Source organism: Triplophysa dalaica, chromosome 9 (assembly GCF_015846415.1).
Source record: "Triplophysa dalaica isolate WHDGS20190420 chromosome 9, ASM1584641v1, whole genome shotgun sequence".
NCBI lineage: Eukaryota > Metazoa > Chordata > Actinopteri > Cypriniformes > Nemacheilidae > Triplophysa > Triplophysa dalaica.
This window is the reverse complement of record NC_079550.1, coordinates 6,665,570-6,800,182: the sequence shown is the minus strand read 5'-3', so window position 1 is coordinate 6,800,182 and position 134,613 is coordinate 6,665,570. Positions and strand designations below refer to the sequence as shown.

General features: G+C 38.6%; 5 protein-coding genes across 10 annotated transcripts in view; 2 read left to right on the top strand and 3 right to left on the bottom strand.

The window, feature by feature from the left end:
• Positions 1-15,164: 15,164 nt before the first annotated feature.
• Positions 15,165-22,883, bottom strand: mlnr (motilin receptor). The gene is made up of 2 exons (XM_056756206.1): positions 19,779-22,883; positions 15,165-17,820 (listed from the first exon to the last, which is right to left on the bottom strand). Exons 1-2 carry the CDS (start codon positions 20,506-20,508, stop codon positions 17,486-17,488), a joined length of 1,065 nt encoding a protein of 354 aa, XP_056612184.1. The 5' UTR covers positions 20,509-22,883; the 3' UTR covers positions 15,165-17,485.
• A 130-nt stretch (positions 22,884-23,013) lies between these two features.
• Positions 23,014-98,711, bottom strand: fndc3a (fibronectin type III domain containing 3A). 3 transcript variants are annotated; one of them, XM_056756204.1, is made up of 26 exons: positions 98,331-98,711; positions 85,606-85,768; positions 66,758-66,833; positions 48,052-48,128; positions 46,387-46,630; positions 45,955-46,233; positions 44,732-44,790; positions 42,857-43,026; positions 42,535-42,597; positions 40,567-40,705; positions 40,416-40,469; positions 39,722-39,846; positions 39,437-39,611; positions 39,072-39,158; positions 36,904-37,042; positions 35,583-35,651; positions 35,374-35,492; positions 33,350-33,455; positions 31,809-31,984; positions 31,566-31,679; positions 31,168-31,317; positions 30,539-30,894; positions 28,894-29,106; positions 27,957-28,123; positions 26,567-26,688; positions 23,014-24,938 (listed from the first exon to the last, which is right to left on the bottom strand). In XM_056756204.1, exons 2-26 carry the CDS (start codon positions 85,726-85,728, stop codon positions 24,624-24,626), a joined length of 3,717 nt encoding a protein of 1,238 aa, XP_056612182.1. In that variant the 5' UTR covers positions 85,729-85,768; positions 98,331-98,711; the 3' UTR covers positions 23,014-24,623. The 3 variants fall into 3 exon arrangements, with proteins under 3 accessions (XP_056612182.1, XP_056612180.1, XP_056612181.1); XM_056756202.1 differs by lacking the exon at positions 98,331-98,711 and adding an exon at positions 93,052-93,323; XM_056756203.1 differs by lacking the exon at positions 98,331-98,711 and adding an exon at positions 93,052-93,322 and having other exon boundaries at positions 42,535-42,594.
• A 1,800-nt stretch (positions 98,712-100,511) lies between these two features.
• Positions 100,512-104,773, bottom strand: cysltr2b (cysteinyl leukotriene receptor 2b). 2 transcript variants are annotated; one of them, XM_056757365.1, is made up of 3 exons: positions 104,638-104,773; positions 102,038-102,117; positions 100,512-101,953 (listed from the first exon to the last, which is right to left on the bottom strand). In XM_056757365.1, the coding sequence occupies exons 2-3, from the start codon at positions 102,091-102,093 to the stop codon at positions 101,047-101,049; spliced, it is 963 nt and encodes a 320-aa protein (XP_056613343.1). In that variant the 5' UTR covers positions 102,094-102,117; positions 104,638-104,773; the 3' UTR covers positions 100,512-101,046. The 2 variants fall into 2 exon arrangements, with proteins under 2 accessions (XP_056613343.1, XP_056613342.1); XM_056757364.1 differs by having other exon boundaries at positions 100,512-102,117.
• Positions 104,774-105,459: 686 nt separating this feature from the next.
• On the top strand, positions 105,460-127,008 carry rcbtb2 (regulator of chromosome condensation (RCC1) and BTB (POZ) domain containing protein 2). 3 transcript variants are annotated; one of them, XM_056756662.1, is made up of 12 exons: positions 105,460-105,634; positions 106,287-106,418; positions 108,021-108,171; positions 116,589-116,755; positions 117,401-117,559; positions 117,887-117,994; positions 119,073-119,215; positions 119,531-119,721; positions 119,856-119,982; positions 122,966-123,105; positions 124,621-124,751; positions 125,061-127,008. In XM_056756662.1, the coding sequence occupies exons 1-12, from the start codon at positions 105,500-105,502 to the stop codon at positions 125,115-125,117; spliced, it is 1,641 nt and encodes a 546-aa protein (XP_056612640.1). In that variant the 5' UTR covers positions 105,460-105,499; the 3' UTR covers positions 125,118-127,008. The 3 variants fall into 3 exon arrangements, with proteins under 3 accessions (XP_056612640.1, XP_056612639.1, XP_056612642.1); XM_056756661.1 differs by having other exon boundaries at positions 125,083-127,000; XM_056756664.1 differs by having other exon boundaries at positions 125,026-125,158.
• Positions 127,009-133,886: 6,878 nt separating this feature from the next.
• The window catches only part of lpar6a (lysophosphatidic acid receptor 6a), a 2,486-nt gene continuing 1,759 nt past the window's right edge, over positions 133,887-134,613 (top strand). Inside the window, exon 1 of the mRNA XM_056757692.1 lies at positions 133,887-134,613. This exon is cut by the window's right edge and continues 1,759 nt beyond it. The gene's annotated coding sequence lies outside the window, so the exon portion shown is untranslated.

Here is a 134,613-nt window from a genome sequence, read left to right as displayed (position 1 = left end):
ATCGTGGGTGTTTAAAGAGTTTTGTGGTATTACTTTTGCGTTTAAATAGTTTTTCCGAGTATTTTGTGGCATCACAACCAGATTTGAAGGTTTTGTTTGATTATTTTGTTATCGTGGCTGTTTAAAGAGTTTTGTGGTATCACTTTTTTGTTTAAATAGTTTTTCAGAGTATTTTGTGGCATCACAACCAGATTTGAAGCTTTGTTTGAGTATTTTTGTTATCGTGGGTGTTTAAAGAGTTTTGTGGTATTACTTTTGCGTTTAAATAGTTTTTCCGAGTATTTTGTGGCATCACAACCAGATTTGAAGGTTTTGTTTGATTATTTTGTTATCGTGGCTGTTTAAAGAGTTTTGTGGTATTACTTTTGTGTTTAAATAGTTTTTGCGAGTATTTTGTGGCATCACAACCAGATTTGAAGGTTTTGTTTGATTATTTTGTTATCGTGGCTGTTTAAAGAGTTTTGTGGTATCACTTTTGTGTTTCAATAGTTTTTCTGAGTATTTTGTGGCATCACAACCAGATTTGAAGGTTTTGTTTGATTATTTTGTTATCGTGGCTGTTTAAAGAGTTTTGTGTTATCACTTTTGTGTTTAAATAGTTTTTGCGAGTATTTTGTGGCATCACAACCAGATTTGAAGGTTTTGTTTGATTATTTTGTTATCGTGGCTATTCAAAGAGTTTTGTGGTATCACTTTTGTGTTTAAATAGTTTTTCAGAGTATTTTGTGGCATCACAACCAGATTTGAAGCTTTGTTTGAGTATTTTTGTTATCGTGGGTGTTTAAAGAGTTTTGTGGTATTACTTTTGCGTTTAAATAGTTTTTCCGAGTATTTTGTGGCATCACAACCAGATTTGAAGGTTTTGTTTGATTATTTTGTTATCGCGGCTGTTTAAAGAGTTTTGTGTTATCACTTTTGTGTTTAAATAGTTTTTGCGAGTATTTTGTGGCATCACAACCAGATTTGTAGGTTTTGTTTGAGTATTTTTGTCATCGTGGCTGTTTAAAGAGTTTTGTGGTATCACTTTTGTGTTTCAATAGTTTTTCTGAGTATTTTGTGGCATCACAACCAGATTTGAAGGTTTTGTTTGATTATTTTGTTATCGTGGCTGTTTAAAGAGTTTTGTGGTATCACTTTTGTGTTTCAATAGTTTTTCTGAGTATTTTGTGGCATCACAACCAGATTTGAAGGTTTTGTTTGATTATTTTGTTATCGTGGCTGTTTAAAGAGTTTTGTGTTATCACTTTTGTGTTTCAATAGTTTTTCAGAGTATTTTGTGGCATCACAACCAGATTTGAAGGTTTTGTTTGATTATTTTGTTATCGTGGCTGTTCAAAGAGTTTTGTGGTATCACTTTTGTGTTTAAATAGTTTTTCTGAGTATTTTGTGGCATCACAACCAGATTTGAAGCTTTGTTTGAGTATTTTTGTTATCGTGGGTGTTTAAAGAGTTTTGTGGTATTACTTTTGCGTTTAAATAGTTTTTCCGAGTATTTTGTGGCATCACAACCAGATTTGAAGGTTTTGTTTGATTATTTTGTTATCGTGGCTGTTTAAAGAGTTTTGTGGTATCACTTTTGTGTTTCAATAGTTTTTCTGAGTATTTTGTGGCATCACAACCAGATTTGAAGGTTTTGTTTGATTATTTTGTTATCGTGGCTGTTTAAAGAGTTTTGTGTTATCACTTTTGTGTTTAAATAGTTTTTGCGAGTATTTTGTGGCATCACAACCAGATTTGAAGGTTTTGTTTGATTATTTTGTTATCGTGGCTATTCAAAGAGTTTTGTGGTATCACTTTTGTGTTTAAATAGTTTTTCAGAGTATTTTGTGGCATCACAACCAGATTTGAAGCTTTGTTTGAGTATTTTTGTTATCGTGGGTGTTTAAAGAGTTTTGTGGTATTACTTTTGCGTTTAAATAGTTTTTCCGAGTATTTTGTGGCATCACAACCAGATTTGAAGGTTTTGTTTGATTATTTTGTTATCGCGGCTGTTTAAAGAGTTTTGTGTTATCACTTTTGTGTTTAAATAGTTTTTGCGAGTATTTTGTGGCATCACAACCAGATTTGTAGGTTTTGTTTGAGTATTTTTGTCATCGTGGCTGTTTAAAGAGTTTTGTGGTATCACTTTTGTGTTTCAATAGTTTTTCAGAGTATTTTGTGGCATCACAACCAGATTTGAAGGCTTTGTTTGATTATTTTGTTATCGTGGCTGTTTAAAGAGTTTTGTGTTATCACTTTTGTGTTTAAATAGTTTTTGCAAGTATTTTGTGGCATCACAACCAGATTTGAAGGTTTTGTTTGAGTATTTTTGTAATCGTGGCTGTTTAAAGAGTTTTGTGGTATCACTTTTGTGTTTAAATAGTTTTTGCGTGTATTTTGTGGCATCACAACCAGTTTTTAAGGTTTTGTTTGAGTATTTTGTTATCGTGGCTGTTTAAAGATTTTTGTGGTATCACTTTTGTGCTTAAATAGTTTTTGCGAGTATTTTGTGGCATCACAACTAGGTATGAAGTATTCGTTTGAGTATTTTTGTTATCGTGGCTGTTTAAAGAGTTTTGTGGTATCACTTTTGTGTTTCAATAGTTTTTCCGAGTATTGTGTGGTGTATGATTGTGTTTAAAGGGTTTGGGTGAGAATTTTACGTTTAATTTATTGTTTTAGTTTTTTTACCATGGTTATGATAACACAGTTTTTTCGAGAATTTTTTTAATCGCGGCTGTGTTTAAAAATTTAGTTTGAGGATTATTTTGTTTCGCGGTTGCGTTCAATGTTTTGTTTGCATATTTTTTTATCACAGCTGTGTTAAAAGGTTTGAAGGTTTCGTTTGAGTATTTTTGTTATCGTGGGTGTTTAAAGAGTTTTGTGTTATCACTTTTGTGTTTCAATAGTTTTTCCGAGTATTTTGTGGCATCACAACCAGATTTGAAGGTTTTGTTTGATTATTTTTGTTATCGTGGCTGTTTAAAGAGTTTTGTGGTATCACTTTTTTGTTTAAATAGTTTTTCAGAGTATTTTGTGGCATCACAACCAGATTTGAAGCTTTGTTTGAGTATTTTTGTTATTGTGCCTGTTTAAAGAGTTTTGTGGTATCACTTTTGTGTTTCAATAGTTTTTCTGAGTATTTTGTGGCATCACAACCAGATTTGAAGGCTTTGTTTGAGTATTTTTGTTATCGTGGGTGTTTAAAGAGTTTTGTGGTATTACTTTTGTGTTTAAATAGTTTTTCCGAGTATTTTGTGGCATCACAACCAGATTTGAAGGTTTTGTTTGATTATTTTGTTATCGTGGCTGTTTAAAGAGTTTTGTGTTATCACTTTTGTGTTTAAATAGTTTTTGCGAGTATTTTGTGGCATCACAACCAGATTTGAAGGTTTTGTTTGATTATTTTGTTATCGTGGCTGTTCAAAGAGTTTTGTGGTATCACTTTTGTGTTTAAATAGTTTTTCAGAGTATTTTGTGGCATCACAACCAGATTTGAAGCTTTGTTTGAGTATTTTTGTTATCGTGGCTGTTTAAAGAGTTTTGTGTTATCACTTTTGTGTTTAAATAGTTTTTGCGAGTATTTTGTGGCATCACAACCAGATTTGAAGGTTTTGTTTGATTATTTTGTTATCGTGGCTGTTTAAAGAGTTTTGTGGTATCACTTTTGTGTTTAAATAGTTTTTGCGTGTATTTTGTGGCATCACAACCAGTTTTTAAGGTTTTGTTTGAGTATTTTGTTATCGTGGCTGTTTAAAGATTTTTGTGTTATCACTTTTGTGTTTCAATAGTTTTTCCGAGTATTTTGTGGCATCACAACCAGATTTGAAGGTTTTGTTTGAGTATTTTTGTTATCGTGGCTGTTTAAAGAGTTTTGTGGTATCACTTTTTTGTTTAAATAGTTTTTCAGAGTATTTTGTGGCATCACAACCAGATTTGAAGCTTTGTTTGAGTATTTTTGTTATCGTGGCTGTTTAAAGAGTTTTGTGGTATCACTTTCGTGTTTCAATAGTTTTTCCGAGTATTGTGTGGTGTATGATTGTGTTTAAAGGGTTTGGGTGAGAATTTTACGTTTAATTTATTGTTTTAGTTTTTTTACCATGGTTATGATAACACAGTTCCCTTTCTGTCGGTCTCTCGACGTTGTGTCGAGAACGACAGATGGGGTTCGCCCTTGAGAACCAATCAACTCTGACTACTATAGAAAAGGCCAATGAAATTTGGCGAATGCAATTTGCATGCCGGGCTCCGCCCCCGGAAATCCGGTATAAAAGGAGGCCGGCGTGCAGCATTCACTTACCTTTTGTTCTTCAGAGCCATCGCTCATGAGTACAACTCAGGATTCAATCCTCTACAACTACACGCTGGTGCTACGACGTGTTACAGCGGATCGTCCCTTCCTGCAGCGACCTTCCCCTGGGCGTCTCGGCGGTTCCGGAGGTGTTAGAGATTTTTTCTAAAAGTCCTTTTCAGGACTGACTGAGCATTCTCCAGCGCGGCATGTCCCGCTGTTCTCTTGGGTGCGGCACCCTCATCGAGGAGGGGGATGGACACGATCGCTGCATTAGGTGTCTGGGCGTCCAGCACACTGAAGCAGCGTTCGTTGACACATCTGCCTGCACTGCGGGCAGATTGTCATTCAGAAGTTGCGGTCACGGGTGGCTGTCTTCCTACGGGAACCAGCCACCATTTCGTCTGCTACCCGGGCTGTGACATCTGTGGCTACGGCCCCGATGACCACCCACGTTAGCAGCGTTAGTGATACGGGGAACTCTGCGAACGTAAACCCGCCAGCCAAGTGCTCACGGGCCGATCGCACCCCGATTCGCTCTTCTGAACGTTCCCCAACCGGCGGTGGCATACCGTCCGGATCCTCACGCACACACTCGGAAACGATGTGTGACGTAGATGAGATGTCGCTCGCAGCATCGGAGGGAGACTGGCATCCGACTCTGCCGAATCCAAACTCCACCCCCAGCGGTCGAGTTCAGGAGGAAGCAGAAGTGATGTCATCCGTGCTAACCCGGGGATACGTGGTTCCCGAGGTCGGTGCGCGGTGCAAACCGCGCCCACCCCGGGTGCCATGTTTTTCCCGGAGGTGCATGAGGAGCTGTGTAAAACTTGGAACGCTCCACTCACGGACCGTTCCAGTGAAACCAGCTCCGGCTCCCTTACTTCCCTCGATGGTGAGGCAGCCAAGGACTGCGTCGAGATCCCCCGGGTGGAACGTCCGCCTGCGGTGCACCTGTGCCGCGGACGGCTACCACCTGGGGGGGGATCGACCACTCCTACCGTCCAAAGCACGTAAGACTTCGGCATCACTGGTGTCGAAGGCTTGCGATGTTATGGGCCAGGCTGCCTCCTCTCTCTATGCCTTGGCCATCCTGCAGGTCCGCCAGGCCAGGGCGTTGAGAGGGCTCCACGAGGGTAAGGCCGACCCGGGTATAATGCAGGATCTCCGTGCCACCGCTGACAGCGCTCTACGGGCGACTAAGGCGGCGGCACGGGCCCTGGGTCGGACGATGTCCACGGTAGTGGTCCAGGAGAGACACCCCCGGCTATACCTTGTGCAGAAGAGTGACAGCAAGGAAGTCCGCTTTCTTGATGCACTCATCTCGCAGGGTGGGTTGTTGGTAACACCGTCGAGGACTGCGCTCAGCAGTTTTTTGACGGCGAAGCAGACAGTGGCAATTAACCACATTTTTTTCACGCCGCGACTCGGCCGCCTACAGGCCTCCGAGATCTCACGTGACGTCTGCTTCCCTGCAACCCAGGACCCTTTCGACATCGGCTCCGGTTCCTGTGCCCCCACAGGCGGCACCCCGGAAGCAGAGGTCGAGGGGGAAACCTCCACCCCGTCAGCAACCTCCTCGCGAGAAGGGACACTGACGGGAAGACCCCAGGGAGAACAACATCGGGCCCGAACCTTCACAGCCACGGCTCTGATCGGTCGGTACGGGACGACTCCTGCCTCGTCACCAAAGCCGGGCCCTTGTTAGGGCTTGGCGCCCACTTACTCACTGAGTTTTCTGTTCTCCCCGGGTTTACTTGCAGCCGATCGCACACTCCACTGGACTGTGCTCGGCGAACCGACCTCACACCCTGGCGAGGCGTGAGGTCGTACACATACGACAGCCGTCACCACTCTCAAACCGACAGTGCGTGCCGTTGTCCCGCCAGGCAGGTAAGCAGGCGGAGCAAAAACCTTCCCTCCGGGGACTCCCCGCGACATGGTTAGCTCCGCCAGCCGACGAACCACCCCCCGTGGGAATGATGAAGCAGACCGTCCCCTTGGTCACCCTGTCACAGTCCCTGGGAGCTCGAGAGCTGCCCACACTGTCTTGCTGGCTAATGAGGGCGGTCCGTCTTGGTTACTCGATCCAGTTCGCCAGAGACTCACCCAAGTTTCGGGGCATCATCTCTCCCTCTGTCAGAGGCAGGGACGCCTCCGTACTTCGGGTAGAGGTCACCACCCTTCTGGCAAAACAGGCATCGAGTTCGTCCCTCAAAACCAAGATGTTCAGTGGGTCACCACCCGCACTTCATCATTCCCAAGAAAGACGGCGGGTTGCCCCCAAAGGCTGCGTACCCTGAACAGAGCACCTTCACAAGCTGCCATTCAGGGTGCTCACACAGAGGCGCGTCCTGACATCTATGAGGTGTCAGGATTGGTTCGTGGCAATCGACCTGAAGGACGCTTACTTTCATGTCTCGATCCTCCTCGACACCGGCCGTTCCCACGGTTCGCGTGCGAGAGGCGGGCATATCAGTACAGAGTCCTCCCTTTCGGTCTGTCCCTGACCGCCCTTTCTCCCTGAGAGGAGGAAGGCGAGCGGGTACTAAACTATCTCAGCGACTGGCCTATCTTGGCACACTCGCGAGATCTGTTATGTACACAAAGGGACCTGGTGCTCCGGCACCTAGGTCGATTGGGACTCCAGGTCAACCAAGAGAGGGGCAAGCTCTCCCCAGTGCAGAGCATCCTCTTCCTCGGTATGGAACTCAGCTCTGTCACCATGTCGGCACAGCTGTCCGCAGTTGTGCCCAACCAGTGTTGAACTGTCTGAAATGAACAATTTAGGCAGACAGCGGTCCCCCTGAAACAATTCAGAGGCTCCTGGGACACATGGCGTCCTCGCGGGTTAATACCCCTCGAGTTGATGCACATGACACCGCTCCAACACTGGTTTCAGAGTCGAGTTCCGAGGAGAGCGTGGCACACCGGCAGCAGGCGCATGGTGATGCCGCCCTGCTGCCGACGCACCATAACCCCTAGTCTTTATGACTTTTTCGACGGACTCAGGTCCCTCTGAGCAGGTTATGAGGCAGGTCGTGGTGACGACTGAAGTCTCCCTGCAGGGGTGCGGTGTAGTGTGCAACGGGCACGCAGGTGGGGTGTTGGACGAACCCCCGCCTGCGCTGGCATATCAATTGCCAAGAGTTGTGGGCTATGCTACTTGCACTGAGCAGGCTACGGCCTCTCGTGCGAGACATGCACGTGCTGTTCCGAGGACAGCACTATAGCTGTAGCGAATACAGATCGTCAGGGTGGCGTTCGCACACAGCAGCTAAACACAACTTGCTCGACGCCTCCTCCGGTGGAGTCAACAGGTGACTCGTTCCCTGCAGGCCACACACCCCGGGCAAACTGAACTAGACAGCCGACGTGCTTTCTCGCCAGTTTATGCCTCGTGGAGAGTGGCGACTCCACCCCCGTGCAGTCCAGCTCATTTGGAGGCTGTTCGGGTAGGCCCAGGTAAAACCTGTTCACCTCCCGTAACACCACCATTTGCCCGCTTGATAGTCCCTGCCCTCGGCACGGATATCCTTGCGCACAGCTGGCCGCGGGATGGGCCGAAGCACACCTTCCCCCCCCCCAGGAGCCTTCTTGTACAGACTCTGTGCAAGGTCAGGGAGCAGGAGCACCAAGTGTTATTGGTTACACCACACCGGTCTAACCGCACTTGGCCTCAGAGCCGATGCTCTGGACAGCGACTCCCCCTGAACCATTCCCCTGACAGAGGACCTGCTCTCTCAGGGGAAGGACACGTTCTGGCATCCCAGATCAGACCTCTGGAACACCCATGTCTGGTCTCTAGACGGGACGAGAAGATCCTAAGATGGCTACTCCCCCTATACGGCTGAGACCATCACCCAGGCTAGGGCCCCATCTACTAGGCGGTTACACGCCTCTAGACGGTGCCTCTTCTCGTCCTGGTGTCTTTCTCAACGAGAAAGACCCACTGAGGTGCTTGATCAGGATTGTGTTCCCCTCCTCACGAGACTGGAGACTAACATCTCCCTTCCACACTGAAAGTGTATGTAGTCGCTATTGCCACTCATCACGACTCAGTCGGTGGAAAGTTTCTAGGGCAACACGACCTGGTCACCAGGTTCCTGAGCAGCGAGAGGGCGGAATCCGCCTCATCTCCGCTCCATACCCTCTTGGGACCCTAAGTGGTCCTGGGGAGCCTCAGGGCCCCCCAAAGAGCTCCTCGGAGGTTCCGATCTTCCTCATAGAGTAAGACGGCCCTCCTGACGGCGCTCACTTCCTTCAAGAGGGTAGGGGACCACCGAGCATCCTCCGTGTCCCTGGATTGCCTTAAACTCGGCCCTGGAAACTCTCACGTTATCTTGAGACCCAGGCCCGGATGCGTGCCCAAGAAGTTCCCACTACTCCCTCCGGGGCCAAGTGGTGAACTTGCAGGCGCTCCCCATAGGGGAGGAAGACCCAACCCGATTAGTGTTGTGTCCAGTACGTACTGGACCGCACGCAGAGCTCTGAAGCTCTGACCAGCTCCGTGTCTGTTGGAGGACAGCAGAAGGGGAAGGCTGTCTCCAAACAGAGGCTGGCGCACTGGGTCGTGGACGCCGTTACGACGGCATTCCGATCTCAGAATCTCCCATGCCCATTGGCAGTGAGGGCTCACTCCACACGGAGTTTAGCCACCTCCTGGACACTGGCAGAAGCGCCTCTCTAGCAGACATCTGTAGAGCTGCGGGTTGGGCTATGCCCAAACACCTTCGCAAGGGTTAACAACCTTCGCGTAAACCCGGTGTCAGCCCACGTCCTGCGTGGCGACATGTAGGACTGGCATCCGGGGGGGCGTATGCCTGCGAAAGCACCTTTCCACCCTCTAACAGGTTGGGTCAGTGTGCTATTTACCTTTTCTTCTTACCCGAACACATCGCTAAGAAACTGGTACCTCACCAGCCTCCCTTCTTACCCAGACACTGGTTAAGAATAGGCATTCCATCCATCACCAAACAAGCACCCCCTGGGGGCTGGCTGGGCAGAGCAGCCTTCCCCCTTAGGCCGGGATACCATGTGAGCTATCACAGATAGCTCTAACCGGACCTAGTGCTACCGGACGTCTGTAACACCCCCTCCGTGGGCTGTTCCGTCTGATGTATCCTCATGAGAATGGTTCCCACTCCTGGTAACCCATGAGCTTCCCCAGGTGGGCCTCCACCTCGCGGTTAACTACTCAGTCCGCACGTTCCATGCGTTCTCCTCCAAGGACGAGACCATACCTATATCCACCATATTCCTCCCCACGGGTAGGAGGTGGCCTCTGTAGCGCTTCTCTGATTAAGAGTCGCGCTTACCCGGTGTAAACTGATCTGGACGGCCTCTCGCCTATAGAGAGCTAAGGCCCCGTCCGTGAAAGTTACCGGTCAGGGCTGTACCCATCTTTCTCCAAGAAAGCTCTGGAACCCCCCGACCACCACACTGGAAGGTTACAGTCTCACGAAAGCTTCGAGATGACACGCCCAGGCTTGTTACCGTCGCTTCGCTAGAGATTGTGACGCGATACAGCGTTGTGGCGTTTTCCATAGGCAACCCCATCTGTCGTTCTCGACACAACGTCGAGAGACCGACAGAAAGGGAACGTCTTGGTTACGTATGTAACCTCAGTTCCCTGATGGAGGGAACGAGACGTTGTGTCCCTTATGCCACGAACACGTATCGTATTCTGCTGCAGTTTGAGAGGTCTCAGGCTCTTCAGAACAAAGGTAAGTGAATGCTGCACGCCGGCCTCCTTTTATACCGGATTTCCGGGGGCGGAGCCCGGCATGCAAATTGCATTCGCCAAATTTCATTGGCCTTTTCTATAGTAGTCAGAGTTGATTGGTTCTCAAGGGCGAACCCCATCTGTCGTTCTCGACACAACGTCTCGTTCCCTCCATCAGGGAACTGAGGTTACATACGTAACCAAGACGTTTTTTCGAGAATTTTTTTAATCGCGGCTGTGTTTAAAAATTTAGTTTGAGGATTATTTTGTTTCGCGGTTGCGTTCAATGTTTTGTTTGCATATTTTTTTTATCACAGCTGTGTTAAAAGGTTTGAAGGTTTCGTTTGAGTATTTTTGTTATCGTGGGTGTTTAAAGAGTTTTGTGTTATCACTTTTGTGTTTCAATAGTTTTTCCGAGTATTTTGTGGCATCACAACCAGATTTGAAGGTTTTGTTTGATTATTTTTGTTATCGTGGCTGTTTAAAGAGTTTTGTGGTATCACTTTTTTGTTTAAATAGTTTTTCAGAGTATTTTGTGGCATCACAACCAGATTTGAAGCTTTGTTTGAGTATTTTTGTTATCGTGGGTGTTTAAAGAGTTTTGTGGTATTACTTTTGTGTTTAAATAGTTTTTCCGAGTATTTTGTGGCATCACAACCAGATTTGAAGGTTTTGTTTGATTATTTTGTTATCGTGGCTGTTTAAAGAGTTTTGTGTTATCACTTTTGTGTTTCAATAGTTTTTGCGAGTATTTTGTGGCATCACAACCAGATTTGAAGGTTTTGTTTGATTATTTTGTTATCGTGGCTGTTCAAAGAGTTTTGTGGTATCACTTTTGTGTTTAAATAGTTTTTCAGAGTATTTTGTGGCATCACAACCAGATTTGAAGCTTTGTTTGAGTATTTTTGTTATCGTGGGTGTTTAAAGAGTTTTGTGGTATTACTTTTGCGTTTAAATAGTTTTTCCGAGTATTTTGTGGCATCACAACCAGATTTGAAGGTTTTGTTTGATTATTTTGTTATCGTGGCTGTTTAAAGAGTTTTGTGTTATCACTTTTGTGTTTAAATAGTTTTTGCGAGTATTTTGTGGCATCACCACCAGATTTGAAGGTTTTGTTTGATTATTTTGTTATCGTGGCTGTTTAAAGAGTTTTGTGGTATCACTTTTGTGTTTCAATAGTTTTTCAGAGTATTTTGTGGCATCACAACCAGATTTGTAGGTTTTGTTTGAGTATTTTTGTCATCGTGGCTGTTTAAAGAGTTTTGTGGTATCACTTTTGTGTTTAAATAGTTTTTCAGAGTATTTTGTGGTATCACAACCAGGTTTGAAGGTTTTGTTTGAGTATTTTTGTTATCGTGGCTGTTTAAAGAATATTGTGTTATCACTTTTGTGTTTAAATAGTTTTTCAGAGTATTTTGTGGCAACACAACCAGATTTGAAGGTTTTGTTTAAGTATTTTTGTTATCGTGGCTGTTTAAAGAATATTGTGGTATCACTTTTGTGTTTCAATAGTTTTTCAGAGTATTTTGTGGCATCACAACCAGATTTGAAGGCTTTGTTTGAGTATTTTTGTTATCGTGGGTGTTTAAAGAGTTTTGTGGTATTACTTTTGTGTTTAAATAGTTTTTCCGAGTATTTTGTGGCATCACAACCAGATTTGAAGGTTTTGTTTGAGTATTTTTGTTATCTTGGGTGTTTAAAGAGTTTTGTGGTATCACTTTTGTGTTTAAATAGTTTTTGCGAGTATTTTGTGGCATCACAACCAGATTTGAAGGTTTTGTTTGATTATTTTTGTTATCGTGGCTGTTTAAAGAGTTTTGTGGTATCACTTTTGTGTTTAAATAGTTTTTGCGAGTATTTTGTGGCATCACAACTAGGTATGATGGTTTTGTTTGAGTATTTTTGTTATCGTGGCTGTTTAAAGAGTTTTGTGGTATCACTTTTGTGTTTAAATAGTTTTTGCGAGTATTTTGTGGCATCACAACCAGATTTGAAGGTTTTGTTTGATTATTTTGTTATCGTGGGTGTTTAAAGAGTTTTGTGGTATCACTTTTGTGTTTAAATAGTTTTTCAGAGTATTTTGTGGCATCACAACTAGGTATGATGGTTTTGTTTGAGTATTTTTGTTATCGTGGCTGTTTAAAGAGTTTTGTGGTATCACTTTTGTGTTTAAATAGTTTTTGCGAGTATTTTGTGGCATCACAACTAGGTATGAAGGTTTTGTTTGAGTATTTTTGTCATCGTGGGTGTTTAAAGAGTTTTGTGGTATCACTTTTGTGTTTAAATAGTTTTTCAGAGTATTTTGTGGTATCACAACCAGATTTGAAGGTTTTGTTTGAGTATTTTTGTCATCGTGGCTGTTTAAAGAGTTTTGTGGTATCACTTTTGTGTTTAAATAGTTTTTCAGAGTATTTTGTGGTATCACAACCAGGTTTGAAGGTTTTGTTTGAGTATTTTTGTTATCGTGGCTGTTTAAAGAATATTGTGGTATCACTTTTGTGTTTAAATAGTTTTTCAGAGTATTTTGTGGCAACACAACCAGATTTGAAGGTTTTGTTTGAGTATTTTTGTTATCGTGGCTGTTTAAAGAATATTGTGGTATCACTTTTGTCTTTAAATAGTTTTTCAGAGTATTTTGTGGCAACACAACCAGATTTGAAGGTTTTGTTTAAGTATTTTTGTTATTGTGGCTGTTTAAAGAATATTGTGGTATCACTTTTGTGTTTAAATAGTTTTTCAGAGTATTTTGTGGCATCACAACCAGATTTGAAGGTTTTGTTCGAGTGTTTTGTGACACCACAGTTGTGTTAAAAGGCTTTGTTTGAGTATTATGTGGTATAACGGTTGTGTTTGAAGGGTTTGTGCGAGTATTTTGTGTTTTCACAGGTGTATTTAATAGGTTGTGTTAAAAAGCGTAAGGTGCCCTACTATTAATACACTGTTTATTAATGTCATCTTTTAAACAATGTGTTACAACAAAATCAAAAACTTTTTGGTATTCTGTATGTTATGACTCACATCCTTTAAAGTGTGTCTTTGGCCCTGTAAAGACGTGTTGTAAATTCCCTTGAAGAAAGGAAGTTGGCAGAGATTAGAAAACAAATGTCGTGTTTATTTCCTGAGCTGTGGTCCGTCAAAGGGAGGAAGCAAACTCTAGCATAGAGTTAAAACAGACGCTCTCAATGCGTTTCATATCTCAAGTATGTGACAGTGGAATATGAAGAGGTTACGTGAGAGAGAGAGAGAGAGAGAGAGAGAGAGAGAGAGAGAGCGATAGAGAGAGACAGAGAGCCAGAGAGAGCAAAGAGTTTAGGGAAAACCCAAGTAATCTACTTCAGCAATATTCATCAGTGCTGTCGTAATCCTCTGACCGTCTTGTGCAGTAAATACATTGCTGTTATTACTTATGAAGAAATGCAGCTTTGGCTCTACAAGACATTCCAGCAAACTCGTGATATCAGTGTGCATTCATATAGATAAGGACTTAACAATAAGCTCCATCAATCCTTTTATTAAGAACACTGCTTTGACTGGTCAGCTCAATTATTCATATAGTGCCAAGGTGACCCAGATTCAGAAAGTGTGGGTATGTGAATGTACCAATAAAGACCCCTTCCTTCTCTTTATTTATACCAATATTTATAAACATGGCCACAGCTGAGTGAGCTCATGTCCTGCGGAGGGCGAGATTAGCTAAGAGCAAACAAGCCCTGCCTCATACAGGCCGGCTACAGAGAAACACAAGGTTGAGTCTGATAATAGTGCTTTGAAGTAATTTGGAAGAAAGCCACAAAGAAAGCCAGGATGTTCAAAACACACAGCTTTTTGAAGGAGGAAATAACGTCTCAGTGCTTTGTGTGATCCTTCTTTTCTGATGCACAGAAAAGATGTGTTGTGTCAGTTTAGACCTTTACTGTTGATTTTATGTTAAGGTTTAGTGACCCATTTTGGTCTTTACCCCAAGAAAAATGCCTGCAGGCAAAAAAACAGCAGGCAGTTTTAAAATACTGTTAAAAGATATTTGGTTTTCCACTCAATACCCAGAAGACACCTGTGAACACCAATGGAGTCGACATGGAGCTTGGAGTTCTTGGGTATTCATATTTCAGGATCTTTCCTGGAGTTACTCTGATTAAAAAGGTTGTACTTCTTTAAGAAACCAAGCCAAGATCAAATACACCCCTAGAAATGATACACTAAAAGTACTCTGAAACTGGTCCTAATGGTATAGCAATGGAATTGTCTCAAACCAGAATGCCCTCCAGTCTGTGAAAAAAAACTTCCCAATACATCTCAGGTGTTTGGGTACTATACCCTCCATCAAAGACCATCACAATCGCTCAACCAGTGTTAGCGGGTCTAGTGGTCCCACATAAAATGTATGAAAAAAATTTGTATGGAAAGTCATAAAAATGTGCGTAAAAATCCAAGATAAATAGTTAAAGACAAGTTTCTCACCCCATCCATGTAGTGTTTCCTTCTATATTTTTGTCTTCATCAATATATTTAATAATCACATAAATGAAATACTGCTTTCACATTTTTTCACTTCATATGGACTAGGAAGCTTTGTCACCTTCACTGCATTGTCACTTTACCTAATACTGTGACTTCATTTATATGCTACACTACAGCATACTGTGGAAACTGTTGTTACAATTGTTTCTATTGAATATGGGTTCCCTTGTGATGTTATTTGTTTTATTCTAATTGAGTATTAGCACTTATATTGTACTTCTTGTTACTGCAAACATCATTTTTGTCACTTTTTGCAATTTTACTTAATTGATAATTTTTAAATTTACATTTTATTGTTATTTAATGCCTGTTGCCCGTCTATGCTCTAGTGAAGTAAAAAACAAAATAAGAATTGTAAAAATCTTGAATTACTGTAAACACCATTTCAGTTATGTTAACAGGGGAACCAATAGTTTTTAAATGCAGCAGGTATCTCCCCCTGCAGGAAAACTACAGCTATTGCATTTTTGTACAGCATTGTGTCAGCCTTATTCAGACACACCACGAAATACAAACAATATATAAAAGATGCAACTGCTTTTAAAAACAAATCATTTCACTAAAGCGAGGATAAAACACTTCACTATAAACATGTTTAATATCACAAGAAAATAATTTTACATACACACAGTGAATAAGCCATTAGACAGATTGTAGATAACACCATTTTACAGCTTTGTGTTTAATGTGTGATTCAGCAGCTTGTATTAAGACAAGACTGTATACTGTATCACGTCAGATTGTGAGTTCTACACAATTGTGAAAATAGTCAATGCAGATTTTGTTAAGTTGTCTTAACACACTTTTTTGTTCCTGTTGAAGGAACTCTTTTCTTTTGATAAAGTTAGTTAATAAGGCAACTAAAAATACATATGTTCAAAAGAAACCCCAGAAAAATGGAAGTAGATAACAGATTACACCAGTTTAAGTCTTTTAGGTTTGCACGAAATAGGCTATTGTAAAATAGCTACAATTAAAATGAACCCCTTTGTTTTTCAAGACAGGCTTCGTAAGACAGGCTTGCTGTCAGTGCTGTTAATACTACAGTTGCACATCATAATACACAAAACATATGAAGAAGAGTGAGAATGTAAGCAATCTTTGAAAGAATAACAGATTAAGAATAATATAATAATACCTAATGATTTTACCATCCTATATATTATCACAATAAACAAGACAAAATACAAAGTAAAAGACAAGCAATCGGACACAATTGAATAATTTCATCATTATTCAAGGGTCACATTACAAGATTATGTAACATAACATAACTCAGCAGTAATGATGTAAAGAGGGCTTTTGTGATGGTAAACAGGTTTCATTTGAATTTAAAGATTTGGATTGTGGTTCCTATGAGACATAATGTAGCCTAAGAGCCTGTGTAATACAATAGTCTTCCTAGAAATGAAGACGTGTGCATGTACAGCCTCATCTCATGTAGGCCTATATGGCTCATGTGCATCACAAAACAACATTAACCCGATTTATACGGTCAAAGGTTTAGGATCATTCCTTATTTATATTTTCGCATAGTCTAGAATAATGTTAAACCCATCAAAACACAGAAATAACACGAATAGCTGTGGGTATTATGCTGTGACTAAAAGCATCCAATATAAATGAACTCCGTTATATTTTAGCATCTTTAAAGTAGCCACCCTTTAATCGTACACTTTGGATTTAATCATTCAGCTTCTTGAGGTCTCAATATGGGAAGCTTTTTATACTGAAGAAATGTTCATATGCTGGACTCTTATATACTGCTTTTTATTTATTATTTGATCCAAATAATCCATTTCAAAAATATTTTTTGAATTAAAATTAGGCTTTCTAATCAAATAAAGTAATATGTTGGCACAAATTTTTTTTTCGGAAGGAGAAGGAGCAGATAATTTACTCTGCTGGTCCGCTATCAGAGATCACAGCACTCGACCTATCAGTTCAAGAGAGAGAGAGCCTCTAAATTGTCATAGGATGACTTTCGCTTCATTCTTAAAGCGGGCGTAACACACAGGGTTTCTGCCAATCTCATATTAATCTTGAGTACCTATAGAGTAGTATGGCATACTTCGTATCTTCGAAGAGTATTTAGTTCGATCACATTTATAAAAGATACATACAGCTTTACGATCGATTCCGAAAACATACAGCGCATGTGCGGGGGGGAGGGGCAGGCTGAACCAAAGCACGTACCCACTCATTGACAACAAAACACACACATCAGTTTTACTCACCACATGCGGTTCATGTCCAGCATCTTTTAGTGCTGGGACGGCTCCATATATCAGTTTCAAATGATCTCCAAAACCTGCGTTTTTTCCGCAGTTATATATAACATTCATCACGCAAATGCAGTGAAAAAACACCTGGACTTTTTAAGAACAATGAATAACATTTTTTTCAAGTGATCCTAAACTTTTTAACTTTCTGCATTTCTTTTGTCTAGTTCCTTTCAGCTCAGTGGGTTTTGCTGAATTTCAAGACATCAAACATGAGATGTTTTGAAGTTTAACTGAAGTATTTAAACACTTATTTATTTTAAGTCTCACACTCACTTGAATTTGTAATTATTCATTTGAGACGCAATAAATAGCGTGTACCTTGTTGCAAACCATATTCAATTAAATCAACTCAAAAGTAATTGATTCTTTGTTTGGGCCACATATTATGCCCTTGTGTTAGGTAAAATAAAACATAATCCACCAAAATGGCAATAAAAATCCACTTAACTGAGTATGTTTACACAAAAATTCATATAAGATATTGCATAATATGCAAAAACATGTTCATTTATTACTGTAGCCTACCACCAAAGCAGTCAGCCACATGTATTAACAGGTAAATTTGTGTAAAACCTGCCAACTGAAAACAGTGAATTATTAATTTTTGTCTCGATATTAACCACGAGAGCTACACAACTGACACGTTGTTCTGTGTAACATGTTTCCACTATCCTTTTCAGTCGTAATTTAATGAGATACAGTAGAGACGATGGTCTCTTTCACCCCGGTGAAAGTCTCCGTGCAGGCGGTGATGTCATCGCGAGATGAAAGGTGCCTCTGGTCGGGCCTGTGGTGGAGTATGCGCGGCAACACGAAGAGGCGTATGACGGCCGAGCGGTACTTGTTGGACATGAGGTTGTAGAGAACCGGGTTAACTGAGGCACTGAAGTAAAACAGGACCATGGAAGCCACATTAAAATCCTGACTGAGGCGGGCGGAGTGATAGTCATCCACGTGTGTGAAGAGGAATCGGCCGATGTGGTAGGGCAGCCAGCAGACGGCAAACACCAACACAACAACAGCTACAGGAAAGAATGAGGATTTTAGCACAAAATCTGCTCGTCTGTTCATATTGGTGGACAGATATTTACAATTAGTAAATATGTAAAAGATATGAAGATAAATTAATGAATAAATTGCAAACTAGCAAAGTTTGACCAATGTCAAAACACTCCGCCACCAGAAGTCTCGATTGGTCATATTAACCAAAGCATCTTAAGATCTGTATAAAATATACTCTATTATAACTAGGAAATAATGTTTGTAACAAAGTTCCATTTGTAAGAAGTGCAATATGTACACGTTGTAAACGTTCCAGAGCTCTAGACCGCGACTAAAGCTGCATTTACACTGCAGTTCTTGATGCTCGATTTCGTTTTTGTGACTATATCCAAATTTTTTGACGCCCCCTTACATCTTTTAAGTGTGACACATATCCGATATTGTTTGCGACTGTTTTTCCTGCCAGTGCGACACGTTTTTCTTAAGGACCCAGCAGTGCGACTGCCAAACTGATCAATATATAATTTTTGCATGTTATAAATGTAATGCGCAGAAATGTTATATTACGCAAGCGGCGCATTCAGTCACTCATTTTGGTCTTCTTCACCCATTCACTTATCTATCAATTAGGGACGTAGCCAGATTTTTTTTAAAGGTGGCCAGGTAAGACCCAGTAATTTTAATAGGGTGACCAAAAAAATCCTTACAGACAGAAATTCTTTTGTTTCTTCCTTTTACACCAGTTCTTAATTACACATAGTTTGCTGGTCAAAATCATACAAAAAGAACGTAAAGTAAACTATTTATTTGAAAAGCTTTCATAGGTCTTTTCCTGCTTACGCTTAAACGGGTTTGTTTTTTGTTTGGCTAATTAAAATTTTGCCAAACAAACAGATAACTGGAACATTACAAAAACATTAGCAAGGGGTTATATGAAATAAAGTGTGTAAAACAAGAAACTGAAGTCATTTTGTGTTATCAACCACATGTACATTCTTTTATCAATTACACGTATATGCACTTTTTTCTAATATCTTAACTCTTTGCAAGACTACGTGGAACTGAATTGTATGAATCAAATGACATCATTGCATCTCTACAAAATATTAGTACACAGACAGTAGCCTACACTGTCACGATGCGGTTAGCAGCTTTTCAGCTATAGCGCTCAGACTGTTTGCGGCAGTGTGTCAGCATTGCGTCACATTTTTAATGTGTTAAATGATTTCAACTATCATATTGATTTTTTGCTGACAATGATGTTAATGACTAAATGTTAAATGACTCTCATGATCTCATGAAATCCAGGTTTCAAGATGATTTTCTTGAAACACATGCATCAACACATTTTCTTTTAATTCATGATATTCATTACATTTTTTTACTGACGTTATAACACAAATGTGAACATTTTTGACAACAAAAAAATGCCTTAAAACGTGTCATTACCATAACCAGTTCTAACAATGCCATGGGATGTTTTGCTAAATCATGTTTATTAATCATAAGTACAGTAATAAGACATTAATAAAGTACATTTTAATAGAAAATTATTCATGTAAGATGTTTAAAATTGCATAAAACTACCTGTATTGGTAATGAGAATGAAAAAAGAGACTACTTTTTTAACTAGAAAGATATAAAGTAGGCTAATCTGTAAACCTGTTAGCAGGCTAGATGTGTTTCCTCTTCAAATAAAATCAACTTTGATATAAATATCTTTGTGAGTGTGTAAACAGTCCTAGATGAGAATATCACTCATGGAAACTTATTTTTTCCTCTTTTACCCTATTTTTATTATATATGAACATTCTGTCATTAATTTTTTATTATAATTTTTTCCCACTCAAATAAAACTAATCTTTCAAACCCCCCTACATGACAATAATCCAAAACAAATGTGTCTCATACGTTACTGAACCCTAAAGCAAACTCTCTTCATCATCTTAAAGAACCGTGGCTACAGAGAAACACTCACCCAGGATCTTAACAGTCTGTCGGTGAACCCTCTGTCTGGCCTCTGCGTTAGGCCCATGAAGCTCATGACGGCTCTTCCACAACTTGCGTCCGATTGCCCCATACAGACAAAGCAGACAAAACATGGGGCAGAAGAAGTAAGCGGTCGACACCCAGATGGTGGTGTGGAGAAGCCCGGAGTCGATGGCGTAGCGTGTGTGCTTGCACTGGCGTGTGTTGGGGTCAAGCACAGTCTCGTTCTCATATTCCACACCCATCAGGAAGAACATCGGAGAGGCAGATAGCAAGGCGAAGCCCCACAGTGCCAGAATGACATACTTGACCCTACGTTTGCTGATGGCAGCCTTGGCTTTAAAAGGGAAGCAGATGGCCAGGTAACGCTCCATGCTCAGTACAGTTATGTGGAGGATGGTAGCGTTAGTGCAACCCTCGTGGAGGTAGTGCGACAGACGACAAACCAGCTCGCCGAAGACCCAGGGGACGTACTTCCAGAGGCGGTACAGGTCAAAGGGGAGGGTGAGGAAGATGACCAGGTCTGATACGGCCATGCTGGAGAGGTACAGGTTGGTGGTGGTCTTCATGTCCTTGAAGCGCTGGATGAGGAGGATGGTCATGGTGTTGCCGGTCACACCGACGATGAAAAGGAGTAGGCAAATGATGGTGACCGGGATGAGGGTGGAAGTCGGGAACAGAGAGTCTTCCCAATGGTGGTCATCCATAAACTCATCCATGTTGATCAATATCGCGAGTTGCTTGGTGGGAGGGATTCAAAAATTAAAGATCTCTACAAGACGATGAGGATGAAAAGATCTGTTTGCAATACAAGGCTGTGTGCTTGAAGGGATGAGAGGAATTGGGCTTGTGGATATCGTGCTCAAAGATGACACCATCCACTGTGTGCGTGCAAAACATCACTTTGTCCAAATCTTAATTAAATAGTGAGATCACAAGAGGTGGAGACAGCGTAGACTTACAAGGACATGACAGTACCAAGAGGTGGAGCTTTTCATGTTCATTTGAATGAACACAGAGCTCTTGATTCATGTAATTACATCATTAGACGTTTACACAATATACTTTGTGTTACAGCTCAACATAGTTGTCCAAATTTGGTTTCTTTTTTTGTGTTTAAGTATATTATATCCCAGTTAAATTAGCAGAGACATTTACATTTACAGGGTTGTGTGTCTGATGCATAGAGATGTATACATAGATGCCACATTCGACCACTCCAGACATACCACCAAATTCACCGATTTGGAACGGCACGTGTTAGTTTGTAATTGCAGTTTATTTAAATGAGACATTTTAATGTGAGATTTATATTACCACCGGTGAGAATGTGTTGACCGTTTCAATAAACTGTTTCAGTATGCTAGATGATTTACTGTGCGTATACTAGCCCACAGAAACTACATCTAATGAGCGTCTATGTATATATACAGTATCTATGATCAGATTTACCAATTTCTGGCTGAAATGATGGCTTGATTTTAAGATTTTGCTTTTCTTATCAAACGTTTCGTAACGTTTTAAATATAGTCATATCTTCTATTCGGAGAGATGTAAGGGTGAACTCTTTTGACTAGGGATGCTCCAATCAGTATTCTTAGTGCCGGTCACCGATCCTCGATCACTGAAAGCTGTATCGACCGATACCGATAGCCGATTACAATAGCTATTTGAAGCTTTCTCAGTAGCATTATTTATAAAGTTCAAATTAAGAGAAGAGACATTTTCATGAATTGACAATTGAACATTTTCACAGAAAATCTTTGTCTTCCACAATATATAGTGGCTGATGATGAAAGAAAATGTATTCCATTATTTTACATGAGGTTTCTTTATGCTCCTTACTGTCCTTGCAGTAGGGTTAATGCTTTAATGTCCCTTTACAGACAGATGAGCAGAGGTTGCGCTAGACTTTCATTTTAGACTTTTCATTGATATATTTGACGGATCACGGATGCATATGCACCTCGAGTCTCTGTTGACCAAAGAGAACTAGAAGGACACCCTCTCATTTGTCTTATCTAGTGTATTTAAACTTTTGCCTTGTGCATGAAAAACATCTGTACAAAACCGAAGGAACCGTCCTATGTGTGGATCTGTAAGGACTCAAATTTACAGCCGTGGAAAAAAATTAAGAGACCATTTCAAATTTGAATTTTATCAGCATTTCTAGATGTATTGTGGCCATTCCAGTCCTGTGTCTGTTGAATTTCAACCTCAAAGTCATCCAACAGCATGATAGCATTACAAGACATATGAAAACTGTGATAAAATCCAGCTTTACACGTAGAAATATTACTGTGAAGTGTATATGAACTTGTTTTCTTTGCATTTGAGGTCTGAAAAGTTATTTTCGTTATTTTGAACAGATTTTCCACTTTCCTGCAAATAAATGCAAATATAAACAAATTTCTTATTTGAAATTTGGGATAAATATTGTTACTAGTTCGTAGAATGAAATAAAAATTATAATAATGAAATTAATTTTGATTTGATCTTTCAACGGCGGTATGTGTTCGTTTAATATCCAAACACAGTAGACGTGTTGGTGTAGCTACAATTACTGCAAGACACCTCTTTAGGAACAAGTCACCCCAATACTTCACAGAAATACAGGACAACCCCAAACTGTTATGCAACTTTTAAATATGTTGGATACGTGTGGATTTAAGACTCTTGTCTCATGAGCACTGCACTGTTACTGTGCTTTGTTAAGTTCGAAAGTAACGCCAAAAAAATAATTGTGTTACAGAAAAAGCTTCATAAAAACAAAATAGTTAATCCACACCTTCATTGTAATACTTCAAAATACGTCTTTTGTCACCAAATCTTAATAACACTACACAATTTTTGAATGACAACTACTTGAAATATAAAACACCGCCACTGAGAGTTAAAACGACATTTCAACATTCAGGAAAACATTTTCAAGACAGTTAAGAATTATAAATCTTTTATTGTGCATGGAGCCGTCTGTAAATATTATGACTATACAGACACACTTTAGATACATATATATATATATATATATATATATATATATATATATATATATATATATATATATGATTATATATATATATATATGATTATACATTTTCTATCTGATAACGAACGTCTTTAAAGTGATATGTCTGGTAATATGTATACTATAACAAATTTTCTCTTTTGGAATGTACGGTGTATGAGGTAACTGCAAACATTAAAATTACATAAAAATGGTCTCATTTTTTGTGCATATTTTATTGATTTTTTGTAGATTTCTCCCAATAACCAATCGTAGAGGCATACCATGGTAGGGAGATGTTAAAATGGCACACTTTGCAATTACATTTTTTCACTATCAAAAATAGGAATTTGAGATTTTTTCCTTCAATGATAAACAGAAGACATCTGCAGAATATCTATTAGACCAAATCATGTAATTCATTTCCATTCAAGACATTTGCAAGGTACCTGTAGCTGTTAACATTTGCGACACCACTCGTATGCTCAAAACCAAGCACGACACAAAACCAAACGACCGTATTGTCACGCTGCCGTCACACAGCATCGGCAATCGGTCACGAGACTCAACACACAGAGAAAAAGGCAAAAAATTTAAATTCACAGGAAGTACATGTAGAATCAACTCAATTCATTACTGCTGTTCGCATTTAGTCTCTTGCGCTTTTCTTAATTTCTCTGCCGGACACAATTCAACATAAAGGTTTTCGTATAAAAAATAAAGCTCAAACATGTGATTTAAAGGAGAAATCAAGGATATCTAGAAATGAATATTTAGTCCTATATTTAATACTCTCATGATTACATAAAAAAAAAAAATGTTAAAAGTAAATGATATAACACGAAAGTGAAAAAACATCAGAGAAATTAAGAAAATACTACATGACTACATCAACATTTTTTGAATCAACCATTTCACGAACAAATTGATTTTAAAAACAGCCAAAACACATTGAGGGCTTGCACAACTGGAAAACATGATCCATACAAACGCATCACAAGATCAAGACGCATCCAAGAAAATTTTTTTTCTCTTCTCACTAAGGTGCAAACTGAAGGAAAGGTTTCCGAGAAGCGTACAATGTTTGTGCCGAACGACGATATTTCCGAGCAAAGCAGTCGCTTGATCGTAAAACAAGCTACAGTATACGTACGTGATAGTAAAAAGATCTATTAAGCTGTTAGTTTGGTTTTCATAGTCTCCCATGCTAAGCCAACAGGTCCTCGTATCACACTGTACAAAAATATACTAACAATTCTTTAGTTATTTTTGCATCCTTTACACATTCTGAACATCAAAGAGTTCTGAGGAAAGTGCTAAATCAACTTTAAATGCTAACGACCTTTCTCGCTTCATCTCCCAGGGAATGCTCGGTCCCTCGAGACCCCGACAGGGTCTACTCCCATGTGCTTCCGAGAGAGATATCCCCTTTCTGATAGTGTAGTCCCTGGCCCTCAGTCCCAGGCCCGGGACGTAACCTATGTAACTGACCGATAATAATCGCAACTTGCACTACATGTATAAATAAAGGCTACGACTACACAACAAACGCCGCGAGCCTTACGCTTCGCTGCTGATCCTTCAATTAACCAAGCGTGACGAGAGGGAGCGCCGTTCATTTCTACATCATGCGCGGAGAGAAAAAAGGGACGGCGGAGAGAGAAACAGAACGATAGAACGAAATTCTACACAATTTCCTTTTCTCATTCTTTCCCTTCAGGCGGCTCCTCGACGCTGATGCCGGAACACAAAAACGAACCAAAAGAAAAGAAAAATCCACAGAAAAGAAAAACTGGCTCGGACGGCGTGGTCTCAGAGCACCGCGGCTCATTCGATGACAAAGTACTGGATGGCGACCGCGATGAGTATGGAGGTCACAGCCAACAGGGCGATGATGAGGAAAGAGAACTGTTCGTCCGTCAGGCTGCGTTTTGGCTTCTGGGCCTCTGAGGATTTGGACCCAGCGCCAGAGGAGGTCGCTGGGGGTTCGACGCGAGGCGGGAGCAGGATGACCGTGGAGCTGTAGGCGCCCATGATTTCAGGAGCGTCCTGGCACTGGCGGATGGCGCAGACGCGGAAGCGGTACTCCACCGACGAACTCATGTTGGAGAAATGGAAGGAGGTGGCCGAGCCCTTGTAGATCTGTGAAGAATTTAGCATAAACAATACAGGGGTTAGATATTGTTATGGGAAGCTTTATAAGCCAAAATATTTCATCGATATGTAGAAAAGATGTAGTCCGAATTAACTAGTGAAAACAAGATTTATAATTCAATTCTATTATCCATTTTTTGTCTCGCTTTAGATTAGGGTCCATTTATCACTTTTTTATTTTGTAATTACGTAATTCTCACTTTAAACCAGCTATTAACTTCCACTTGTACCTCTGTAAACTCCTAAATACTGCTTATAAGGTAATTTCTAGGTTTAGGTATTGGGTAGGATTAAGGGATCTAGAATATTGTCACGCATACATATGTGCCTTATACATATGAAAATACAATCAATATGTATTTTAATAAGCAATTAGTTAATGATGAATATAAAGTGCAACCAATTTTTTTTAAGGCAGATGGATATAGAATATTAATATATGAAGTCAGTCATAGCCGCACATGTGTGTGTGGGCCGCATTGACACAAGCGCACAAGTCTCCTGTCACGCATGCCGTCTCAAACAGTCTCACAGCAGGAGACGATGAGTCAGAGATCAAGCGTGGCTACTTTACCCTTCCATCACACAATCATTTTACTTATTTCTACAGTCGCTTATAGACTCACGGCAGAGTACCTTTAACTTCGATCAAACACTTCTGCTTACTCGCGTCTGACAGATAATATTGCTTATCATCTTGCCTGGCTCTAGAACCAACATTTAAAAGGACAGTTTGTTCAAAAATGTTGTCATCAAACCCATACGATTTGATTTTTGTGTGGAATAGAAAAGAGGTTTTGCTGCAGAGCTGCTCTTTTACAGACAATGCCTTCCATAGCCACACAAAAGCATTGTGTCATACGTCTCATTCATTCCACTGTATAGATAAGACAGACATTGGAATCAAAGCCAACTTGCGTTGTATGGAAGAAAGTCACACATTTGTTAAACATAAGGATGGGTAAATGAGGACAGAATTCAAGACTGAATCTCTTTAACAGAGATTATCAAAGCCTTTAACAAAACATATCAAGACAGAACAAATAGCATGTGAGCAAGCAAAACTTATCTTTCATTTGCTGGATTTGATTTGGTCTGAGCATTAAATGTAATAACTGTCACTGAACCCAACACTAATGTCCATCGGAACACCATAATTCTGTATTAGTACACATTTAGACTGTCCTACCCAACACCCAGCATCCCAGAGTACTCTGTACCTGCATATAAATGAGTTACACCTGGCCAGGTGGTGATTAGAATGGTTTTAGATTGAGATTTAGATATCTAGTTTAAACCTACTTTTAAAAAGATTCTTTAAGCGCATATGTCTGGATGTTTATAATGGACTTTTCTACCAAATGAAGAAATTAAATATACAATAACTAAAACTCCAAATCCTTACACGTTAATTTTGGGGTGTAGCTTTTCCTGTAGTTTGTACTATAGAGACATGAAAATACACCATGGAAACCAAACAGCAAAGACCACACAACCAGTCGAAACACACAAACACCACGTTTTCACCCCACAAAATGTCTGCTTAAAATGTATAAATCTAGGGATACGGTATTGTGTTTTCTTTTAGAGCAGCTGGTACTTAGTTGTGTAGTTACCTGTTTGAAGTCAGAATTTCCCTGCATGCACTGCAAACAGTAGATGATGGGGTCTCCCTTCATAGGTGGCAGTGTTTCCCAGCTGACTTCACACGACTCGTCCGCACGCTCCACACGAGGAGCTAAACACACATAAACAGATGTTTAAACACATCAGAGGCTAAGAGCTGACAGCATGTGTTTCTTATAATGTTTACTTGATGCTGTTTTGATTTAAGTCAAAATGCTAATGTGCAAATAATTAAGGCTGTTACTATAAAGACATGCTTACATTTACACGCATTACCTCAGTTTATTAAAAGTAATACATTTTGAAGAATGTTCGTTTTTTTTTCAAATTAATAAAATATGACCAAAATATTGCAAATGTGCAATGGTTTGCTACAACTGAATTATCTTAATACGTTAAGAATGTTTAGGCAGATGCAAATAGCAGTAACTCCAGCGAGAAAGACACAAAAGGATCTATTAAGAGAAATGCTATATAATATACATAACTGTCTTCAGTGGTGTTTAAAAACTGTACATAATGAAGTGTTTTGTTTTATTACCTAAGAATGAGTTATTTCTATCTACATACACCGTGGGTCCCCTTACATGGAATTCACAATGTTGTTTCTACAGTAGCCCTAAAAGGACAAACTGCTCTACAGAGCGTTTTGTAAATACGTCATCTCATTCGGCTAATGAGTGAAAATGTGACGACATCTTAATCTTGTGTCAGCCACCGTAGTGCTTTGAAAGTGAGGGTTGAGCAACCTCACCACTAGATGCCGTTAAAATTCACACACTGGACCATTAAATATATTTTAACAATTTCAATTAATTAAAACAATATATATATATTTTTTACATTTTTATAAACGTAACATATTTACATTTATATTACATTATATATTACATTATCGGCAAGAAACATTATTGTATTTTTCCTCAATATTTTGCCGTCCTAATCTTCTGATCTTTTTATTCCTATAATTAATAATCTTGCCATCATATCTTGGTATTATTTTTGTCAGTGAGGCACATTTTCGCCCCAAAAATTGTCTAATTGAAAAAAAAACTGGTCAAAATTGCTTACTGTTGGGTTTTGGACAATTTAATTTATTCCCATTAAATATGCAACTTTTAACCATATTATAATTAAATATATGATGAGTTGAGATGCAAAACCTTCTAAAAGCCACCACGCCAAAAATGAGATTTAGATGTTGAGTAAAGGCTCTCCACACATAGTATACATTACTCAAACAATTTTGCATCAAAACCCATTAAATACCATATTCTACATACGCTAAACATAAGATATAATTTGTTTGATAAAAAAGCTTGTTTAAAGGAAAAGTCGTCTGATGGATTTATAGGGTTAGTATGTTTCAGACGGCTGTACCTTTGAGGGGCGCAGGCGGTGAGCGGGGGGTTGTGAAGGTGTAAACAGTTGAGAAGGGACCCTCGCCCGCCTCATTAAAGGCCTGGATGCGGAAAGTGTACGAGGTAGACTCATTCAGCCTCTGCACTTTGTGAGTATGGCAGGGTCCTTTATACAAGAATATAAACCTTCAAGAAGACACAATGACAGAAACAGACAGAGAAGAACACTGTTAACTGAGCTGAACTCTATAAAATCCACAATATTACACACTTATAAAAACTGAAACTGATGACACGGAGCTCATTTCTCTAACACTCCTCAATGTGTAAAATGCAGAGAAAATGTAATTTAAAGCAGCTGGCACACTAACACTGTTTTAGCCGGGTGTAATATAATAATGTCCCAAACTTTTGCCTCGACAAAAGTGACATGACAATTATGCATGACAATTATGCCTCGAAAAATGGTCTTTGGCCACTCAGACTATTCACTTTGCTATGCATTAAGACAATATAGACACACATAGTCTTTCAGGCAGATTTGCAACATCTCCAGTCCATTAAAACTTCTTAATTATTTCCCTGATGTTGGAAAATTATTTTTTTATTGTTTAAAACATTTCCTTTTGAATACACGTTCTAATTTTGCTGTACATCAGAACTACATTATTTGGTTTTATCCATTGTGATGAATGATCAAAGGTTGAATGAATGAAATGTACGAATTTTGTAATTTTTTTTTTTTAATAAAAACTAAAAACCACAGATTTATTTTTAAAGCCTTCTTTGCTCATATTTACCAAGGGTGCAAATATTATTTTCCACGTGTATATGTAACCGCAATACTCGTGTTTCAATCTTATTTGTCCAGAAACATCACATGGCTGTGATTTGGTCACATTCTGGCGAAAAATGATGTTAAGAAAGGCTTAAACAATATAAATGCAGGTGCTAACCTCCCATTTCTATCCTCCATTTGGAGATGGTACTGTAAGGAATCGGTGGGCTGGGCCTTGGCCGGGCCGTCGCCCCACTTGAGCCTGAGGGTCTGGTGACTGGAGGCGGTGCACTCCAGCCGTGGAGGAAGAGGTGGCAGTGGCTTGGTCTTCAGTTTAAAGGTGTGGCTAAAGGGACCTGCGCCTAGGCTGTTCAGAGCCTGGATTCTTATCCTGGAAACACACAAATACGTTTAGTTCATCTTACAGCCGTCACTACACTAAACTTTTTTTGTCAAATCAACTGCACAACTGGGACATTCTGCATAAATACAGCCCATCACTGTGTTGCTTTACAATCTGTATTACAATAGATATTTTTTTTTTTAGATTATGATTATTAATATGAAGTTAAGCAGCTCATTAAACCAAGTTTTAAAGATGGATCACCGGAAAATAAAAATGACCTGTAATTTATTCAATTTGTTGTTCCTTCAATAGAACATTTTTAGCTCTAGTCAAAAATCTGGCTGTGGGTTACAGGTATAGTAATGTTGTAAACAATGTTCGTCAGATGCTGCATGGATTTTTTCTAACTTTCAAAGACAATGAACCTGTAGACTTGCATTATATTATTGACCAAGAACAATGGTTACAGCTTAAAAAATATTTACTTAAACATTATCACCCACATCTTGGATGTCATAAGAGTTAGAAGAATTACAGCTTTTTTTCGGAGAACGAATGATTCAAGAACACCCCTCACCTGTGGTTATTATAGTTTTGTTTTGAGTTTCGTTGTAGTTTTATTAATATTTTTGATGAGCTTTTATTCTTTATTTTTAGTTGTTTATGTCGATTTTTGTATTTTTTTTTAATCAGTTTTCATTTATGTTTTTCTGATTGTATCATTTGTTTTATTTTTATGTTGATATTTAAATAGAATTTGTTTTTTCGCTGTTTATTTTTAATAAGTTAATAATTTAGTACCTTAAATATAACTTTCTTCAGATTATTGCTGAGGATGGATTTGTAATTTTCGTGTAGTTAGGTAAATTTATTAAACTGTTCAAATAATATTTAGACTGATACTGTATTTGATTCCAAATAATGGAGATGTCTTTGTTAACTTTTATAACTTTTCACCTACTTGTACAGTAAAAACTGTAAGAAAGAAACATGATACTTTAAATAAAAATACATTTGCAATAAAATGTAATAAATTGAGTTATTGTAATCGCTATAAAGCACATCTTTGTGTTATTAATAGTTTGTCATACTATACTGTCCCTTATTGCCAAAATACAGCAAATAGGTCCAAATTTTCTTTAGATTAGATTTTAAAACTAAATCTCTGTGACAAAATCTCTACTTTATGGCTCCTTCAAAAATATCTGACAGATATTTGTTTTTAACATTTTGAATCGATTGTTGGTTGCATTTTGTTCAAACGTTTGTGTTGCTTACATTATCCGAAGTGGTCTATACCACAGTCTTTCATTGTTTCTTCGAATTTATAGTTTTATAATAAACATTTATTAAATATTTACTTGAATAAACTTTGATTATGAGAACAGATGCGAAAATTGAACTGCATCTATAACAACAGCTGCAAATGACCCATGCATAGAATTCAGTATCAATGCTTAAACCAGCATCTCTGTACCTGTACGTGGTGTCGGGCTGCAGGTTCTGGATGATATATTTGGTTACAGGGCCAGTGAGGACTGGTTGTTTCTCTCCCAAGTCGATCAGGTACGAGGTGATCTCAGCTCCGTGATTGCACGGAGGCTCCCAGCGCAGCCCCAGGCAGGTGGATGGAGAGTAGAGGAGCGGCGGGGCCTCTTCGCTTTCATCTTCCTCATCTTCATCCTCTTCCTCTCCTCTCTCCGTGACTCCTCCCTCCATTCTCATCTCTGACTCCCGGAGGGCGTGGACGCTGCTGACCGCCGCCGGCACTGAGCAGGGCGTCTGACAGAGGACGGCATCACTAAAGGGGCCCACGCCGGTTACATTTACAGCCTGAAGCCAAAACACACACAGGCGGCGAGTTTCAACAGTGCACACATGAGAGGCCAAAAAATCTTTAACCTTAAATTCAAAAGCTGCTTTTTGAGACCTCATGACAGCTTTATTAAAACCCAATGCAAATGTTTTTGATAACCACTGGGTGGCGGAGACAACATAACATTGGCACACTTCATTTTGTTTTTATCGTTTTATTTCCCAAAGCAGATCCTACTATAAACAGCTCCATCGTTCAGCGGTGGTGATGTTGAAAAGCGTGTTACTCACCTGCACCCGGCAGAAATAACTGGATGCGGGGTGTAGACCTCTCAGCTCATGAGACAGCGCAGCACCGGTGTAATAGTTCTGCATGCTGCCTTCCGCCGCCCCCCACTCCAGACGATACTCTGACACGGCTGCTCCGTTACAGGGAGGAACCTGTATGGATATTTAGAGTGGAACACATCAATTGTATGATAGGACTACACATGTTAAGTATACAACACAAACAGATTGTTTAAAGAATTATGTAGCTTTCAGTATTGTGAAGATTATGTACTAAAGATTAATTTTAAGAAGTCCAGGGAACACTTAACAGACACTGAATTAGTCCCACTGAACTGATTTATTCAATTCAACCCATAGCTACTTGAGAAGCATTTCAGTCTATAAGAGCATCTACTCACCTCCCAGGTGACCACAGCACACGTCGCTGATTTACAGTTGATGTGAGGGGGCCGACACGCCTCAGGGGCACCGGGACCTGTCGTTACCTCCGTTCGCTCGGAGAACGGCCCGAACTGTAAATCAAACAATAATAGCCAATAAGATAAAACGAAACATGACTCCTTTTATAAAAGGAAGAACTGCTGTGTGATGATAAGTAAGTTTATATGATGATAACAGTAAGTGTGAGAACATGCACTCACCCCAGCTCTGTTGCCGGCTCGAAGTCGGAATCCGTAGGTCCTGCCGGGCAGTAAACTCCCCACCGTACAGTCCAGTTCAGAGCCCTGGTACACCTCTTTGCCCTCATCAGCCTGAGGAGCAAACATTTCTACGCTGTACGAAGACACCGGGCTACCACCATCCACCAGAGGGGGTGCTAAAAGATATAAAAACAATATTATTTATTTTAATATTCTACGGTTATGCAAATATCTTGGATGTAAAATAACTGAATTCTGGTTATATTCTGGTTATTTTTTGGATATTTAAAAATAAAATATAATGTAAATATTGACTATTTTATTGGACGCGTGCGACGGACCCCCAGTTACATCCGGTATGTGTTTGGCTAGTGTCTAATACATGTATAAAATATTTATATTAAAATTAATTTGGATAATTATTTTACTGTATACATTTTTTATTAAATAAACTATTTGTTGAATTTTGTCGGATGTCGCCCTGTCTAGTGGTTGTGCTTGGAATCGTAGTCTAATTTTTAAATATTGGAAAAACAAGTTAAGCCAAGTAACGGTTCATTTCGGTTTCTTCAGAAATAATGTTCAGGCACTCTAGTGTTTATGAATGTGTACCAGAAGTTCAGTTGGGGTCACAAAAGTTAAGATGAAACCTTCTTTTAATATAAGATTTAATCTTAAAAAATATGACTTTTCATATGAATACAATTTTGATTAATAATAAAAAATGAATTACAGTTTTGAGTGCCTTTTAAATAATAATAATTATTTTTAATTATAACATAATAAACATATATTTTAGATATTTATTTCATTATTTATCATAACAGCTGTTTTTTAAACGTGTATCTTTAACTGCATGTCATTTTTGTTAAGATTTCTGAATAAAGAGTTTACACAAGAATTTGTTGACCCTAGTGTTCTTGTTTAGTAGGAGGTGAAGACAGCACTTTATATAAATATATTTATAAATATTTTTTAATTTTTACAAGCGTATATATGAGGGATGCACCAATACCATTTTTTTAAAGACGGAGTACGTGTACCGATATATTTTTCCTGGCGCTCGTCGAATACCGATACCTATAACCGATGCATGTTCAATGTACAATTATATTAATAAACCATTTTATCTGTTTCTAGGTCAACTTGAATTGAAGTACTATTTTTAATTATGTTCTATTTTTATGATAAGTAGCACAATTTTCAAGCACATTTACTTCAAAATGTGATGTAAATGTGATGTATTATAACTTGTTCAAGTCAATCGGGACTTTTATTTTGACGGGACGCTGCAAAGAGTGTTTGTTTAAGTTAATCGGTCTTTGGTATCGTTGTGTCATTATGGATAAGAGTACATGAACTTGGTATCAGGCCGGTACTGGTGTCTGTACATCCTAAGGTAATATATAAAAGTATAAAGTAAGGGCCGGTTTATTTAACAAACTCAAATCGTTCGAGTTCATGCATTGAGCATGGCTGTTGAATAAAGGTTCAGGAAACACTACTATTCACAATTATATTCACATAACAGTAAAACTTACTCCAGCGTAACTGCACTTCTCTCGCTTTGGGTTTGCCCACCGCCCTGGGCAGCTGACAGGGGCCTGGTGGAACTGGTGGGGTTTGGATCTGCAGGGCTTCCGTCAACTAAAAAACATCAATAAAATTCAGTTAATCAGTTAATGAATTAAATTAAGAAAAAACTGTATCAACATTGAATAGATTCTTTGTTCAAAGTCAAAAACCTGTTATAAAAAATAACAGATCCGTTGTCTATTAAAATCATACTTTTATAGGATAAAAATGCTTCTATCATTAATCCACATCCATGCACCTCATCAATGAGACCCGTTTCCATTTATCCACCCATCAGACCGCAGCCATGTGAGCATTCTCTCGCTCACACGACAGCCAACATGAGTCATAGCTGCGCGCCAACAACTCCCGCATGCAGATACGCATCTGCGAAGTGCTGACAATGTCATTACCCCAGGGATCAGGAGACGGAAGGCAAAAATGATTAACAGCCGCACGCCAAAAGCGTTCCATTGATAAAAAGAGCGTTGAGATTCGGATGGTGAGGAGGTGAAACAAACTGGCAATCTCGGTGGAAGCGTGCCGATAAATGGGCGGTGGGTGATGGCGACAGATTGAAAGAAACCTGACCCGAGCAAACCTTGTTTTCTTTAATAAAAAAGAAACGTTTGAGTGATGATGTTGTGAAACGCGTTGAGACGAGTAGAAATATAAGCGGGACAGTCCCGCAGAGATGAGCAACCTTGACTGATGTGGTTAACCTGGCCATGGTGACATAGAGCGCAGCATCAAGCGGCTACAGTAATATCATTTTTGAGACATTGATTTTCAACGATGAAGTATACACTCTTCATGACATGATTTTACAGATCAAGCGACTACATACAATCGCTCTTTAATGACCACAAGAGAGTGATTCTGATTTCTTAAAAGAGATGCTGGCCATATTCAAAGTGAAAACTAAACTATCCCTATTCATAAAACAAATCGTCTAATAAGAAACTACTGCTATTTATGTTTCCATGGTAACAGATAAATGCTCAACAAAGGCTATTTGCATGAAACGATGCAGATGCTGTTGCGACTCTCAAGCTACTTGTGTATCTGTAGGTCAATAGTTTGCAAAAAAATTAATAAATTTAACCGTTGATTTATATGCACAAGCATGTTTTCGTTAATAGATTAACACTTAAAGCAAACATTTTTTTCTTTTCTTTCCTCTTTTATGTCATATCAGCTTCTAGGGCTATGTTCATGTCGGGTAATTTGTCTTTTGACGAAAGACAAAATATGGATTAACTAGTTTATAAACGTTATCCAAAACCTCAACAGAATAAAACAGGTTCCTCACAAAGCCAACAATTGCTAAAATATTTTAGTATAAGTCGGTATGAAATCAAAAATGCCAATTCTTATTTTTAATGTCAAAAGAACCTCTCTCTCCCTTCAATATCGACTCTTCACTTTCCTCTGTATGACTTTCGGTGAGGATGGTGCCCGGTTGCATAAAGCACCTTAAGTTTTTCCCTTCAGTGTGACATTTAAGGGTTGATTTCTCTTTACCAAAGACAATAGGAGAATAACTTCAGTAAACTTAAGGTATATTTAAGGGCACACTTAAGGGAAATCTACACTTAAGGTGCTTTATGCAACCGGGCCCCGGGACTTTGGACTGAATTTCCATTGGCAAAGCTTTCAACTTTAAGCAATTAAATTAATTCCCGAAGGAAGAATCATTGCCCACCCTATATTTTCTTTTCACTCCAGAAGCTGTAACACTCAGAAATACATAAAAAAACACACCATCACAACTTCCTTTACATGCCAACTTTAAGTTGAAGTGCATCATTGTGCATCAAGTGGGTAGTTGGCTAATCACACAACACTATTTTCCAACTGACCTTCAAGAATCTTTATCGATTTTTTGCTTTAAATCAAATCAAGTTTCGACCTTAAATCTCACGATTCCTCTTGGTTTCGAACATTCCTTCTGAGAAAGTGAATCAGAAGAATCTTGTATAGTACATACCGGACTCTCGCCTCCGGCGCTGATGCAATGTACTCTGGCCTGGTATGAGCCTCCTGGACTCAGACCATCACAAGCACACTCCGTTCCTAAACCGCTATACACTCGATTCCATGTGCAACCTGACAACACACACATTCAAAGAACTACCATATTAATGACATTATCAACATGAGAGTATACAGAATGGTGAAAATGTCACTGAAACGTACCACTTAAATCAACAGACATCTCCACCACATACTTCGTCACATCTGAACCACCGTTATCTTTAGGAGGATCTGAAAATACAAAAAGAAAAACCTATTAACTTTGTCCAGTTCTTGGTCAGTGGCGGCTGGTCAATAGGGTTAAACAAAAGATCAACATATATTATAAATTGCGAAATCATTCTGAAATAAATAGATTTATTCACACTACATTCGCCTGGTAGTTTAGTTCGCACGTATTATTTATGGTAGACGAGTATGGTAGGCTATTTGATATTTTATAGCTATATAAAGATTTTATAAATGTTTCAGTAGTACTAAGTATAATTGTTGTGCTTGTATAGTTTAACACAAATAAATTACGAGACATCCGATGGACTATTATAATTCTAACTGAAAAGTTACTCTCGTATTTTGTTACAGAAGGGATGGATGGCCAACCAAAACAATAAACAGGGTTAATCTCTCTCTAATGGTCATTATTAACAATTCCAGAGTTTCCTGAACACTCCATAGGCTACACTGCAATAGTGAATTGATAAACTGTAGAAAATACTGTATAATTCCTTAATATTTACTATGGTATGGTTTAAAAACACTGTAGCGTCTAAGAATTTACTACAGTTTAATATAATAAATAAGTATACAGCAATATTTTTTTCATTGGGTTGGCACCTTATTAAAGTTAATAAACATCATTTGCACTATTTTCACCATAAAATGCTTTGATTGTTAAACCTTTTTTCAGCGAAGCGGTGATGATACGTTTATATCACATGTCAAATGGTTTGTCAAAGAGAATTGTGCACCAGTTCTAGATGCTAACAAATAATTTTAATGATAAATATAGGCCTACTGATAAAAACATTGACTTGCTGTCTACAGTCAGAATCCTAACTGAAATGTGTCATAAAATATGCCTTGCGTCAACACTGCATTCATGTCGAGTACATTTTAGGCTCAATACTTATTTTCATTACTTACGATCATGCTGAACTGATAGTTTGAGGTTAGCATGTTGCTAGGCTAACAACATGAAAATTCATGCTATGGCATGCAAATATAGGTTTAATTAGACACACACACATATATATATATAATAAATAAAATTAGACTCATATTTTATATTATATATATATAATAAATATTTTGCAACTATTTGTGTGAGAGCATCATGGGATTGTCCTATCCTTTGAAGACAATACAATATAATTTGGCACAGAAGATTTTGGAACACAAACATAAATCCTGTAAAACAGTATAAAGAAATAAAACAAACAAAAAAGTCAGGTTACAGTCATTTTTCAGTGTGTAGTGAACTAACCCCAGGTCAGACGGAAGCTGGTCGGGTGAGGTTTTCCCCTTACTGAGAGCCTGCAGGGGCAGCTGGGTCTGTCTGGGGCTGTGGTGAACTCAGATACAGGGCTGGGGTTACTCTTCCCCTCCGTATTATAGGCAAAAACCTGTGAAGACACCAATGTGATGAATACAAAATAAATGAGGCACTGAATTTTTTTTACCACAGCAAACAACAAATCCTGTGTGGGTTTGATTTCGAAAGGAAAAAGTATGGCATCTTTTATGACAAATCTTACTGTCAAGACAACACATTTCTCAATTCTCAAATGTAATGCAGAAAACTTTTCAAGTTTTTTTTACATGTTAGCTACTCGTACATCATGGTTGCATCGTCTTTAATGTATGCAGTTTTGCAAAGAAAAATAACTACAATTTTGTCTAAACAGGATGATTTTCTCTAATGTATTACAGTAATGAGAATCTAATGAGAATCATCATTAAGAATAATGTGAATTTTGTTAAATAAATAATAAATAAAAGCTCCGTAAAACATCTGGCCCATTACAGTAATGAGAAATGACTTGTGATTGATTGTCCTGAAAATAAATGTCACAAAGATGCAACCCGTAACTTTTTTTGCCTAAAATCAGATATTGAGTTGCCACTAAAATTATACCAAATTATAATATATTTTTCCATTTGATTTTATGGTGAAACATGACTGAATTTATTTTTCTCTAGTACAGGATGAGTGAGCGTTTGATGGTGATGTTGTGATTTTTAGCTTGTCTGCATTTGGGGATGCGAGTGCTGTCGGGAGGTAATCAGCTCCTCGCATCAGGATACATGCAGCCATTCTCATCGTATTAATTCACTTTTGTTTTTGGAAACAGGATTGTGATCAGCCGTCTCTAACAACAGCAGAGAGCAGTGACTGATCTCATCAGCTGCAGCGCACGCATCCGCAGCCACAGGTGAGACTCAGTCACGACTCCCAGACATCAGCAGGAGGGTGTGTGGAGGAGAGAAAACATGACAGAGAGGAAGAATGAACAAAGACAAACAACAAAAATAGACTGACCAACAGACTGAAAAAAGGAAAAAGAAAAGAAAGAAAGAAAGAAAGGATATTACGACAGAACGACAAAGAAGAAACGTTTGAAAAAAGAGGAAGGAAGGGAAAAAGATAAACACAAAAAGAGGTAGAAAGAGTGACAGAAAGACACTGAGAGAGATAGCAGATACACAGAAAAGGGGTAGACGAATTCTGCAGTCACATTTTTGCTCGACTCACTTCCATTCATACGAATGCGAATGCGATAGACCGGAAGCGAGACCCTGTCTGAACATATTTCACATTTCTCTGAGTAGCAAAGTTCAAGTTTGGTGAAATCTGCAAATTCGTGTCACGAGAATACGTGAGACAAATAGAAGATTAAAACGTCACAACGTGACCTCTCGGTACAAAAAAGTATATAATGGAGAAAACGGTACTGCCTTTTTTAAGAGCACCGCCCGAACGAATTTCGCATGCTCAAAGTCTAGTGTGACCGCGGCATTAGGGCAAAATAAAGAAAAACATAAAAGGAGGAAAAAAAGTAAGAAGACCGAAAGACACATAGAAAAAAGGAGAAATACAGAGAGGGAGACAGACAGAAAGAAATATATAAGGGAGGGTAAAGAGACAGACATAAAAAGAAGGAACATATAGAAGGAAGGGGGAAGGATAAAGAAAAACAACTGCGGACATAAAAAATAGAGACAGACAGGAAAGACGAACGACGAACAAAGGAAAAAAGAAAGACAACTACTGAAAAATAGAGGAAGAAAGAGACAGACAGGCAGCCGGGCAGAAATAAAGAAGGAAATAAAGGATAGAAAGGAAGAAAGTAGGGATGAAAAAGAGACGGAATAAGAAGAAGAAACATATAGAAGGAAAGAAAGAAGGAAAAGTAAAAACAAAAAGAGAAAAACAACTGACAGAGAGAACTAGGAAACCAAAAATGGAGCAAGAAAGACAGGCAGAAAGAAAGAAAGACAGGCAGGCAGAAAGAAAGGCAGCAAGAAAGACAGGCACAAAGAAAGAAAGGCAGAAAGAAAGACAGGCACAAAGAAAGGCAGAAAGAAAGGGAGAAAGAAAGAAAGAAAGAAAGCAGACAGACAGGTATGTGTGTATGTTGCTTGTGTTGTTACCCTGAATCTGAACGTGGTGCTCCTGTGCAGGTTTCTCACAGTGTGTGTGAGTTCATCACCATCATAACTGGGCTGAAAGCCATAACCCTGAACAACACAAAACACAACAACTATTAACACAAGTTTGACACCCTCACAAACACAAACTCAACAAAATGAACGAAGTGTGACAAACTGCGCCGCATGGTTTTTTTAAATCACCTGATATTATATTGATTTACAAAACAGTTAGTCTCAGTCCTTGATTATGGTCAATAGCTATTATTCACGATACAGCACAGCCTCTCATATCTTATTCCTTATGTATGTTATCATCTGTTAACAAACTGACATCCTTCATTATCATGTTTTACAAATTCACTTACTGAGCCCTCCTCCTCCATCTCCAGCACATAACTGATATCATCCTCTTTGGGCGAGCCAATGGGTCTTTTCCACCGCAGACAGAGCCACGTCACCCCAGGCTGAACCAACTCAGGGCTCAGGGGGGGAGCGGGCACGCTACACGACGTCATGATGTGGACGAACTCACTGAACTCACTACATAGAGAAATACAACACGAGTGAAGCAGATACATTGAAAAACCTGATCATCGTCAGACCCACAGGGCCGGAACCCAACACTGGGACATACTCGAGTGGATACACACCTGACCCCCAAGTCGTTTTTGGCTGCCAGGCGGAAGGAATATCTGGAAGCTGGCGAGAGTTTGGTGAGTCTGTACTGTTTCTGCGGGCCGTAGTAGCACTGTTCAAACACATCCGTGCCCTTCCCCTGTACACAAAGCCTGGGATTAGCACTTTAAAGCACACAGAAAACCTCCTGTACTGACCACAGATCAGATGACAGCAACCTCTTAACCTCACGACCCACCCACACACAAGAAAACCAGAAGGCCCCACCCACTTTCAATTTCTACCCAATAAAATACTCTGGACTTAACTAGAAAGATGTGTATGCATTATAGACAAAATATTTTTGTAGTTTGTCTTATTTTAAATTATTTTATATCATCTTGGAAGTTTGTCGAGGGCCCTGGTTGAGAAACACCGAAGTAAAACATGCTACACAAATCTTGCATATTATTTACATATTTCCACTGCACACCACCAGTTATGTCCCTCCCAAATCAAAATATTTTTTTTAAAGGACAAGTGATGAAACTAAGCTTACCCCCCCGAGTCTTATTATAGCACCAATAAGTTTTACTTTTAAATTGTTTTATTTTTATGTAAATCATGTCCCACCGTCAAAATTATCAACGGTTTTAAAATAAGCTTTATTTTATTACGCAAAATACAATAATTAAATCCAAACAGCAATTAAAATAAGAAAGCGGGTACCTCATCCCACTGTAGGATATAGTTCTGGATTTTGGAACCGTTGTCACATGGGGCCTAGGAGCAAACAGTTTATTTAATGATCAGCTCCATTACTAGTGTCCTTAAATGTTTGTGATTGTGAGATTGTTGATGTGACTGTGAGTGTGTCCACCTTCCACTGCAGGACGAGGCTGCTTTTGGTGCCGCTAGCTTTGCGTGGTGGACCGGGGACGTCCGGCTCACAGCTCAGTGTTGTGAAGCTCACAGGCTCTGAAGGGATGCCTTGTAAACGGTTACACATGGCCTGAACCCTAAACACAAACACACATTATCAGTACACAATCACATTTATACAAACACCAACAATCAGCGACTTTAGGCCAGCCCAAAATGAATCTTTTGTGATCATATAACATTTGAGTTAAGGTGTGTCATGGCAGATTGTTGTCAGTGATGTCATACGTTATTGGTTCACGCAGGTCCTCCATGCACATGTCCAACTGTTCAAAATAATTTTATCAAAGATTTTTTACCAGAGTCCTTGAAAAACAGTGTTGCGTAAGTCGCATAGAGGGCAATTGGAAGATGCAGAAGTAACTCGTATCATGGAGGGCTCTATCATTGAAGTCCATTCATTTCACTGTTTCCCAAACACATATTTGATCAAATACATCTCTGTAAAACTGGTGGTGTTTCAGCGTTCTTTGTGGTGCATTTACAATCATTGATTATTTATTGATAAATTACAGGTGCAATTTAATGTGAATGTCTTAACACAATCTAACATTGGTATGTACTGATGATCATAGAAGCATAAGAAACAGATGAATGGATGCATACTGTTAATGCAAACATTATACATCCTCCCTAGTCATATCAAACACACAAACCTGATTAATACCATCTCTCTAACACTCATCAGACAAAATGTTATTATACATTTATTCAACATAGAAATCAGTGCTTACATTGTGTTTGTATTTCGTGAAATTTGTTGCAAATACAGCTGCTTAATTCATTCAACCAGACAGTTTGAAACTATTGAGAGCTCCATGACCCGAGCGACCACGCGGCGAGATGAAATTGTGTCGCAACTCTGTCTTTCAATGACTCTGGTTTTTACTATAGAGATAGCACACGTCAACATTTGGTGGATGAAATACCCGCGTGCGGTCTTTAAAATCTTTTTGTCTATTTTAAGTGCATATAGTCAGGTATCTGCCATTTTCAGGATTGTCACATCCATAACTGTCCATATTTCTCATGAATGGCCACATGAAAATAAAAATCAAAAAGTTCTTTAAAGAGGCATTCCATCTCCGTTTGTTGGGTATTAATTGCTTATGGTTTGTGCATTTTATTTCACAGAAATACAACAAAGTTTTTTGTACTCTCAAATAATGTTCTGTTATTGTTTAAAGTGGCCCTGCAACGATTTGTCATGCATTCTGACTTCTTTACAATGTTAAGCGTGCTGTCTTCTCATGCTTAACATGGTCAACTTGTCAAAAAATTCAAAATGAATATGACATTGGCAGAAACGCCCATTTTAATGTTGTGCTTTAAGTTCTCTTTGGGTATAGCTTTCTTTATTATGTGTTAAAACCCAATTTTCTCTGTCAAATGTATATGTATATCTGGTTACACTTTAAAATAAGGTACTATTTGATAACAATTTTTCCTCCATTAGCTAACATGAACAATACTAATACAGCATGTATTAATATTAATTCATGTTAATTTCAGCATTTACTAATACATTATTAAAAACAAATGTTCTCACTGTTAACATTAGTTAATGCACCATGAACTAACATGAATAACTGTATTGAACTAACATTAACAAGGATTAATAAATGCTGAAAAACAAAATGGTTCATTGCATTTACTACTAATATTGTAAATTGTAACCATATCTTTTTTATTAATTAATATACATAAGATTCAATTAAACATTGAATGCTAACATTTTACTAATGTTAAATTGATAATATGTTTTACAAATTCTAATCGCGAGTATTGTGTATTGTAATAAATCTGTAACTCTGTGTTTGTGAAACTGTGATACTGTCCAACTGCTACATCATTTATCTTTTTTTTCATATTTCATTTTTGGGTGAACTACATGCTGGACACAAACCTGACATGGTAGTCTGTTGCTGGTCTTAACTCCTGTAAGGTTGCACTTAGTTCCAGACCGCTGCTTTAACACAAGCAAAAGACAAAGGAAATAAAACATCAGTCAAACATTCAAATCGGGAGGAAAGATTGAGAGCTTTGATCTCGGAACAGCTTCAAATGTCACAGGAAACAGTCACAGCTGAACTAAAATTGACCCCTCGCCCACCAATAATTCATGAAACCCCATAACAAACCACAAAAACAACAATTGAATTCCTCAAGTGCACATGCACACTGTCTCCAATTCTTGCTAAAACCCACAACTAAGCATGCCATCGCACCTGTAGGCGGCCTTGTACTTCCCGTCTTTGCCGTTGTAAGAGACTGAGACTTCATATGTTAAGACCGGCTCAGCAGGGCTTTCCTCGGCCTCTTTGGGTTCTTCTTCGCTTTCTGTCAGTGATGGTGCAACCCAGCTGAGACTGACTCCTCTGGCCTGAATATCTGTCACCTGACGAGCAAGAAAAGACATACATTCACATGCGGCCTAGTAATCCACTCATTATCCAACATTTGTAACTACAGGCCACCTAATGATAGCTTGATCCCACCAGATTGAAATGGTCTCAAAGGAATAATTTAAGACCCCGCCCTCAAAAAATTCTGTCATCACTTATTCGCCCACATGTCATTCAAAACATGTATTAGACTCTTTCTTCTGTGAAACACAACAGAAGATATTTTGAGAAATGTCTCAGTGGTTTTGTTCATACAATGAAAGTATATACGGGTAGATGTTGTTCGGTTACCGACATTCTTCAAAATATCTTCTTTTGTGTTCTGCAGAAAACAGAAAGTCATGCAGGTTTGAAATGACACGAGGGTGAATAAATGATGGAAGAATTTAAATTTTGGGGTTTGTGAGCAGAGACAATAACTTCACTGACCAAATTTGTCTTATTTTGCAGAACTCCATTCGCTCCTCTCAACCGAATTAACTTGAAGTAAATTGACTGCACATTTAACTATGTGCTGATCTTGATGTGGGAACTACACACGTCTGCTTGTTTCAAGTCAACAGAAGGAGTCTAAAGACTAAAGAGTTTATTTAATGACACGTGGCGCTGCCCTCCAAGGAGAAACTTCCGTTACGCAAGAGGGAATATTTTAAGCTTTAACACGGTTGAGAAACAAGTGTCTCCTTTAGTTATAATGCATGACTATGTACCTTTCGGGTTCTCGCCCAAGAATAGCTCAAGTTAGCATGTATTTGTAGGCCACAACTGAATCTGAGCTTCAAGGGGCACATTTCTTTCCTCTACACTTGCAGACTTTTCCTCCGAGTGCCGATTTGTAAAAATCTGGTTTAATTTAGAATTCTGGTCTCAGACAGCTCAGATATGTCTGTAAGATGTCTGCTAAAGATCTGAAAAACGTCTGTTTTATATACATTATGAATTAGAAACATCTTACAGACATTTTATAGATGTCTATATGACATCTGACAGGAAACATCTCCGAGATGTACTGCAGATGAGCAAACTATAAAAAAAGACAATTTCATCGAACGCACTCGCCTGGACTGCAGTTAACTTCCGGTCTGTGTTTGGTTAGTGTCTAACAATATAACTATTTATATAAAATTCAATTTATGTTAATATCAATTTATATTATCGTTTTATTGTATAATAAGTGCATTGAATAGACGATTTGTTGTATGTTCATTTTATTAAATTTGTAGAAGGGTCTTGTAGTTTGGTCGCATTTAAAGAAACCGTATAGTACAGTGACATCTAGCGGTTGAGCTTGGTATCAGAGTCTTAATTCTAAATATTGTAGAGACAAGTTTAGCCAAGTAACGCTTCTTCACGGTTTCTTTTGCTTGTTATCAGAAACAATCTACGGGCACTCTATTATTTTTGTAAATGTGTACCGGAAGATAAGGGCAGTGTACAAACAGGAGCATATGCAATTTTGTTTATGTTGTCACTTTGAAACCCACTACATGGGAGCCATTACCCAATAAACATCAAAGTAGTTGCAAAAATGAACCACACGCTTTGTCAACTGTGTATTCATTCTGTAAAAGTATTTATTTAAAACAACAAATAGTGTCCTTTGTACATAGTCCTAAATCCTCAAGAATGCTGCATGCAAATTATGTCCTGTAACGTACACAAAACAAATCACAAGAGCATAAAATCATATCTTCTTACCACCGGCTTGCAGATGGAGTTTAATCTTTCCTGTAGAGCCTTCGCTGCTTCATCCAGTTCTAGAAAACAAAAAAAGAAATCATCTAGAGAAGACAGCCTTCTTATCCGCCAACTGAAAAGCAGGCATGATGCCCATCTCTTTAATCACATATTTGAGGATTTAATTTCTAGTAGGTGGATCAGTTTAGCCAGCGTACAGTAGTTAAAAGTTTCTTCAGGGTGGAAGGTAGTTAGTGCTGATAAATATGCGAGTCAGTTTGGGGTAATTATTACATCTTATGTTACCAGCAGAGTCCTTATAACTAAACGAGCTAATGAGATCGGAGAAGAGCGGCCCCTGGCTGTTTACACAGGGGCCGGAGAACGACAACCTTATTGGACCCCTTTTACATCTCCCGACAGATCACAAATCAATTTTACCTCCAACCAGAGGTTCAGTTTTGTTAGATGAGGGAATGTAATGCCACACCGGTGTCCAAAAAATGATCAGTGACGGTGTGCAGAAGCAACTCTGGGTGCTTAGGAATTGACAAAGAGAGATAAATGCTTAATATTGAATTTTCCCGTCATTTGTGAGAAAGTTCATCTATTAATCAGATGAACTGGGAAATCATTCTTAAAATTTGATTTATAAAATTGTATCAGCTGTGAAATCGGTCACGGTAAAAACTGTTGTAAAATAAATGATATACACGCACCTGTGCCCACACATCATTCACACATAAATGGGTAATAAGTCTTTTTATCAGCATTGGTTACAGAAGTATCTCTTATTCAATTTAAGACTTTCTTTTTATTAGTGTATAAAACTGAAAATGTGTTTCTGGGTCAAAGTGACTTAAAATAATGAAGCAGGTCACACCAGTGTCTATAAACGGTTACAGCTGTTTCATGAAAGCAATGAGCCACTTGAGACAATGTGAAGTGTTCAGTTTTGTGCTATGATTGAAAGAGGCACAAGTCAGGCAAGATGCTTAAAACATCCCCTAAGTGTTATAACCCACTGCAATGGGACGTTTCCACCACATTCAAAGTCAAAATTGCTGTACAATCAGTTTGTTTTGTCCATTTTTGTGCCTTTAAGTTATGATGGCAGTCTGGGGTGAAAAATAAAAGTCAATTACGCCTTAAGTATACACTGCCTTATCATTTTACGTGTACATGTACTTTAAGGCTTTAATGTAGATGACTGTGTCTGAAGAGGAAAGTGAAGTCCTCCCTACCTGCAGGCTCCGCCTCCTCCCTCCCTGGCAGGCTTTTGCCCAGGCTTGTGTGTTGCACCTGCTCCTCCCCACTTTTACCCACCAATCCGTTCTGGAGATCTCCTTCGGGCGGTGTCTCGCGGCTCTTCTGCGGGGAGGGAGGGGGACTGTCTTTGGAGGGGGTCACGCCTCCGCCTACCCCCTGTCTCTCCTTCAGTTTCTTCTGCAGGCGCTCGTGTGTTTTGATAGTCCTATCATCCCGGTAAGAAAATGCCGGACGTCCGTGCGCCGGGTGAGCATCTGTAAGAATCGGGCAAAACCGGCAGTTAATATTTGTGGTTAATCCATTACACAGATGCGTTGTTTTGATTATTTACAAAAAAACACTGAAAATACTTGCATCAAAACAAGTCTTCCTTCTTTAAGAGGCTAAATAAAGGTGTATGTACTGACCCTGCTCTGTGTAGATGGTAGGGTGTGCTGGGTGGTACTGGGAGATGTACTGAGGGCTCATGTCTCCGGTTCCTCCAGCCATGCCTGAGTACAAGTGAGGGTTAGGGTGCATGATGTGTGGGTGTGGGATGAAGGCCTGCAGGTGGGCATGAGGCGGTGGGTGGTGAAGCGGAGAATGGCCAGTCGGATGAAACTCCGGCTGAGGTAACACCAACACCCGCCTAACTCCATTTTCCTCAATGATCTATGAAGGTAAAGAGAGAAGATTTCAAAGGCTGTCTTGATGTATAATGTCTCCTTGACGAATTGCATTCTAGTGGTTGACTTTTACCTGGGGAACACATGCCTAGGACTGCAACTAACGTGAGATATTTGTCATTCAAATGTAGTATAGTGTAGTAAAGTTTAAACAGGAAAAAATATACTTAAGTTCAAATAATCAAAAAGTGTTCTTAAGTTCAGTACTGAAGTAAATGTAAATGCACAAATTGAGTTTTACTAATATAATCTTTAATTTTGTCATTTAAAACACCTCTCCCCTTTAAACTGAACAGCTTGAAGAGATGTATGCAAAACACATCTGACTTTAAAACTGAGCACCTCGCGCTGCACGGAGAGACGCATGCATGGATAGACACGTCCAACTTTAAAACTGCGCACCTCGCACTGCACAGAGAGACGCATCCACGGAGACACAAATCTGACTTTAAAACTGCGCACCTCGCACTGCACGGAGAGACATGGCTGTCTTTAAAACTTCGCAATTTGTGCTGCACGAAAAGACTCATCCATGGAGGGACACGTCTGACTTTAAAACTGCGCACCTCGCACTGCACGGAGAGACACGGCTGACTTTAAAGCTGCGCAATTTGTGCTGCACGAAAAGACTCATCCATGGAGAGACACGTTTGACTTTAAAACTGCGCAGCTCATGCCGCACGGACAGACACATCTAAAACGGAAATTTTAAAAGGGATTTATAACTGCGCAGCTCGCACGTGATGTCACAGACCAACTAATCGATAATGAAATTCGTTAACAACTATTTTCTTTATCTGTCGTATCGATTAGTTGTTGCAGCCCTACTTAAATTGACGCCCAAACCAGGCATCTTAAAGAGGACTGCGTACAATCAGGGATGAACCTGTAGTCTTAAGGCAGCTTTTTAGTTCTGCGTAGGACCTACACCGTAGCCTCTACGCCATAGCATACGTGTCGGTTTTCATTTATACTTCTACGTCGTTGTTCGCGTCGAAAGGCAATGACCAGTAGGCGTCAGTGTCCACGCGCGTGTTGCTTGTTTACAAGAGCCGAAGAAGAAGCAGCAAGTTTCACAAGCATTAGCATTGATAGCGGCAAGTAAACAGTCACTTTTGTTGCACATTTGAGAAAGGGCTGTGCTTTTTTATGAAGTTTAAACAGCTCATCTGGAAAGTTTAGCAGACGTGCTGTGTGAAGTGGAGCCAGACACAGGCTGTAAGTGCCTCTTGCTTCTCAAGTATCGAAAGCAGAACTGATAAGGGCAGAGCTTTTTGATGCTCCGATCTTTCATAATTTACCCCTTGGGCCCATTTAATACAGGGTTTTGGTAACAATCCCCTATTATAAGGTACTTATTTGGATAAAAAAAAACAATCAGTATGAAATGTTGACATGAGGACCAACCTGTTGAACATATCCGGGAGGCACATAGATTTGAGGCACTGAACCGTTTGGGGACATCATGGGAACCTGAGCAGGACCTGCAGAGAAACATTTTAAGTTATTAAATCACTAAAAGAAGCACACAATATGTAAAAAATAGGGCTGTCATAAGATTAATCTTGATTTATAGCATCCAGAATAAAATACATCTGTGTACTGTGAATAATAATTTTGTATTTATTAACACATATACATCCATGCATATATTTAAGACAAATCTAAAAATGAATAAATATTTATATATAATTTCAATAGTTGGTAAATATAAATAAATACATGTAAATATTTGCTAAATATGTATACATGTGTTTGTATTTATAAAAACTTAATCAATATGCACAGGACATATATTATGTAAACACAAACTTTTATTCTGGATGCGATTAATCTTTTGACAGCCCTAGTAAAAAAACAACACCGCACCAGATCACACTTCCCCAAATCACAAGTCTTGAATCTGGAATTAATAGTACCATAATACTGAAACTGACCGATTCATAATGTGGAATATCAATGTAATAAAAGGTCCTGGCTTTAAAGGTCCAGTGTGTGACAATTAGTGGCACCTAGTGTTGAGGTAGCGAATTGAAATGTATGGCTCTCCACACTATTCAAATCTCATTTTTTAAACACACTACATTGGCTAACATTGGAAAAAGATGCGGTCACGTTTGGGGGGGGGGGGTTGGTTTGCGAAGGAGATGATGCATTTACGAAACGCGCTCTGTAGAGCAGTTTGTCCATTTAGGGCTACTGTAGAAACATTATGTTCATGATGTTAGGTCATTATACACGCCTGAAGTGACATTTCTGTCAATAGATTCACCAAAAAATTACACATTGGACCTTAATTATACCCATTAGGATTTGACGGGACAGTAAAAGTTTGAAGGAGAAACTGAAGGGATCCATAGATGAGTTTCGACTATTTATGGAGGGGTACTTGCTTGAAAAGACCAGGACGTGGAAGTTTACTATTCAGAACATCTTGATGTTACAAACTTGTAACCACTTCTCTAAACTATCAATAACTTCTATGACTGACACAACCGTTATTACATTAACTAGAATTGAATTAGCACATGACTTTACATTAGCTGCATCACAATATATTGGATTTGGCACAACTACACATAATTTGACATCGTAAATAATTCAGCACCAGTATCTGCTTAGTTTGTGATACTTAACCTATAAGATTTTATGCCATAAGCAAATAATGGTTGCAACATTTTTCTCTGCCACCTTAAACTTGTATATTAAGTGTGATTTGTTGGTCAAAAAAACAGAAAATAAACACTATGAAGAAAGAATTTGACGGACAGTTTCAATACATTTAACGATTTCGGACAGAATAATTGGGTAACGAAATCCGATAGAATACATAGATTTTTTTTTCCTGTGAAATATTGTGTCCTGACAAATTATGTGCAATACATCTATATATACTATTTATGAAATGTATAATAACAAAGCTAATTTCATGTCACCTGCATGTAAAGAATGCAGAAAATCTGTAGTTTCTGGTCTTATTGCTGCGGGGTAGATTCCCCGCACGTTAACAGTTTTCACACATATTTTGATAAGCATATCTAGCATGCGAATGCAAACAACTCCTGACATTTACCTAGCCGGGTAAAGGAACACACTGGGCCGTATTTGTGTGCACAGAACCTGATAAAACGCCACCGTCGGTTGGAGTTTTGGCACTGGAACGTTTGTGCGGAAAAAACTGTGACTCAGCAAATCCTGCTACAGATGAACTCTTTCATGCACAGCCTCATACTGACACGTTACTTTCAGAAGAGAGATGTGTTAGAGCCGAATGACGCAAAGAACAGTAAACACACAGAGAAATGCCAAAGGACGCATTCAGGTAAACAAAGACCTGCGTCTTGTGCAAGTGTGGTGAGTGACTTCGCTCACGGTGAAAGCGTTAAGAAATAACAGTCGATGAATGCGAGCTTGTGCTCGTCTTTAGAGTGATGGTTTCTATTACTCAGTCACAGGTGGAAGGTAAAAGTCCAACTCGGCACTACATCTATAGACCAAGAGGGTCAAGGCTTGCCTGGTTAATACTCAGTTTACCCCTGCAGGTAGATGATGTCAATAAACCATGTGGGCAAAAAATTTGATAAAAAAGATGTGTGATAACACCATAGAGCAGAGCTGTATAATAGACAGCAAAACCAGTCAAACTCATTTAAATTTCAGTCAAAATTTTAGCCATAGCTGGCTAGACAGCACCAAAGGCACGGACGAAAAACAAACATACTGTATAACCAATTTAAATGCTCAGGATTCACAATACAGTTCAGTTGTGGCTGTGCTGCAGTGGACTTATTTTTTTTAAAGAAGTGGCTTAATTCATTTTTCAGTTGGTTTCTGTTAACCAGAAGTTGTTGCTTTTTTATATTTGGAATCACTCCATGCCTGAATATGCTTGTACTCTGATTGTTATATTTTATTTTCATTTTTGTAAAACTGTTTACTTAGAGTTGACTTTGTCTTGTTAAATCTCTCTTTAATTTACAGTATCAAAACCCTTTAAACTTGTTTGCATGCTTTACTTAAATTGTTTAAGCATTGTTGATCACATTCACCAATACTTTTTATGTTTCATTATACAAATATTTAAGCTTTTATTTTAACAATATAAAGTCCATCTGCTTTAAACTAAAAAGAAAGAAAAACATTTAATTCTATTTTTTTTTTTTCATTTTTTAACAAAACTTGAATGTGGGGAAGTTAAAAATAAGTATTTTGAGGAAAATGTTTTTGTAAAAATGCAGGACAGAGCATTCCCTTGTTTTCTGGATCTGTAGATGATGTATTCTTTTAGAAGCTTCGTAACACCGCCCTCTTTTGTTAAACCAGGAAAACGTGGAAAGAAAAACTTGTCAATGGTCTGGAAAGAGTCACGAGCAGTGTATAGTATTATTGAAGAAATGTCTAAGATTCATTCATAATCCCTTAGGTTAAAGAGGGAGTCTACATTTTTTTCTCCAATAACTTAGCTTTGACAAATGTTGTTTTTTGCCTATATACAGCAGCTGATTTTTTTTTGATTTTCCAGAAATGTGAAAGACTGAAAGATACATGAAAGCTGATAAAAATCCAGAGGTTATCAAATGAAAAGATATTTTTGAACTTTTACTAAATACATGTAATAACATTATGTTGTATTGCTTAAAAGTGAATATGAATTGTGAACAGTATTTGAGGTCTGAAAAATACAGAACATCGTTTCCAATATCTATCTACTCTTTAATAATAAGGTTTCAAATTAGAATGAATTTTCGGCTTAAAAGTCACATAAATCAGAGTTGAACTCAGCAGATGACCAATAACTCACATATTCAATACAATTCACAATGAAATGATAACACTTTCCACTCTGTTAACCAGGTTCTGTCTTTACACATTGTGTACTAATTATATTTGTCAGGACGCAAAGACAATCTGACCATAAAGTCTATAAACTAAATTTGTTAATCTTATTATTTTAACAAGAAGCCCTCAAAAAAAGCATTTACAATATAAAGGTTCATCAAATTGAGTGTAAGCACCTAGATGTAGCATAATAGAGGGAACAAGATGACCTGCCTTCCGCAACCTGACCACATACATAAATTATTTATCCAGCCAGAACCAGTTTCAGAAGGAGGAGGGACCGGTCCCAACATTTCCATTAGGCGAATATCCGCATCTCTCAAAAAAATCTACAAAAAATATATAGATTTCAAACACCGTACTACAAGAATATCGCCTCAAAACACAGTCGGGCTAGGTCGGGCCGGGTCGGCTAGGGGTTCTAGGCCCTCTACATTATGTCACTGTAGTATTACCTCGCACTTTCCCCACCCTGCGAGCGGACCTCATCTGTTTTTATTTCATGAGCAGACTAACTCTCATAATCAGCGAGTGCTAGCTGGAAGTAATTATGTTGTGCGTAAGCCATCACCGCTCTATAATCAGGGTGTCAAAGTGAGGCTGTTAATAAATAAGTGTGTACATGGCTGGTGACAGGCTCAAAACATCTGATCTGATGAGAATAAGACTCGCTAAGCATTTATATTTGACATTAATAAGGGTCTATTGAGATCAATGTGTGAGGGCTATTTAAAGGGACCTTGTCATTTTAATTTTCTTAAAATAAGAGTCCAATACCAATTCAGAAATATGTACTACATTGATAAATATTTACTACGCAAGGGTTCTGCTAAAGTCCACATACAAATTTACTGTCATCGCTGTAAAACTTTCTGTAAAACTTTTGTAAAAGTTTCTTAGGAAATGAAAAAAAAAACACTGTACTTTTAAGTAATTAAATACTGTGTTGTCAAAGTTTACAAGCACTTTTAATTCCTTTTATCGGCAAACAAAAAGAGTGAGTAATATTTAAAGGGGTATTAAAACGATGAGTCATGCATTCTGACTTTTTTAACGTGCACATTTAAACGTGCCGGCTTCTCATGCTTAATATGGTCAACTTGTCAAAGAACGAGTTGGGCGTATTAAATAGTATTTCTGTGCTCGATACACTCACCCAGCGATTGTACAGGTATCGGAAAGATTTTAAAAAAATTCTTAGTCCCTTATTGGACAATTATCCCCCCCGCCAAAAAAATGAAAAAAAAAAAAATCACACGGCAGCATGGAGAGCAGGAGCATGCGCATACGTCACTTCAATTGTGTGCAGGAGAGAGAGCATAGGTTAACGAAGTTCAAGTGTTTGTTTGTTCACTGCATTTGGGTGATGAATGTTATATAAACTGTGGATATAACGCTGGAGTTGGAGATAATTTGAAACTGATATATAGAGCCGTCCCAGCGCTAAAAGTGCATGCGGTGAGTGAAACCGATGTCTGTGTTTTTTTGACAATGGGAACGCACGTGCTTTAGTTCAGCCTACCCCTCCCCCCTGCACACGCCGTATGATTTCGGAAGTAACCGTACAGCTGTATCTATCTTTTATAAATGTGTTCAAAGTTAATACTCTTCGAAGATTCAACGTATGCAATACTACTCTTAGACCTCATACAACAGTATAAAACAATAAAAAAGGCCAGTTCATGACACCTTTAAAACAACTTTAAAAACAAATTTTTATATTTAAAAGAAAAAATAAGGCACTACTCATAAACATCATTACTCAATGCATCGTATTTAAATCATTGGCCTGTCGCATAATAAGACTTGTAGTACTACAAGGAGCACAGAGGACTATTATCTCGTCACTTTGATGTGGAGTGGTGCGATCGCTTTGAACTCTGTATCAGGAGCGACTGAAGCAGACTAATTGATGACTAATGACTCACTGGCCCTGCGTCAGGTCACCTCAGTGCCAAATCACCATGAGCGTAAGACGAACCTGATCCAATCCTACAGCACAGACCGCCTGGAGGAAGACGATCGATTTCAGATTCACGATATGCTTTGGCAGGGGATGCTAATGTTGTATCCGCTCGTGACTGCTTTTTCCGGCCAGGGTGATGGAGAGTCGAAAAGGATTTGTGCAATATGCCTGTGATACAAGGATGCCTAGCAGAGAATCGTTCATTCTAAGATGTCTTTGATTTAAAGGGCCGCAATCCCAGAAAATGCATTTTTAAATGTTTATCTACCAGAAATTGAGTCGCCAGCGTGTGTGCAGAAACACCCTTTAATTATACAAATCCATCTATTCTTCTTTTTGTAATCTCCTTTAAACCACAACAGTGACACAAAACAGGCTGTTGGGGATCCCCTAACAATGTGATGTCACATTGTTTACGGCCACCCATGAACGCTCACAGACTCCGCCTTATAAGCACGTAGCACCACCCTCCGCCAGGGACACGCTGTCAGCCATTCTCATTCAATAGCAGATGTAGCCACTAGACAGCGACAAAATATATCTAAGAAACAACCAATGTGTGCTGCTGTTGGATGTAAAAGGAACATAAAAGGAGGCAAAGACAGGTGTTATGTTGTTACGTAAGTGGTAAAATGCAGCGCAACCAATCGTTTCAGAAGACTTGTGACCTACATAATTTCTGTAAAGCTTATTGATTACAACAAAAGAATGTTAAAGCAGTGTCTTTCTCTGTGAGTTCAGTGTTTTCTCGAATGTTCTAAGTGGGACAATAATTGGAGCGGATAGAAACAGAGTTTGCATTTGTAAGACAATGAGGTTATGCATGTCTGTCATATACAAGTTCTCTGAATGCATGTTTTTGCCTATATCCGTGTTTATGTCTGTTGATAATATGCATGCACATGATTAATCATCAATGGCCAACATTTCATACAGCAAACGGTCAGCATATGTTATTCTATCTACGTTTTTTTCTTCTCCTTTTAATTCGTATGTATGAACAAGGCATTAATGTGGTTTCTATTCTAGTTAGTGTATGGTTTTGGTTGGATAAGGCTTTACAGACCTAATAGCGCATTTCGCCATATTGCTTTACATGATGTCATCCAAAGCACATGTGTAAGCGCTCTACATCAACGTCTCTGCGGCGTTTTTTTAAATCATATCATATAGTTAAGAAATTCGTTAAGCTCTTAATGCGCCAAGAAAAAATATTAAAATAAAGAAAAACTATTTATAATCATTATTCATAATTAATCATTATTATTTCATCTTTAAAATTATGTTTATCTTTATTTATTGCTTTTAACTTAATGTTCTCGACAGGTTGTCAGATTCACCTAAACAATGTCAGAAAACTCAAACTGGAATAATGGATCATAAAAGTGAGATAAATGTGAGAACGAGAAGGTAAAAAGTAATTAAAAAGGTAAAAAGTAAAAGGTAGTAAGGAGTGTGAGAAACTGGGAAAGGCGTGGAAGAGAAATTCAAATTTATCAAAGAAGGCCAAAGAAGGATGTGCGAAAAAAATTATAAATGAATGAATGACTGAATGATGAATAAATGATGGGCGGGATGAAAAGTGATGGGCTAGGACTGGGAAAAACACCCACCCTTTTACATCATACTGACGCACAAGCACAGATCAAGATCAGACACAAAAGGCCACATATCCCCCCTCCTTCGCTCTCATTTCTGATTCCCCCCACCCCGAAGAGCAAGGGCAGTCCACTGATCCGCTGACGTCGACCCGCAGTGCCAGCCTTCCAGAGGAAACATCAACAAACACAGGTTGGAAAAGAAAAGCACACGCACAGAGCCAAGAATAACCCAAACAGGCGTTCTGTTCTGAGAATAAATAACACTTAACCTTTTCTCTTTCAGAAACAAACATGACAAGTTTAAACATTAACTTTCACTCAGCTTTTGTAGACTTTCTTCTCCAGAACACAAAGATGTCATTTTGAATGTTAGTCTTTTTATGTACCAAATTTAAATCTGCGAGACGTATTTTTAATTGTTTGCTCATACGAAATAAAACTCTGATACATCCCTCTCAAATGTTATATAGACATTTAGAAGTTGACTAGAAGATGTTTTTGTTTAGAATGTATGTAAAACTTTTCCCTTTTCTCATATCTTTAGTAGACACCTTAATGACATTGAAACATTTCTCAAAATATCTTATGGGAAAAAATCTAATAAATATATAGATTTGATTGAACAGAGGGTGAATAAATGATGGCAGAATTTTTTTCTTGATGTCATTGTCCTGACAGAATGCCACTGAGCGACTGAATTTTTCAGTGTTACAGAATTGCTATAGACTTATCCATGACAAAGCAAGTACTTTTAGGGCATTGTATTAATGTCTCTCCTCATTTAAGGCTAATCTAACCTAAAACACTGGGAAAGCAACTACACTGTCATTGTCCAATTACAACTGCCCTTGAAACAATCAAATTAAACCCACCCGTCTTTAGGGCTAATTGCTAATAACACAAAGTTATCCCTGTTCTAAACTGGCATGACTGGTATTCTTTTATCTTTTCAATTGCTAAATATCTTTTTATTTCTTCTAAAAGGTATAACGGGTTTTATCATCTGACTAGACAGTTACAGCTTCAGAGGGTCCAAAAACACTTCGTTAGCGGTTTAGCGAGTTGCTAGACTTCACAAACAGAGCTCAGTTGGACTACAATTCCTTAAATCTTTTTCAAAAGAACGAACGACAGATTAACTATTATATGATGTTATTATACTAGTTATTATTGAGGGTAATGTTTACACACAATTAACAAAACTATTCCGATGCTCCAAAGAATAGCACAACGTGCAGAGAAAGGCTGGGTGCCCTGTTGAAAAAAAACTCATATGCTGGGTTAGGCATGTTTTGATGATGGTTTGACCGTTTTAAACCAGCTATGGACCAGAACATGACCAGTTTAAACCAGCATCAAAACATACCAAACCAGCATATACTGGTTTTTTAAACAGGGTGAGTTGAACTCACTGGCATAATTAGCTTTCTTCCATGTTTCCTGGACAGTATTTAATTGGTAATGGTAATACCCCCGTCTAATTTACACAGGCCACGCAAATTGATCTCTGCATGGTCTAACACATCATTACATGTACATGCATGTGGGAAATAACATAAAAGTATTGAGTCAGCTTGCTGAACCCTGCACCCAGCTAATTGCTGAAGGATTATCATCACATGAACAAAGACAACTTGGATTTTTCTGCATCCCATCTCTCATCCTCCCTCTCTCTCTCTCTCTCTCTCACTCTCTCTATCCATCCCTAAAGGGTTCGGCTAAGTGGGATGAGTCATCGATTCATTCATTCCAAACGCTACGGACTGCAGATGCAGTGAATGAAGCATGTGTGTTGGAGAAAGAGCCAGCAAGAAATTTCATGAATTAATATATACCGTATCATAACGTATTATGTTATAGAACCCCAACGTATACAGAAGCAGAAGAACGGTTTTAAAAACATTAAAACTGTTCTTTCGTTAAATGTCACATCACGTTCAGATTTTCATTGACAAGACCCTTCACACGTAAAATAGACATGCAAGAGATATCATTGACAACATTAGTATCAGCCAGTGCCAATATCGATTTTTCGATAACTACATAACTGATATATCCAGCTAACCCTGTGACTCAACAGCTCAAGATGTAAATAACCATTATAATCTTATCGTTGTGATTCGTTTGTTATGGTCAGGAGATACTTTATTTACTTGCTTAATAAGTTACGAGTGCGGTATAACGCTTTAAGTTTTTTATGTTGCATAAAATCAACATTTACATTACATTTGGCAGACACTTTAATCGAAAGTGAATTACCTTACATTGCACTATAAAACATTTTCGGAGTAAGTGCAATCCCTGGGATCGGACCTAGGACCTTGGTATTGCTAGCGCCTTGCTCAAAGCACTGAAATATTCCATTTACTGATATTCCAAGTGTCCAATGATCTATACAAACATATTTGTGTACACGTCTCATATCACTCCATTTTCTCTCTTTTTTTACATTTTACTCTTTTACAGCTGTGCACTGAGCAGGATAATGTACTAATGGACGATATACCCTGATAGCAGACATACAACTGGGAGAGGTCTATTTGATGTCTACATTTACTTCTGTAAGACGTGTTATTTGATTGTTTGCTCATCTGCAATACGTCTCCGAGACGTCACCTGTCAGTTGTCATATAGACATCTAGAGGATGTCTGCAAGATGATCTAGAATGTGTGTGACATTGCCTTTTCTAAGACGTTTATTGGATGTTTTACAAAGTAGATCTTTAGAAAACATCTTATGGACGTATCTGTGCTAATCCATTATGTAACTTACCATCAGTTACCAGCCATAATAAACTAATCCGTGGGTAAAATGTCAATATTAGTGCCTCCTTAGTGAACGACCTTTTAACTAAAAATGTGTTTTTTATGTCAGCCTGTAAACAAACCATCGTATTTTTGTTTATTGTGATTAAAGCAGGCTAACATGTACTCATTTTGACCTGCAGGCAAAGGGTTTCAAATGACCTATTTATTTAGTCTAATATGCCCAATGATGTAAACAAACAAATAGTACTGCGGGAGAGAGAATGCCTGTTGAATAAAGCCATACTGTGTATCCAGACATAAGTCAGTGGTTTTTAGATGGATGAATGGATATGGTCATAGTACTCAGACCTGTCCTCTGGCCTTAGTCACAATCCGAGAAGCTTCGGTGAGTAACTCCTTATAAATACACCCACACAAATGTCCTCTTGCAGGAAATCATTCCACTCACAAGCACACACAAGCTTTAATGCCTTTCAGGAAAAAAATCAAACACAATGTGGCATCTCGTGCCATTTAGACGGCCAATGCGACCATAAACAAAACTGAATTACATCACAGTCTGTGGCCCTGTATAAGGTAAAACTTTATAAAAAGGCAGTTATTTTAACCTTATTTATAAAACTTTGGTTCATAATTCCACAGCAATTGTATTACGGTTAAAACTGGCACGCTCACAGCAATTAACAACCACTTGGCACACCGTAAAAACTGAGTTGGTGTACAGTCACCAAGATTGAAGTTAACATTGGAAACAAACAAGTACAGATTTTTACAGCACTAAACCAAACCTAATAAAATCAAAGCCCACTGACGCACAAGCATACAGTGAGTCAAGGGTAAAGTGCATGATGTCACCTGAACTATGATCCAAACACTCTCTCATGACACTCTTGCTATCTGTGCTTTGACGTCTTTTACTTGTCACTTTAAATTGACGCCATGAGTTGAAGTGCTTGTGCTATGTCGTTTCTAGGGGGTTTCTTAGAGTAAAACTCAGATTCCACATTGGCAGAATATATGATGGATATGAAAACGTTTCAGGAGCTTCAAAGTTGTCATCTGATTGGTTGAATTCTACAGAATTTCCCAGAGATGTAGGGACATGTACTTTACATTTTCACCTTCCTTAACATGATGCTATACAAAATGAATTGTTATTGGTGGCTTTACATATCAGTCAGACTGCCTCTTGGGCAGAAAACTGCTATGGAGTCCAGATACTATACTGCAAAAAATAAATGTCTTATCTAGTATATTGGGTATAAATAAATAACAGTTATATCTTTAGCGAGTTGCTTTTTAATTAAATATCTTTTTAGTATTGCTTTCTTCAAAAATCTCCAAGTTTATGCTTGAAAAAAATCTGTCTCCGCTCCACCAATAAACTGGTGTGTGGAGGGCCTTCTGGCCCAATATGGCTGCAGTCACATCGCTGAGGAGATTCCCCTTCCATGTAAAGCGCTATATGAATGTAACAAATTATTATTATTTATATATGCTAATTGGGTAAGAAAAAAAATCAGCTTTCAGCTTAAAAAACATTTAGGATCATTTTTCTTACCCCACCAGCAGATTGTTTTAAGCAACTAGATTTGATTTAAGCATTTATTTAGATTTCAGAATAACGAGACTATATATCACTGTAGTAGAGTAGGCGGGGCGAGACCGTGGTTTGAGTCCGGTGAGTAATTGTGAATTAGCGCCAGCTGTGCGCACACCGGGCTCGAATCACGTAGGAGATAGGGAGCATATAAAAGGAATGAGAGGGGAACCGGAAGACATTCAAAACATTTAATAAAGTAATATATTAATTATATATTACTTTATATATTACTTCCCCTCACGGACGACCGCCAGCGAACAAAACATAAATACAAATGCAAATACAAACATAACACAAGTTCGGGCCCGGTCCTCTCTCTTCGACGGTACGGTCGCTCGTTCCTTTTATATGCTCCCAATCTCCTACGTGATTCGAGCCCGGTGTACGCACAGCTGGCGCTAATTCACAATTACTCACCGGACTCGAACCACGGTCTCGCCCCGCCTACTTTACTACAATCACAAATCATTCTGAATTAAGAAAATTTATTTAAGATTCATATTATATTTGTACTTAAAATCAAGACAAAAATACCAGATAAGAATTATAATTTTTTTGTTGTGTATGGTGTTTTAGGTGATATTACTTGGCATTGGCATAGAAATGGCTTCATATCATTTATCAGGCAAAAATCTCTTGAGCACAAAGCAAATAAAGTAATAACTCTACCAAGAAGATTTGATAGCACTTAAGCTACAGGATGAATTTTAATACTTATATTAAGGTTAAGGGTTCATCTCTCAGTCTTAGTATGAGCCGTAACAGTCATCTTCACTTTAGCAAACCCATTAAAAAGTAAACGTCGTGAATGAAAAGAAGCATAACAAGAATGTTATATAGCCCAGCCGACTGTACGTTTGTTAGACAGCAGATTCATGTAAACCAAACCTCCTGGCCAACATCCGACATAAGTAATCATAAAATGTAAACAGACAAACGTGTACGCGTCCAGCCCGCCGCACAAATCAACATGAGCATGCTTGCAGGCCAACAGCAAATGGCCACATTTAGAGCACCAAAACATTTTCACAGCAGGATGTTAAACGCCCGTGTTAATAAGTTCCCCTCATCCGATGTCATTGTCCTCAACCGCAGGCCACCCCCGGCTGTCTGGGACATCTTAAATTAAATTCTCTCTTCCCCTCGCGAGGCTGCTGCTTCATATTAAACAGAGACTTATGAAGAATGCATGTGGTATATATAGACTTCCAGCTAGCGAATACATGAATGAATTCAAAAATAGAACAAACGCCCATCTGGACCAAAACATTCAGGAAGAGAGGGACAGCTCTTCTCCTTTGAATTATCCAGCGGATTTTGGCATTATCTCCAGCTTATTCTAAGGTTAAGGGTTAAGCACACACACAAGCGCGTGCATTCTCCCGCAACGTTGAGTCATCACTCCATTCACGTCACTGACAGGCATCAGCTCCCAGTAACAGACCAGTGTGCATCAGCGTCGCTGGTCCTCAAGCTACTCAATCCCATCAGCTTCTTCCTCATGAAGGGGGGCGAATCTAAATTTAGCATGATCCTGTCCCTCATGATGGGAAGGAATTCTTTATCCCACAAAGACCTCTGCATGTGGAAGATTGAGTCAAGGTTTAACACCCACTTAAACGCATGCATGACTTAAAACACATTCTCTTTTAAATACCAGTTCAGCAAACGTTTAGTCTAATTGGGCAACATCAATGTAACGAATTTATAAAGGTTAAGGTATCGTGTGAATAAAATTCTGTCCTTATCTACCCATATGTCATTGAACTTGTATATTTCTGCCGAGTAACACATAAGACGAAATTTTGAGAATCGTCTCAGTGGGTGATGTTTGGTTACTGACGTTCTACAAAATATCTTCTTTTGTGTTATGCAGAAGAAAAAAAGTCACACATATTATAAATTGAAATGAGGGTGAAAAAAGGATAAAAGATTTCCATTTTTGGGGAATATGCATGGAAATGTAAATGTATTTATAACGATAATGAACTCCCTACGAAAGGTAACCATGGTTTAAATATGGTAACCGTATTTTTTGTTTGTTTGCAATAAAATCAAAGTAGCCATAAAATAACTATAGCCTTGCCACAATAACCATTTTAACCATGTTTATTAGGTAAAATTATTGCAATAAAATTATGCTTTTACTTATCTATTGTACTTAATTTTTTACTTTACTATGGACATCCTTCTGAAAGGTGAAATTATGTACCTGGTTAAGATGATGTAGCTGTAAAATCACAAAAACTTATATTTTTTATATTATGTTACGTTAAAAGATATATTTTGCTTTTTAGCTTTCGAAGATATAGTACATTTACATCTATGCATTTAGCAGACATGCATCTCAAAGAAGTGTATACAATGTCTGCATTTACATCTGCAAGACGTATTTTTTTTATTGTTTGCTCATCTGAAATACATCTTTGCGACGTCTCCTGCCAGTCGTCATACAGGCATTAAGAAGATGTCTGTAAAATGTATATAATCTAGAATCCATATAAAATTGTGCTTTCTAAGATGTACAAGAACTACAGCACGAGCACACTATACATCATCGCATTAATCCCTTTGTGTTTTGTACATTATGCACGTACACGCCGATTGCCAACAAAACACAGACATATGACTTACCGAGTGCAGTTCATGTCCGGCACCTTTTAGCACTGGGACCGCGCCATCTATCAGTTTCAAACAATCTCCAAATCCAACGTTATATACACCGTTTGTGTGAATAAACAAACACACAACTTCTGTCACTATGGGAAGAGTAACAAGCTGCAGCTGCAGCCCCACAGCGTAGCCAATCTGGATATGTGGGTCTTCCTATGGCATGTGGTTGGCGCATGGGCGGTCTATTTCCTTGGCCTCTCCGTGGCCGTGCTTTTCCGGGAGAATTGCCCAATAAAAGGAATAGGACCATGTTACGAAACAGTGATCCAGACTTACAGTATATTATCGTGTTTTAACAAGTTGACCATGTTAAGCACGAGAAGCCAGCATGTTTAACAGTTTAAAGAAGTCTGAATGCATGAAATAGCATGTTACCCGATCTTTAATAGGGAAGCAACTAATAAAGTACTGAAAAAAAGGGTTAAAGCTTCAGGTCTTCCGAACAAATTGGCTACAATTCCATTCGAGTTTTCAATCAAACGCTAATGCCCAATGATAGCATCAATCTCATTCCAATGTACACGCCTGCTTACTTTCACAAGTTTAAACCCCGTCCGACCTAATCAGGCCAGCTAGGAGGAGAACAATCAGGCTTATGAGCTACATGCTATTGTTTTTCTAATCAATAGCTTCCCAAGGCACAGTAATCTTTCAATTACAGTCACACTCCACTTCTTTCTATTGCAGCAACTGCCAATCATGGAGGCTGAAGGTTTGTAGCACTTTCGCACAATCCCACACAATGGCTGCAGACAAAAGGGCTCCTCGCAGGCTGAGAGAGGGTGTAAGACATCTCATTGCAACCCCGCCGAGACCCGGCAAGCACTAGCTGACTGTTGTGACTGAGCTTCTGACACATATGGCAATTAGACCCAACAGTGGATGGCTCTCTTAGTGAATGAAGACGGGTTAATTCAGTCAGGAGATCTGCTTGATTTAGTCATGTGGGAAATTGGTTCAAGGGAGGGTCTCGACTGTCAATGCAATGAGGCTAAGAGGAATACAATATGACGCGTTGTGTTAACTAGGCATGACTCCATGAGATAAATTGAAAACTTATTGCAAAACGTCATCATTCATATTTTAGTCACTCTGTGAGTAATAATACAAAAGGAATTTAAACAACACTGTTCAAAACCCTAAGGTCTGTTATTATGCCAATTCAATTGCAATCTTGTATCTTTAAAAAGGCGGCTAAAAGTGACTATTCACCCAAAAAGGAAACTTCTGTCATCCTTTACAAACCTTCGAGTTGTTCCAAATCTGTATCAATTTCTCTGTTCTGGTGAACACAGAGAAAGATTGTAACAAATCTCAATAAAATGGAAGGAAGGAGTCGGGAACCGGAAGACATTTAAACAAACATTTAATAAAGTAATAATAGCCGGCGGCCCCTCACGGACGACCGCCGGCGCAATAACATTAACATAAACATAAACATAAATACAAACACAAGTTCGGGCCCGGTCCTCTCTCTTCGACGGTCCGGTCGCTCGTTCCTTTTATGCTCCCATCTCCTACGTGATTCGAGCCCGGTGTGCGCACAGCTGGCGCTAATTCACAATTACTCACCGGACTCGAACCACGGTCTCGCCCCGCCTACTCTACTACATACCCCCATCACCCCTCACAGGCCGGGGGGTACCCCCGCGACTGTGCAAGCTCCCTCCCCCTCCCTCGGGGGGGGTGGGGTGGGGGGTATGCAGCGACGACGAGACAACGGAGACGGGAGCCCTCGGAGCGACCGGAAAGAGAGAGGGGAGAGAGGAAAAAAAAAAAATCCGGTTCCCCGACATGCTGCCGCTCGTTCCTCAGCCAGCCGGAGTACTCTCCTTCGCGGTGCCTTGCGGTGGCCCTGGGGCTTCGGTGGACGGCTCGACCGTCCGCCCCCTGGCGGCCGGCGGTGGCTCCTCCTTTATCCGGGAGTCGGGGCGGGTTCTCCGTCCCCTGTTCCTCCCCCTTGGGCGGACGGACGCAGGCTCCGGCCTCTGGCAGGCGGTGGCTCACCCGCACTTCCGCCCCCTGCTCCTCCCCCTCGGGGGACGGACACAGGCTCCGGCCTCTGGCGGACGGCGGCAACCCCCCCGCTCCCACTTGGACGAAAGCCACCCCACCTCGACCCAGGGGCGCGGCAGCAAAGGTCGCCGTTCCACCGAAGTTTTGACGGTGGCCGCACCGTGCACTTCCGTTTCCCCAGAGCCACCGCTTCGGGCAGCCACTGGCGGACGCCCTTCGTCCGCGCTGCCCGAACTCTCCGGCACCGCGAGGCCACTCGGCGGCGAGGACTCTCCGACAGCATGTCTCTCCTTCCTCCCGGGTTTCGGCACCAATGTAACAAATCTCAATAAAATGGAAGGAAGGAGTCGGGAACCGGAAGACATTTAAACAAACATTTAATAAAGTAATAATAGCCGGCGGCCCCTCACGGACGACCGCCGGCGCAATAACATTAACATAAACATAAACATAAATACAAACACAAGTTCGGGCCCGGTCCTCTCTCTTCGACGGTCCGGTCGCTCGTTCCTTTTATGCTCCCATCTCCTACGTGATTCGAGCCCGGTGTGCGCACAGCTGGCGCTAATTCACAATTACTCACCGGACTCGAACCACGGTCTCGCCCCGCCTACTCTACTACAAAGATATTTGGAAGAATGCTTATAACCAGATTTTGCCCCCCATTGACGACCACAGTAGGACATTTTAGTAGTATTTAGATACATAAAGATATATGGATTTTTTTTGCCACAGTATGGATATTAAGTTTGCCTATTTTCTAAGTCTACGTCCGATGAAAGTGTCTATACGTTATGAATCATTTTTATGAAAATCGATTATTAACATTTGTGAAAATGTACATCCCTGTGCCACATTATATGAAATTAAGTTTCTAAATAAGAGAATTACCCAGAACACTCCCAGACATCGCAAATTGTTTGGCAACAAAAGAAAACACCTGAAAGGACACCATTATGTGGGATCCTGTTAAATATTTTACAATGGACAAAAACTCATGATATACAAAGGGCACACTTTATTGCTGGACGCTTTATTGTTTTGCACTGAGAAAAATAAAAACCAAGTATCCAAACAAAACATCCTGACGTATTTCGCTGTTGATCTGCAAAACTTGTTTGCACAATGAACTCATGAAATAATGAATACAAATTATTCATGGACACTTTTTGCATCATGTCAAGCAAGTATGTGAGCTTCACGATATACACTTCCATTGGCAGAGCTCAAACTGCATCGCTGCATGTTTGCAAAAATAAAAGAAGAAATCTGCTTAACACTGTCACAACTGTCCCCAATTGTGTAAACAAATTCTTGCAAAAATTGAATGACTAGCTGCTAAGTGTGCTTAGCTATAACATGATAAATAATGCAATTCATAATATGATAACGCTTTCAAAAATCTAAGTTTATCAAATCAATTTGTATTAAAAAATTATTTAACCAACATACAAACAAAATTATAAATTCTGAAAGTAAAAAAGAGGTTGCAGTACAAATATAGCCGTGGTGCTATTTGCACATTTGTGATTTCAATATTTAAATTGTGATGCATTTAAAGGTGGGGTGGTTGATTTTGAAAAGTGCTAACTTTAGCCTGCTGACACTGAAATTATAATTCCACCCTCTATACGATTTGCCGTACAAAGTCACGCCTCTTTAAATGAATGTATTTCATAAAATCCACATAACAAATTACAAGCTTAATTCATACAATTTTTCTCTAAGCATGTACACATCTGTCCAAAAGAAAGAGAGCAACCATGGTATCGTCTTTCAGACCCTTTGCCTGCAGCCGATCTCTCCATCATGTAAAAGCTGAACCGATCTTATTTTTAGCATCCAGATGTTTTTTTTCTTTACTGCTTCTACAAAAACTGACTATCGTTTTTTAGATACACTTGTTGTCGCTTCCGCAGGAATGTTTGATTGTCTGCCATTCTCCCTACATTGACACAGCTGACGTCAGCGCGCTGATGACGCATTATGTCTCCGTGAACAGGGTGCGCAGTGGTATGCAAAATACATTGGCTGAAAATGTACACACGACCAGTCACAGCGTTCGGCCAGAATGTTTTTTGGTACTACACTTTCACAGACGATATATTATTATAAAACTATTATTTGATTTCTATCAGGATTTCCAACCAGCATAACAAAAAAAATTCTGGACAGGATCACCTATCCTGCCTTTAACTCCCCTTTAGTGTTCCTGGCATCTAATTAACCTGTTTACATAAGGTCATAGCTGGTTTTACAACATAAGTGAAATGTTTTCGCTGTATTCACTGTAAATTTGAACAATAGATTACCAAAGAGAAATCACAGCCAAGATGAAACCTTTATAGGAGCATTTGGGGACACCAAGTGTTTAAATGTTATTAATCATTACTTTTGTTTAACAGGAAAAAAATGTCTCCTTAAGTATCTGAGGGTACTTACATCTCTCCAATCAATTAGTAGGTCTTACAGGTATTAATCGGCACTTAAACAGCAGGCTATCACTGAGCAAGTCTCAGAGCTGTAATTACAATCATGTGAACTTGTGATTTGGGGAAATGAAACCTCACCTGTTAGTGGGCCGATGTTATTACGGATAAATTACACAGAAATCCTTCAACGCGAGAGGAAGTAAAGAAACCTTACCTGTGATACACTGAAACTGACCATCATCTCGCTGGATCGTGAAGGCCTCTCCTGGGTTTACTTGTACCAAGATTACCTGAAGAGAGCAAGAGAGTGTTAGTGGAAAAAAGCCTTTGCAGAATTTTTGAAAACACAGAAATCCACCTGAAACACAGTGCGCTATTTTGTAAAACTGACTTGTTAGGAAAAAAAAAAACGGTTGATGAATGCGGCCCGACGTAAACATTGTGCTATTACCTTAATTTTTGTGCGGTTACACACAGCTGAAAAAAATGTACACATCCACTTCCGAGCGTGTTAGAAAATAGAAAACATTTCTTGTTTACAGGCCATGACGCATAAGCCATTTCCCAGAAATAGGGGAAAACATGGATCTTTTTTTGTTCATACCATCCATTTGATGGTGGCAATACGCTTCCAATTCCAGGGAAAAAAGGCTAAGGGAACATGTTTGTATCCATTGAGACTGTGTGAAATCAATAGAGATGTCAAAATAGATTTGTTATTATCTTTGAGGTGCTCTAAACTCTTGCAGTTTTCAGATCGATGACCGGAGCTTAGGGGGTAATGTGAGAATTTTACACGTCTTGGTAGTGAAGCGGTACATCCGCATTCATTTAAGAATTCGAAAACCTTAATCCTAAGTGACTCAGCACCACTGGAGCTACGGACATAAATGACCAAATCCAGAAGAGGTTGAGAATAACGGCCTTATTTCTTTTCTAAATGATAACAAATATTCTAAATGATAACAAAACTGCTCAACTTCAAGTAAAAAAAGGGTAAAATTAAGCTTTATTTAAGGACCAGAGAATAATTACAATCAAATTAAGTTTTTTTTGAGTAATTTCAATTCAAAATTTGTCCAGTGTGTTGCATGATGTCAAAACCCTGGAACTGTGACGTTTTATTACCTTAGAATGAGCTAGTTCTATCTACATACACCTCGGGGCCCCTTACAAAGAACTGACCATGTTGTTTCCATGTAGCCCTAAATGGGCAAACTGCTCTACAGAGTGTGTTTCGTAAATACATTATATCCATCGGCAAAGATTTTTGAAATTTAAGGCATCACAAAGATTGTCCGGTTATTTTTTCAAATTGTTTGAAACTGGTGTTTTTTTGGTGCTCTAAATCTATTTACTAAGAAAGTGCCAAATAGGAGTGAACCGTAGTATCAATAAATGAGAAAAAAATCATTCCAAATATCAATATCACTGTCTGAAAATACAGAATTAGGGAAATAAGCAGAAGTTTAGTCATTTCAACATACAAAATATATTGTGCAGTTGGGTAACGCTTTATAATACGGTTTCTTACTTAATAGGTAGTTATGCAGGAACTGATGCAGAACAAATGGTTAGTGCTGCATTAACACTGTAGTCATTACTGATACCTAATAAGGAAGAAAGATTAACTATCAATAGGTAACAGCATGCTGATCTTTAAAGTAAGTAACAATTAGTTACTTATTACTTATTTAAAAGTCATTAATAACAACTAAATGCTGTACGTCACCTGCAGGACTATACAATTACCAAGACTCATTTAAAATAACTATCCATTAACTACTCATTAACAGTTGCTAAAAAATTTATGCAAAAAGGAGATTGCCAATATTTCTACATCATTTATTCACTAACAAATGTAATATTTTTTTAAATCAAGAGTTGTATTTGATAATGCACAATAACTTACATGGCCAAACAATATAAAATCGAATTGGAATTAACGTTAATAAATATTTAATAAATGCTGTAAAATGTTGTTGATACAAATGATAATGAATGGAACCTTATTGCAATAATGTCACTGAATAAATTCAAACATTTAAAAGTTGTTTTCACAGATGTATAGACAGTTTCATCTTCACAACATAAACACAAAAGTTACTGTGAATGTTCACTTTTGTGACTCCAATTTAACTTCCGGTACACATTCACAAACAACATAGTGCCTGTAGATTATTAATGGTAACAATCAAAAGAAATGGAGAAGAATTGATTCTTTGCTAAACTTGTCTCTCCAATATTTTGGATGCTGTATATATGTTCTATATTTGTGTTCTAAATTGCTTGTGTCTGCAAAGTAATTAAATGTGAAAGTAAACACAACCAAGTGCAGTAAAAAGACCTGCATCATTTTCTTTCTGACATAAAAAAACATCCTTCTCTATAAATGACCACCCACTTCAATATCGCATAACGAAACAGGGAGCCTGCCGTTCGATAAACCTGGTGCAAATTACTGACATTAAGTCATTCAAGGATGAATGATGGTGAAGTGGAGAGGACAACATCACGGCTGTGACGTACAAACCCGCGTCACCGGCATGAGGATGGATAGGCATGTGTGGAGCTCATCAGAGTACCACTTGTTCCACGAAATCGCTCTGAGTCAGTTTTCCAGTGAGCCTTTGTTAAGGTACTATTGATGACACATCTGTCTCGGGAGATGAGCGGGACCGCTGATCTAGTTCGGCAGAGCAGGGGTCCTGATCTGAAAGCCTCCAACAGGAAGTCATTTGACTGGCTGATTCTAGCAAAACATGTACCCGCGTTCAGTGACTCGCTAAAAAATGACATGTCTGTGTTTTCTTCACGAGTGAATACAGAAAGGAGTGAGTCATACGAAAGGTGCAAATAAACTGCGAATTTGCTATTCCATGGTGAGATGGAGAAATGCACAGGTAGAGTAAACACAAGGAAGTTTCTAAGAGTGTCAAATGTTTAGGTTGATATTCAAAATGTAATAACAGACATTTTGAAAAGAACATGTTGACCAAATATACCAATCTATCATACATGAACGAACCATTGTGTAATTTGACAGAATAAATAAAAAAAGTCTCTTAGCATTGTTTCTCAGACGCCACTATTTGTGAACTCAAAAGTACAAGGAGCAGATAATGCCAGGAACAAGTGGCTCTCTCCTCTGCTGAGGGTTAAAAGCTGACAGTCCAACCGGATGAAGAAATCCACTGAATGCATGAACCTCAATCCCAGCCGCAAATCAACAGTGACTAGCTTTCATGCACTTAAAACCGACGCTCTTGGCTTCTTTAGAACCACAATAAGAAAAGAAGACCGAGTTTAACAAATAAGCACTCAGTAAGTATCAGTCAAGCATTGCATCCTGTTAGAAACCCATTTAGTCAGTAAGTGCCATTCATTTACCTCAGACTTTTGGTGAAAGTCGCAATTATAGCGCCTGAACTCCCACGGATTGGGGCTCCAACTGCAGGTCTCCCCTAACACAGCCATCCTCTATACTTCTGTCTCAGTCTCTGTTCATGTGCACCACTGAGAAACACCAGCTCATGCGCGCACACACACTCACTCACATGCACGCTCTCGCGCAGCCACATGTGCAGCGGCAAAGAGCAACAGCGCACACATCGATGGGGGTGGCTGAGGAAGATCTTATTGAATTAGGTTCAAGAAGCTTCATGCTGTTGCGTTCACGTGTTTGTGCGCGCGCTTGCTTGCTCACAATTACTTGTTGCGCTTGTTCCTTTGTTCTGCAACACTGCTGGTTGCCTCCCCCCCCTTGCTCTCTCTGACATTGCTCTCAGTCCCTTCCACACTGCATTATCGACACGTCTCCAGGTGCAGTTTTCAACACGCTAATTTAGTAAACACGCATCCCTGTGATAAAAAGACGATCATCACTTACTGTAGCCCGCATCTCCCTGTCAACCAGCCACAGCTGCTTCAACAGGCTGGATGTGTTTCTTCGGAATCGGGTACCCTCCCTGCGCTCCGGGGGTCCGAGCCACCCTTCTCTGGCTTTCACCCGGTGCTCATGAGACTTGAAGTGCTGCGCTGCGTGTTGGACGCATGGGGGCCTGAGTGAACTCTTCACCCCCCTCTAAGCAAACCCCGGCGGGAGGAAGGATATAGGTCTTGCCTAACTGAGTCGCTGGAAGCTGTTCACGAGATAACGGGAGCGTAGCCCATGTTTGCGCGTTCTCTCTTTTTTTCTCTCTCCTCCAGCTCTCTCCGCAGTAGATGGATGACTCTCTCGCTCTCTCTTCCTGGCTCACCACCACAGCCTGTCTCCACGGCAACCCCTTCAACAAATAAGCCCTGGCGATGTCCGCAGCGCGCCACCAATGAGGTGGACAGCTAATCGCTAACGTTCTGCTCGCATGGGGGAGGCGGGCAACGAAAAGGAGCGAGGGAGGAAGGCCACGGACGAGTGGATGCAATTGCTCTTTCCTTCGAGGGTTTGCGATTCTCACCTCTCCCTCTGTGCCGAACCGGCGTTGACTCGTGACTGTCTGCCCTGTGGCGAGCGTGAGTCAATATGGATGTCGTCCAGATTGTAAAACACACCTTCAGATTATTGCCAAGTCTGGCATCGATCTAGAAACAAGAATAGTGCTCCTGGTTATCTTTAACTCCTGTGTTTTGCTTTGTTGATGACGATAGCGTGGGGGATGCCGAGCGGCACATGCTTGTTCACGGACTGCCACATCCTTCCTCCCTTCTTTTTGTCTCGCTCTTTCTATCCTTCATTCACAGAACGCTGTTGCTTCTATTAATACCATGATCGTACTCACAGAGATGAGGTTCAGATAATGCAACAGCTTCTGCGAGGACCTCAGGACTCTATTAAAGCATCATGTTTTTTTGCAGTGAAATGCAGATACGCAAACAGCAGTGACAACCCAGAAAAAATGAACCTGCCAGGAAAATACAGACCTTCCTACTTGCCATTAAATATTAAGTTAAGCATGTCCTTTATAATAAACTGCACTGAAAGAGGGCTAAAAAAGCAGAAGACTCTAGTTTCTTTGACAATTTTCACACTACACAAAACATGAAAAGCAAGTTCCCAGGCTAGAAGGGGAAAGCCCTGAGGCAGCATACAGTCTTTCATACACTGCAAGTCCCAGAACAGATAAGGATGTATATTTAGCAGTTCTGAAATACCTTTCGAGGCAGATATGGTTCAGACAATTTTTATAAGAGATTTGCTTTCCTCAAAGCCGAATTGTACACAATTAAGATACAGTGGCCCGGTTTCACAAACAAGGCTTTAGGCTAGTTCCAGACTAAAATTTGACCAGTTTTAACTAAATAGAACTTGTCCAGAACTGTATTAAAATATGTCAGTGCCACTGGTTTTTCTCAAGATGCACAACGATGAGATATTCCTGATTAGGCATTTCTTTTAAAAGCGAAATAAATATCTTAATTTAACTAGGGCATAGTCCTGACTTAAGCTAAGCTGTGTCTGTGAAACCGGTATGTTAAAACTACTTATTGTCGTATAGTTGATCCATCGGCTGAACAACTTCTTAATTATAAGGCTATTTTAGGGTCATGTCCTCAATTCTTATGCCAAGTGCACACGTACGATTTTTAAGAAAGATATTTGATAGAATGTTCACAAACAGAATTTTCATTTTTGGGTGAAGTGTCCCTTTAAGGAGTGCATTGCGGTTGTTGCATGTCAGACTGTACGATCATGATCCTAGCGATAATCAATGTTGCACTGTGAGATCTCAGTTGTCATCATTGTAAGACTGTATGACAGTAAAGATTTGATAAAACAGGAAGAATTGTTCAGAGTTTTACATCATAGGTCATAGGAGAAGCCACACTGCAGGACTATGTCTCAATTTTTGACTTTAGCAGAACGCAACTGTCATTCATCAGAGGAAGGCAAACATGTAGCAAACTAGCATCTTTCTTAGGATTAAAAGTTTACTATATTTGTACTAGGAAAAATGAAATTATTACTTTGTTTGCTCCTCACAAGAAAGACAAGTTACAAAACAGTAAAATATGAAAAGAATATAGAATATACAATGTGAGGCAATTTAGGAAAGAACAATATAACCAAACAATAAGTGACGATGTGTGACGAGTAGGGTTGGGTACAGAACTCTGTTGGAATTGCGTCGGTACCACAGAGTATCGATTCACACAAAATCATTCGGTGCCAAATTTCAGTACCTGAGAACGCACCTGTGAGCTGCGCAAGTCAGGCATGTGTAAAGTATCCTACGTTAGCGAAAGAGAGAGAAAGAGACCATATGAAGTGGTTACACCCCCTAGCAACATGCTCACACGCATAGGGCAATGTCTAACATAACCAAAGCCGTTCTTAAGTGTGGTTGCATTTCGCAAAAGCTTGATGCTGATAATGCTTTATGTAATATTTGTGACAGTAAGTGCAAGACCGGCAGCAGCAACACATCCAACCTGAGGAAGCACTAAGTAAAACAGAACGTGTATTTAAGAGCTCATGAGTGCAATGTATTAGGAACTCTCAAAGTAGCTAAATTAGCTGACAAACCCGGAGACAAATCCACGGACGACGACACATTAAGTGAAGCATCGGCGTTGACAACAGCTTCAACATCTACAGTTAATTAATTAACCTATATAATTTGATAAGTTTAACTTGTTAGAGAAAACGTCGTTTTCACTGTTTCGACTGGTTGATGTTAACATAGCATGCACAAACTGGCATGAGCGAATACTTGAGCCATTGGCTGCATTTAAAATTACTCTGCTCTTTATGTTAAAAATATTACGTTAAAAACATTAACATTAACATTATGAGAGATATCTCATACCATAGTTTGACTATTACTATTTGTCAACTGTTTTACTGTATGCAGACATGAAAGTCAGTGGCAGTCAGCAACGGCATAAATTATTGTCAATAACTGTTCTATATATAACTTAGTTTCTTTGCAGCTATTAAAGTAAACATCCATAAAATAATAGCTTGCTCCTAAACCTAGGACCTACTGATGGGTAATCTTTAACCTAACTGAGCAGATCATTTGCCAAGTAAGGCCGGGAAAACTAGGGCCCAGGTAAAAAAATACCCTTATTCCATTAATGAATTTTAATTGTTGTAAGCTCCTGTCTGAGTCCTGTTATTTACACTATTGTCTTCATTGACAGGTTCTGCTGTCCCGCTTTCAACCTGCCCTTCTTTCACAGTGAGAGCAGCAGAGGAAACCCTTCACTATGGCACAGAAGGCTTCATCATTTTATTTATCTTAATCTAGACTGTGTTACAGTGTTGATCACATTAACTATGGCATGGATGTTGTATGGGTTTATTTTTTGTAATGATTGTGTGGAACATTTCTAAATTAAAAGAAAAAATGTTGAAGATCAGAGGTTTGGGCTTATTATTTTCACTGAAAGTCAGAGAGTCAAATACCGAAAAAGGTACCGTTGGGTACCGGTATCGGAATTCATGTACCGGCACCGGCAAAAATGTCAAAGGTACCCAACCTTAGTGACGAGTGTTATGAAGTGTCTCTGTAATGCTTTGTTTAAAACTGTTCATGATTATCAGTCAAGGTGTGCGTATAAAAAAAATATTCTGGCAATTTAAAATTTGTCCCAGACAGCCAAATCGTGGATAAAAAACCATACGTTGCGCTCTCCACTTTAGTACAATTTGTTGAAGGGCTGGGTTTAGCATCCATATATGCAAGCTAATAACTATTATAATAACCCTAACCTTTTATTGCACAAAACTATCATGCTCACAGCAAGGCAATTTAAAATTGCAGTAAAAGTCCTAAAATTTACTCTAGAAGAAAATGTGTTATATAAGTGGTGCTTTGAAAGCTTTGATGGTACTTATGTGAATGAATTTCTTCTGTCAGAGGGATTTACAGTGCTGGCTTTCTGTTGCAACAAACTGCTACAATGCAAGCATGCAATTCTTTGTCATGTTATATACGGTAATGGCGGTAGGTACACATTGTTTGGGGGGAGGAGGTGGTGAGAGCAACAACCCAAAAATTTCCAGTAATGCCAGACTGAATGTAATTGTTACATAGCCGTTTGAAAGGTGATTTTACTATTTATCATCACCTCTTAGCTAAAAATGAAACATTCAACCATCATCGGATGAACTTGTAGCATAAGTTAATTTAAATTTTATGTCGACTCATTACAGTACTAAAGTATCAGCCTACAAGGAAAAAAATAATGTGGTATACTCCACTTACTTACTATAGTAAACCGTGGTAAAATTCCTGGATGCTATACTGTTTTTGAACCATATCACAGCCAATATTCAAGTAATAACTATAATATTCAAAAAATATATACTATACTTAACTTTAGTAAACTACAGAATTTTTCATGTGGGTGAGATCAATTTGAGATCATCATCACCAATTATAATGGATTTCCATCTGCTTTGATGATTTACTCGTCCTAGGCACACTTTGTTTACACTTTGTCCTCTATCCCTTTACTGCTGTTCTGAACTTGTAAATTAGCCGGATCCAGTCTAAGCTGCAAAAAATAAAAACTTGGCGGGTCTATCTTAACTTTATAATCTCTCACAGTACAGGGGGTCGAGAATCGTCCAATCACATGACCTGTCACAGCACAAGTTAAAGTTACATATGATGACGAGAGCATGTGGGGCTGGCCCTCCCGGATGCCCTGGAGATTGCATTACAATACTTAAAGTAAAAAAATCTTCGTATGGAAGTCAATGAGAAGACACGGGCGATTCTCAGCCATGGTACTCCACAGAATGCGAGTTGATGCTGATTGGACTATATTTTCAAGGCAGAACATGACGTCTATAACAGTGACAGCTAGCGTAACAGTTGATTGTAAATCCATTGTGTTTGGCCTCTGGTGATGCATCGCCCAAATGAAAAAAATATACGTGTGCAGGTATGTGCAATGATGTTAGTAAACTTGCGAAAACTGTTGGGCAACTAGCCAATCATCCTGTCACATACCTGATACAGCTTCTCTTAAAAATAAATACTACCGCTTATGTTACGTATGCAGCAAAACTGGGACCGATTTGTTTAATATGTAAAGACTATAAATTCAGGTAGTAAAATGTCAAAGATAAGAGATTTAAAATCCAGGTGGTAACATGACAATGATTTGCACAAGCAAGATTAGAGATGGGAACGCTGTTGGTGTTATGCGTCATGGACACGCTGAACTCGCCGGCTTTAGGCACAAGGCCATCAGGAGGGGAGGAAAGCGAGAGTGATTAGCAAACACAGCTACAGTGGTTAACGCTGGCTTTATTGCCCTGGAGATGGGCCAGTGCCGCCGTTCCGTTTGCGGCTGTTAGCAACTGACGTCTCTGCTCCTCCGATGAGTCAGGGCTCAGGTTCCACGCTATTTGTTCATCTTTAATTGTTTACCGTGTGGCAACGTGGCACAGCAGCTGAGACGACAGGAAACAGAAGTATGTGACGCCGAAGAGCCTGCGGATATCTATGCCATGCAAAACGAATGAGGAGCAAAATGGCAAAATCTCATGGTTGCTTCAGGTTATGACTCTTGCCAGTCTTGTGCATGAAAAACGAGTTTATTCCAGGTAAGGTCTGGTAGCTCCTTTTTGCTCGTATTTTCCATGTTTGTATCTCCTCTTTGCCCCGCCTCTCTACATGCGCTGACTTTTTCCAAAGCTCATTGCTCTTAAAAGCGAGGTGTGCTATGATTGGCCAGTCAACCAGTGCGTAGTGATTGGTCGAATAATGCAGTGTTTCCCAAAGGATTTTGACAGTTTTGCGCTGGTTACATCACAAACGTATTAGCATATTTGTGATATCACGTTGTGTTAGTGTTAGCACTTTTGACAAGAAAAAGTTGACAAAAACGCTTTTTTAGTACAATAAACGCTCGCAGCGTTTGGTAACAAATAGTAGCCGAACGCCATGACTTCGCAAACAAAGGCAGCCCAGAGAAACATAGGCAGCGTAACGGACGCCTATTTGAATTATTAATAGAAAGCTTCTTTGCAATAACTAATCACATATTTAAAAACGACAATACTAATTTCTCGATAGAAATGCAATCAGAAGTTGTTGAAAGTGAAAATTAAACTTACATTTATACAAAAGCTATGCTCTAACGGGCGTTTTGGCCGCCATTTCATTTTTTCGAGCTTGAGCCTTTCTGGACCAATCACGATCCTTGCATATTGTTATGGAAGTGATAGGTCTCTGTCATTGGTTAGCTGTGAAAAACGCTTGAAATAGGGTGTTTCAAACTCAAAAGACGCTCTGAGCTGCAGAAAAAGATGCCGGCGCTGGCATTTAAAAAAGTGTTCAGGGCGTTTTAAAAAATAAAACCGTTTACTCCATAGGATTATAATGTAAAACAGATGCTAGCAGCTTCAAAAAAAGAAATCAAGTCTGAACATGGCTGTATTTTATAACGGGATGCCACCGAGAGTCACTTTAACCTCTGCTAAAATTCTTATTTATAAACGCAACCTCATTCGACAAAATCACAATTTATAATTTATATTAATACATTAATGGCTATATGCTGTGTGCCCTTTCACAACAATGTGTTGCTGTATGACGAACGCTTCTTCGATTTTAAATGCAAGTGACCGTTAAATACGAGAGGTCGAGGGTTTGGGCACACACACATGGAGCTCATCGGAAGAGAGAGTGCATGCAACACGGACGAGCGTTATTTGGAACATCAAGTTCCAAAGCGATTGTACTGACAGGTATGCCCACCCTACTTGCGTATAGATTTGGGGGTATTAAGTCAAATCACACCACAAACTGATGTAGATTTGTGGGGCTGTGGTTACACGAGCCGTTTCGAGCATTCGGGTGAGCATTCGCTTTTAGATAGAGTGCATCTTTTGTTCCGACACATTCATTTTTGCAATTTTACATGTCTAATACATGCATGGGCAGCTTATAACACACCAAAGACACAGAAAATGACATATTCGCATAACATGACCCCTTTAAAGAATAGCTGGTTGGGAAAATAAAGTGCAATGTCAGTACATTATGACTCACTTTAACATTTAAAGTACCCCAGAATGTCAGCAAAAGAATATGTACAGCTCGCTGATCATTTGCACACATACTAAACCTGATTTGATGAACAAACAACCTGGCATTTAAGCAATTTTCTAATAAAATCGTATTGGCTCACGTGACACATTGACGTCACTTATTTGCACTGTCTACGCACTTTACTTGAAAAACATGCCCAACTTTGCTCCAAAGTGTACAGAAAGGCTTATTTCTTGTGTGTTCTTGAAATGTTAAGTTTTGTGAACTCCGTTTTAACAAGTCTAATTTATTCATTTCCGCCAACTAGTTGTTTTGCCAACCAGCCGGCCCTCATAAAAAATTATTTTTGGTGGAACTATCCGCAATGCTTTTAATGAGCAGGTTAAGCATCTTATGGCTGTTCTGAAGCTGAAATCATGCAAAAGGATTTTTAGCAGAAATGCAACTGTCACATTACCACAATCTTCTCACATCAGGAGTAATAAAGAGGACGAAACTATTATGCTTTTCAATGGAAACTGAGGGATCTCTGCAGGCTTTGGAAGAAGAGGCTCACAGTGTCATTATGGGGAGTATTGATCTGCATAGTGAAGAGCCCCATTAAATCAATATGACCGGTGGCTACTTTTGATGATGACTCTCCCAGCAGCGTTTTTGGTGAGGATGGGTGATGGTGTTGGTTCGATAAGGCCTTTAGTAATTAGTGCCCATGTTCTCATCATCAAGCTTGACATAAAGCTAGAAAAAGGTGTTGGTTCTTTATAGAAGTAATTATGGGTGACTAGCTGTTTTGAAGTCAAATTGTTCCTTTTTAACTAAAAGGTTATTGGTTCAATATCGTATACCTGAGTAGATAGAATCTGCCCAATGCATAAATATAAAAAAAACATAAAAAAATTAAAGTACATAGCTCTGTGCCAGTCAATCGGAGTCAAAAACCTTTTCTTCAAGGTATGCCGCGAAGACAACCTTTGGACCGACTACAAAGAAAATATACATCCAATCCTATGCCCTCCTAACATCAAAGCTGGGTTGCCACTTTCAATTTGTATTATGAATCACACTGTATAGGAGAAGCAGTGGCATTGCTGTTATGCGAAAGCAACCTGGCTTTTTTGATCAAGCTCCTTTTACATGATGCTGCTGACAACAGTGAGAATTCAGCTCCAGAACAGTGAATAGAAGACGGTTACTTGAGATTGCTTTGTCAGGCCCACTGAGAATTGTCCATTTTCTCTCCTATTAGGTGATAAGTGAGACACCCACAAGAGGGGGGAGAGAGAGAGAGAGAGAGAGAGAGAGAGAGAGAGAGCGAGAGCAAGAGCGAGAGCGAGAGAGAGAGCGAGAGAGAGAGCGAGAGAGAGAGCGAGAGAGAGAGCGAGAGAGAGAGCGAGAGAAACTCATTGCTATGGAAACATTGCTTAGTTCACCGATGAGCACAGGGAGGAGTAACATGTGGATGCGAGTGGGGACAAAAGAAAAGATTAATGATCGGTTCAGCCATTTTATGGTTTCAGAGGGCACAGACAGATGAACAGCCGTAACTCAGGCACCGTGTGACATCACAGCCACGACACATGAATCCACCCCCGACTCTGGCCCTAGGCCCAGCTGTGTGTCCTCTGTCTACTTCCTCATGTCAGGTTGGCGATAAATGTGGTGGGGAGCATGTGCAGTCACCCGACTGACTCACTCGAAAAGTCTCATTATCAACATGGTGGGAGTCATTTCTATGTGAACAAGGCGTCAAAAAGGCGTATAATGAGCTAGACTAATGAATAAATAATATTGCGTTTGGGTATTGCCAGCTATACCTCTTAATCCCATACGACGCAATGTATTGCTATATAATAATTGGATCATCCGAAACTCAGCATTACGACACAGGATGTCCGCGTTAAGAGAGTACATCTGTGGGATCGGTTTACATTTTTATCGGATGGATTTTTACTATTGAAACTTCGTAGAGTTGACTTGTACGCCGAAACATTTCAAGTTTGACTGATTTTATTGATAAGTCTGTCACCAGGTTAATGGTCTTCAGCCAACTGAACAGATTTTGGCAAAATTTGGAAACAAATTTTTCTGACATTTCGCCCAAAAAATGAAAATTCTGTCACTGTTTATTCACTGTCATGTCATTTCAAACCTGTATGACTTTCTTCTGCAGAACACAAAAGAAGATATTTTGAAGAATGTTGGATACCAACCCTGGTAGCTCACTAAGAGAAGACATTTGCAATACATCTCTGAGACATCTGCTTTTAGATGTAATATTGAAATTTATAAGATGTCTATAAGACGAACATGATTTAGAATTCATGTAAAACTGCTTTTTCTTAAGTGTGAAGCAGATGTTTTCCAGCTCATGATCTTTAGCAGACCTCTTACAGACGTACGTGTGCCAGCTTGGAACTGCTTGTACGCTAAGAAAACCCTACGAGTGATATTACTGGCTTTTTTTCCGACTTGCTGGTTTAGTTTTCGTCCCCTGCAAGCACGACGTTATCAAGAAAGTGTGTACAAGATCAAAGGTTGAGTAAATCAAAAACATATCACGGCTTTCTGGTCGATTTAAGGCCATTTATACAAGAGGCTTTTCAGCACAACCTCTCATTCACCAAAGACTTCCTGCAGAGAAGTCCATTCCACCCCGTCTAGAGTCTCTGCTCTTAAGGTAAGCCTGCCTGTTGCTTCAAAAAGCGTTGCGCACATAAAACCAAAGTGTTTGAAGAGCACATAAAAACCAGAAACAAGGGAGGAAAGGCAAATAAATGAAAGCGTAAAAGGGCAGACGTCAGTGCTTTCGGGCAAAGGAAAGGGGGAAGTGAGGTTTCACCAGATCTTCACAATAAAGAGAACAGCTGGGAACCTGGGCTATTAGGTAAGGACTGATAAACAAGATCTGATTCATCTTGTCCTGGTTTTACCACATATAAACAGGCGGGCAGGCGGCCTGCAGGGAGTAGAGAGACGAAACGGAAGTGGCCTGGTTGGCATTTTACGTACTTTGGAACAGAACAGAAAAGGAAAATTCTTCGTCATTTACTCAACACAGTGTCGTTCCAAACCTGTACGACTTTCATTCTTCTGCAGAACACAAAGGAAGATCTTCTGAAGAATGTTGGAAAACAAACTACATTCGGGCACCTTTGACTTCCATTGTATAAATAGAAAATCCCTTCTCAAAATATATTCAGAACAAAGAGTCATATGCAGGTTTAATATGACATGAGAATGAATAAATGATAATATTTTTTTTATGTGATCTAACTCTCGTTTTTTTATGTCTGACAGCGCAATAGTAAAAGTCCCAAACGGAAGTAATAGTAAATAACGCATAAAAGTCCGCTCTCGAATCATGCAGTTGATGTAGAAACGTCAAAATGAAGAAATATTGTTGCATATGCAGGTACTGCGGACATAAGAAGAGATATAAAAATACAGCTTCTGACCGTTTTCCCGCTGCATTTTTAATTTCTAAATAGACTATCGACGATGACGTCACTGCATGCGAGAAACCATGCAAATCTGAAACTTCCATGTAAATGTGGTTTTCTGCATAGCCGGTTTATTACTATGCATGTAAACACGTGAAAACAGTTTTCTTTTTAAGAAGATTTTTGATAGATATCCGTTTATTCTGTGCATGTAAACGCACCCATTGAGTCAAGATATATCTAACCATTCTCAACAAAAGTGTGTTGTTTGTACATCCTGTAAATTTTCTTGTATACGGACAACTGCAGAGTCATAAAAATCAACACAAGAAGTGTTGACGCAAAACATTGGCAACATATTCTCAAGAGCCCCAAGATCCTGCTGACATCCCGTTACAACCTAACCCTAAAATGAAAAACAATGGCTTTTTGTTGGTATACATTTAGATCAGTGTGAAAAGTTCTGAAGTTAAGAGTGTCACGCAATTATTGTGCCAATCCCCATTCAGATCTGTGGGAAAATGAAATTAAACTGTGTTGCCAGGAGAAAGCCATGCTGATATTTACTACGGTTCAGCTGCTGGGTGACACACAGAGTGAGGAAACTGAAGGATGCCGAGCGAGAGAAAGGTCCAGTGGGAAAGGTCAGGACATAAAGGAATAACAGCACGCTGTCATCTGCCGGAGCTCCTTATGGCTCCTTAAGGTCCCATGCGTGCCATGGCTGTTTAACCGCCCTCGAACCAACACAGGCGCATCTCCTCCGACATGTGGACCAGCGAACACCAGGAGTCACTTAGTCACACTTATTTTACCTTGAGCTCTCTTTCTGTCGCAAACATCATCATCAAACGCACACCTGGGGAGGCACCACGGTCATGATTAGATGTAGGTGTTAAAGGCCACACATGAAGAGAAATGCCACGGGCACAAACAAACACAGGCGCACGCTTGCGTGTCAATTTGCACAGAGGTAGCCCTGACTTTTCCAACTAGTAAAGATTAATTTGTATAACTGATGCCTGTATAATGTACAATTATGCTAATAAACCAGTATCTTACTGGTACATTTTCTTTTTTTTCTTTCAGTTTTAGGTCTACTTAAATCGAAGTACTATTTTTTTATTAAGTTCTTTTTTGTGATAAGTAGCACAATTTTACCGGCACATTTACTTCAGTTTACTGAAGTAAACAAAATACTCTTTGGTCGAATTATAAAAATTCATGGGGGGTGGTGTGGTAAAATGTGAGTGTATTATAACTTGTTCAACAGGACTTTTATTTTGACAGATCGCCACAAATTGTGTTTGTTTATGTGTTGTGTCGTGGTGTGGTAAAATGTGAGTGTATTATAACATGTTCAACAGGACTTTCATTTTGATAGATCGCCACAAATTGTGTTTGTTTATGTGTTGTGTCCTCGTGCAGTGAAACGCTAGAGCTGAAAGCTCCACAAGCACAATGCGCTCAATACACGCAACCTCGACACTCTTTCACTCACAGTCACGCAAAACAACCAGAATACATATTTAAACAGTATCCGAATATTTCGTTAGCTGTTGCGCTTAGCGTTAGCAGTTCAGCGTTAATTTCTTGTTAGGAAATAATACATTTGCCAGATTACGCACCATTCTGTGCTTTTGCAGCATTGCGGAAATCATAGGGCTCTATGTATGTCACGTGAGGTATCGGACTTTGGTATTGGTGTGTCATTACAAGTACATGAACTTGGTATCGGGTCAATACTGATATCGGCGCATCCCTGGAAAAAAAGCTTCTGCATCCTATTCTTGCTTTTCGAGTCTAGACGCTCAGGAAATCTCAAAAAAAGGATTTTGACGACTGAGTTGGCTTGTCGGTGGAATTCCGCAACCTTTGGCTTTATGAATGAGGCTAACAGGAGGCGATAAAAAAAGAATGGGGAAGAAACGGATCATTTGAATGAAGGAGCGGAGCAGGGCAAGGTGCTGATGCATTTTCTGCCTCTTTAAGTGCTCAGTGAATTGGGCAGGTCTTGTCAGATGCCCGCCGCAGGGGGTTGAAAAGTCAACATCACGCCATTAAGAACACAGCCTTGCTGAGCGTAGATAGACTTCGTGCACACATAGTCGAGGATGAATAAAGTATCATGACTTTCGAGGGTCTTGAAACTGGAAGATTTCACTACAATGAGTGCCCTACAAAGCTTACTAAAGGGACAGTTAACCCAAATATAAGAATTCTTTAATCATTTACTGATCCTCATGTCATTACAAACATGTATGACGTACTTTTCTCTGCACAACACAAAAGAAGATATTTTAAAGACTGTTGGTGATAGACCCAACTTTGGATATGGCTTGCAGATCTTACAGATCCAAAATTAGAGTCCAGTTTAACAAGATCTCTCCCCCCTCAGGAATTTATTAAATCTGAAAATATCAACTCCATTGTGAGTTAATATTTCAAATCAACCGCCAGGCAGATAAAGAGATGAAGGGAATAACAGCAAGCAGGGGACAAAGTGATGTTGTATAAAATGAAAGATGGTTTATTGAATAATCTCAGATGTGCTTCAATGCTATTTTTTTTATTTGAATGCCTATCTTTGCTGACTAGAAACAGGTTCAAAAGATTACGGTATCAAGACATTGTCTCGTGACGTTAGTGTGAACCTTGAGATGGAGACATTGGAGACTCCTATCATTATAAAAGACAAAACCGGTCCCAATTGGAGATTAAACAATATAATAAATAAGAAACATTTGTAACGAATAATACGAATAAATGTGAATAATAAAATGATCAAATATATTAATGAATATATAAGATAAATGAATATATGATCAATGAAATGTAATAAATGCATAAAACTTATTAAGGGTTAATAAATATATAATGGAAATAATAATAAATGGAATATTAACCACTGACTTCTATTGTATGAACACAAAAGCACAAAAGACATTTCTGAAATATTTTCAGATGAAAGAGTCTTGTACATGTTTTGAACAACATTTAGGAAAATAAATAATCTGAATCAAACAATATTTATTTTCGGGTGAACTATCCCTTTAGCTCATTTTATAGAAAATACAATGTGCTAAACTAAAAAGCTGCATTGTCACACCAAAATAAATCCTCACACCAACATATTTGACGCATGCTGGAAGCAACATTCACGGTCACTTAAGTAAAATCAGTTTGATGTCCGTGAGAGTGACAGCGATGGCATCCAGCCTTGTCATGGCCAGTCGCTATCGCCGTGACTGCCCCGCAGGGGTGCAGGCGGTCAAACAGCTCCTCTCTTCAGTCTTTATCACGCTTCTCCATGCAGGGTCATGACACAACGTTCGTCATCCGCCCAGAATTACAAAAGCAGACGTAGACACCTAAAGAGTCACGTCACTGCTATTTACAATAATAGACGAGTACAACTACCAGTACAACTACTGCAAAACTGTATGGAAGATGGACTTTAATATGGTTTGTTGGCATTTAAAAAACTGAAACTAACAAAAACACAAATTTCACAAAAATCCTTAAAATAAATAATATGCGCCTATAAGAATGAAATCCTGTTCGTGGGTCAATTCCAATCATCAATTTGAATCAATAATATCCACTGCTTCAAAAAGTCTTTCAAAGTCACATAAATACTTTCTGCAATATTTATTTAAGACAGGAAATATGCTTTTATTAGTTCTCCCTCAATTTTACAGCTTAAGATTTGTATTTTTTGCCATAAATGTTTTTAATCAACCGGGAAAATTTGACTCTTCTGGGTGAAGACATCCAAGCTTTGTGATGAAACACATGTAACGTAGGCTCAAAATAAAAAATATAATAATGCTTAAAGGCGGAGTAGATCATTTGGAAAATGCTAACGTTTGCCTGCTAGCACTGCAATCATACGATCCCTCCCTTTCACGATTTACCATCAAAATCCACGCCTCCTCCAAATCACATAAGCGAGCGCACAGACCAGAAGCTGTTGGATCGGATCCAGTGAAGTCCAGTGATCTCCAGCTACCTGTCTGCCATCTGTACACATGATATATCATTGCCCTCGGACCGAGGGCAGTAATTGGTCCAATGTTTTTTGATCCTACGCCTTTCACAGAAGATATATAATTATAAAAAGACCAATGTTTCACTTTACTTACTGATTGCTAACAGGATGTTAAGGGACTTCCAACCAGCATGACAAAAAACGTTTTTGGACAGGATTTCATACTCAGCCTTTAAGGTTGGTAAAATCAGTTTATATTAAATATAAAAACGACACAAACATGCATTTCACATTCTTTCTGGGTAAAGGAAGCATGAATCTCTCTGTCTTACCAGTCTCTCTGCTTCTGCATCAACCTTAAATATTTTGAAATATTACAATCATTCAGTTTTGCAAACCATTGCGATATGCAATCATCAAAAGCTGAAAAATATGAACGTATGACTATATTATCAACTGTTTCATTGGCTGAGTCTGGTCCCTAGGTTCAGCACAACCATATAAGTGTCTGTCATGAGGAATTATTTCAGCATAAAATTGCTTTTCTGAGGAATATAGCTTAAGGACTTGGCAGAGAAGACATAAGCAGGCGTAAATGATCGTGGATGATTTATCCTACCTGCTGTGCTCCGTCTCCGTTGACGATGTTGGGCGGATGCTGAGGAGGCGGCGGGGAGGCGAGTATTGGGATGTCTGGGCTGTGTAACTGGCCGGACTCCAGTGGGGAGGTGTGGTCAGCCATGACTCCCTCATTCACACTATGGGAGAGGCACTGCTTGCTCCTGCAAAGGCAAAGAAGAATTAGGTTAAATCAATTATTCACTTCCATCATAAGTCGATATACAGTTAAAGATCTGCCAAACAAAATCACCTGTTATGTAGAAGATCAGTTCCTGACTGATTAAATTATAACTTAAGCCTGTGGTTTACTTCTTTTTCTATGTGTGCGCAAACATACCCCTACAGCTGAACACACAGCCTTGCAAAGTACACTTCCTTCAAACCATACACGTAAACATGGGTTTTTGACGACATATTGCAATACCTGTCCGGGCCTAAAAGGGGTCAGGTTTTCTTCTACTACCTAAAATCGGCGCTACCAGGACACGGATGCCACGTCGTGGTTAAACTTATTACTGCACAAAATGGAATGCACATGTACAACTTGCGCGTACTATGTACACGAGGTAACAAAATTATGGCGTTGCGTGTACTATTCTGATGACGAAATTTGCTTCATGAGCACTGTATGCTGTCCCTCGCGTACACGTAAAAAGGGAACTATACTTCAGGCTTTTAAGTAAGATAAGATTTTGTCTCCATTTCATTCAAACACTGATTATTTGTATTTGTATATTTGCTACAAAATACTTTGATGATTTTTTTTTTTTATAACTGGTTAGTTGTCTTCCACAGTATTTGAAATTTCTGTGAGTTGTGCCTAGTTAAAAACCCTATTAATATTACATAGGTAAACCAACAAATAACAAGACATTATTATTTCTTTACTACTTTTTTTGGTGTGAGGCCGGTGAAAATTTTGGTAGGGGCAGTAGAAATTGGAATTAATTGTCTGACCGGGCCAGTAGAAAAAATTCATTATTAAATTGTTCATTATTAAAAATTAATTCAGCATTCCAAACCGACTTCCTTTCTTCTGCAGAACTCAAAAGAAGATATTTTGTACAATGTTGTAACCAAATAACATTGACCCCCCCATTGAATGTGCAAAAAACCACCAAGACATTTCTCAAAATATCTTATTTTGTGTTCCACTGAAGAAAGAAAAACATGCAGGTTTAGAACGACATGAGAGGGAATAATTTGTAGATTTTTGTTTATTTTCAGGTGAACAATCGCTTTAAAGGGCCGCTACCCCAGAAAATTGAGTCGCCAGCGTGCGCGCAGAAACACCCTGTAATTATACAAATCCATCTATTCTTCTTTTTGTAATCTCCTTTAAACCACAACAGTGACACAAAACAGGCTGTTGGCGATCCCCTTTCAATCTGATGTCACATTGTTGCCTGCCCATGAACGCTCACAGACTCCGCCTTATGAGCGGGTAGTTCCATCTTCCCCTATAGACGCGCTGTCAGCCATTTTAAGGCAAGAGCAGATGTAGCCACTAGCCAGTGACAAAATTGTTTAAGAAACAACAAATGTGTGCTGTTGTTGGATGTAAATGGAGCCCGGGTTCGTCCCGCTGCGACCTCGGGGGCCGGAGTTATTAGCGATCAAGCTTCATCTCCAGAAGAATTAAGTAATACACATTGTTTTTAAATCGCCTTTCTTAAATAATGTGTTTAGCATGTTAGCAGCTGTTGTTTACATGTTTGGGGCTAAACCTGAGACATGGTCCAAAGTCGTAACTAGGGCTGCAACAACTAATCAATAAAATCGATAATAATCATTAATGACCATTGCTGACTAGTTGGTCTGTGACAGCACTAGCGATATGCGCAGTTATAAGTCAAGTACGTCTTCTTCCCTTTTAAAATTACTGTTTTAGATGTGTCTCTCTGTGCAGCATGAGTTGCGCAGTTTTAGAGTCACACGTGTCTCTCCGTAAAAGAAATTGCAACTCACAACGTAATAACACCTGGTTGCTGATCTTTACATACCTGTCTGACATACACAAGGACTCTGAATGCATGTTTATGTCTGTTAGCAATATGCATCCATATGATTAATCATCAATGGCCAACATGTCATACTGCAAATGGTGAGCAAATGTTGTTCTATCCATGTTTTTGTCTTTTTCATTTAATTCGTATTTATGAACAAACAGCAACACCCTCTCAATCTCTCACAATTTGACTCATATTGAAAAAGTGCGAAAAAACAACGCAACAACTAGTAAGCAGCTCTAACGCCTTGTTTTCAAGCATGGTCACTTCATTTGAATGTCAGAATGGCTGCTTGACTTGCTCACAGGGTCAATTTTTACCTCTCACCCTCAATGTAAGAAATACGCCTTAGGCTCAAGTTTTGTTTTCAACATCTCGATCTGTATGGAGGAGGCACAAGTATTTCCACTGACTTACATGTGCCCTTGTACTTTGCTTTAAAAGTGTGGCAATTTCGCTCCATTCATCCTGTCAGGGTCAGTCGTGGTTTCGAGGGTAGCGTGGGACGTCAAACACCAAACGCCATTGACGCTCTTCCTTTTTTTTTTAAGCGTGCGTAAGCAAAAAGAGCCTATTTTAGGCCTTCGTGCGTTATATTTGGAGACCGTTTGACCTGTCTGGGTGCCATGCAGGAGATGAATGAAAATGCGGCATTTCTTTTCTGCCACGTTGGCACATGCTCCGAAACGAATTCAAATGAACTCATTACTCGTCACTCTCTCTCTCTCAACTACATCACACTCTCTATGAGTCACAGGCGGAGAGGTAATAAGTAGGAAATGACATGTGTCCTTGAAGATCATTAGTATCTAGCGCATGCGTGTTGGACAGCAGCGGTGATCAGCCTAATCCGTAAGCTAGTCCCCTGCTTAAACCTGCATGCGGTCAAGTTATGGGGGTGATGCTCAGTAATACGAATCCAGCTAAGACTTAACAAATGGCTTCTCAGCAGACAAAGGCTTTAGGGAGATGGCCATTTGAGACCTGGTCAGGTATTAAGGGCATTTCAGGTTCAATTCAGCAAAGCCTGGGCAAATAATTCAAGATACTATTCTTACTTTCACAGTATGAGGAGTACGGTACTTCGGTGCCAACTCAATATTACAATAAATTAGCTTTCTAAGGATTCTTGGGCGTTTAAGTAACCACAGTGATGCTTGGACGTTGCGCCATTGGTTTTCTGAACGCTTGCTAGCCCCATATGTGATTTCTAGAGCGGTCAGGGTTGAAAGTTCACTTGGCAATGATGTTACATTTGTATTTATGCATTTGACAAACGCTTTTATCCAAAGCGACTTACATTGCATTGTATTATACATTAGGTTCTGACTAGGTGCAATCCCCTGGGATGGAACAAATGACCTTGGCATTTCTAGTGCCTTGCTTTAACCACTGAGCCACAGGAAAGCTTATGATGTTATGAGCCACAGATATTGCTCACCTGTCTTCTCATTTTCCTCTTTTCTTTTAGTTTTCTCCTTTTCAGTAATTTATTAGATATCACTTTCCTCACACTCACAAAGCTTTTCACATGGAGGGCGAAGGAATCTCCTCAAGCATCCATTCATAAATGTTGCAGGAGTAGTTTTACCCTGAAGATTAAAATTCAGGGTTATATTAATATCGATGTGTGTAGATTTTATAATTAATTTTATAATAATTATAGTATATTAGTATTAATAAAATAATCTGAAGGAAGAAGAGAAACATCTTTTAATCATGCTGTTATTTTTTTGTTAATTATTATTATTTTCTGCCATTCTCTGTTCTTACCCAACACATACGATTTAAAAGCAGCATGTAACCAACAGAGTTTGAACAACAACAACAGTGACAAACAAATTACATGGTTAGACTTGACAAGGGCCATATTACGTAACTCACAAGAGTCATTAGATGATAAATGCTTGTGTGAAAGCTCATCTTAGCTGCTTTTGGTACTTAGCAAATCCATAATTGAAGTATTTTAAATGTTTTTTTTTCACTGTACATGTTTACTTGAGATGCCTGAAATACCTTAAAAAAAATAAAGCATTGATTACTTGGTTTTATTGTTTTCACTATCAATTCTGTAATGATTCAGTTCTTCTACTTAGTAAAGTTCTTTTAGTGATTCTTTCATCATTTATTCATCCTCGTGTCATCCAAAACCCGTATTAGACTCTTACTTCTGTAGAACACAAAAGAAGATACTTTGAGAAATGTCTATGAGGTTTTGTGTTCATACAAAGGAAGTCATTGTTGTTTGGTTTCCACAATCAACACACTATAACCTCTTAATATTGTTTTTGTTATTATTTCTATGGTTTCTTTTGTTATGATATAGACATTATTCCTTCTTTTAAAGGGATGTTTCAGCCTAAAAAATTTTCACCATTTGTTGATCACCCTCAGATACCATGTATGCAATACTACTGTTTAGGTACTCAAGATTAATATGAGATTGGCAGAAACTGCACGTGTCACCCAATCTTTAACAGTTAGTGAAAACTACTTAGATTTTCAGTAATCTTTTCAATAGTTGTTATTTTCAGAAACATTTATTATCACTCTTGGAATAAATGTTTATGGCCAATTCACCGTAAAGAAACCTTTTGTGAAAATCTTTTGTGTTCTACAGAAGAAAGTCGTACATGTTTACAATGCATGAGTGTGAATCAATTAAAAAAAGTAAATTTTTGGGTAAACTATCCCTCTAATATTAATATGAAATAAAAAAGGCAATAGCAGTATACTACACTAGTTTTTCCAGCGGGATCAAAGAATGTGGTATCAACAACTTATACTTTAGTATCATGACAACAAACTGTTGCTTGGCCACATGATTCTGATGAGTAACAGCATTCTAAGGTACTACGTTCAGATTCAGTTGTAAACCTGCGATTTTTCTGTAGCGCAATACTGTAGCGTGAAAGAGGCCACAGAGGGAGGCCAAATATATCCTTTCAGGCAGAACATGGATGGAGCACGAACTACAGGTGCCAATCCGTTCTCTCAGGGGCAAAAGGTCAGACAGGTGAGGTGGTGGCTTCCTAGAATGTGTAACCGGAAGATGGAGGGGGGCACTGAATGACACTCCCTCACATCCACAATAGCAACAGTTATTTTAAGTGGTGAACAGATCCAGCATGACTATGAAAGCACATGGATAAGAGCTCTTCCTGTGACTGGGTAGTACCCCAGCCCTCAGCCACACGATGTGGGTGGAAATGACTTCACAGATTTGACAAGGATGCTCTTTAGAATGGTTCACGTCACATTTACGCACCGAAAACCAGGTTTCTGTATGTGTCTTTAGAGGAAATGACTTGGAATTTACAGGGGAAGTAAGAAAAACTAACTAGGTACAATATCTTAGGGTGCTTCCCAGAGAGTCTATGTGCCAGTTGGCCTAAATCAAAACAGCCAACCCACAGAAGGATGTTCAGATATCACTCCGGTACCTCGTATGTTGTGTGTATATGTTTTGTGTGCACACGTAATGTATCTACAGTACCTTACGTGATCACTCTAACAACCAAAACTCTGTACCATCTGGTCATCAAATGGATACATAAGATATTGTTCAAAGCTGTAAAGGGTTTACATTTATTTGCGTACACCCACGATAACGGTTTCTCTCTGTTCGCAGAAGCGCTTCAGGTGCGCGCATGATGTGACATTCTGTGAGTCATGCTGTGCCATCTGAACCTCCTAAAGAGCAACACTCTAAAGTGCTTTTAAGTGCAGAACAGACTTATAAAACATTTTTGGGATGTATCACTTGTAATATACTCAGATAGGTCGATTCGGACTGCAAATGACCACACAACCTTGGTCATTGTCAAAATTGTAGGCAACTCGGCCAGGGATTTTTTCGCAGATGGTTTGAGAAAAACACCAACATTCTGGATTCGGACAGCAAGAAAATCACCAATCTACCCCTGTAAATGATGAAAATTTCTTGTGCCCAGATGATAAAAAATTACCATCTGAATAGTTCTTTGGTCAGGTAAAGCCGAGCTGACACTACAGGACTGTGAGACTACTTGAATTGCTGGGCTCTTCCACAACACCACAAGGTTTCTTTTCATCCTTCATCTTCTTGTTGTAGCAGCACGCACACTACACAACACAACGCAGACAGAGTGCACTAACAACAAGATCTTGTTCGAGGAGTAGATGCGAAAACACTTCTCACATCGCGCTAACTTCTTGTTTGATGGTGGGCGGCAATCGAGTTGATGGCGTGTTTACAGCATCCACTGGAATGGAGTTCTTGTGAAACATTTAAGTGTTATTAAAGTTTTTGTTATATTTCATTATAGAGATTTGTTGATTTAGGATAGCATAAAATAGCTTTATTTCTGTTATAATAGCCATTTAACGCACTCTTGTTATGTTAAAGGAGTCATAAGATACGGCTAAAACGAATATTATCGTTTGTTTTAGATGGAATGCAATGTGTATACACGATTTAAGGTTCAAAAACGCAGAATTTTCCACATATCGTGCATGTTTGTACCTCCTCTTTGCCCTGCCTCTCTGAAACGTGCTGATTTTTTACAAAGCTGAGTGTGGTGTGAGGTGTGCTATGATTGGTACGTAGTGATTGGTCGAATACTGCAAGCGTGTGACTGAAATGTAATGCCTCTTAATTTAATTGTCTACAAAGAGCCAACCCATCTTCATTTGTTAGGTATTATTGCTTCTGGTTTGTACATTTTAATTCACAGAAATCCTACAAAGTAAGTAGTCTCTTAAAATGGTGTGTCCTATTTTGTCATATGCATTTTTCTCTCTTTTAAAATTGAAAACTCATGCATGGTCTGATGTTTCTGGACATTGTCTGGACTCTATCAACAGAGGTTTAGTCAAATATAAAAATATGATTCAATGTATTTGTTATGTATGCATTGTCTTAGAAATTATATTACAAGGTTTGACTCTGTCACATCTATAACACTGGAATTGCCCAGAACCCTAAATAATACTTTGATTAGCAAGAGCCACTAGTAATGTGTTTCAATTCAAATTATGATGTCATATAATATGCTAGTGTCTTAACTGGGGCTGTACTAGAATATTTGAATATTCGTTTGGTGGGTTGCCATTCGATTTTCAATTTTGAAATTCGAATATTCCCCCACGAAACCGTTCTCATTCGCGCTTTTATATAAATCGCCCATGAGTGAACGTCCTCAAGGTCATTCAGTTCTTCTGGAACAGACGTCAAAATGCCGAAGACCTCAGCTGTGTGGGAGCACTTTAAATTCAGTGAGGACAAAACAAAGGCAGTGTGCAAAATGTGCGATTTAAAACTGGCATATCACAACAGCACTACAAGTTTGAAAGTAGTAGCTACACCGTCACCTATACTATATTTTGGTTTGAATAAACAAGCTGCTTTTATCCGCCATGTTAATCAGTAATTTTGTCAACGTGTCGCGACTCACCTGTCCATATGGCAACAAGATGCGACACTGGTGCAATCTCTTGGTTCTGCAGCTACACACACGCCACCATAAGTGAAATCGATTGGATGAAAGTTTCTCGACATAATAGAAATGCAACCAGACACACAGAGATATTCCTGCCTTTTTTTGAGACAGAAGAATAGGTTCAGTTTCGAAGCTCAAAAAAAGAAAAAAATGGTATTCGGTACAGCCCTAATCTCTACAGATGATAAAACATAAACTGTGCCACAGCAACACTCGGAAAGTCCGAGTGGACAGTCCAAGGTTTCTGCGTCCCTTTCTGTTTTTCATTTGAATAAGAGTTGACGTTTCACACTAAGAAAACAAACTATTCAGAGAGTGATTTGGAAATAAATTACGCAATATGCTTCCCGTCAGTGATGTGATGTGCAAAAAAAAACAGGTTTTGACTTTAGCTGCAGGTATGAGGTCAAACCAAACGAAACGGTGAAAATCACACCAGGAGAAAGAACATCAAGCATGACAACATCTGCCTTTCAGTTAAAAAAAACAACCAACATAGAGACAGATCAGAAAGTCCCTTATGCAGATGCCAGAATGAAATGTAAATGGTACTTCCAAAAATAGCAGGAAAAAATATTTCCCAAAACAAGAACAATGGGAAGATAATCACTGGTCCTCCTCTTCGCTCATGTATGCCATTGCGATTTTAAGATTTAGCTTTCCAAATTTTGGGCTTTATATTTTAATGCAACATGCTAATTCGTTCATTGCTAAAGCTTTTTGGTTCTGAGTCAGCATTTAAGTTTCAGTGGTTAGACTATTAGTTTTGAGATGGCCAACTGGGGAGTTTCATACGCAGTTTGGCATCACACAGCTGCGAAGCTCCACGGTTCTGGATAAATTGAGAATCACAATTCTTTTGTTTCAAATAGAGATTGCGATTCTTTTACGATTCTGAATGATGACTTAAAGTAATACATAATTTACAAGAGGTTCTTCTGACCAAAAAATGTTTATTTAGGTATGTAATACCACAAATTCCTTAATGAAGTGTTTTTTACTTTAAATGTAAAAGTTTAACTTTCTAAAAAGTATTAATGCATTGAAGTAAATTGTATATGAAATATTTATCAGGAAAACAAATACATGGTGACACTTGCAATTAAAGGTATTTAGAAAGATTTATAAAATTGCCTGTTATCTGCAGATTGCTTGAAGGGGTCTTTAACAAAAGACACTGCTGATAAACATAACTATGCATTATTCTCCACTGTAAACAGTTTAAAAAAACCTAATAACCTGAAAACATGAAATGCTGGGCAACTTGATGAAAAGCTCTAATAGTGCAGCTTCTCTATTAGTGTTAATACAGTGATAAGTGCCACACACGCTGATACCGTAATGAACGATATAAGCGCTCACTCGGATTTGTGCGCGCTACAAACTACAATCATTAGTCTCATTTCAAACCTGTCCTGTCATCTCTGTTTTACTCCCAGTACAAATCGCATCGCTCTGATAAGCGAGGTTTGCTATGAATGGCCAGTTAACCAGTGACTAGTGATTGGTCGAATACTGCAAACGTGTGACGGAAATGTAACACCTCTTACCATATTCGGAACATCAGGTTCCGAAGCATTTGCACTGACAGGTGATAAAATGTCATCTGTACTTCCTTATATCAATTCGAGCCCAGATCTGATACGGAAAATGAAGATGATCAAGCCGATACATCAACTTTGCCAGCGTGACTTGAGAAGGATGTTAAGGATTGGTAAGGTTTTATTAAAAAAATATTATGTTAACTGGTTAAAAACTATAGCTAACTGTTTAACCTTTTATATACAATGTTATAAAGACTATAAACAAACAACCATATACATCATTCAAAGTTTGTGTTAGATAGAAACAAGCTCGCATTACAGCAGTAACATAATAAATACGATACAATGAGGTTTACAAGTACGCCCACCTTATTTGCGTTTACATTTGGGCAGTCTTAGTTAAGTCATGTTATGAAGTAACGTATATTTGCCGGGGAGTGGTTAGACGAGGCGTTTCAGGCAGGTCTGGGTGAGCATTTGCTTTTAGATAGAATGCATCTTTTGTACAGACACTTACATTTTTCCAATTTGACATGTCTAATACATGCATGGGCAACTTATAACACACTAAAGACACAAAAAAACACGTAATCGCACCATAAGACCCCTTTAAAGAGATCGTGATCTTTTAACGATTAACCGTGCTGCTCTAGCTGCAACTGATAAACATTTAGTCCGAAACACCTGTAAAATTCAGCAAACAGTGGAAATCAAAGCATTCTTCAGACAGGAACGGTTTAGAAGAACACTGCAAAAGTGTGAACAGTCCAATGAACATTTAGTGGCAGTGTAGCTACAACCCTCATGACAAACACACATATGGCGGAATTTGCTGGATTATCTGAAACCGTAACAATCAGGTGCAATTTGAACTGCCGTGTGTTTGTGTGGATACCGACGATCCTGATTTTCCGCACAAAGTGTCCATGAAAACAGAAAAACAAGTTTACTACACGCTGTGATGGATCACATATCTATTATCAAAGCAGCGATGCATAACATAACCTGTGAACAACAGCTGAAAAAGGACACAGATGTGCCCACAAGGGGACGGGATTATACTGTAAACCAAACAAATTATATCACATTCGAAGGAAAACAAAAGAGATTCTATTACAAAGCCAAAAAAGTCCCAAATACATGAAACCTGGCACTGACACCTAATGATCTAACCTTTTGTACATAAGGACAATATTTCAGGAGAGCTGAAGACTCATTTTAAGAAAAAAGGGTGTCAGACTGAACAAGATGAGGAAATTAAGCACAGCAGGAACTTCTAAAACAAACAATGTTTGCATAGTTATCAGCCCTGGGTCTATTAATAAATAACCAATGTTATCCTGCAGCACAGCTCTGTTTATAAACCTAAACAGCAAGCATGCATGTCATGATATTACAGTGATACTTCATCCAAAAATGAAGATTCTGTCATCATTTACACACCTTGGAGGTTTTCCAAATGTGTATACATTTCTTTGTTCTGATGAACAGAGAGAAAGATATTTGGAAGAATGCTTGTAAACAGATCTCAACACCGATTGACTACCATAGTAGGAAAAAACAATGGTGTCCCAGAACTGTTTGCTGTCCTACATTCTTCAAAATGTATTGTTTTGTGTTCAACAGAACAAAATACATAATAAAGTAAATTTTCCTACTATGGCAGTCAATGAGTGTTGAGATTTGTTTGGTTATAAGCATTCTTCCAAATATCTTTCTCTGTTTGGTTATACGCATTCTTCCAAATATCTTTCTCTGTTTGGTTATACGCATTCTTCTAAATATCTTTCTCTGTGTTTATCTGTTTGGTTATACGAAGTCTTCTAAATATCTTTCTCTGTGTTTGTCTTTTTGCTTATACACATTCTTCCAAATATCTTTCTCTGTGTTTATCTTTTTGCTTATACGCATTCTTCCAAATATCTTTCTCTGTGTTTATCTGTTTGGTTATACGCATTCTTCCAAATATCTTTCTCTCTGTTTATCTGTTTGGTTATACGCATTCTTCCAAATATCTTTCTCTGTGTTTATCTGTTTGGTTATACGCATTCTTCCAAATATCTTTCTCTGTGTTTATCTGTTTGGTTATACGCATTCTTCCAAATATCTTTCTCTGTGTTTATCTGTTTGGTTATACGAAGTCTTCTAAATATCTGTCTCTGTGTTTGTCTTTTTGCTTATACGCATTCTTCCAAATATCTTTCTCTGTGTTTATCTGTTTGGTTATACGCATTCTTCCAAATATCTTTCTCTGTGTTTATCTGTTTGGTTATACGAAGTCTTCTAAATATCTGTCTCTGTGTTTGTCTTTTTGCTTATACGCATTCTTCCAAATATCTTTCTCTGTGTTTATCTGTTTGGTTATACGCATTCTTCCAAATATCTTTCTCTGTGTTTATCTGTTTGGTTATACGCATTCTTCCAAATATCTTTCTCTGTGTTTGTCTGTTTGGTTATACGCATTCTTCCAAATATCTTTCTCTGTGTTTGTCTTTTTGCTTATACGCATTCTTCCAAATATCTTTCTCTGTGTTTGTCTGTTTGGTTATACGCATTCTTCCAAATATCTTTCTCTGTGTTTATCTGTTTGGTTATACGCATTCTTCCAAATATCTTTCTCTGTGTTTATCTGTTTGGTTATACGCATTCTTCCAAATATCTTTCTCTGTGTTTGTCTTTTTGCTTATACGCATTCTTCCAAATATCTTTCTCTGTGTTAATCTGTTTGGTTATACGCATTCTTCCAAATATCTTTCTCTGTGTTTATCTGTTTGGTTATAAGCATTCTTCCAAATATCTTTCTCCGTGTTCATCCAAACAAAGACATTTTCACACATTTGGAACAAGTTGAAGGTGTGTAAATGAATTTTTGGGTGAACTATCACTTTAAAGACAGCACAAATATCCAACTATTGAACTGAGAATGAAAAATGTCAAATAATCCTGCATCCTGTCACCAACAGCGTTATGTTTTATATTAATATAAACAAATTGTTTTGTTAGCAGTATGTATGTACTTAATTGTTCGAAAAAACTAAGTGGGGGAAACAATACAGTCTGTGAGTGAATTACTGAACATTTCTGGCATCTGGTGGCAAACTGTAATATAACCAGGAAAGGAGCAGGCAATTTAAAACATTGAAACAAGCATAACTTCAGAAAAGAGTTCACAGTCATTTATCATTTCCGACACTTGTGGCTGACTTTTAGAAACTAGGATATAACGAAGAGGTGGCCATGAGAACTGTTTAAAAGCAGAAAGTGCCATTGATCGTGTATAAAACTTAGAGAACTGTCTCTGGTTTACAAAATTCTAACATTTAAGGGCGTTTTAGTCCCGTTCACAAAATAACGCTTTAACCATCGTGCTGTCTAGTTAGACAGCTTCCTAAATGTTGAGACGCAGCCAGCGTTGAGTGTGGTAAGTGACTGCAGCAGCATTTAATCTGCAGCTCTATGATCAGATGACGTTGACGTGTGCATTTCAGGCCGCGCTCTGTTCTTTCCCTTTAAAACACGGATACACTTTACAAACGTTACACACCAGAAGTGGTCCAAGCAAGTCTAAATTGACGAAGCATATGTAGACGGTGATATAAATGAACCCACATTCTACTGCATTTAACGCAGGCAGTGTAGAAATGCACATTTAGTAAATACAAACAAAGTGCAAACGCGAATGAAACTCACCAACGGTCGTTTTCCCTTTTTATCTTCCGTTCCCTCGATCAGTCCTCTTCGGGTTGATGTGTAGGTGTCTATGAGGGTTTTAAAAGTACTAGGCCAGTGTGTGTGAGCTGGATCTCTGTGAGCTACGTGGCTGTTCCACACTTCAATATCACACCAGATTACAGCCTCGAGCCTCGTCCGGTCGCTTTTTCCCACGTCTGAAAACGTCCAGAGGCGGAGACGGATCGCGATCTTCCCGAGCAAACAACTTTTCCCCGAGAGTTTCAGTTTTTACGGCCACCTCCATCCATAGGCGAGCGCAGACTCTTGAAGCGTCTGGATAATCGCCATCATTTTTCGCTCAAGAATGTACACACACGTCACTGCGCATGCGTATCGCGAGCGCGTCAGCCCTCGTTACCGAAAGCAACTTTCATTCCCATTCTCTCTGTGTCTGTTGTTATGCAATATGTATTCAGACGTGTTGTTGACAGGGAAAAGTGCAATCGAAGCACAGATGGACTTACTAGTTTTATAGTTTGTTATATAACGTTTAACTGTCGCATTTTAACTACAATGTTTGTATGGGGAATTATACATTTCTAACTGTATTTTTTAGTTGAATATATTTGTAAGATGTACGACAATATCTCGAATGTAAGTGCCGTTTTCTCTTTCAGCCGACAGAGGGGGCCACAGAGTCGTGTACGCGCTCCTCTCCGATGCCTACCCAATAAAACAAAAGTCTTACATTTTTTTCAATATATATTTTTCTAGAATACCCGATTATATAAACCTCTTCTCTTATATCAATTAATAGTTTTGAGCGTGCTATTACAATATACATTTTGATAATGTAGTCGAGTCCGGGAATGTTGGATACGTGACCCTTTTATCCACCAGAGAGCGACATAGGGTCGTGTGCCTAATGGAAAAGGATTAAAAAATACTTACGTTTGACACCGAGCTTCATTAAGGAGTTTGTCTTCTAAAAATAGGTGTTTATCACATGTGATCACAAGAATGTTGCACGTCCAGAAGGGGGCGTTGCAACTTCAACTCTGCAAACTCTCTAGTAATTAGTTTAAATAAAAAACACTAAAATTGTATTTTTAAACAGCTATTTGTTCATTTATATTTCATAAAATTATCATTTAATAAAATAATACAATGTTCTTCCAATATGTTTCAGGTTTTTCACTTACCTTCTATTAAACTCCAGCAATGATTTATTGCTTTCTCCCTGATATTTACCTACAGAGTCCAAATCTGTAGAAATTGTTTATGTTTTAAGAGTTTCTCCCAAAACTGCCAAAACTCCTCCATCTTTTTCTCCAAACAACTTCTTTAAACTACAGTAAATGATTAATAAAAACACTAAAAAAGCAGGGCAAGGAGTAAGGATCCAAGTGCATTATTAAATCCATCAAATAGTAACAGATTGCCAAAATGAAGGCCAAGACAGACAAATATACAACAATTTGTTTGCAAATTCGGGCCTTTTTTATGATAGTTGTTTTAGTATGACCATGCGATCGTGGATGATTTACAGATGTGTTTTAGAATCTACACATTATAGATGATGTATTATTTTAATTTTATATTATTTAATGGGTAAAATAACTTTGGTCTGTATTGCTTGAATAGACATTATGTTGTCCCATCTGCTGCCTAATTATTGGTACCAACCTATATTGGTCAGCCAACTCAATACCCAACCCATACCTCATGCCTAACATTCAATAACATTAAAACCGTCTCAATTAAATGGTAATATAGCAATAAATAAGGCCTGTCAAGTGATTAATCGCAATTAATCACATCCAGAATAAAAGTTTGTTTTATATAATATATTTCTTTGTACTGTGCATATTAATTTTGTATTTATAAACACACACATGAATGCACAAAAATATTTTAGAAAATTATAAATATATATATTTTTTAGCATAATTTGATTTATTGGTAATTATAAATAAACAAATCTAAATCATTCTCTCTCTCTATACAGTATAGGCCTGTATACAGTAATACATATATACAAAACCTTACACAGACATATTCTGGATGCGATTGATTGTTTGAGAGCCCTATAATACATTTTTACCATTATCTATTGTCTGTGTACATTACTTCCTTAACATTACAAGTCAAAAACATTGTTTTTTTTCAGAATAATCAAACCTCTCCCCAATTCCTGTCACAATTACAACAAAGTTTAATATGCTGATATACACATACAGAACATCTATCACTTTCAGAGGAATAAAAACTGTAAAAATGAAATAATTGTTAAGTAACAGAGTAACAGTATAGAATGAATTTGTTTAAATTCATTCTGAAATCATGGACATTGGGAGGTTGAAACACAAAGTAAAGTGTGGACATTGTTGAGACTCATGCAAGATTACAAGATTTGTTTCATCAGATTCGTCTTAATGTACTTTACACATAACCTCATTTTCCTCTGAGAAACAATTGATGCATTTAAGTGAAGCAATTTTCAACACTCCCTCCATATGCTATTGGTTGGACAAACAGATAGGCTCGCCCCATGGAACTGATAGAGCAAAAGTTATATTTTTCGTTGACGTGACAAACTTTTTTTGTTTTGTGCCACTAGAAGTGCATAAATGACATGCCTCTAATGAAAACGTACAGCAATGTGTGATGTGTCTGTCCCCTTTAGGAGGATATCGTCTCCCTCTTAAGGTATTCGTGGAATTTACGTTTTTCCTCAAGTCCCGACAGGTCCTAAGCACAACACGCCAATCTTAACTCTCTTGCTGTCTGGCTCTTTCACATTGTGCTCTATAATACAACTTTGCCTTCTCGATGTATTCTCCCGCCAAAAGCTTATAAAATTTTCCCCCACGAAAAAGAAAAGCAGTGGATCCAGGCAACTGTTTCCCGAAGCCAGACAATGTGTGACGACCGCCGCCTCTCTCAGCCGTTGAATGTAATAACATGATTCCCCATAGCCGTTCTTTATAACCTCCATCTCAGCTTCCAAGAAGATGGTTCGCACTACGTGATATGGCATGAAGCACGTGAGAAATATAAGAAGCACGATGATGACAAGAGAGCAAGACTTCTTGTGATTAAACTGAGATCTCTGAGATCTCTTATTCTTCAGCTTTAGCAAATAAAAGGCTGCAAAAACATAACACACCGAGATGACCGCAAAGGGCATTACGAAGCCTAAAACCAAGACACCACGATTCAATATAATGATAGTCCCTAGAAGGGACGTGTCCAATTCCAAACATTTTGTTCGGCCGTGTTCACCCTCAGAAGTTCCTGCTCTCAGAAGCGGGATGGAGGTCACAGAAACGGTTAGCCAGACAACAATGCATATGATCCACGCTCTCCGAGAGCTTTGCCAGCGAATGTATTGGAACGGCTTAACGATAGCCACGAAGCGCACCACGCTTAAGACCATGAGAAAGTAAATGCTGCCGTACATGTTGATGTAAAATATGTAGGACATGATTCGGCAGGTGACGTCTCCGAAGGCCCAGTGGGACTCCATGAGATAGTAGGAGGCTCGGAGCGGCAGCGAGCACACCGTCATCAGGTCGGACATGAGGAGATTGACCATAAGGATGTTGACTGGAGAGGAAGCTACCGTTGTTCTCCATGTTCTGACGAAGAAGAATAGAGATATGAGGTTGCCGATCAGCCCAAGGGAAAAGATGAACAAGTATGTAGCTGGATAGATGGTATACTTGAACTCAGTGATGGAGCAGTTGTTTGTGGTGTTCGACAAGTTTGACTGCTCCATGTTGGGACTGCGAAGGTCTGTGAGCTGGAAATAAAACAAAGAGAATAATCCTTTTTATGAGAATTTAAATTTTGCATGAACTATCCCTTAAAGAATGTCTTCTTATAGCATTGACATCTGTCTTGGAATTAAGGGGTCTAGCCAAACCAAAAATGAATTTTCTTCAAACAATTTGTCATCATTCACTCATCATCAAGTTGCTCCAAACATGTATAAATAACTTTTCTCTGCAGAGCACAAAGAATAATGTTTGCAAGAATGTATAATTATTAACCAAACAGTTCTGGGGCATCATTGACTAAATATAGCAGGGAAAAAACTAATATGGTAGTCAATGGTGCCCCAGAACTTAATGGTAGTCAATGGTGCCCCAGAACTTAATGGTAGTCAATGGTGCCCAGAACATTCTTCATAATATCCTGTTAGAACAAATACATTAAGACTATGTTCACACTGCCACCAAAATCAGATTTTTTTTCAGATGTGACCCAGATCTGTTTATTGCATGACAGTGCGAACAGGACAAACCACATGGAATCCGATCTTTTTAAATATGTCTGAACAGTAATGTGGGAATTTATGCGGCATTTGTGGATCGACTTGCGTCAAAATTCTGTGCTGATTTAAAGCTTCACGCGCCATTCTGGTGACGGTGGTGCACCATCCGTCAGCTCGGTTGCCAAACATTAAGCATCAAATCATAAGCATAGGGTAGTGTGGCAGTGTGAACAAAGTCTCTTATATACATTTGGAAAACTTGAGGGTGATTAAGTGGTGACGGAATATTCTGCAGTGAATCATCCCCATAAGAATCTCATTCTCTAGATATAGCATTGAGATCTGTTTTGGAATTAAAGGGCCAAGTCAAACAAAAAATGTATAATATAGGGGAATGCTACTATGGTAATCAATGGTGCCCCAAATTGGTTTGAACAACTTAAAAATGTTAAAAATGATTCAATGATAACAGAAATTTCATTTTAGGTGAACTATCCCTTTGAGAATGTCATAGTTGTAGCATTCAGATCTGTCTTGGAATCAAAGGGCCTAGCCCTATAGCCAAACCATAATTCTGTCATCATAAACTTACCCTCAACTTGTTCCAAATCTGTATAAAGTTTTTTGGTCTGCACACAAATAACAATATTTGAAAGAATGTTTGTAACCAAATAGTTCTGGGTCACCATTGACTGAAAATTTACTCTATGGTAGTGAATGGTGCCCCAGAACTGTTTGGTTTCCTTGATTCTTCTAAATATGTTCTTATGTGTATAACAGAACAAATACATTTATAAAGATTTGGAACAACTTGGGGGGGGGGGGGGGTGATTAAATGATGACAGAAATAAAAAATTTGGGTGAACTGTTTGTTTAATTATTAATACTTTTGGCCATGTATTGTATTTACCAATCTATGATGTATCCAATCTGTTCTCTCTATCTTTCATTTGCTTGTAGTGTATATTGTAATGGGGACTATCAAATAACCCATCAACTTCCAAGAAATGTTGCATCCAATTAGATTGGAGCCACAGAGACCATAAATGCCCATAACCTCGGAAGTAGACTAATGTCGCTCACATAAAATCTATCCAGCCCATTAAAATGTAGCTGTAAAAACCAAGATTCTTTCATTTGTACATTTATTTAAACCAGTTGTTTAATCGTATTTATGTTAAAATGTGCACACAGCATACCACTCTTGAATAAAAAGAGATGTTAGATGAAACATGATATGATACAGTAAGAATTTTAAACAGCCAAGAGCCAAAACAGGCTCTGGGAGGTTTTAATAAAAAGTTGTAATTCAAGACACGCAACCAAAGTTACATCAACCAAGGTAGTCCAAAACATGTATGAATTTGAACTGATATTCAAAGAATAATAATAAATGAAATGGTTGTGTGACATGTAGTATACACTAAAAATTATAGTAAAGATTGCATTGCATTGCAGAGGTTTTTTGTAGATGAACTCTCAGCATGTTTTAACTTGTTAAAAAGTAAAATAAAATTATTCAGTTACATTGTTGTTGATCCGGTCTTTCTTGCTATTTCTACAATTTCAAAATACAGTATATCTGTAAGAAAAGAATGAAATCCTAATCTTGTATACATTCATGAGGCAAAGCATGAAGCATCAGAATACACTGGAATAAAATGTCTGGACTTGATGCATGACTAAAACTCTTTTGAACTCTTATGTACAAGACAGAAAATTATATAAATAATGTTATTATCATTAATAAATACACTTTGCTGAAGTATTTACATGCACCTTTTTACATTACGTTTTTTCCTGTAAAAGTACATGGTTTTGCTGTTTTCTTGTAAATTTGTAGTGTTTTTCTGCAAATGGACAGTTTTTGATCACATTTCAAAAATACTTGAAAAATCTATTAAAAGAACTGTAAAATTACCCAAATTACAGTTTTTTGACATTGCGTGTAAATCTGTAAAATTGCTTTTTACAGTGTAAACCATTTTCCAACACCATGCATGCCATAACTCTTCTGGAAATTATTTTCTGTAACTTTAAACGTACCTGTCAAGAGTTAACCAAACAGCACAAAATCCTCAGAGGGTACCCAGAAGTATAAACTGAGACGTATGAAAAGATAAAAGCTTTGAGATGAAGTTGTATAAAGTCGTGGCTTGCTCTCCATACTGTTGCAGCTCTGAAGGACTGATTCACTTTCTCCTGTCTCACTTCCAAAAGACACACCCATTCATCTTTAATACCCCACATGACTTGTCTCAACCTTTATATACATCCATGCAAATATATATAATACCTCATATAAAAGATTTATAGATATTGAAAAATATACTGTTACTTATGGAATAGCATAGTGTTTTAGATGCCGTAAACACTTGTAATCAACAGATGTCAACTGCTGTAAAAGTATGCACTAGAGTCTGATCCAAAATAAACCGAATTGGTGTCTGTAAACATGGTTGAGTGAATGACCAACATTGCAAAGTATGTGCATGAGATGTGCCTGTTGAGAATAAACTTACATGAATATACTATGTGAAGTGAAATATTTCAGGTTTAACAACAATTTATGCTTTTAACATTGAGATGATTTTAAATAAGTAAAACTTGCAGAAACTATGAAAACAAAACTGCATAAAAACTAATAAATCCGCCCAAAACAGTACAGCTTCAATTCAGTAATGCTATGTTTTTTTGTCATATGGGACAGTGTGAACGTAATGTGGATATTATAATATGTTTCAAATCATTTTAATCGTTGTGATTATTTTAAGTTAATTAAAAATCAAACAAACTGTACTAAAAATATATTTTAATAGGAGTATTTCTTTAAATGGGGAAGTGGATTGAAATCCACCATGGGACACACTGCCAGCTGGTACTGCACATATCCGCAGTATCTTCTCCAATGCCATGCACGCTTGAGCGCTTTATCGAATCTTTATCTTCTTCTCCATCTTCTTCTTCTCCATCGGGATTAAAGACTGAGATATCATGTGTACACGAAGCAAAGATTGAGAGATGTTTATTGAAAAAACCGGCGGTGAGTTTGACTGACAGATCTCTCGTATGACGTCAACCGGCTAACATATGCTAACGCTAGGTGCTTTAACTCAATTAAACACCCTCATAACAACTTAAGTTTCACTATTTGAACTTTAAAATTGCATATCAGTTTGACGTTTATGTGCGTTTTAGGACTATTTTCATATGTCGGCTTTTTGAAATGTATCATTGTAAACAGTAACGTAGTTAGCATGTTAGCTAGCTGACAGGTTATAACAAACAGACGAAAGATTTCTCATACGCACGTTATTACTGTTCGTTAACTTTCTAAACATTATTAGTGGTTTGATGACATCATTTAGTACAAGATTTTAGTACATGTTATTGAGATTTATTTTCTGTTAGTAATGTGTGACAGCTAACTTGACTGACATCTTATGTATTACTATAAAAAATAGCATTATTATTTTACACAAGATGATAGGGTATTGAATCAAGAAAGGTGAACAGAACCATTGCTTATGAAAAAAATACATAAATAAAGAAAAAAAATGAATTGAAATGTCTCTTGTTGTAAAACAATACATGCAGGATGATGCTCAGAGATGCTGTCTAGGCATGCAGCTCCCTAGGTTTTGAAACACAACCTGTGTATTTCTCATGCAAGTGTATGTATTTGGTGTTTACAGTATATTATGCTTGACGTGGGAAAGTGGCCGGTGTTTGCACTTCTTCCTCCTGAGGAACTACGGCTCATCCGCCAAGCCTGCGTGTTCGGCAGCGCTGCCAATGAGGCCATCTATGTTACAGTCAATGATGAGGTACAGTACTGGACATGATCAGTTGTCTGCCGGGGATGTCTGTGTGTGTATATAAGCACGTTCAGTGGAATCATTCTCTCAGGCAAACAGAGGTCTCCAGCACCGAGAGGAAAGTATCGGAGACAATGACGAAGTGATCCTGGCCTGCTGCTAAGCAGATAGAATGAGGCTATATTTAGGCGTGTAATACTAAAAGGAGCCTTGTTTGTTTCCTGAGAAGAGCTTGATCCCGGTCACTTCCTTTTTTAGTTTTGTTTTCCTCTGATGCTTTGTTAGATCGGAGGTTTTTTTTCTCCCTGGACCCACCTAGACAAGCGTTTAGCTTTCTCAAGACCCACAGAAGTGGTTTTAAAATTGTATGTAGTTAACACAAGACATATTTATTTACTCCTAGTAGTACACTTAGCAATCGGTCTCAAGCATATATTGTCGTTAATGCTGTTTATAAAATACAATTATATTGAATACACCAATGTTCTGGGATGAAAGGTCCAGTGTATGAAATTGTCTAGTGTTGAGCTTGTGAATTGCAACCAATTCTTTCGAACACAGAACTAAGATGTCGTCACATTTTCACGTCTTTGCTGAAGGAGATAACAGTTTGTCCGTTTATGGCTACTGTAGAGACAACATGGTGAATTCCATGCAAGTGGACCCTCGGCGTATGTACAGGGCTTTTCCTGCATAGAGAAATCGGAGGCTGCCGCCTCCGTCAAATTTCATGCCGCCTCAGACTCTCACCGACATTATGTCTGTGTCTTCACAAGAAATGCTGCGTGCTTTTAACAGACTGTAAGTGCAGTTGCTGCATTACGCCACAGTGGAGGCGCTGTTTCGTTATTAGCACAGTGAGGCGCTAAAAAGAGTTGCAGAACAAGAGCTAGCGTGTGTTCGTTTTGCATCCAATTACGGTTAATTTCTTGAAATGTCTTAAATGAACATGACGCACATCATAGTTATGTCTTTAGCTGTGCAGTAGGATGGTTAAATCAGCGTATACTGTACACAGCGAGTTCGCCAGTATGAACGCACGTTGCTCACAAATGACTCATTTGAACCGAGATCGCTCATTCTAAGGAAATAAAAACATAACGCTTCATTATGTAAGGTCTTTATACACCTCTGTAGACATAGTTATGTATAGAATATTGCATTTCTGTGAATAGATCCTCCAAAAAGGTTACATACAGCACTTTAATAACACACCCAAACAGATAGCTGTCCTCTATCGCTTCCAGCCACACAAGCATGAATTCGCATGTCGTTGCATACCGTATCAAAAAACAGTATGCAATGCCGCAAGGGAGGCTAGAAGGATCATTATTGCAAACTTCCGTGGTAAAGTCATTTAAAATCTTGCTGGGCAAGTTATATGCCATTATTTAAATACTCAGTGGGTTGACATTGCATCTCACCTGTATATTTAAACTTCTGTGGAGTCAATTTTAGGCCTGTAGGGTGTAAAACAATATAAGATTGTATCTATCTTGTTTGATTAATATATCATACTTAAATGGCCCAGGTTTTAAATTTCAATCAGATATTGTTTAGATGTTTGTCAGATTTTAAACCACTTGATCGCTGTAAATGTGTTGTCTACAGGCGTTTGCACTGGGGACAAACTGCAGTGGCTGTCTGGGACTCGGGGACACACAGAGCACCATCGAGTCCAGGCGGATCGACATCCTGTGCGGCAAAAAAATTGTGTCTTTGAGCTACGGCACAGGACCACACTTAGTCCTGGCCACAGCAGGTTGGAAAGCCATTCGCTTAGATTTTAGCAATGGTTACTATAAGGGATGTGTAATATAAAAGTATTTTTTTGTGAAGTCATTGCAATTCCAGTGCAGTGGTTTATTTTACATAGATTTAGTGTGATGTCAAAAATTGTATTGTAGTTGATTTATAAACTTGGAATTGTAACCATACAATGTGTTCAACATTAGGGTAATTTTTTTTCTAGTTTAACTCAAATTTTATATAAATCATAGGGGTTCACATAATTTGTCCGTGAAGTTTGAGCTCAAAAGACACCACAGATCTTACATTTACATTTACATTTAGTCATTTGGTAGACGCTTTTTTTGGTAGACGCCCCCTGGAGCAACATGGAGTAAAGTGTCTTGCTCAAGGACACACTGGTGGTGGCTGCTGGGATCGAACCAGCAACCTTTGATTTACCAGTTCAGTGGTTTAACCCACTAGACCACCATCTCCATAACTTCACTTAAGAAATCTTTTATGGAAATGGTATACGATCTTAACTTCACTTAAGAAATGGTATACGATCTTATAGTATACCATGCGCAATAAGCCCACTTTTGCATGTGAGGAGAAACACACTGTTTTAGTGTGTGTCTCTTTAAGTGCAAGGAAGCTGCTAGTCTCCTCCCCCTTTTCAGCAGAAAACACAGCCAGGAGTGTGACCCTGTGCTTCCAGCGACAAAACAATAAAGTATGGTCACATAAAGCGAATGAGAAACAAGGTCTTGTCTTTGAACACCAAACACATTGTTTTCGATATGCACACCGTTTTCACTTGGGGGCATTCGCAAGGCCCCTCCTGTCCCTGTTGGTCCGCTCAGGACCGCATTCGGGAGATAGAACCGCCTCATGTGTTAGCAAACCATACACACAGTTTTCTTAAGTGAAGTTACTCAAGACAAACGCATCGCTATTTCTCCAAGTCAAATTTATGTTACACAGGACCATCCCGTCGCATGTTAACAAGCCAAGCCACACACATTGCTTTCAAATAGTGAACAGACAAAAGTGTCACAGTGAAATTGGATCTACTTTTAAGTTGCCATAGGTCCCTGGAGTCTTACTTAACAATTACCGGTACTTGCAATGTCTTTATTTGCCTCGTTCAGTGTGGATGATTTCCATTGAAAACTAAATAAATCAATTGCTCTCTTGTCTCCCATGCAGTGTTGGGTGTAACTAGTTACTAAGTAATTAGTTACTGTATTTTAATTACTTTTCCCTTGAAAAAGTAAAGTAAGGGATTACTCATATGCATTTCTGTAATTTAATTACAGTTACTTTTGATGTACTTAAACTAAATACTTTGTGAAATATATGCGTGTGCAATAGTGTAATTGACATCAAAATTCAAAGTCTTACTTTAAAATCTGTGCTCACATTTGTAATACTTTGGTAAGTTAATAATATTATTTATTTGAATGAATTAAATAAGCCGTTTCATATCTATCCTTGAATCACTTAACTAATCAAGGTCGATGTAGGATATAGAAAGTAATTAGTAATGAGTAACTAAATACTTTTTGGACAGAGTAATTCGGATAGTAATCTAATTACACTATTGAATATGTAATGAGTAACTAGTAATTAATTACTTTTTCAGAGTAACTTACCCAACAATGCTCCCATGCAACAGAACAGTTCGTAAGCTTTGCTACTTTTGCCATAGTGTTGGAACTTCACACATGCGAAAACAACAATGGCGCAATGGGTGGACACGTTCAGAACAAGGGGCAAAAATATTATAAAGAACGGCTGCTTACGTCATTAAGAGAATGATTTCTGAAGCACTCGTTTTCTCAGAGGCTTGCAGAGTTAGGCTCATATAAAAAAGTGTATTTGTCTTTTTTCACGTTTGCTGAGTTGGCAGATGCACAAGAGATTTTAGCATTTAAACATGAGAGACAGAGAGAGAGAGAGATTTTTTTTATTTTTAAACTTCCATTTTATTACAATTTACATATTACACTACTTACTTTTATGTACTAAACATCTATTGACATATTAAAAAAAAATATCTTAACAGGAACGAAAATTACAAACATTCTTCGACAATCTCACAAATGGTTCCATTTAGACACCAAATCATTTCAAATTTTAAAAGGTTGTGCATTAGTTTGTAATAATGAAAATCAATCAAAACCCTTGATTTTACAAGTCTTAGGAAAACATCAACTATATTACTATGAGTTTTTGTGCTCAATTTCCTCCTTCCTTGTGACATAGATTGCCATCTTTGCTTGACCAAGAAAAAAATTAATCAATTATCACTTCTGACAATGGCTTCTCACATATTTAAACCAACAGATAAACAATTTAATTGAAAAAAAGACATTAAGAGAAGTACAAAACATTTCTAAAATCTCAAATAAAGGTTTTAACCTCCAGTCTCTTTCAAAGAACAAAAAGGACAACCATTGTTTCTATCACCATTGATTACAGAAATAAAAACATTGGTTGCAATAGCACCATGCAATAACCTTCATTGTAAATCGCCAGCTTTCTTGATTAATGGTGACTTATACAAGGCCCCCCAAGCTGGTTTTTCCTCTATATCAAGGTGTAGTACATCTCTCCAAGGTGTGTCCCATTTGTTATCTAGAAAACTCTTATTAAAAACCTTTACACAATTCTTATACAAAACTTTGCCAGATGCCACAAATTTTAAAACGTCACAGTCTAAAAGCATTCCATGACATTCCCCCATAACAGGAAAGTTTGTCAAACCCGGAAAAGGATCTTTATGGTCTGGATTTGCAGATCCTTCAGAGTAACATGCTTTTTCTTCCTTATTGAGAACCAGTTTCCAAGTTTCAAGTGCTTTTGCCACAACACGGCGTGATTTAATCCCAAGGCGCTTAGCTATTGCAGTAACGTCGTTCAAATCTGATCCCGTTGTCTCAACCAACTGACCAATTGTCGTTCCTTTAGCGTTCCGTAAAGTACTCTCCGGTACAGCAAACACCATCACATTAGATAAATCCAACCGCGATCCAAGGACTAATAACCTGAAATAGATTACGATAGAAAACTGGACAATCACATAGTTTAAGTCCTTGAGGTTCCAGCCCAAACAAAACTTTGTCCAATCCGAGGCCTCCGATGTTTCGAAGAACTGCACAAGCAGCATCCACCCAACTTGTCTCTGCAGGGTACATTAAAAGCCTTTGTATATACTGAAGACGAAAAGTAGCCGCTCTGCAAATGCATAAAACCAAGACCTCCTTCTTCTTTTGACAGGTATAACACACTTTTGGGCACCCAATGTAACTTATCCCAGAAAAAGTCAATTAAAATTGATTGAATTTTTGACAATACGTCAACTGGAGTGTCTATGAAGGCTAGACGGTGCCAAAGAGTAGAAGCTACTAGATTATTAATAATCAGGATTCGTCCCTTATAAGACATTTAAGGACGTAGAAACCTCCATTTGTCCAATCGTCCTTTGACTTCTTCAACAATGCCATCAAAGTTCCGTTTAGTTATATTTTAATTGCCATGAAAAATCCCTAAATACTTAAAACCCTCTCTTGTCCATTTTAGGCCATCAGGGAGCTTTGTTTCACCTCTTGGCCATTTTCAAACCAAGATGGCTTCACTTTTTTTCCAATTCACTTTAGCAGAAGAGAGGATTTAAAAATCATATAGAGTTTTAACAACATATTTATATCATTGGTGTCACTGATTAAAACAATAACATCGTCAGCATACGCTGATAACTTGAAATTGTTAAAACAATTTGATACATGCAACCCGCAAATAACAGTTCTTAGTTTGTTTAAAAGGGGTTCTATAGCCAAGGAATATAGCATTCCTGACAATGCACAACCTTGCCTAATACCACTATAGACTCTAAAGGGGGAGCATAAATCACTATTAATCTTTAAAACACTCTCAACGCCACAATACAAGGTTTTTATCATTTCAATAAAATCTGGGCTAAAACCAAAGGCTTTTAAAGCATTCCATAAATACACATGTTCAATTCTGTCGAAAGCCTTCTCTTGATCAATTGATATTAGACCAAAATCTAAATCAAATAGCTTTCCACAGTCTAAAATGTCTCTGATAAAGGGGACATTGTCGAAAATTCTTCTGCCTGGCACACAGTATGATTGATTTGAATGAACAACATACTCAATGGCTTAACCTAATCTAATGGCAAGGGCCTTTAAAAGTATTTTGTAATCATTACAAAACAAACTTACAGGTCTCCAGTTCATAGTTTCATTCAAATCTCCTTTCTTTGGCGGTAAGGTTATAATTACTCTTCGGCAACTTTGTGGTAACTGTCCATTTACTAGACTTTAATTGAAAAGTGTTACTAATTCTGGACCCACCACTGGCCAGAAAGCTTTATAAAATTCTATTGTAATGCCATCAATTCCTGGTGTTTTACCATTTTCCATTCTTTTAATTGCCTCTTAAAGTTCTCCTAAACTCAGTGTTTTATTAATTTCTTTATTGACATCTTCAGATATTTGTGGCAAGTTTTCAAAAAAAACAAAATTGTCATTGTTTATTTCAGAAACCTAACTTTTATACAAAACTTTGTAGAAATTAAGCGCTCTTTTTCGGATGTCCAAATTGTTGGTCAATAAAACTCCTTTTTCAGACCGCAAGGCATGGATGAACTGTCTATTGTCTATTGTATTTTCAGTACAATTAAAATCCACTCCCAACAAAAAGATTTTATCTGTGTTACAATCACACAAAACATTATCCAAAGTGTTCAAAAAACCATTCTTTCTAAAGCTGTGGTTGGTGCATATACACAGACAAAAACGAAAGAACTGTTTAAAAAAAAAAGCATTAACTTTCAATAATCTCCCTTCAATGACTTCATAAATGTCAAAAGAACATGGAATAAAACTTTTCGAAAAAAGCATGGCAACTCCACCACTCAATGAAGTAAGATGACTTAAAATCGCTAGCCCGTCAAAATCTTTAACCCAATCTGCAGTATTTGATACATCGCTATGTGTCTCTTGTAAAAAACACAAATCAATTTTCTTACTTTTTAGCAGTTCAAACACTTAAGCTCTCTTTTTGATATCTCTTGCTCCATTAATGTTTAAGGATGCAATATTTATGTCTCCCATATCACATAAAAGAAAAAAGCAGAAAAGACAAAAGAAACAAAACAAATTAAATGAACTGCCCATATTAGCGGTTATCTGTAAGCCTGTCCAACTTTTCTTTAAACGGCAGCACTCTCTAATAGTGAAGCAATTCTCACCTCTTAAAATCTTCACTTTTTCAACGAACTGCATTATGTCTGGAAAATATTCTTCAATTTTCACTTTCCGCAGGTTCTTCGTTACCTTCAAAAAGGTCTTTATATCATCAGTAGTGTAATTTCTACTAGAAGGGCCACTTTGGGGGAGACTAGCGCTGAAACTACAGACTGAAAAGTCGCTCTCACTGTCCGTGTCAGTCTGACTGACGCCAGCACCATCTATTCTTTTAGCTTTCTTATCAGCAGGACATTTGGACAATTTTCTTTTGTATGGTTTTTTAAAGAAACTTCCCACGTCTTCCAACACTACATTCCCAAGATCTGGTTTTACCCTCTCACTATCCATAGCTGCTTCGCCGTTACTATTCTCCGCCTCATCCGAGTCAGCCGCTTCTAGACTTAACATTACATTTAGGGTAGAAAAAAAGTCTTTAGCCCCTTCTACCACAACTTCATATTTTCTGACATCCTCAGAACTATTCACCTGTTTATCTGGAGCAGCCAGTGCCACGCTTGGGCCCGGCAACTCTGCAGCAACTGTTACAACATTATTTTGTGCTGTACGTACATTTTCGGTAACAACCGAAGCATCGTTTGCTTTCCTTGGACAAACACGGGCAAGGTGACCATTTTCGCCACAGCCAAAACACTTCGTTACGTTTGATGTAACATATATAATATAATTGAATAAAGCATTGCCGTTAAAGTCTCATTTTTAATAAACGGTGGCACATTTGATAGCATTACTTTCTTCGAAGGACTGACGTGTAAACCCCATCGATCTCTACACCGCTCTCCACTAACAAATTTGCAAGCTCAATCGTCTTCATAAACAAAACAATAGCATTGTTCATTCGTGATGCGGATTAAACATTTTCAATGCCGACCACTTCCCCCGCGGCCAAAACACACTCTTCCACCCTTGCGGCAGAATCAACTTTGACACCATGTAGCCTCGTAAGGAAACCCAAACTCTCAACACCAGAAACTGCCATCCTCCCAGCACACAAGACTGGGAGTAGCGACAACACTCCTTTAGCGCACTCCTTTTTCTTTTTTTAGATTTTGCTATTATTTAAAAACAATAATGAAAGAAGAAAAAGGAGATGGAAAAGAGAAAAAAAGAGCAAATCTCACAACGCTCACGCGCTCCCCACACCACGCTCCTCCACACTCACTCGACGCATGCGTAACAGAGAGAGAGAGAGAGAGGGAGAGAAAGAGAAGGAGTGAGTGAGAGTGAGAGTTAGCATCACTTCCTTCAAAAGGCTTCTCCTCTTCCTCTGACACTCATGTTGCTTATGAGCCCGCCCGCTGATCGTCTGCAGCTGTGACCGATAAACCCGTGAGTGTCGACATCTGTTCCTCGTCCGTTTCCAGGGCAACGCTGTTTGGAGCTCGGGACGCATGTCACAATACACATTACATTACATCTAAAACAAACTGAAATATTAGTTTTTGCTGTGTCTTATGACCCCTTTAAGGTCCAAATTTCTGTTTTATCGCAGCTTTTAAAGGCTCTAAAGAACACCAGCTGATGAAAAAACGTGTTGTCCAGCGAAACGATTACAATTAGTCATTTTACAAGAAAAAGAATTATATATATATACTTTTATACGAGCCGCGCTGCTTTCTCTAGTCAAATGCAATTACTGCTGGCATACAAAGTAATGCTTGCTTACAAACAAATACCTCTTGCAAACAAATCTCGCTCACCACAGATGGATTCATGTAAATATTTAGTTCCGAGAAATGCAGAAAAATGAGAGCATTCCCTCTTGACTTCATCTTGTCACCCTTGGTTTCCTAAGCCGAACAGCCAATCAAAGTTATCCAATGCCGGTTGATGCTCGAAACCTGCCTGATGGTCGTCTTGGTGTGTACAGAGCTGTGGTGTAAAGTAGCGAATTACAAATAATCAAATTACTGTAGTAGTTTTTTACAGGAATTACAGGTAATTTTCGTCTTTGTTACTTAGGGCCCTATTTTAACGATCTGAAACGCAAGTGTCATAGCGCGAAGCGCAAGTAACTTTGTGGGCGGGTCTCGGCGCTGTTGCTTTTTTAAATGGCTCTTGCGCCCGGCGCAAAACTAAAATGGGTTGGTCTGAAGTAGCTTCATTATTCATAGGTGTGGTTTGGGTGTAACGTGAAATAAACCAATCAGAGCGTCATCCAACATTCCCTTTAAATGCAGGTGCGCAAGTTCCATTATGGATTGCTATTATTATGGCGTATTTTTTTTCCTGGTTCTTGACGGACAAACCAATTTGTCAGATGTCCTTATATACATATATGTCTTGCCACTATTGGGCAAACAGGTCTGACCCTTAATTACTACAATTAGCCTGAATAATTTGTAAGCTAGATTTATGCCTATTTTTTCACATCTTCGTGGCACACCACAATGATTTCCGTCATCTCATGTGTTAATATTTTTTTAGTGTAACAATTTATGATTTGCAAAAATAACTGTTGCATCTGTGTAGATTACATGAGCAAAGTGTATGCGCGTTGTACATTATGGTCAAGCATGCGTCCTTAAAATAGCATAATGAACAACGCGCAACGCGCCACTGACTTTAGACCACACTGGTCAGTGGCGCAATTGTTTAATGGACCAGCAAAATAGCACCAGGGATTGTTTGTGCCGGAACACGCCTTTTTTTTCCATCTATAAAGTCTCTACATCAAGTGCTCTCCCTTTATAAGTGAGTAGGGAACATATGCATTACTTTACATTACTTTTTTAACACCAGTACTTGAGTACAATTTCAGCAACGTAACAGTACTTGTACGTAAGTACAAATTTCCAGTACTCTTTCCACCTCTGGTACCGAGTATTACATAGTATGTGGAACTGCCAAAAATCTCTGACCAACTTTAAAGAAATAGTTCAAATGTTCATACTTCTCTTTGATATGTTCCAGATATATGACTTCCTTCCATCAGTTGAACACAAACAAATAATGTTGTCATCCAAAAAAACCACATTCATCCATCGTAAGATCATTAAAAAAAATCCTTTAACTTAGCTGCATAAAGACTATTATAGAGACGTGTTACATGACTCTCTGGAATGTCCTGTCAGACGGGGTTTGTTTTGTGATAGCAAGCTAGATGAACATTCTCTCTTACTTCATGGTGTCCTCTTGTCTATATTTGTAGATGGAGAAGTTTATGCCTGGGGTCACAATGGCTACAGTCAGCTGGGAAACGGCACCACCAATCACGGCCTGACCCCTGCCCTGGCCTCCACCAATCTCATCAACAAGAGGGTGACGGAGGTGGCCTGCGGCTCTCACCATACTATAGCTCTCACCACAGATGGAGAGGTACTAATTCACCGGATGCTGAGACACATTTAAATTGAACCAACCAAATTGACCAAAACCACTACAAATCAGGCTCTTTTTTTGTAATAGGTTCAAGTATTCTCACTCTTGTTGTAACACCTCAGTGGTAGGTAGATCATATATCCCAAATTGCCTTATTAAATGGATATACGTGTCTTGGAAAAACAGAGAAGTGTTTCCAGAGAAACGCTTTCCAGAATACCTTCACAGTAATTATGTGACAAGGTCTATGGGAGCGAACACTGAAGACAATGAAATTGGAAAATATCCAAGGCACCAAACAAGTATAAAAACACAGAGGACCACGATTAGACAGGAAAGAGGAGCAGGTGTGAATTTAACACAGCTGGCTGACCTCCAGGACAGCAACAAGAACTAAGAAGAGAAAAATCGAGGCACTTCTGTGGAAGATACAGTCCCCGATGTTTACATGGACTTTGAGATTTCGCAATGAAAACATTCAGGCATTAAAATAACAAACGCTATCCTGAGGTGTTCTTTCAAAAACTAAAGAGAGAAATGTGAACAGAAATAATGAGGCTTGAAGACTGTTTAATGTTAAGGGATTTTGTTAAATTGGTCTTCTACAAGGTCAAGATCAGTTTCCTCTCGTGTTTTCCACAGGTGTACGCCTGGGGCTACAATAACTCCGGACAGGTGGGCTCGGGTTCAACGGCCAACCAGCCCACCCCGCGCAGGGTCAGCAGCTGCCTGCAGAATAAGGTGGTGGTCAACATCGCCTGTGGACAGCTCTGCTCCATGGCTGTACTTGACAATGGAGAGGTGATTTCAATAGACGCTTCGGATTAACATGTTTTTTTTTGCGTTTTGAATTAAGGAATGTCGGAGTTTAATGTAGCTGCGTAATGAGTTTTGCTAGAATTGTCTCCGGCTAGGCGTTGGCATGCATTTCATATGCGAGTTATTTATTCTCAGAGTGTTTTGATTCATACCAGACATTAATTATAGTAACTGTCTGTGCTGTCACTCAGAGGTTAAATTTATTCAGATAATCTCAGTACGCCTTGAAAATTTGTCTTTTTCAGATATAATAGACATAGAAGTTAGAAGTTTTGTACATTTGTTGTTGCTAAAGTCCTGTGTTGACAGACTTACGGCTGGGGTTATAACTGCAATGGACAGCTCGGTCTGGGCAACAACGCAAACCAGCAAACGCCCTGCAGAATTGCTGCTTTACAAGGAATAAACATTGTACAGGTGAGAAACGAAGATTATTTAACTCTTTTCCCGTTAGCCTTTAAAAAAAAAAGTTGCCAGTGTTTTTTTCCATTTTAACCAAACTTTAATTGCTCACAGAAATTGTGGTAAAGATAAATGATTTATGTATTTCCGTTTATGGACAAACAATATGTCATATGAAAGAACAGAGTCTCAGCTTTTAAACAAAAGAAACCGTATTCTTCTATCTTCATTTGTTCTTTTTTTTATCAATCCTTAGATGTGGGTAGGTTTCTTAAAAAATGAATCACTTTGATTAAACACCTGAGATAATTAACGTTTTTTGTCAAAGATTCCACCCAGATTACACTCAGAACATCATTAAAAACCGATAAACATATACGTTCTAGGTTCTGGGATTCTGTACTTTTTCCCAAAGGTGTGTAATAGCGCCACCTGCTGTATAACAGTACAAACACTGATTGGTGTAATAACTCGTCTTTGGCAGGGAACCGTTTTTTTTTAAATTACGAGATAACTCATCAATGGCGGTGAAAGAGTTAAGGTGCATTAAAGGAATAGTTCACTCAAAAATGAAAATAATCAATTATTTTTAGACCTGTATACATTTCTTTGTTCTGTTGAACACAAAAGAAGACATTTTGAAGAATTTGGGAAAACAAACCCTTCCAGGGCACCATTGTATACCATAGTAGTTTCGTGGGATTAGTGTTGAACAGAAAAGAAGATATTTTGAAGAATGTAGGAAAGCAAACAGTTCTGGGCCACTTTTGACTACCGTTGTCCTTTTTCCTACTATGGGAGTCAATGGGGTCCAAGAACTGTTTGGTTACAAGCATTCGTCCAAATATCTTCCTCTGTGTTCATCAGAACAAAGAAATTCACACAGATTTGGAATAACTCGAAGGTGAGGAAACGATGATGACAGAATTTTTATTTTTGGGTGGACTGTCTCTTTAAAGACAGACTTAGCAAATTGTTTAAATGGAGTGGTGGAATGGATTATCCTGCCACGTAATATTGTTCAAGATACTGTCGGGAAATCAGCAGTGTTACACCCGTATGCCTATAATCCTTAACTGGCTTGTGTTCACAGGTGGTGTGTGGTTACGCGCACACGCTGGCACTTACAGATGAAGGATTTGTTTACTCCTGGGGTGCCAACTCGTATGGACAGTTGGGCACAGGAAACAAGAGCAACCAGGCCTTGCCCACTCTCATCAACATGGACAAAGAGAGGTAAGAACCAGTTCAGATCTCTGCAATAGATCAGAGACATCTGATGTGCTGGAAAAATTTCTGGTTATATGTCTGATGGGCCTTGCCCACTCTCATCAACATGGACAAAGAGAGGTAAGAACCAGTTCAGATCTCTGCAATAGATCAGAGACATCTGATGTGCTGGAAAAATTTCTGGTTATATGTCTGAGACGTGTGAAATGCTTTGAATACTTCGAGGTGATGGGTCAGAGATACTGGCATCCTGTTGAAGCAGTTCTGTGTGGGGTCAGTAGGCCCCTCGAATGAACCCCTGTACTCTTTTCGCTTTTGCAGGATGGTGGAGGTTGCCGCGTGTCACACCAGCCACACATCAGCAGCAAAGACACAGAGCGGTCAGGTACTGATGTGGGGTCAGTGTCGGGGTCAGGCCGTGGCTTATCCTCACCTCACGCATTTCACCGGCACAGATGACGTCTTTGCCTGCTTCGCGACACCTGCCGTCACCTGGCATCTCCTGTCTGTGGGTAAGAGGAGCGTCATTTCAAAATCAGCACTGCATTATGGGTATTATGTAGTTGTGGGAGATTTCTTCCAAAACTTTGTTTTTGGTGCTGATTATGTTGTTGAAATGTGCTTCTTGCTTGTATATGCTCATTAGATGGAGATGACTATCTGACCGTCGCCCAGTCACTAAAGCGAGAGTTCGACAGCCCAGAAATCTCTGATCTCAAGTTCCTGGTTGACGGGAAGTGCATCCATGTGCACAAAGCCCTTCTTAAAATCAGGTAACCCTGCCATTAAATCAGGAGATGCTGCAAATATTAATCCTTTTAGCAAATTAAGAAATTGTCTCTGTCATCTGGGTTCACAGTGTCATTTGGCTTCCCTGCTTTCCTGTTATTATCAAGTTTGATCATGTCAAATTCAAAATAGTTTGTTGATTCTCATCAGTTTGGGGTTTTCCCCACAGTTTTTTCCCGTCATTCTACTCATTAGATTCCATCTACACCCGGAAACAAAGTTAGTTGACATGAACATGTTCAGGCATATTGCTGACTGCACATACTTGAGAATACAGATTATTGCATAAATTACAGTTGAAAGAAAAAGTATGTGAACCCTTTGGGCTTACTTGGATTTCTTCATAAATTGGTCATAAAATGTGTTCTGATCTTCATCTAAGTCACAACAATAGAGAAACACAGTCTGCTTAAACTAATACCGCACAAACATTATACGTTTTTATGTTTTTATTGAACACAACATGTAAACATTGATAGTGCAGGGTGGAAAAATATGTGAACCTTTGGGTTTAATAACTGGTTGACCCTCCTTTGGCAGCAATAACCTCAACCAAACGTTTCCTATAGTTGCAGATCAGACCTGCACAACGGTCAGGAGAGATGTTGGACCATTCCTCTTTACAAAAGTGTTTCAGTTCAGCAATATTCTTGGGATGTCTGGTGTGAATCACTCTCTTGAGGTCATGCCACAGCATCTCAATCGGGTTGAGATCAGGACTCTGACTGGGCCACTCCAGAAGGCGTATTTTCTTCTGTTGAAGCCATTCTGTTGATGATTTATTTCTATGCTTTGGGTCGTTGTCCTGTTGCATCGTCCATCCTCTGTTAAGCTTCAGTTGGCGGACAGATGGTCTTAAGTTTTCCTGCAAAATGTCTTGATAAACTTTGGAATTCATTTTTCCATCGATGACAGTAATCTGTCCAGGGCCTGAGGCAGCAAAGCAGCCCCAAACCATGATGCCCCCTCCAGCATATTTCACAGTTGGGATGAGGTTTTCATGTTGGTGTGCTGTGCCTTTTGTTCTCCACACATAGCGTTGTGTGTTCTTTCCAAACAACTCAATTTTGGTTTCATCTGTCCACAGAATGTTTTGCCAGTAGTGCTGTGGAACATCCAGGTGCTCTTTTGCAAACTTAAAACGTGCTGTAATGTTTTTTTTTGGACAGCAGTGGCTTCCTCCGTGGTGTCCTCCCATGAAGTCCATTCTTGTTTAATGTTTTCCTTATTGTAGATTTGTCAAGAAAAATGTTAGCATGTGCCAGAGATTTCTGTAAGTGTTTAGCTGACACTCTAGGATTCTTCTTCACCTCATTGAGCATTCTGCGCTGTGCTCTTGCAGTCATCTTTACAGGACGACCACGCCTAGGGAGTGTAGCAACAGTGCTGAACTTTCTCCATTTGTAGACAATCTGTCTTACCGTGGACACATGGACATCAAGGCTTTTAGATATACTTTTGTAGCCCTTTCCAGCCTTATGTAAGTCAACAATTCTTGATCGTAGGTCTTCTGAGAGCTCTTTTGTGCGAGGCATGGTTCACACCAGACAACGCTTCTTCAGAACAGCAAACTCAAAACTGGTGTGTGTTTTTTATTGGACAGGCCAGCTTTAATCAACACATCCAATCTCATCACATTGATTGGACCCCAGGTTGGCTGACTCCTGGTTCCAATTAGCTCTTGGAGAAGTCATTAGCCTAGGGTTTCACATACTTTTCCACCCTGCACTATGAATGTTTACATGTTGTGTTCAATAAAAACATGAAAACATATAATGTTTGTGCGGTATTAGTTTAAGCAGACTGTGTTTCTCTATTGTTGTGACTTAGATGAAGATCAGAACACATTTTATGACCAATTTATGAAGAAATCCAAGTAAGCCCAAAGGGTTCACATACTTTTTCTTTCAACTGTATGCTAGTTGTGCTTTTGCAGTCATCTTGTTCATGTGTCCAGCTGTGATTTCTTAATGTCTTAATCACTTTTAATGTCCCCCACACCAAGTACAAGGACAAATACACAGAAAATTCGCAAAGACAATATACACAATAAATTCACCAAGTATAAATATAAAAATAAACCACCTTTTTTTATTTGCGTTAAGGTGCAAATGAGAATTTGAATCTGTTGGTCTTGGCCCTATGAAGTCTATATAAAGATCCAGAAGGAAGGGTATGAAATGCATTATGGAGAGGATGAAAGCTATCCGATGTAATATTATTCGCTTTTGCCTGTTATACAAATCAGACTGCCCCATGATTTTCACAACCACTACTGCTGTTGTCCACGACTTTAACCAGTGCATTCTTTTGCTCGACCTACAAGGCAGCAAACCAACAAATTAATGAAAAAGTTCAAATTGATTGATATTTAACTTGGCCAGCGTCTGAAGACAATAAAGCCTCTGTTGGTCTGTTTTACATAGCTTATCAGTACTCTCTGCAAAAATAAATTTGTTGTCTATTATTGTGCATAAGTATTTATAACTTTCAACAAACTCAATTTGATGATTGTCTATAACTGTAACTGCGAGATACTGCAGTCCGATTACGATGAAAATCAGTACACATGTCCTTCGTTTTGTCAGCATTCAAATACTTAATACATCATTACAGTTGAATGTGTTCCAGTGTTGACTGGTGCAAGTACAGGCTGGAAAATACTCAACGTAAAATGGGCATAATAATACAGTGTAAACTAAGGCATCGTGCAGTTTGTCACAACAACACGAGGGGGGATTTGAAATCTTTTCCTTGAATAGTACAAACAAAAAAGCAATTTGTGTTTTGCATTTTGTACTATATCACAAATTTGCCCTCAATAAAAAATACTGTAATTATTTATTGTAAAATAATGTAATTGTTGTAGTGTATTATTAAAAGTGTAAAAGGGAGGTTTTGCAGGGTAATGTATCCCAGTGTAAATCTTATTTCAAAGGTTGGTTTCTCATTTGTTTGTTCTAATAGGTGTGAGCATTTTCGAGCGTTGCTGAACGAGACCGACGAAGAGACCATAGAAGTTCATCAGTTCTCCTATCTGGTGTACCGCGCCTTCCTGGAGTACCTGTATACAGATACCATCAACCTCCCCCCTGAAGATGCTATAGGTGAACCTTTCATAGAGACTCTTCAGATGCTAACATGAAGTCAAATCTCAGCCTTTATAGTAGTGTCATATTTTCAGAAAGTTCACATCACTTAAAGGGATAGTTCACCAAAAAATAAAAATTTGCTGTTTATTTACTCACTCCCAGGCCATCCGTGACGTAGTTGACATTTTGACTAAAGAAGATGTTTTGGTAAATCCGCAGCCCTCTGAGCTTCATATATTGGGAGTATATGGGGTCCACCTGTCTAAGAGGTCCTTAAAACACATAATTCCAAAAAAGCAGCTACTGGCGACATTTTGACGTCTTGTGAAGCGAATTGTTCTATATTGTCATAAACTGAACGTCGTTTTTAATAATATTAGCCATATTGTACAGCCTCTGCACACGTCCCGATAGCGATCTTCTTGTAGTATTTTGTGGCGGATGGCATACCAGCTTCTGGTGCGTTTACTGCCACCTGCAGAAAGGGAGAGCAACTGCTGCTTTTTTGGAACTCTTAGACAGATGGACCCCATATATTCCCATTGTATGAAGCACAGAGGGCTGCGGATTTACCATAAAATCTTCTTTATTCTACTCAAGTCAAAATGTCACCACAGGATGGCCTGGGGATGAGTAAATAAATAGCAAAATAAAATATTAGGGTGAACTATCCCTTTTAGCAGACTGTCACAAGAGGCTGTGAATTACTGTGACTTTACCCTTACTGTAAAAGACTACAACCATCAACAATTCTTTAGACCATAAATACATGTTATGATTGTTACCGGGCCTATCCGAAATAATTTGTACAGATTAATAATAAATTCTCACAACGTAACATTTGTCTCTTTGCCTCCATCTTTGTTTGAAACATAAAACTGCAGGTTATTTATGTACGTATCAAATGACGTCAAATTGATATTTTTCACAAAATTCGCAGACACACAAATCATGATTAATTAGTATTTTTATTATCAATATTACTCTTGTGAATCAGGGTAATGCAAGAACATGTTTTGTAATGTAATAGCTCAATAGCGCTGTTCTTCTGACACCTCGTATGTCCAAATTCGCTGTTTTTCAGGAAATGTATAAAACAGTTCTTTTAAAATGATTTAATACTTTATGGTGAAAGTTGACAATACTTTTTGAATACATTTTATCGGTTAGATATTCGCAAAACGAACATAAAGGGGGACTAATAATAATGATTTATGGGAAGAAAAAAATAATAACGGAATATGGAGGTACGAGGTTTCAGAAGGATAGTAGGCATCTTTATTTTTAACCAAAGAAAGTTGTTTTGCTTGGATTGTGTCTTTAACACCTAACCACATGTGTGCTCACAGTTTATATCAGCTAGTTTACAGCAGCGTCAGTTGCGGCTCATCCGATCAGATTTTGGAACTAAAAATGCCTAAAATTGTGTTGCTAAATCGAGAATCATTTAGCGAAATCAACAAAGCTATCAACAGATAGATGCTAGAGCATAGGCTGAAACATTGTTATGTTGTTGTTTTTATTGTAAAGGTCTGTTGGATTTGGCCACATACTACCGCGAGAGCCGTCTAAAAAGACTGTGTCAGGAGACCATAAAGAGAGGCATTACAGAAGAGAATGCTGTAACACTACTGTCAGCGGCTGTCAAGTATGAGGCACGGGTGAGTCAACATAATCATACATTCATAAGAAAAACGATCTAGTTAAATATGGGCATTGTTCCAAAACCTAGTGAGATGTCTACATAAGTAGTAGGCTACGTTCTACGGCATCATTAATTTTCATTGTATTAGCGTTTGGTAGTAGCATGTCGCTAAAGTAATAACAAAATTCATTAATAACTACAGAAATACTAAACACAAAAAATAAAATGCTGCGTAGGTAGAGCGTTCGAGAGGTTTTGGTACACACAAAAACAGATTGTTTTGTTTTTAGATGTTTAGCGTTGGTTCTCTTTCTCATTGAATCAGTCCACCAACTCTTCATGTGCAGGAACTGGAGGAGTTCTGCTTCAAGTTCTGCGTTAACCACCTGACGGCTGTCACGCAAACGCAGGCCTTCGCCGACATGGACCACGACCTGCTAAAGAACTTCATCAGCAAAGCCAGCCGATACGGGGCCTTCAAAAACTGAGAGGCTGCAGAGGAAATCTGCAATGGCTTTGCAATTCCAGGCATGTTACTTCAGATACCTCAGTTTTGGAGAAGATAAGCCAAATTTCTGCATTTGAGCGTAAAGATTTTGGCAAGGCTACTGAACTTGGGGTATTTTTAGACCCGGTGAATGTAAACTGCAAAACAGATGCATACTGGAAATCCACTCTGGATTTAAAGGGACCTGAAGAGCATCTAATGAAAGACATGTACATTATAAGTATGTGATTTATTTGATTATCTTTGCTACTGGGTTGTGTTCTTGACACTTTTGCAGGGTGTTAAAAGGGGAACAAACATTTCATTATTTATCTGAATACATTTCTTTTTAGCTCTGGCACTAAAAGGACATCTAAAGGAATAGTTCACCCACAAATGAATGTTTCAGCCACTTGTATCATAGATGCCAAGTCATTTATTTTTCGTCGTTGAGAAAACAAAAAAAAGTAGTCATTTATTCATGATCATTTTCACCAATGAGATTTTGTGAGTTTAATTAAACTATACACTATAACTATTCACTATAAATTGTATGAAAAAAGCTGCGTACAATTTATTTTGAATTTAATGAGGGTCCATTTTTTTATTTTGGTGTGAATATTTCCTTTACTACAATGTCTTATTAGAGAAGTATATCATGCATTTTAATTACTTTGACATTATCCACAACACAATGAAAATATCAGATTTTGTATCTTTTACTGTAATGTTACATTTGATACATCAGATTTTTTGTCTAGCAGTATTATTATTTTGAACATGTACAAGGTCAATATTTGCGCTTCTGTCTGGTCATATTTGTACAAGCTCTAAATGACCGTCCACAGTGCCATTGTTCCTGTGCAGTTGGCAAATGATGTCATCTGGTGTTGACACAAAACTAACCATGTGCCCATATTCTGCTGTTCATTAACATTTTATTAACACACGATGAAGGGTCTATGTCATGAGAGGCCTGTAAAGAACATGTCCGGGTCAAATTTTATCTTGGCTTGACAAGATAAATGACACCAGTGTTTTACAGTAATAATAAATAATGACTTATTGATGATTCATTTAATGTGACATTAAGAAACATCCGGATAGATTAGTACACTATTGGATTTAAGGGTGAAATTGTCCCGGACATGTTTTAATGAGATTACTGGAACTAAAAGCTTTCTTTTGTTTTTTATCCAACCACTGTAATCTTGTAAAAGCATTTTAAAGCACATTTTTAATAAAGGGTTTACAGTCAATTAAATAATGTTTAGCGAGGACAACACGGTTGTTTTACAATGAGAAAACGGTATTACTTGAATGACTTAAAGGCAAATATCAGAATTTGTTTTTGATGGTAAGTCTATTCACATTTGTTTACACAGTCAGGGGTCTTCTGTTCAGTTTACTCGCATAAATAAGGTCATCACTGTTAATCCTGTCTCATTGCCAAGGTTCTGCTGAATATTGTCCAGGTGTTGTGTTTTGTGTGTGAATTTTAAGTTTTATTAAACACTTAAAACAGGCTTTCAGAAAAGTCAAGATAACAAACTGCTTTTGTTCCCGTATATGCAAAATGTCATATAGAACTTGAATCATGTAAATAAATGTCCTAGACATGTTTAAAAAGGTGTGCATACCTTACTATACATGTGTCACTTTTCACTCGGTATGGTGAAAACTCACTTAGAAACGACTAAAACCGAGAGCATGACAAGACCAAGACAAGACCAAGACTTTGAGGGGCCGAGACCAAGACAAAACCAAGGCAGGCCGAGACCGAGTCAAGACCAGCACTCCCCAAATTCATTCAAAAGATCCACAAAACACAAAAAAGTCATAATAAAATAATAATAGAAGTAACTTGGTTTATTTATTGTGAATAAATTTATGTGAAGGATGTTTAATGTTGTTTTACAACCAACCTACTGTAAAATATTACAATTTCTGTGCAGGTAAAAATTCCAACGAATAAACAAAAAACGATAAATTAAAAAGAAAAGCTAAATGTAAGTCTGTGACTTTCATCTAAACAAAACATTCAGTGACTTAAAGGGGTGGTTTCCCGGACAGGGCTATAACCTAGTCTCATACTAATGAAATGTTAGTGCTGTTTTGATTGAAAACATAGCTTAAAATACATCTGTGCGGTTGTTTCGTCTCCCTTGGCGTGAACCGGAAAGTTGTGATTGTTTTTACTTCCATATTCTGAAACATTTGCGAGTTAAAAGGAATTTCAAAGGTTGTTGCTGAATACAGCTATCTCATTTAAAAAATGTAATAACGTATAAATTAGCTGCAGACTGACTGACTGACAGACTGACTGACCATCCCAGCTCCATCTAAGGCAATTCCACCACCACCCAAGAGAAATACGACCATCTGGACTATCAAAGACGGACTACTTGTCACATTAATGCTGAAGTTACACTTGGTATTTAATGCTAAACATGCATCACAAACTTTTTCTCCATTAATCCATCATTGGAGTTTGGGTTCCTTGCCACAGCAGGGCAGTGTTGGCTTGCTCACCGTGAAACTGCATTTATAGATATCATATTAGATATTATTTATTAGAATGATATTGCTTGTTCTATAAACACTATGTACTGTGCTGTGTTTTACCTTTTCTGTTTTTCCTCTTTGCCCCTGTAAAGCTGCTTTGAAACAATACATATTATGAAAAGCACTATATAAATAAACTTAAATTGAATTGAATATGTAATGCACAAAATGGTGTATCTGTCATCCGAATTCTGTTTTCACTAACTTGCGGACCTTTCATCACAAACTTTGTATTCCAAGCAAAATCAAAGAACCTCATTCTTAAATTCTTCACAGATATTGTAATTCATTTTTATGGAGATTCTCTGAGAATGTTTCGTCTTTGATTATTTCCGGTGTGGTTGGTATGGTTCCGGTTGTCTCAAACTACTTTTTTTTAAACTACCCGATCCGTCCCGGAAACACGATTTGTTCCGCGCATGCGCGAAAGTGCGTCTACTTCCGGTAATTCCCGTTTTTACGACAGTCGAGTCGATGCGTTCTAATTTGCGCCACTTCCTGTTATCGCAGATGTTTTACGACAGTCTGTTAGTGGTGATATTGGAAAGTACAAAAATGGTTGACAACGCTATGGATTCGTTTGTGTTTTATGAACGACTTCAGAAATTTCTCTTAAAAGGAGAGATACCTGACTGTCCTTCGGAGCGTCGTTAGGTTGAAAAAAATATTTCCGGTATGGACAAACAGCTTTTTTGTTAAAACTGCCGTAAATTATTTCGGCCGGAAGTAGACGTACTTTCGCGCATGCGCGGAACAAATCGTGTTCCCGGGAAGGATCGGGTAGCTCCTATGGAACAATTTTTTCACAGCAATGGTGGTTTATGGAGGCCCTGAATAATTCCCGGAGGTTAGTTACGCAGGGCTATTTACTATAAACGCAGCAATATTTCATAAAAAATAAGAATTGTCATTTTTAAATTCACTGGGACTTTAAAGTTTAAATTAAATTATGTTTCAAAATATATTATTTTTAAGAATAGGAGATTATTTTAAGAACAGTTCGACCATATTTCATGTTACAAGTGAGGAAAGTCAGATTTCTTGCATCTCTCTGTAACTAATATTCTGTTTCATAGAAAAGTGAAAATCTTTGGGGTTTGTATGGACGTTTGGGTGAGTAAACGCTGCCAAACTTCTTCGCGTGTATGTGCAGGTATATCATCGCTAGATGGCAGCATTTCGCATGCTAATATATGGCGATGGGCCTGTGAATGCAGTTTCTCTTGAGCCTGTTCAAACAGGTGAATTCTCACAGATTGAACACTATGTTGAAATCTGTTCCTTGGGACTGAGAGGAAAAAAACAAAGTCAAGTTCTTGCCTGTGAGAGTTTTCTGAGAAAAACACATTTCCAGGGACTGTCAGCTACAAGAATACGGTAGCCTACATTGTGTATAAGTGTACTAAAAATGTACAGACTTTCAAAACATCAGCAGTCAGAGGCTCAGTGTGTTTTTATTTATTTTTCATTTAGTTTGATTTTTATATTTATTATATTCTTCTTTATTATAACTAACTATTTAGCTGTGACACTTTTGCTTGATGCAGAAAAAAGGATTTCCTCTTTTTGTGAACTGACCCTTTATAAAACTACACCTTATCAACTGTCAGTGCTCTAGTGTTTGGTTTGCAAACAGTGTTAAACGGTTTGCATGAACGTCTGGCATGCTTCCACCCATTTAGATTTGCATGAAGCAACTGTCAGATATTTTGTGTCCTATAAGTTATAACCACATAGATTGCCATGTGTAATAAACCAATGCACTACATGTTACACCACTCAGTATTCGTGATATTGATTTCTTTCTCCATTATATGCAGACCGCTGTCTATAAGGCTAAATATTTAATGCTTGTCAAGCAAGGTAGCTAACAACAAAGCTGTTTGTCTGCTGATGCAATATTCTGACCAGAGGCAAAGAGCAAATATCTTTGATTATCCCATAAATTGTTTACCACAGTAGATAAGTGCCGCACATGTGCACTTTGTAAGCGGAACTGTTGTCAGTGTGTGTGTGTGTGTGTGTGTGTGTGTATGTGCGTGTGTGCACGCACTAATGCAGAAATGTCAGTGATATAATCTCTTATATAGTTTTATTCTGCAGATATGGTACGGTTGGATCACATGACCAACAAAATATTAAAATATTACATAATAATTAAATCTTGGGTGACAAATACTGTAAAAAAATTCTGAAGAGTAATCCTTCAATGCCTTCATTAGCTACTAAAAAATGTTAACACATATCAGCCAGCAAAACTTTTCCAATCTTGATAAAATCAGATGTCAAGTAATAGTCATATCCCTACTTGAAAAGTACTTTTAAAAATTACAGTTATTTTTTTAGTTGAACTTTTTTTATTTTTAGGTCTTGAGGCCATTTCTTCATTTGGGCATATTTAAAGGTGTAATAAAGTTATGACTTTCATGCATTTTTACATACAACGGTCGAGATCCTTATACAGTTTACATTGAGAAATATAAACCAACAGTGTGTTCCACACGAAAGACAGTTAACATTTTTAATAAACAATAACCTGAATATCTCTGTTGATCCTCAGCCCTTTTATAGTTTCCTGCCATTAAAATGAGATGCTTTGTGTTCCTGGAACATGTGTGGCAGATAGTGACATTGCGCACATGTACATTGTTTTAATGCCGTTGGTGGAATGGTTTTGTCTGAGGTCTCGCGTGCAGCAGACAATACTTGTTTTTAAGTGCAAACGTCTCCCTGACCTTGATGCTGTTTGTATTCGTGGAGCCCACTGGGAAAACAGAACAATGGACACAAAACAACTTACATGTTTCACTGTGTCGCCATGCACAGACTGCTTTTGATACTTTTGAGTCAGTTCTGCAATGAAAAAAAAAACAAGTTGAGTCAACTTAAAAAGATAAGTTAACCAATCACAAGTACATTTTTAGTTAACGCAACAAAAAACGACTGAAGTATACACCCAAAAAATGATGTTTAAGTTACAGAGGGATACAAACACTGAATGTGTTGGTTACACTGGAAACTGTTAAATTCCCAGTGAAATTAAAAATGACAATTCTTATTTTTCATGAAATATTGCAGCCGTTATAGTTAAAAGCTTGACACAATAGAATATAACAGTGTGTTTAAATGGAGAGGAGATGATACATGATATTGCTGGCAGGGAATTGACTATAGAAGGGATAAACCCCACTGGGCATGGGCTCTTCAATGTTGCATATTTTTTGTCACGCTGAAAACTGTTGAATAATATTTTTTGTATTATTGTAAGGTTAGTTTTAGGGTTGGGGTAGGTAAAGGGGTTAGCTAATTTAATTTATTGTAATTATATGGTGAGATTTTGCTGAATCCCTTCTAGCTACAACCCGCTGGCAGGTGTGGGTGATTTGTTGATGGGAGACAGGTGTGGGAGCATTGAGAATCATGGGAATTGCAGTCCTTGGGTTTTTAGGATGGAAAACAAAGGAAAACAGACCAGGAACAGATGAAACCGTGACAATCAGTGAATATTGGTTTAACTTGAATATACAAAAATACATAGAATAAAACTTAAAATACACAAATAATATTTAAAATTGGTAAATAACAATTATAAATAAAATAAGCAAGCATTGACTATGTTGATCCTCTTATGTGGTAATGTTTTGTAGTCATGTGTGGTGTATAATTTTTTGCCAAGCATCCTTAAATTCTTTTCAAAGTTGAGCTTCATCGAAGCATATTAAAGCAACATGCATAACATTTTTAATACGTCTTTATAAAAATATTTGAATAGAATAGTGGAGATGTCATCCAAAGTTGGCCATCGCTTTGGCCGCTGCTGTATAAACTGTTTCGGTGCCGGTGGCAAGAACATAAACAAACGTTGTGGCCCAAACTTAAGTTCCGGGGACCTTCGCAAAGAATCTATCACTGTTTAAATAGTTTTAATTAAATGTTACACAAATAATACATTCAATATTCATATAAATGAATATCAACAAAAATATTTTTTTATATTACAACCAAACACAGAAAGGAAGTTAACTTTGGGCCAGCACATGCTTCCATCTATAGAAAGAAAATAAATAAGAAATAAAAAAGTAAAATGTTCCAAATATTAAAACATAAACAAATATTTCCTAGAAGTCTCAGGACCATAAATTATTTATGAAGGGTGCAAACCTTTTGCCTTTATAATTTTTAAAGCTTGCTTTTGCTATCTTCTCTGAAACTGCCTATACTGCCTCTAAGTGATTTTCATAATGATCTAGAGGTTAACACAATTACATAAAATGCATATTTTGCATAATGGTTAAATGGGAAAAGCATTAAGAAACAATCTTAATACCAATCTTACCATATCTCAATCTTACCATATCCGCTAATCAGGATTCCATGGTTTATCAGTTTGACGGAAAGTGATGCTTACAAGGTACCGTAATGCTACAGTTAACATACCAGAGAAAATTGTCTAATTAGATTTTACCGCATTTAAAAGGTTTTTAAAATCCTAAGTATTCCAAATTTTTAGGAACTTTGTTTTTTTTTAGGTATAGTAAATAAACAAAACATTATCATATTGCCCATTCTCCTCAATATCATTTGAGGATTAATTGGTGCATGACAATCAAAAATGAAAATTCCTTTCAAACCTACATGACTTTCTTATTCTCTTTTGAAAAATGTTGATAACCAAACATCAGACACTTTTCAAAATATCTTCTTTTGTGGTTCACAGAAGGGAGAAAGTTGTGGATAAAAAAAGTAATTCATTTTTTCATTTATTTAAGGCAAATTGTTCCTTTACGTGCACTTTGGCTCATTTTTAAACTGTTCTAATTCAGCATTAAGATAAACAAATAAACCGTAAATCGATCATTCAGAGATCAGCCTTCTCACTTTTATCCTGTGACATAAAACAGGATCGTCAATCTAACTACCTGACCAAAGACCGTTTTTTTCATGATATTACATAATATGTCATAGGTTATATGCAATATGTCACAGGGGTGTGGTGTGTAATCACATATGCCTTCAGGGATCTAAACAGAAGGAAGTTTTGCTGAGGTAGCTGCTTGCACTTCCTCTGTTTTTCCGTTGTCTGCCTTCTGTCTGCAGCTGTGTACTGGGAAAGCACAGTTTGAAGTTGTATGTTTGTTCAATTTTACTCCTTACTGTTTCGATCGTTAATCCTGGACAAGAGTATTATTTCTACTAGACAGAATAGCAAAAATAATAATGAATTTTCCAAAAATTTTGTTGGAAAAACCAGTCGTTGGTCAATCAGATAGTCCCACCCCAAAGTCACGCCATTGGTTCAGCTGGTGTTGCGCTGTTTAGTTGCATTTATCAAACAAACATAGGAATGTTTTCACAGCAGTATACAGCCACAGTGTTTACATATGTATTTACAGGGAAAACACTCATGATGAAAACACTCATGGTTATCTCTGCTTTTAAAGCTGGTGAAAGTATTTGAACGTCTAAAAATTGCATACTTCAGTTTCGAAAAGAGCGAGTAAATAGGAACTTTGACTTGAGTTGCATTCTAAGAGAACAGAACATCAAATATTTTAAAAAAATTTAAATGAGTTATTTTTCAAATATATAATATTAATTTCAATTTATTTAAAAAAAAATTTAATCATTTTATTTTTATTAAAATAATGTTTTTTCATTGTATTTTCATTCACACATTAATTGTTTGTTTCATTTTATCTTTTAATTTTTTTATTAATATTTTAGTCCTGGATGTCAACAATTGTTACATATATATGACCCTGGACGAAGAAAAATCAATCATTTTGACCCATACAATGTATTTTGGGCTTTTCCTATAAATGTTCCCATGCTACTTAAGACTGGTTTTGTGATCCAGGGTCACATATATGTATATTCCTCCTAAAGGATCTTAGGAGTAATATTGTTTAAAAGAAAGCATTCAATGAAAGTATTAAAAGAAACGCTTAGGCTTGATGATAAACAACACAACAACCTATTTAATACTGTAAAACAGATGTGATAAAACTATGATTTTCACCTTGCTCACAATGAGGAAAAATTCAGTCTGCCTGGTGTTTCTCTCACAGAGGGAGGGATGTATCCAGGAGATGGGAGGAGTCGCTGTGAGTCAATAGGCATGATAACACTTGTAAAAGCCTTCACAGTGCTGTTGCCTCACACCCCGCCTCTTCAATGCACGCAGCCCAGAAGCCCCCAAGGCTGTCGCTGACGGAGATACCGAGACAGAGTAGTAAGGAAGGGGGTGGGTCAGGAGACAAATGCTCACTGGAAGCTGTGAGCTCGACTGGCTCATTCTCCTGTCACACGCTTAGAGAGCAGGACCGAGACTGCGTGTCTAGCCCTTTACCGCAAACACGATGTGCTGTACGCCTTCTGCAGGTGCTCTGAGATTTCCAGACGTAGAACAAAGACGGGACTAATTGAAGGATCCTGCAAGAAGGGGGAGAGAGACTATCATTTGGAGTTTGTTAACAAGAAGAAGATTGATTTCCTCCAATGGGATTTACTTGTTGTGGAAACTCATGTGGTATTGCTCAAGTCAAACTGGAGGGAAAGACAGCGTGACTTCAAACTTTGGAGTAAGTAACTTCTAACCTTGGGGCTAGAGTCCTGTGGGGTGACTTGGGAAAGGGCAAATAGAAGGGGGAGGGGAAGAGGTAGTTGGGGTCTGGCTCCAGTCTCTGGGGAAAAATGCTTTCAACATGAGCTAACCCCCCCGCAGAACCCAGCACGCTTTGTTAAAGACTGCCGGCGTGAAGCGTTTGATCACTCGCAGCAAACACATTTCAAGAGATCTATGCATCCTCGAAGGCAGGAGCGCCTT

Excerpts from the sequence above, each read along its gene's own strand:
- mlnr (XM_056756206.1), bottom strand. The coding sequence starts at position 20,508 with ATGGATGAGTTTATGGATGACCACCATTGGGAAGACTCTCTGTTCCCG. Across the intron at positions 17,821-19,778 it reads ACAGACTGTTAAGATCCTGG|CTGTTGTTGTGTTGGTGTTT; the intron begins GTGAGTGTTTCT and ends TCTTTCCTGTAG.
- fndc3a (XM_056756202.1), bottom strand. The coding sequence starts at position 93,155 with ATGTCGAGAAACTTTCATCCAATCGATTTCACTTATGGTGGCGTGTGT. Across the intron at positions 46,631-48,051 it reads CTCCCGGATATGTTCAACAG|ATCATTGAGGAAAATGGAGT; the intron begins GTTGGTCCTCAT and ends TTACCTTCATAG. Across the intron at positions 31,318-31,565 it reads GTGCTGTGGTCACCTGGGAG|GTTCCTCCCTGTAACGGAGC; the intron begins GTGAGTAGATGC and ends ATATCCATACAG.
- cysltr2b (XM_056757364.1), bottom strand. The coding sequence starts at position 102,093 with ATGGAGCAGTCAAACTTGTCGAACACCACAAACAACTGCTCCATCACT.
- rcbtb2 (XM_056756661.1), top strand. The coding sequence starts at position 105,500 with ATGCCATGCACGCTTGAGCGCTTTATCGAATCTTTATCTTCTTCTCCA. Across the intron at positions 105,635-106,286 it reads GTTTATTGAAAAAACCGGCG|TATATTATGCTTGACGTGGG; the intron begins GTGAGTTTGACT and ends TGGTGTTTACAG. Across the intron at positions 119,983-122,965 it reads AAAGCCCTTCTTAAAATCAG|GTGTGAGCATTTTCGAGCGT; the intron begins GTAACCCTGCCA and ends TTGTTCTAATAG.